Below are 144,179 nucleotides of genomic sequence, written 5' to 3' on the forward strand. Positions count from 1 at the left end.
ATCCATCTAAGCTTTAGATTCTACCGAATGCATTCAAGCTTGAAGTTGATCAAATTCAGGGCAGGTAAGGTCGGTTTCGGTATAATCACATATACTTAGGTCGGGTAGGGTAGGGTCAAGTATAGAGAGGACTTTGGTTTGGGTATCTTGGGTCAGGTCGGGTTATGCGTTGGGTCCTCTTGAGCTTGGTCCTAGTACCTGAGCTCAGCCTCGAGTGTACCTTTAGATCCAACCAGAACGTGACCCCACAGTAAGGCCAAGCCCTAAAAATTAGATGGATTTACCCTTAAATCTCCTTACGCTGCATGATAATCCATTCAGATCGTCCAATGAATGGGGTACTTGCCAGGATCAACTTACACCATTGTGGATTGTTGAGAAATCCAGACACAGCATACCTACTCTCAGGAGTTACCGGCTACGGAAACCTTGTACATAACCCACATTTGTGCCCTCACAATAACAGTTTCCAATGAGAGCTGGTTACAACCCTTTTTTGTTTTTTTTAAGGTGTACATGTTACAGACATGCAGTTCTTGGAAATATGGAAAAGATTCCAAAGTAGTCTACACTAGAATTGAGTTGTGTGGAAATATCTGAAAGGTTTTGGAGTTCTCCACTAAGTTTTGTACCAAGAGAGTGTAGTGTGGAAGGGCATAGAATGTTTCTGAAGTGCTCTACTGGATGAATGCCAAATGACACCATCATCACCATTAACGTAGAATGTGGAGGTTAGATGGGTCTATATAAAGTGAGCCCTGGATTCAACTCCTCAAGAGTTGTAATCTTCTTCTATTCATGATGCAATACGAAGCTTTCCTATTTACTCTAGCATGTCCACTTGCTGCGTCCTTCCCTTGCAAATGAAAGTTAGGCTGACTGGAGTAGGGTTGAACATTACATGAACACCACACAGGCAAGGGAGTTTCATTTCCATTTTCTCGCCTGAAAACATAATATCATGGGACGTACTGGATTAAAAAAAAAAAAAAAAAAAACAGGTTGTAGGTTAATCCACAGACTCGTGTAGGTAATCAATCCTCTTTCAAAATTTTGCCCTTAAAATGGGTCAAGATCACCTGCCACAAAAGATGACATTAATAAAATCCATGGATAGAGAATGGTCCTAGTATACGAGTGTGACCCACCTAATGAATGGATCAGCATAATTTTTAAGGTAGTAAAAATGGGCCAAGATGTTTGCAGACAATTTTCGAAAACACCTTATTTGCAATGTGCCATCCCACTCAATTGGTCAGTCAAGATCAACATTTCTGTTATCTCATGAACCGCTCATCCAGCTTCTCTTTGCATGTATCTTTTAACCAAGAAATAACTTTTCATGGCACAGCAAGCTGCAGGGAAACTGTGGAGTCTAATTTTAATTACAAACCAGAGCGAGCTCCCAAATACACAATAGAAATCTTACACAGCACAAATGTCAAAGTTTCAAATGCCAATGGTTCAAACGTGGAAACATTTAGTACATTAATGACTGGTACAGCCCAATTCTGGGATTACATTTATGATATAGACACTTTTACATCAAATCGTTACAACTCCAAGAAAGAGAAGCCCTACCACTTGGATGACTCTTCAATAAACATTGTGGTTTCTCAGGACCCTTCCACATCTCTAAAGCGAGGAATCCATTCTGCAGTCTGCCTAGCATGCTCCAAAATACAAGTACCCACACTTGTTTCCATGGCAGTAATGTGCTGCATCTGGTCTCTTCATCAGCCGGGCCACGACAATGATTTGTTCTTTTAGCCAAAAATATCTAGCCGGTCCAGTCATCAGGTGGGTCACACATGTACAAAAAAATGGATGGTTAGAAAAATGATGCCCAGCGGTCAAGACACTAAACATACGTGTGGCCCACCAAATAAGTGGACCTCCCTGATTTCTAGGCTAGGATGCATAAACAGAGCACTATCAGATGAACGTCCTCTATCTTCAGTCCTCTGGTGAGGCAAGAAATTAGATATTAAGATCATCCAGAGAAAGTTCTTCTTCAGCAGACAGCAACTTCACTTTCTGCAAATCACATCCACCGATGTCAGGAGCAGCAACCAAGGGCATTCAACACATTATTTCAATTCATTTATGCAAAAATCTTATCAGAGAGCAAAGTAACCACAAGCAGTTAAGAGGAAAAAAAGAATAATGAGATTATTGAGAAATTTATCTTGGGTCGATAATTCATGAGTGGAAAGATTGAGAAGAACGTTGCCCATAGAATTCAAGCTGAGTGGAAGAAATGGAGATGTGCCTCTGGAGTTTTATGTGATCATCATGTACCACTCAAACTGAAAGGGAAATTTTATAGGGTACCAATAAGACCAGCCAAGCTCTATGGGACGATGTTAGGCAGTAACGGAACAACATTTTAATAGGATGAGCTGAGATGAGGGTGTTGAGGTGGATGAGTGGCAAGACAAGGATAGAATTGGAAGTGAATGCATCCGAAGGAACTTGGGGGTACCACCAATAGTAATGAGATGAGGGAAAGTGGATTAATGGTTTGGTCATGTGTAACGAAGACCAAGAATTGCACCAGTTAGAAGGACCAAATTGGTACAAGTTGAAGGCTCTGAAAGGGGAAGGAGAAGGCCCAAAAGGACGTGGATGGAGGTAGTAAGAAAAGATTCTAAAGATTAGATGTCCAATGGACTAACTGAAGCTACAGCCCTTGACCAAGTGGAATGGCGGAACAGGATTCATGTAGCCGACCCTAATTAATTGGGATAAGGGTTAGATGATGATGATGGTGATGATGAACTGAGAACATGAAGAATAATGAGATCATCTCAAACACAGACGGAAAGGGCTTTAAAGATTCTACAAACAATGGGATGCATCAGCCACTCACTCCCAAGTACAGATGATTGGGAAGATTCAAAGCCTATTGGAGTACGAAGGAGCTTTCCATTGTGTTACCAAGAAAACCAGGAATTTAAACAAATTATAATTTGTACAAATGTTTAGAAAGGCTTATTGAACTACTGATACGAAGTGGTAGCCCAGCATATCAGAAAGTGGAAGCGTGTTAGAAAACGTTGCTGAGAAGGAAAATGGGCTATATATATATATATATATCAGATATTCCACATTACAGATTTTTAAAACCACTTATTACAGATATTGGCATTTCAAATCAATAGGAGGCAATTTGGCGATGAAAATCACAGTACCAATTTATAGAAAACAAAGGTGTAGCTTAGATGGATGAAATATGTTATCAAGATAGTTAAGAGAATCCCTCAGGCTCTTCTACTGAAATTTGGGTCACAAGTAGGCTTCTTATAAAACCATCAAAGAGATGACTGCAAAAGAACAAGTGGGTTTAGTTGTGAAGCTTGCTTCACAAAAGCAAGCTTTTCTGAGACCGTGATCAGAAGATATTATTGGAATATGAGATCTGTTCTCATGCAATCAAACAAAAACTATCCATATAGACATGCATATGAAATCTCAAAGATAAATTTTAATATTCTTGAATGCGGGAGATGTTTTTCTCATGGAAAGAGGCAAAATCTATCCATATCGACAGACATGGAAGCATACAAGATAATTTTTAAATTCTAAGCTCAAATATTCTAACTAGATGTACTTCAGCAATCACCAAAAGAAGCTTTCTGGATTTACCGTGATAAATTGCGGAGGATCATCGAGACTAGAGGAACCGAGGACAATTTCCCTATTGAGCTTTCTTGAGAGCTTGTGAGTAACTCGTAACTGAGAGAAGTATTTGATAAGAAACACTACACAGACAGTAATTTAAAATAAATTAGCAAAGCAAGTGAGAAAGCTGAGATCTGCTTACCTCAGAACGAGTAGCTCCACCAATGATAAAGACAAAAATGCGTTGTCCCATCCTTCTAAAATCACTGGATGCATGCTTCAGTATTGAATCACTACAAAAGACAGTGAAAAGACAATAAGAACAGGCAATAAAACAGAAATGAAGGTAAGTTTGATCGATCAAGAGCACAAGAAATCAGTAAATAACCAAATGATCGGAATATTCAATCACTTTAAACATATTCATGTAGTGATAACTACCATAAGCTCTATCAATTATAGAGCGGAGTCAAACCTTCCAGTTACGACCAGGTATATTGCAAATTCTTTGTAGAGTGAGAATGAAAGCAGCAGAGTATTTACGATGAGCATTGCATTCCACAATAAAGATAAATAGCAGCCAAAAGTACCTTGAATATCCATCATCGGAATTACGAGGCCTAGCCCATGTTGCAGGCCGTCTTGATCTCATTGAGTGCGCAGGTGGCCCCTGAGTTGTACGTGCTGATACACCCTGGTTGTTTCCATGTATAGTGGGACTCGGGTCATTCAGACATGGATACTCATTCTTCGGTAATTCACCTTTGCTTAGCTTTTCAATCAGCTCCTAAAGAAAACAAGAACCAGGACCATGTAATGCTTTTTCATGTTGATGAAACTAAGTGGTGTGGGCTTACAAATATGTTGCCTCTTCTACCAGTGCTATCTGGACGTAGTTTTTTGGTTTTGTGAAGTGTCAACCACCCGCACCGACTCTTCAAGACAAGAAAATAAGTGGGTGTCCGATGCATGGGTTGGCATTAACTACGTAAAAGGTAAATATTACATAAAAACTTAAGACAGCACACGCTTGCGTGCGCGCATGCACACACACAGCTCTCGCTCGCAATAAGGTGTAGATAAAAAAGATGCAGCTATTTGCATGTGGGGTCCATCATGGTGTATGTACACCCAATCCATACAATAGGTCACCCCAAAATGAAATAGTGATGGCACAAAAATCATGCCGATCAAAAGAGGCACAGCTAGTTGCGTGTGGGGCCCACCATGGCATTTGTCATCTAATCTATCCAATAGGTTGCCCCACAATGAAAATGGGATGGAGCAAAAATCATGCCAATCCAATTATCATGTGGGCCACACGATAGAAAATAATTGACAACCACCCAAAAACATCTAGATTGATGGTTGGATCAGCATGACTTTTGGGGCATTATAGGCTGGTTGGTTGCCTTACAACATACACCACAGCCCCACACCCAACTAGTTGCATTTACAAGTAGTCGTGGGTAAGACGTATTGAAGCATTTCACACATCGTGCAAGCATGCGCACATACATATGTAGGTTCTGCTAACTTCCACACCTCATCGATCAATAGCAATGTCCCTAGAGGCGCAACTAGTTGCGCGTGGGACCCACCATGCCGTATGTCATCCAATCCATCCAATGGGTTGACCCGCAATGAAAATGGGATGGAGCAAAAATCATGCCAATCCAGTTATCATGTGGGCCAAACGATAGAAAATAATTGAACACCACCCAAGAACATCCAAATTCACATGGTAAAAATTGACCAACTTGGTGTTGCCTTTATGTTGCTTCATAGCTCCTTGAACAGTTTCAATCGTGAGAGTCTCTTTTGCATGACATTATTGTGCATCAGCTAATCCATCGTTAGCCATGACTACATTTCAATTTTACACATTATTGGCATTGAGACAGAAAATAATTGAACACCACCCAAGAACATCCAAATTCACATGGTGACCCACTTGATGGGTGGATCGCTATGACTTTTGGGGCATTATAGGTAGGTTGGATGCCTTACACACACCACAGTCGGCCCCACACATGAACTAGTTGCATTTACTACTAGTCATGGTTAAGACACAATGAAGCATTTCATACACACACAAGCACGTGCATACATGCATATGTGGGTTCTGCTAACTTCCCCACCTCATGGGACAATAGCAACATTCCCAGTGCTTTTAGGTGACATGCCCAATCACTGATCCAGGCTGTTCATTCATTCATACAATTGGGAGCAAGCGATGGTGAAAAAATCAAGCAAATCGGATGAAGCATAAGGTGGGGACATTAGCAAAATCCACACCCACACATCATCATCACCATCTATGCCTTAACTGAACTAATGATGCCTAACCCTAACTAATTGGGATCGCCCACACCCACACACATCATCTATGCCTTAAAAGCATAAGGTGAGGACGTTAGCAAAACTCACACCCACACGCACACACACATAATCACCATCATCATCTATAACTTAACCAAACTAATGTTAGGCCCACCATGATGTATATGTGAAAAATCCAATCTGACCATTAGATGCGTTGGTGCGCACTAGGCCCAGGTCTTAAAAAAATAGGCTGTTCTATGATTCAGGTTGATCACACCAAAGGAAACAGTTAGGAGAAGGATGCCCAACGTTGATTTTTTACAGGGCCCATCGTGATGTGTATGTGAAATCCACTCAGATCATCAAATGCGCCAAGCCATGTTAGGCCCACAGCTTAAAATAAGGCTGGTCCATGACTCAGGTGGACCAGCCTTATTTTAAAGGGGGCAACCACCCTCCAAATTGTTTTCTTTGGTGTGTCCCACCTTATTCTCAAACCAACATGACTTTTGGGCCCTGGGCCTAATGTTTAATGAATCATCTGATGGTCGGAGTGAGATTTCACGATGGTGCTTGTAAAAATTCAATGGTGAGTGTCCTGCTCCTAACTGTTTCTGTTGGTGTGAACCACCTGAATCACGGAACAATCTAATTTTTGGGATCTAGGCCTGGTGTGCAACAAGCTGACAATGCATCTGATGGTCATATTGGATTTCACATACACATCTTGGTAGGCCCTGTAGAAAATCGAGGGCGGGTGTTCCTCTCAACTATTTCCCTTGGTGTTGCCCACCCGAGTCATGGACCAGCTTGATTTTTGGGACTTGGGCCTAACATGGGCTGACGCACTGGTGTGGTACACATCATGATGGGGCCCACTTGAGAGAGAGAGAGAGAGAGAGAGAGAGAGAGAGAGAGGTCTCTAGCGAACCGGTACTGCAGGAGACTTTTGTGCGAACGGAGGTGAACAAAGATAGGGTGGGCTGGGGGTGGGACCCACCGTGATGCATTCCTGAAATCCACTCTAACTATTACGTTCATGATGGCAATTTTTCCCTAGGGCCCAAAGGCCAAGCTGAATTTGTGATTCAGGTGGGCTGCACCAAGGGAAACAGTGGGAGAGGGGGAAGCTTACTGTTGAATTTTTAGAGGTCCTACTGTGATGTTTATGTGAAATCCACTCGAACCATTAGCTGCCTCATGAAAATTCAGGCATGGGGACAAAAAATTAGGCCCATACATGATTTGTGGGCCACAACAAGGGAAACAATTTGGAGGGTGTGCGTCGCCCTGTACACAATTTCAATTGTGTGGCCCACTTGAATCGCAGATGGGTCTGGGTTTTTAGCCTAGCCCTAAAATTGGGTCACACAATTGGTGGTACGAGTGGATTTTAAAAAAGCATCAAGTTGGGCCCACTGCCACCAACCCATTTCCTAGGTAAATGGCCTAATGTTGTTACATAGAAGCCGATGATGTAAAAGCCATTTACTGAAATTTACGTAAAGGGATGTGAAGCTTTGCTGGATAACAACAATGTGTTTCCATCAAACGCATGATTCCAAATTAGGTTCAGGGCCAAAAAATCAGGCTGAAATGTGATTCAAGTGGGCCATACCAAAGGAAGCAATTGAAGGAGAAACATCCACCCGTGATTTTTTAGGGTCCACATGATGATTATATGAAATCCACTCCAACCATTACATGAAACACTAAAATTTAGGCCAAGGGCCAAAGAAGCAGTCCTATTTGTGATTCAGGTGGGGGAAGGGAAACAGTTTGGAGGCTGGGCGTCCCGCCTAAATCACGAATATGGCTGATTTTTGGGCCCTAGGCTTAACATGGGCTGATGCATCTGATGTATGGAATGGAGTGCACATAAACATCACAGTTGGGGCCCACTTATGCCAGTCAATGTACCAGACCATTAATAGTTTATTTACAGTCCGATTGGCAGGGGACCTATGAGCTATGTGTTTTCTCCTAGGAATTGGTTCTCATGAGAACTTGTGAGAACCTTTTGGGAACTCATCTCATGTGATGTGTGCACAAAATCCGAACCGTCCACTAGATAAGTCACCCCGTGAAACACCTAGGGCCCAAAAATCAGCCTAGTCTGGTGGGCAAGAACTGGTTGCTAGGAAAAAATCTGTGTGTGTGTGTGGTTCTGCTAACATTCTCAACCCTTTTGAATGACACGTGAGATGCCAAATTCTCAATCAGGATGGTTCTTCAATAGTACCAAGGGGAGCAAGCGATGATGCAAAAATCAGGCCAATCAGATGACCCGAACTCTTTTGAGTGGGCCCATTTTGTTACAACCGTCTGTTGCTTATGAGCCATAAACCACATGGTTAGAATCATCAAACTCAAATGCTACTTTGGAATCACAAGCAATACAAAGTGAGATCTATTCAGCAGATGTCTCGAGATGATGATTGGAGCTATTTTGTTTCTCCATATTATCTCAGCTGTTCATTTTCCATTCTATTACTTGGATGCTTAGGATCATATGGTTGGTGTGGTTTTTACAAATGGCTTGCTCATAGTTGTATGAATGAACGAACAGTTCAGGTCGATGATAGGTCACCCCGCATGCACGCATGTGTGGGTTTCCTTGCATAGAATGAACAGCTCCATTATCTCCCAAATTTTGTACATCAAATGTGGACAGCTCACTTCAACCCTATTCATGTATCTTCAGTGTGCATATACCTCAATTTCGAGCTTAATTTGATCTGACTGAGAAACTGACATGATAATATGTTCCTCCATTGACTATGGTTTGATAGAGTTTCTATAAATGAATAATATGAACAATTTGGGCTGTCAAAGCAATTGATGGTCATTGATTGATTTTGGTTGCTGTGAGTCCTGAGATTATTCAATTGATAACTAAAACTTGAAACCCTTTTGCTCGATGAGATGGAAAACCAGATCATTTCGGTCATCATCCCAATACCCTAAAGATTAAAGCCTATTTGAGAATGAGCAACCTCCCTATTAAAAAAACTACATCTTTAGAAATTTCAAGAAATGCTTACAAAGCAAGGACCAAAAAAAAAAAAGAACTATCATTATAAGTTCGAACTTTATCATGCACTGGATATGATACAGTTATAAATGTGAATCCCAAGCATACCTCTATCATGGGGTAAAACCGCGCAAATTGCCACTTTGTTTCCTCATCAGTTCGTTCTTTCCTAGTTGCATGCTTTTTCTGATAAATAAAAACAAGATTCATCAAATCAGAAGTCAGGTTCAAATCTATAGATACCGAAGCAGCTATACTGATCTCACAGAAAACCATAGCATTTGAGCCACTAAAGATGCTTACCTTCTGGCCATCGAACTTGAGAGAGAAACCTCCTGAGGTCTTTTTGGTTTCTGATCCAGTCAAGCATCTCATGTTCCTCACCGCATTCATATCATCAGATGACAATCTCGCTAACTGATTATAAAAAATAAAAAAATAAAATTAAAAAAAAAAGGTGAAATGACTTTTCATGCCTCTGGTTGGGGCCAGTCATGCCACATGCTGGACCCTGGTACCTAATATTTGCACATTGCATGAAAAATCAGAAGACCCACATAACTAGAAGTTCATTCACATTGACATATGTTTTGGAACAGACAAGACAGGTTTCATTACATTTCAACACAAATTCTGGCAACCCGACATAACCATAGTATTATACCAATAATACTATATTATTCTATTTATTAATAACACGAAATGTGTTCATTATGCTCAGGATTTCTTTTATAAATGGCAATAATGGACAGAAGAGGATAAGACCAAGATTTCAATAACCACCAAGAAGACCAGAGAATCAGTTTAGCGAAGGTTGATGGAAGACAAGCATAAAAACAGCATCATTCTAGCTACTGGGTTCGTTAAAAGCAGACCAAGAGTATCCCTCCCTCACATTGATCGTCATGCGCTTTTCTCGTCCCAACAAAAAGGAAATTTTCCATGAGGGTGACATGGTTGTGAGTTTGCAATGATGTTTAAAGAAGCCAAATAATACAGCAAACGAGTTATAAAAGAGCTCTCCTCAATGAAAATCAGGTTGAGATAGGAGGTACTGTACTGTAGAACTGAAAGCCAAAAGTATTCAATGCATGCAATGTGGGAGCAAATTCAACTGCACACATAAAAACAACCTACCTGCATCAACTTTATGCCTTTGTCTGCTTCAAATTTCTCAGGATGGATAGCTGCATAAATCATCAAAAGACGCAGTTTATTTTCACGAGTGACATCCTGCATAAGAAAGGCAATTGATTTATCAAACATATCAAGAGGATATTATCTATATAAATACTGAAGGATGAGCAAAGATGAGTTTTTATGCCAAGTTAAACCCTCAATAGATAACCTGGTTAGTCCTCAGAAAATTGATCACATCTTTTGTTCCCGCATCCCCAAAGACAAGATCCTGCTCCAGCTTCGCCAATTCTCTTAGCCCCAGTTCTTTGATCATTTTGTTAAGTTTCTCTGCGATCTGCATAAAGTATCCTAATTAGTATGACAGAAGGGTCTCTTCGAGTTTCTTATCAATTTTCCATTCTGTATTAATCCTCCAAGATAAAAAGATAGATCGGAAACATCCATTTGCAGGATGTATCCCTGAACTGAAATGATTAATTTTCATTCTCGGAATCTCTCTTTCACGGGTATCAAACATCTCAGTTGCTAAAGTTTCATGGTTCCTTACAAAGGGAGGGAGGAGGGAGGAGAAAATTCCTCCAATCCCAGCAGAAGCTGGATATGGTTTGCATAACACCTTCTATGAACATGCCATCACACCACAATTATATTGAGCATCACCCCCAATAGGTTTTGGGAAACCACTTCTAGAAGTTTAGAGAATGTCTCTCTAAGAAAATCAGCTCCTCTTTTTTCAATCATTATAATCATATTTACAGAAGTAAACCCAAAACCCTAAAGCAGTGTTTTAAATAGTGTCGCTACGTAGCATAGCGTAGCCTACACACTACATAGCATGAGTAAATAGCGTAGTTCCCATGTTTAGCTTACGCTACACCATACCACCTGTTTTATTAAAAAACTAAAAAACTCCTTTCATTTAGTAATGTTAGTTTAGCTGCTGATGTAAAATGGTGGTGAGCTATCCTTTTGACACATGGCAATGATTTAGAAGTATCAAGACAATCCAAATGGTGGGTCCTATTGTTGATGAAGAATATCTGTAAATATACCCATATCAAATAGTCAACCATCTATACAAGGGCCTACAAGGGCACAGCTGAAGATCTATGAGTTTTCTAAATGGCGTGAAACTCACATAATCGTACTTGATCAAAATGATTAAAAAGAAATGGGTTTCGAAATAGGGTTTTAAAAGCCCTCTTTTGAAAGCCCTAATACCCTCAACGGCAAGCCCTCTTTCCACCAAACTTCCTATCTTCAATTCTCCCAATCCAAGGAACCGTTAACTTTAGGGCATTGATCAGTCCTGAGAGAAGGTCCTACGGTTGAAGTTTCATGCGCATTGGAGCCCATACAAAGGAGAGCTTCAAGATTCCCCATTTGAAGTGCGTACAGCTGTGGAGCTGAATATTTTTGTTTTTTGACTGATTTAAAGCTAAATATAGGTATTTCTTTGTCTTTATCTCAGTTAATAACTTCTCTTTTATTTTGATTGATTTAATATTGATTTAGACTGTCATTTGATTTATTTTCCATTTTTATTTTTCATTTTTCGGAGTCGGTACCATGCAATATTTTAGAAAAAGCATGTTCTACAACTATTTGTGTAGTGTGTAGTGGCTGTATATTATTTTCTATGGTTGATCGAACCATCATGTGGACCACCATGCAATAGTTGGTTTAAATATAAATAGATTGGCATCAATAAGTGATAATTAATAACTTTGTTTTGAACATGCTTTTATGTGAAAAAATGAAGCATTTTAGATTTATTTTTTAAAAATAATTATTCACACTATTTATCATTTTCCCCATTATTTTAACTAAAAAATAGAAGTATTGTGTAGCTTATGCTACACGGGATAGAGAGCCGAATGCTACGCGCTATTTAAAACACTTCCCTAAAGCTTTTATGAAATATAGACCTTTTTTCTTCCTCTCTCTCTCTCTCTCTCTCTCTCTCTCTCTCTCTCTCTCTCTCTTTCAGAGAGAGAGAGAGAGAGAGAGCAACAAATTTTATTGAGAGAGGCGCCAAAAAAGCCAAAAACAACTACAATTCCTCAACAAATTTATGCAAGGAGCCCACTCAGCAACTAAATCCATAGCCATACCCAACACCTTATCCACACTATTGCTAACATTACATAAACATCTCCCATTTCTTTCAGCCAAGCCCAAAAAGATGCAAGCAAACTTAGCCTCCATAGAGCCTTGTCTTGCTTCTGAAGACCTGCCCCATTCCAAGCCGAAAGGAGATCACCCACAGAATTTTGACATCACCCAAAGAACATGAAAGAGCCTTAGAAAACCTGACCAAATCTAAGATACAAATTGGCAATGAATGAAAAGATGATTCACCGACTCAACATCTGCCATGCACACAAGGCATATTTTGGTATAATCATTGCACACTTCTGAAGGTTGTCCACCGTTAACACCTTCCCCCCTCCAACTAACCAACCAAAAGCCGCAACCTTCAAAGGAGCTCCATACCTCTAAACATATTGAGTTTGCGCTTCGCAACTCGCCCCACAAGGATAAAACCTATCATAAAATGAGTGGACCAAGAACTCACCAGTTGCCAGACTTACCCCCTCCCCTCCAAACCAATTTATCCTGCTCCTCAACCACCGGGTGAGAAAGATGAACAAAATTTGAAAGCACCACGAACTCCATCACCTTGTCGTCGAAGTGAGACCTATGGCACGGGGAAGACCAAATCACATTTCCACCATAGGAGTAACATTGAGAAACCAAAATATTGAGGTCTGTGAACAACAGAGCTAACCTTAGAAACAACACTTTTAAAGGAGAATCACCTAGCGACAAGTCCTCCCAAAATTTGATTCTTTCCCCATTACCAAAGGAAAATCCAACCCCCTTAACAAACTCCTCCCTCACAAACATCACCCCTTTCCAAAGATTCGACATTCTTAAAAAGAAGAAATTTTGGTACCCCACCTGCCTCATTGCTACCAAATTTTAAAGCAATGGACTCCCTCCAAAGCGCATCCTCCTCGCTAAATCTCCACAACCACTACCCCAAGAGAGCCAAATTCATTTGCTAAAGATGCTTAATACCCGCACCTCCTCTATCGAAAGGCTTGCACAACTCTCCCTAAGATAGAAGGTGAAACTTTATTCTTTCTTCCCCACCTTGCCACAAAAAATCCCGCTTTAACCTCTCCAACCTATCCAACACCACCTTCAAACATTTAAATAGAGACATAAGAAAAACAGAAAGACTGAAGAGGGCGGGTTTGATGAGTGATTCAGCTGCCTAAAGAACGATGCCGATTTTTCCACTAGGCAAGCTTCCTTTCAAACCTTTCCACTACTATATCCCACAGATGCCTAGCCAGCTTTCCCACACAAAGGGGTAAATCAAGATAGGTGGAGGGGAAAGAGCCCGCCCCACACCTAAAATCTCGGCTAACTGATTGACCTCCTTTTCAACCAAACCTACCACCAACATGATACTCTTAGCAATATTAACTTTTAAACCTGATACGGCTTCAAAGCAACAAATTACCATATGCATCCTTTCCATTGTAAGCGCATTGGCATCGCAAATATAATCGCATCCCTTCAACAAAGACGTCTAACTTGACTCTTAAAGAAGGGCTTCTCAGTTCTCACTCATCGTACAAGTTTCCTACTATTTTGGAAACCAACACTAACAAACCTATGACTGAAGTTCCCAAACTGAACTAGGAGACAACCTACACAGTTTCTTCCCAAAATACACCAATGACTTGATATCACTGTTTCAAAGAAGTTTGCTTTGCCTATAATGCGAAACATGATCAGCAACATGCATCACCCCACAGGCTCCACATGTTGATGCTACCATACATGAGCTATGATGCAATAGTCGCGCTTCAAGGATGGTCCTGACTAACGATTTTTGGAGTTGAATGTGAGCCATTGTAAATCTCATGCTTCAAGGATGGTCCTTCTGATTTCGAAGTTGAATGTGAACCACTGTAAATCTGCACGACGATGGCCAGATCATCCGTTCAAAGTAAGTTTCTTATAGTGGCCTGAATACCATAGCATCCACAACATGGATGGTACCAATCACCAGACCATCTCAACATTAGGGCCCAATGGAGCAGGCATATGGCAATCTTAAGTTGTGACATGGCGAAATGAACTCCTTTTAAAATATAACCCAAAATACCTATGAAAATAGGGAAAATATGACATGACCTCTACTTAGGAACCCACACACCAATAAATAAAAAAAACAAGAAAACAAAAGCAAAAAACACACCTATATAGGCACTAGCTCGAAAAAAGAGCTTTTTCTAGCTGACTTTGACTAACTTTGACTTGGCCAAACAACTAACCTAACTATGGTTAGTTTCCAACTCTAGTAACTAACATTGGAAACCTTCTCTACACCATAAAGTTACCAATTTCACTCTTAGTGGACCCCATGTCCTAACATCAGTAACCAAAATTTTCATCACAGCCTTGTACCCTAATAGTGATTTGGAGGTAAATTGTTCTTTCCTTGTCTCACATACTCTTGGCACTCTATAGGATGGGATTTGGAGGAAATGGAAACAATTGATGAACTGCTGTATTTCCATCTTCTTCTTCTTTTCTCGATTTCAATCAATGGTTCTCCTAATGACTTTTTTTTCCTTGGCTGAGGTAGGCTTTGTGACCCACATTCCCCATATTACCCTTTATTGTGCCCAAAAATCTGAGTATGCTAATGAGATTGGTCTCTTGTGCCCAAAAATCTCATTAGCGGATTCAAGGTGTCTAAGCCGAGAGCAGTGTTTTGAATAGCGCATGTAGCGTAGCATAGCTATGCCGCTACATAGCATTAGCAAATAGCGTAAATCCTTTAGTGTATGCGTAGCGTATGTAGCGTGCATGTAGCACATGTAGTGTACACTATCCCTTTTTTTAAATAAATGGTAATTATATTTTGTATTTTGTACTAAATACTCTCAACCTGTGGGATTTTAATTTCTTTTCGTACTTGTGACTTGTGGCTTTAATTAGACATTATTCATTATAGTTTGCTTGAAAAGTTGTTGATGTGATAATAATTTGATTTGGTTTACGTATGATAAATGATGATTAATAACTAGTTTGAACATGCCTATACTTGAACAAATGAATAATCTTTTAGGCATATATATATATATATTCCTTACTATTTATTATATTTTTTCTATTTTTAAATTAAAAAATAGAAGTATCATGCAGCTTATGCTACTTGTGCCATACACTACAGAGAGTTGAATGCTATATAACACGCTACTGTTGTTTAAAAAAACTGCATGCAATACATCGCACGATATCACGATATCATCCGATATATCCACTCCCCCTTTATAAATTCTTTATGTATCGTATGATATCGATAGGTATAAAAGGAAATAGGCATTGTTTTGTCTGAAAAATCAATTTTTATTTTTAGTTTTCCAAAAAAAAAAAAAATCCAAGTAAATTGTAAGGTGATTTTAACCACTCCACTCTAGTTTGTTGGGAAAAAAAAATCTTCAAAATTTCTGCAAAATCGCAATTGAAAACCTTTCTGGGGCCGAATTCGAAAAGGTGTGCATTATTTAGTTTTGATTCTTTTTTATTATTATTATTATTCATTTTTAAATGTTGTAAATAGTATCAAATGGTAAGAAATCCATGATTCTTCATGTTTTGCATAAAAAATTATGAATTTGGAACTTCGATTTCAAGATTTGGGGGAAGATGGACCGAGTTGCGGAAAATTAGGAAAAAATCAAAATTTCCTCAAAATTTTCCAAATCAGTTGCAATCTTAGTGTCTAAACACAAAATAAATAAATAACTAAGTATATAACTTTACACATTCTTGGCAATTTAGGGATTTTTTGGAAAAAATAATTTTTTAATTAAAAATTAATTAATTAAATATATATATTTTTTGAAATCCACGGGTACACTTGCAATTTGAATGTAATGCTTGTGTTTCCATACATGCCTTCTTGCATTTATAAATTTTATGAATTGACTTTGAATATAGTTGCATCAGTTTAGTCAGACAGCGTACCCTATACAAAGGAAACCTATTATGTGCACTTGTTTTTTGTGATTTTTTTATTTTATTTTTTTTCCATAATTTGTAAATGTATTGGTGTCTTTTTAACAATCCCCAAAGTTTCATTAAAAAATTCGACAAAATTCCAATGTTTCCCAACAACAACAATAAATTACGCGACACAACCGATGTCTCGTGCGATGACAGAAATGTATCCCTATCCCAAGGGTGTGATACATTACGCAATGACGATACGGAAAACATTGGGATTGACTAACAATGTGCTCCATATTGTTAAGATCATCTAACAATGGCCCAACATGGAAATAAACATGGTTTTAATTGACTAAAGATGGCCCCAAACATGGTTAAGATCATCTAATGATGGGCCCAAAATGGAAATGGACAGGGGTATGAACACGTAGTGATGGGCTCCACATGGTTAAGATCGTCCAATGATGGAACATGGAAATATGCATGGTTATGATCAACTAATGATGGGCCACATATGGTTAAGATAAACAGCTACTGGCCCCAGGCACATATAAAATTCTTTAGGATGGACTAAAGATGGACCCCACTTGGTTAAGATCGACTCAAGGTAGGCTCCATGTGGAAATACAGATGGCTAGTATTGACTAAGGTCACATGGTTAAGATCATCTTAATGGTGAAGGAGACTTTAAAAATTGTCTCATTCATGTAACATTTTTGATAAATTCAGATTCAGATGTCAGCAAGACAACATTTGCACCCAAAAAAGCCTTTTTGAAAGGTTTTAATCAATTTTGGGAACAATAAATCTAAGGCCGTGATCTTACACAAGCCCTTAATTGCAATCCTTGAGAAAAAACCCTTGATTAAAAGGTAAAAACCAAGGAAACTAGCATGTTACATAATATAAATGACATGCAAAAGACGCATGAAATCCTAATCTTATGTCCTTTGTCTCCGTCTCTCGGAGTGTCTGCAGCATTGATCATGCTGGAGCCTTCTGATTTTCAATGAACATGATAGCCTTTAGCCTTTGGAGATCTCATGTAGCCAACTGCGTTAAAATAGTGTTGTGGCCACTCTGTAGCCTTGTGGCAGACTACTCTGTCAGACAGTTTCTTACAACACTATCACGGTTAGGATTTATGGGTTCTATTATTGCCATGGGTCTAACACGTCAGAGGATGTGCATGTGGCAAAGGATGCCATCAGAACAGGGCTAGCGCCTGTCATCTGATGACAAGGTTCCTAGCACCTAATGCTTAGTGGTTTGCGCCAGGCACACATAGATGCTGGAGGGTGGAGAAGATGTAGAACAGGTTTTAGTTCTTAGTGCATGTTATTCATAGAACAATGTCAGGATGCTCTACAATAGGCATAAATGTTGCAATAGGTTTGCACCTAGGCTTAGGGCCTTTGCCTCAAAGGCTTACAATTAGCACAAAGCCTTCCCCTAGGAGGTTTGTTGCAGGCACAAAGCCTTCCCAGTAAGAATGAGTGCCCAAACTAGTGGAGCTCACCTCAACTTGAGAGCGTCGGTGTCTGAAGTACCGAGCAAGGAATTGAAGAGAGTCAGTAGTCCCTGTGAAGGAGGCTTTAGGGGCTTGTATTCCAGCCAAATAAATTTTAAATGGCTATGCCGACATCAAATCTTAGAAACCAAGCAACTAGCACAGAGGCTAGCACCAATACTGATGCTGGTCTGCGACTGTGTCTAGAGTACATGCGCAAAGTGCTCTACAATAGAATGACACTGTAGCAGTGGCACAGAGAATGGATTTTCAGGCAGAGACTCCTTAGAGCCTTCTTGGATGGGAGGCAAACTCCTTGGAGCCTTCTCAGACAAGCATTAGGTTGTCATTTTGCAAAAGTACAAACATACATGCCAACAGAGACAATGTAGGGTTGAGATGGCGAAGGAGAAGACAGAAAATGAATTTTTCCCTGAAGGAATCTTAGGTCTTAAAATGGAAATTGAAAATGGTAGAAGTTGGAAGAAATGTAAATTGATTTAAGATGAAATTAAAAAAATAAAAATAACTAACAAACAACAGGAATTTTTATTTCCACTCTTCAATTTCAATGAATACAAACAGGCCCTAATGATATTCATTATCTCTTCTAGCTTGATTTTTTCTTTTGAAATGCAACACAATTTTGTTGAAAAAGCAATGCAAAGACAAATATCTAAGCCTTGAAATTACACAGAAGAGGACCAAAAAGAATAGAAAGGAATAAAGGAATCAAATAATTTAGCTCTGAGTCCCTCTAAAAATTTCCTAGAACCTTGAATCACTCCAAATCAAAGTATGAATTCTAGTACCAGTAATCAATGCCATGACAAACGAAGCATACATACAAGACATAGCAATGCTGCAATTATCACCTAGTTAACTTTTGCGGGTTCAACTCCTAAATGTATTTATCAGGATTGAGGACCCCTGCAAATTATTTCTTTGATAGAAGTAAACCTTGATGGTATGCGTTGCATTCTCAACTAGCTAAAGAGATCTGGATTAAAGACCACAACATTATCCATTTGTAAAGAATTGCAACAAAGACACATGTTACGAATCCAAGCCTGCTAATTTCTGAACATGAGAAAAAAAGAAGTCATTGCTCTAGGTCAAAACACAGGCATAAATCTTTCTGAAACTGCAATCCAATTATACTTACGACACAACATGTTTATAGAATCCATCAGGATAATGTTTAATGGAATATAGATAACATATAGATACAGCAGACACCATGCAAAACAATAGTTTGAAACAATCAGTGACATAAAAGTGAATGAAATATATGCTCTTTAAACAGAACAATGAGAAATTGCAAAACGACACAGAAAGAACCACAAAACTAATAAAGAACTAGATAATCTACATATGCTGGCATCAGTATTTATAACTAGTTAATTACCCACAGCTTCGTACTGTGAAACATTACGTGGTAATAAAGAACCAGAGTCATAATCACCATATCTCAGGAAACAGACCCCTGACTAAGAATGAGCACATAACAAGCAAAAAAGGCATGTTTGGCTTCAATATATAGCAGGCAAATGACTCAGTGAAATCCAAGTCCCCAGGCCACCTCAATGATTGATAGCATCCCAAGATGTTATTTTCAGAAACAAATATGATGTTAGTTGGAAATAAAAGAAATATTGGCAATTTGTCATTGATATGAACAAGGGACTTACATCCACATGGAGCGAAAGCTTCTCGATTTGATCACTATACTGTGGCAATGCCTGTACCATCTTTTGCAGATCTCTTGTTGACAATTCACCACCATCTCTGTATAATTAAGAAGACAGTCAAAAATATACTAAAAAAGAATTACCAACGCATGATGTAAGATCCATCAGAAGCATCTCTGTATAATCAAGTGGGTCCACTGCTAGCTGATACAAAATCTGGCCACTATTTATGGTTGATTGGACAGTGTGGCACAGAATCCAATAAATGGCCCCAATACAATAACCAGTTGGACAGGGGGCCAACAAGTCCAACTGTACAGCTCTTTTTGGGACTTCATACAAACCATATAATAAGTAGGATTTTTGTACAAACTGAGCAGCCCTATAGAGGATATGTTGGTTTTACATTGGAATTTGAGTTGAAGTTGAACTGTTTACTTTAGTTGCCCAATGCCCAGTTTAGATAGTTTCTTTATTACAAGTTGGAGATAGTTTAGTAAAGGACTTCTATTGGGAAATAGGCTTTTTAGACTTGGTTTCTTTGCTCTTAATTATGACTATGTTTATGGTATATAAAGACATGTATGGGATGATATGAACAAGATTTACGACCAATTTCAATAATAAAATTTAGATTTCTCTCTCCTGTCATGGGATTCAAAACCCTAGGGGAGCAATTCTTCCAAAACCCTTTTGTGTCACTCCTTAGGGCTTTACGTGCAGTGATTATGCATAGTTATCTTGACTCTTTTAGTGTTAATACAATCTTGATGATCATTGGTGATTGAAGAAAAATGAAGCTTCTAGAGATGGAATTAAGATGGTAAATATTCGGATCTATATGCTTCTAGTTCTATTGCTACATGAAGTGCATGTTTGGTTGTTTTAATTTCCATTGTAATTCATTGGAAATAAATAATGACTATTTACTTAATGTAATTCTAGCAACCGCCCCAAGTAGATATTGAAGTAATTATGTAGAGTGAAGTGCACAAAAACTATGGGCCCACTGTGATGTATGTGTCTTATCCACGCTGTCCAACCATTCCACCAGCTCACTTTAGTGCATGAGCCCAAAAATGAGGCAGATCCAAAGTTCCAGTGGACCCCACAACAGGAAACAGGGGGAGTTGAACTCTACTGTTGAAACCTTCTTGGGGCCACAGAAGTTTTGGATCTAGTTGATATTTGTGTTTTACCTTTATCCATGTCTGTATGACCTTATGAACAAGTTGAATGACAAATAAACATCACTTTGGGCCCCAAAAAGTTTTCAGCTTTCAATGGTGGACATCATTAGGACCACTATTTCCTGTGCTGTGGTCCACTTGAGCTTAGGATCTGCCTCATTTTTTGGGCTCATGACCTAAAATGAGCTTCTAAAACAGATGGACGGCATAGATAAGACACATACATCATGGTGGGACCCACAAATTTTCCCCCATACTCAAACACGCTGATTTCACTGCATTTCATCCCAAAAACTGAGGTAGACTTGCCTATTTCCCTCTCTTCCAAACACCACGTACAAGTCATTATTATGCTTTAACCATTATTTACCAAAGAACAAACACGCCTTAAATACCAATCACTTTATCTACATAAAGCTTCCAGGCTTCCGGCGGTGCCTCAGACTACACATATAATTATCATTAGGCCTTGGAGTATATATATATTTTAAGGTAGACAGTAGATTCCAACGGATTCCTCTTCGATTATTATGCTTTTACCATTATTTACCAGTATTTACGGAAGAACAAACACGCCCTAAATACCAATCACTTTATCTAAGTAAAGTTTCCAGGCTTCCAGCGGTGCCTCAGACTACATATATAATTATCAATATAACTTGAAGCATATATATCTTAAAGCAGACGGTAGATTCCAACAGATTCCTCTTCGATTCCTTGTATCCAACTAGAGGGAGCTACTTTAGTGTAGATATGATGCTGCCCTCCTAAGTGATAGCTTAAAGGCACCTAGTGTTGGCTGGATTGAATTAAATTTGATGGCAACTCAATAACCCTGGACTGGCTGGTTTTGGGAGCTGCTCAGGAACCAATTGGATACTTGCCTGCTGGTATTTTTTTGGTCCATTGGATCACTGTAATTCCAATGTCGCTAAGCAGCAGTATTACTTCATGTGGTTAGATGTGCTTGCGACCACTAGCTCTCGCCCTTGTTAATTGAAGGGAATCCAGCTAATGTGATTAGGTGGGCCAAACCAGGGTTATATGCTTGGAAGGTTGCGAACCTGCTGGACGAATTCCATTAAATATGTGCTAATCGCTCAGCTGCATTCTGCCATTCTCTCAAGTGCATAGACATGCCGACGAAGATATGGTGGAAAAAGAGGATTTTTTTATTTATTTAGAATTTGTGAAAAGAGGAAGTCACAAGGGATTACATTCGCTCCATCCTGATCCGAAGCAACAGGTTTTCCTTTCTCCTTTCTTATAATCTGATATCGGTTGCCCTATTGTTCTTGTAGCTGCATTCAGTTGTAGCTCTGAATAGGTCGTGCGATGAAAGGTAGAGATACCAGAGCTAAGACCTGGAACAAAGAAGTGTTTGAGGATGACAGACGGCCCAAGGACCAACTCCTGCAGAACCTTGCTACTCAGGAAAGGTTGTCGGAAGAGAGCTCGCCCACAGTCCAAGACAGCAGCAGAGCTTGCTTAGTTACAAGATGTCCTGATGAAGGAGGAGATTCACTGGAGGCAGATGTCTTGACCAAATGGGATAGTGAAGGACACGAACACAACGTATCCCACAAGGTCTCCAGTACCCGTAGAGGATCAAACAGAATTAGAGTCGAAAAGATTTGGCAGCGTTAATACATTGGAGAAAGGTGACATCACCTGTGCCATGGTAGATTATTTCCAGAATCTATGTGTGGGCAAGTTTCCAGTCAGGCCTCTCCTGAATGGGCTTGAGTTCGACAAGTTATCCCTAAGACGGTTGAATTTCTAGAAGCCAAATTCTCATTAGAAAAAGTGAAGGAAGCAGTGTTCTTACTCAAAGGGGATCAAGACCAGGTCCATATCAGTTCCTCTAGCTTTTCCTCACCAACGATGCAGCAACATTCAGAAGGATATTACGGTGGTCTTCGATGAATTCTTCAATAGAGCTATCATCAACAGGGACCTTAATTGTTTGTTCATTGCCTTGGTTCCAAAGAAGATGGATGTCGAGGTAATTTGAGAGTTCAAACCTATCAATCTGATCAGGAATCTGTATAAGATATTAGCCAAGGTCTCAGCCCCCATTTACTTGTGTCCTTGACTCCATCTGCCCATCCCAGCGTGCATTTATCAGGGGCAAAAACATTGTTGGCTATCCCTTATGGCGTGTGAGTTGTTAGATGAGTTTAAGAAGAAGGGTAATAAGAGGTTCCTTCTCAAGATCGACATGGATAAGGCCTACAATTGCGTTAATTGGAATTCCCTTGGCTCTCTAATGAGGTAGAACAGGATTTGGCAATAAGCAGAGAAAATGGGTCAGAGCCTGCTTCTCACCTGTGTGGTTATCACTTCTAATTAACGACACTCGGTGGGTTACTGCAATACTTGGAGAGAGATTCGACAAGGGGATCCAATGTCCCCTTTTCTATTTATGATGATTGACGAGGGTCGCAACAGAAAGTTGGAAAGAGCCTCCGAGTCCTGTCCCATCAATGGTATGTGCATCAGGCGAGTCTTAGATGTCTGCATTTGCATTCAATACACAAAGGGCACTCCTATTAGAAGATTGATCTGTTTCTGAAGTCGGACGTTTTAAAGACATTTTACACAGATATTATTTATGAAGTGGTGTCAGGATTGAGAATTAATCCATCTAAAAGTAGTGTATCAGGAATCATCAAAAGGCTAGTTGTTTGGCAGATTGCTTTGGATGCAGTATTCCCCATCAAGCTACTGGGAGTTCCTCCAGAGGTGGGCAAACAATCATCTTAGTATTGGGATTGGGTGGTTGAAAAATGCAGATTTAAGCTCACCTCTTGGAAAGGAATATTCTTGTCGCTGGGTGGGAGGATAACATTAATCAGGGCAGTGTTAGTCAATATCCCAATTCATCTCTTATCCCCTTTAAATGCGGATCCAAGGTTGTTGAAGCTAGAATCAATTCAAAAAGATTCCTTGGGAATAACAGAGAGGATAGTCAACAAATTCCCCTTGGTGGCTCGGGATTTAGTCTGCAAGCCTCTTAAAGAGGGCAGTTACAATATCAGACCAATCCAGGTGGTGAATACTGCTCTCTTGGTGAAATGGTGGAAACTGGACAATGGTGAAATTCCATTCCTAAGAAGCATCTGGATTGTTAAATATGACCCTTGACAAATGGGTGGGATGTTAAAGTAGCTTCCAAAAGAAAGAGGTCAGCAATTTGAAAGGGCATATCATCTGCTTAAGATTTTTACAGAGTTGGTGATGTACAGTTCAAACCTCTATATATCCTGTGGCGCCTGACTGAGGTTTCGTTTTGTAGTTTGTTTGTCGGGTGGATGGGCAGGTGATTTGGATTCCGAGGTTCAGATGGACTCTCAAAGATGAAGTGGTGAAATGGTGGAAACTGGAAAATGGTGAAATTCCATTCCTAATAAGAATCTGGATTGCTAAATATGGCCCTCAAAAATGAGTGGGATGCTAATCTTGAAGACCTCCAGATTCAGAGTTGGTGACATGCGAAGGTTGAGATGCTGTTGTTCGAAAGAGGCTGGCTCTTAGCCACCTGTTCGAACCTCCATATCATATGGCACCTGACCGAGGCTTCATTGCCAGTTTGTTCATCAGGTGGATGGGCAGGTGATCTGGATTCCTAGATTCAGATGGAATCTCAAAGGTGAAGAAATCTCCTTGTTATCTCAGCTTCTCTGCTTGTTGGAAACTGTCCTACGTCCTAGGATCATGGATTCCTGGGAGCTGGATATTTTGGTAATTTCTCCATCCTTTCAGGGGATAGATCAGCGCTTTCTCCTTCTCTAGTGTGGTCGGGCTTAACCATGATGAAGGTGAAAGCCTTCTGCTGGTAAGCTTGTGTAGGAAAAGACTGGCCATGATTCATCTAAAAAGTTGAGGATTTTCCGTCCCTAATCGTTGAATTCAATGTTGTGAAGAGGAAGAGACCATTCCCCATTTGCTCCTGCACTGGAGTTTCACTAAATTTCATTTGGTCATGGGTCTTCAATCAGTTCCACATCCAGCGGGTCAACCCGGACTCTATCGGTGAAAATATATCGGGCTGGCGGTCTTCTGCTTGGGCTCTGTTGGGTAGTATGTTGTGGACCTTGATGTCGAAGCTAGGCTTTCGTCCATATGGCTCAAAAGAACAAAAGGATCTCAGCAGGAGGAATTTGGGAAGAGCCGTAGCGGAAAAAATAATCTCACTTCTCTGCGGTTTGCAATCTAGCCTACTAAGCAGATATCCGGTTAGCCTATTCAAGCAAAGTGGGAGGATTTGATTTTGTGTGGCAAGGCTCCAATGTCGTGGTTGAGATGGTGCCCTCCACCACATGGGTGGTTTGAGCTCAACTTCGATGGGAGTTCATGGGGCAATCCAGGCATGGTCAACATGGCAGGCAGGTGAGTACAGAGGATGAATGATAATCTTGGAATTCTCGGCCCTTTGGGTGTGCAAGAGTTTACTGAAGAAGCAGTTCTTCTAGAAGGACACGTGCTATATGCAAAGTTTCATGTCAATCCAACCATTATTGAAGGGGACATCAGTCATGCTATTAAATGAATTACACGTGGCATCTAATGTTTTAGGTCAGCCAATGATAAAGCAGACTGCAGATTATTTACCCACAGTGCCCCCCTCCCCAAGGTTGCAATTCTAGGGGTGTATTTCTAGCGGTTCCTGTCAGTTGGCTGTTTAGGCATTTTTGTTTTCTCCTTTCTCTTTCTCAGTATAAGTTTTTGCCATTAATTTAAAAAACATATTTGAGCTCTACTGGGTTCTCTGCCCTTGAATTTCCTATGATAAGTAGGGTCAAACCTTCCTTCCATACTAGTCTAAGGTGGCTCCATTTACTCATTTCTCTTCACTGGAAGAGAACCTAATCATTACAATCAGTTCACGATTGCACGATTTGCACCAAAGTGAGAGATTTTCTTCTTTTAAGCATGTCATAAATTATTGTTTTTATTAAATGTTTATGTTTACAAAGAAAATATATGTATACAACATGGTGCTAATTGCACACACGAGCACACATTCTAATGTTCCCAATCTATTGGGAGAAAGGTTGTGACCTGGATGAGTCAAGCATAAATAACAAGTTGATGAATTCTACTTATAAAAAGGTGAAAAAAAAAAAAAAAAAGCAGAAAAGAAAGAAAGAAAGAAGTCTATGAAGTTTATTCATTAAAAAAAAAGATTAATTAATTTAAATTTAGGATGTGGGATTCCAAACCATATAACCATTATTGTTCAGTAAGCAACAACGGCAGAATAGTTCCTACTCAAATGACACCCATAGCCCAAATTCAGTTTAACAAACCAAAGCCCTTTTGTGAAATCCACTAATGAATGTAGAGCCACACAACTGTACAAGGGGGACAAGTTCAGTGTCCTGCACATGCCAATGTATGCTTACACCATTGATGCGATTGGAATCATATTCCAGGTAGTCCAAACCACGGATGGCAGCCCTTCAAAAGTAGCAGCGATTCCATGAGCAGAACTGTCTGATCAATGGCCTGCACCCAATATGTTGAACGGAAAAGAACCTTGTATCTTTTAATGTCTATTCTGGTCAAATTTGATCATTTTGATTTCTATAGCAGGATCCATCCAGTGTACAGTTCATGTCATGTGGATGGATGGCAGGTTTGTGAAGGCAAGATTCGACCACTTCTCAATCAGCATTGATTAAGTCACATTAATTGCCAGCTCACCAATATCCATCATAGTCAGGATTCTGTACAAACATGACAAATGTTGGAAAATTCTTCTTGCCTGATTACCTACTGATCTTAGTAAACCATGGTTTACAGTAAATAAAAAAAAATAAAAAATAAAAAAAAGGTCGTTTTCAGATGCAATAATCTTAGTTAAAAGAACAAGCACTATAGGTTCAAATGATGAACCAAAGGTAATCATTTACTTGTATAATTCAATAAAAGTTAATGTATGCATCAATAATCTCATAACCAAATTTTTATGACTCTCTATATAAATGATTATAAAACAACAATATGCAATAATCGATATGGATTTCATAAAAAATACACTGACCTCGAACTATTGTGAATTTGTGCAGCTTTGTTCTTTAATACAAAGTACTTCATCTTCGCATCTAATTGTTCATTAGCCTGGCACACCAGTTAATGATCAGATAGCATTCACATTTCACACCAATCATGTAGTTAATGATCATTTTAAAATCATTCGACATACATCCCCAATATGCAAATGCCGGAGCTCAAGCCAGATCGGATCATGATCCTCCAGAAGGACTTCCTTTTTCTCCAGTGTTGTTCCTGATTTGCTTGAAGACTAAAGAATGCATCTTAATTATGAGCCTTCGTAGTAAGGACTAAGCAAAAGAAACTGCATGAGCAAAAAACAAAACAAAAAATAAAAATAAAAATGCAAATACATTTAGATTGGAACTTGGAAGGCCTACCTCATAAACATACTTATTCCCATCCATATTTAGTAGATCATGGCACATGGCATCATATGTCCATTCATGTATTACAGGAGCAATCTGCACGTGCAAATTTAATACATTCAACAATAGATCAATGAAGAATACTCCACACATCTAAATTGACCTTTCAAAGCAAGCAAGTAGATCAGAGGAAAGGAAGTGTTGTTAAACCTGATCTATAGATCTGTCCACAATGAGTAGCTCGCATGTTTCTGTCTGGGGAAAATGAGGAATTGTCGATTTATACTTAGTTAGAACATTCCAAACAGTTGCGGCAAGCTTAGTTGGAATTAAATCCCGAAGTGTTGTCATTGTGGATGCATCTAGAGATGACTTTGCGGCACGATAGCGTACAAATGGAAGTTCCTGAGGAATTACAAACAAACTTTAGAAACTACAATAAGCAGAACCAAAATAATTAGAAAATCAGTTTTTCGGAGATCTTGATTTCTGCTTCCTATACAAGGAATAAAAATTGCTGAACTCAGGCAAATATCAGGATCTGAATAAATTGGGACCTAGGCATGCTTAAGGTGGAACACATGGGAAAAGAAAAGGATAGTAAGATTGTAAGTGTTAGTGTTAGTTCAGTTAGGCTAATAGAAAGGCTAGCACGCCTGAATTTATAGTCGTTTTTCAGCTTCAAAAAAATCAAAACAAAATAAAATTTGCAGCAGACTAAGATATGAATTACATGCAACACGACAAATAAAAACAACATGTTGGTCACTAAGTTTATCCAAACGTTCTATAGTTCCTCAAATCTTTTTTTTTTAATGGTAAGTTTCTCAAATCTATTTACCTTTCAAAATCTACTTCTTTCTCCCTATGAGCCCTCCTTAACAAAATGTCATTTCCATGGCTGCACTGTACTCTCAAACTTAGACCAAGTTGTCATCATTTCTACTATCCATACTATATATAACACAACTAGCTTTTGGACATTTTGCCCCCACAAATGGTTTTCCTAGGGTGGAGAGCTTTGACTATTGAAAGAGCATAGATAGACATTTAAATAAAATAGAGGTATGTTGGGAACTAAAAATGAGGTTGTTGTGTCTTACGGTTCATATTTGACCCACAATAAGCCTTAAGCAAAGGATTTGATGCAAGTAGCCCTCTCACCTCTTATTTGTGTCTATTGCAACCCAAGAATACTCTATGATGCCATGCAAGGCTACATGGAACCCACCATGATGACTGTATGAAATGCGCTCCATGCATCTATTAGGCTGCCTCATGCTAGGACATCAGCCCAAAAATGAGGCAGATCTAAAACTCAAGTAAGCCAAAGCACCAGGAAAAGTGGGGATGGGTCGTCTGCCGTTGAAAACATTTCTCTTTTTCTCTGTGTAGCGTGTAGTCACACCCTTTCCCTGCATGTCTCTCTCCCCTACTCTTCCCACATGCATTGGACATGTCATACACATATTGTAGAAAACACGAGTAGCTAGGAGCAAATCCTATTAGCTTTCCAGATGCTAAAACTTTGAGTGACTAATGATCATGGGAAGGACTTTAAATTAAAAATAAGGGCAGTCAGTAATTACGTGAAGCTGTATGGCCTTTGTATCATACTATCCTGCTTTTCAAAATGAAATACTCAGAGAGTATGATGATTAGCACACAGGCAATAAGAAATTGTACATGTGTCATACAATGAAATCATAAGTTAAAAAAAAAAAAAAAAAAAAAAAACCCACTAATCGTGGACCCTGATTTAGATGGCTCTGAAACCTAAACTTACATCAATCTGTTTTCCTAACGAGCATATTTTTGGAGATTGAACAGGCCTTTTTACCAAGAGAAAGGCCAACTTTCATGGACATCCAATGATTGTTGGAGGGTGCCAATAGTTCGATCATTATTCCACTTATCTAAAAGAACTTGAGTTCAAATTCGAAAGATTTTAGGGCACTCAACTATGCCAGCATGAAACCTGACCACTGACTGCACTACAAATTGATCTAGTAATTAGAAGTGATACAGTAAACTCACACAATGAATATAGATTACAATGTGTGTCTGTGTGTAAATAAATGCTAAACATATGCTAACTGATTTGAACTGATATTTGAGAAGCATTGAATCATACCCTTAGTGAAGCAAAAACTGTAGCAATGCGAGTGGCCATGGTGTTTAAACAGGCATCACACTGGCGGGAGTTCTCTGCATTTTCGCCAAAGAGTTCTTCCAATGCCATCTCATTGTCAGTGACAAAACCCTTCATTGGAGAAATCATAGTAGATACAAAATCAAAGGTGTACACAGTTAACAAATGTAGTAACTACAAAAAAACCAGGAAAAAAAAAAAGAAGATGATGCAACGTTCCAAGTTATGAGACAGTGAACTCTACACAAGGAAAACATCTCAAACTATGGGAACCCTAAAGCCTTAAAAAGCTGCATAGCTTCAGGGTATAGATGCAAGTCAGCAATGAAAAGGTGAACAAAGGAAGTCATAAATTGATACCTGACTATCTATCGCAAAGTACTCTAAATTCATCTGCATGATCTCACCCAAACAAGGAAAAAAATCACGATGATGTGGATAATGCTTACCAATCAATAACTAAAGATGAATTTATCAATCAAGATGCAGGGGTAGCAAACAGTATGATCCAATAGCCAAAAGAGACGAATTATCATAATCACTATAAGAGATGAGCCACTTCTGACCTCTCTTAATGCACCTATGCGCGGCAAGACACTTGTATCACTCTTGATGAGAGAAACTAGATCCCTTGAAACAGGTGAACTGAAGAACACATATGCCCTGACAGAAAAGTATCAATTTTCAATACAGAAACCCGAAGCAACCTGAGTTGAAAGTTCTGACAGATAGTTCAAAAAATAAGAACAAGAACAAATAGAAAACCCTTGCTTACTTTTTGTACAAAGGACTTCTTCCTGACATGTCACGCAAGAAAACAGTAATACTGCATGTTACCAAGAAGATAGTAAGAAACAATCCTACAAAAAGCTTTGCAATCACAAGCAGAAAACAAAAAGATGTAGTTGGCGTTTTAATAATACATAATCTCTAAGTTTACATGAGTACCAGGAACAGCCATCATCATTCTATCGAAGATACTTTATAATCTCTACAGAATTTAAACACACAAGGTTGTATTTATTAGAATGCTCCGATGAAAATACTAATATTTTATCAGAATATTCTTCGACCACTCTTTCATGAACATTAACCATACAGTTGTCATAAATTATGCGATAGCATATATAGCTACATGGAGCCTAGAAATAAAATTAAAAGGATAAACAGTAAAGAAGAATCATTATATATTTGTGGGCTAGGGGATAAAAGGTCAAATATAAAAGATAAAATCTCACTATTCTAGAAGGTGGCATCTATGAAAAGAAAACAGGAATGTTCTTCTAGTCCTAGGGCCATCTAGGCCATTATTGCCCAAGGTCCCTGATAATGCATCTCTCTTGCCACTAGAGGAACACTTAGGCTTAAGTGCTTTTGGAAACCCAAACAGCCTGACTTTTGTTGCTAAAAAATGAGACTGAAACATAAAGTGCGCACCATGGCCACATCCCCGCTCAAATGCTGGCAAATGAAGGGCACACGGCATTTTGGAAAAGAATGGACAATCCCCAGCAAGACACAACGATGAGGACATCGGGCCATCATATAGGGTCTACCAGAGGAGGAGGGCCCAAACGGCAGCCCCAGTTTCATTATGGATGGACAACATCTATATGGGGACGAGCGGGCCACCTTGAAGACCCCACATGCATGGATCATGCTTTTGGAAGACCCCATACTAGGAAGATGCATGTGGGTTGCTATGATAGGAGCATTCAACCGTTAAATTGCAACCATTGGCCACTTTGACCGTCAAATCATTATCTGCAGGCCATCGAACCACTGGTCCACTTAGATTTTGGACCACATGGGTCCCTCGTTGTAGGCATTTTTATTTTTACATTATTTTGGACATGATCAATAGTTTGAATTAAGATTTGATAGTTTAGATTCATTATTTTTTTTGTTTACACATTTTAGTTAGTACTAGGGGCATTAATTTAAATATTGCTTTTTGAGACTATAGATAAGAGGGAGGGGGGGACGTCCACACCCTAGCCCATGAATTTTGAAGAAAAGCTCTTTCTTTCTCTCATTCTTCTTGCATGAGATTTGCAGGTGAAGTTCTAGACTCTCCAGAGATTGTAGAGAATGTGTGAGGCCTTGACGGTGATCCTCATATCCCTTCTTTCAAAGGTAAGTTCTTTTCTTCTTTTCTGTTCATTCTCTTCCTCGTCAAACCCTAGAATCCCTATCCTTTTCCCATTTTCCCTTTTTCCTCCCCATTTCTACTCCTAAATCATCCAAACCCTAGGTTGTGCGCCCCTTACCCGTGGCCATACACACATGCGCACGCCAGTGTTGTCATGTGCGACCGCATATGTGCATATCCATATGCAAATCGCATATGCGATCGCATATTGGCCATGGCACATTAATTTATTTTATTTTATTGCAAAAAAAAACAACATTTTGCCTATTAAAAGACTTCCGAATCTCCTCCATTTGCAATTTCTTATTCACAAGTGGTCTCTCTCTCTCTCGCTCTCTCTCTCTCTCTCTCTCCCTACATCGCCTCTCTCTTGGAAGTTGGAAGATCATGATTCAAGCACTTTTAAGTTTCAAGGAAGATAGCTTGTTGCTTTTCTACAATAATAAATAAATAGCTTGTTGATTTTGTTGTTACTTCTTATTAACTATATTATTGAATGTCAATGACTTGATGTTTAATTCATTGCTTAATTGATTTTTTCTCTCAAATGTATTTTAAATATGTAAAATTAGTTATCTATTAACTTAGAAAAGTTCCCCTTAGTTTCTTATATTTTTTTACTTTTTTTTTTTTTTGAAAGTTTCCCTATTATATATATATATATATATATATATATATATATATATATATTTCAAAAAAAATATGCGGCCGCATATGCGACTAACCCTAATCTTCCCCTAAACCCTAATCATAGGTTTTCTATTTTGAACCTTTAGCCCCAAATTGTGTTTAAACTTGAAACTATCAATCTAGTTTAGCGTTGGGACTATCTTATGCTAGAATGGGATTCCCATGTCTCATAGGGACCATTCTTTCATGACTTTATATTGATTATGCATGATGGGATGACAATTTTGGTTAGAACCTAGCTAGTTAAACTCGAATTCTCTAGTTTGTAGTTGGATACATATTTCTTTCATACTTGATTTAACTGTATTAATCTGGAAATTGATCCCATATATCACTTTGGCTTAGACAACCCTCATCTTACATCACAAAAGATAATGTTGAGGGCTATCTTCAAGGATCCTCAAGTACATAGCCTGAGATACGAGACTTTTGCAGGCAATATGAATTCCAATGAAGGTGGTAACAACGATGGAACAGAGCAAAGTAGATGAACCGATAGATGACACACCATGCAAAGCTGGAATGTCATTATAGCTAGCACCACCTGAAAGGACTAAAACTTTTTAGGGAACCAACCAGCGTGCACCATGTGATGAGTTCCTGAGCATTGAGCCAACTCACATTAATGGCACCAACTCAAGTGAAATCTATAAAATGGGTGGAATCCTTACTCATTTCCTTGATCTCCATCTTAAATTGCAAATAAAAGAGCTCCCTATCAATGGCAATCTTTCCAGCGAACCTTCTCTGCTTCTAAGTAGTTTCCCAGGGTCCAACTTAAAACCTCATTAACTAATTACGCCCAACCTTGGAGTGTGGAGCAACCAGACCAAGATCATCCCCTGATGGCCAAAATAAGTAGTGTAATAGCATAAGTACCGGGATAGGGAAATAATGCGGGGGCATTTTTAATGCGGACATCAGTGGTGCACCCTTTAGAGTATACCAGAGGAGAAGGCGTCGCCAACAGAGTACTGGAGCGGAAGAGTTGATGTGAATGTACGTCGGGTCCATCGGACCCATTTTCTAATGCACTAAGAGTGCAGGAGCAGCATGACCACACCCTGACCGCAAGCCCAAAGGGCAGATTTCACACCGTCACACGGGTGTCTTATTTTTAAGCATATTTTTGTTCTTTTCCTTGTTTTCAGGGGCTTTAGTGCACTTTTTATTTTTTTTCATGGCTTATATATACACTGTGAGAAACCCTATTTTTATGACGGAATGAATGAGAATTCATATGCTTCCTTTCTCTTTTACCAAAGAGATTAGGGTTTCAAGATTGGCCCTTGGGTGTTGAGGATTTCACCCCGGTTTCATATTTTCCTTCTTTGCAAATCTTTGAGGTGCAGGAAAAAGTAAGAATCAGTTGTCTTCTTTTCTTTGATGCCATAGAATCCGTACTCTCTTTAATCTCGAACCTATCTCGTCTTCATCTCTTTAGTTCCTCTCTAGATATTCCCATTTGGTTTGAATGGAAAAGAGGGAGGCTAGTCAGGAGAATCGGATCCGACTGTGGACTTATACTAGATCTAGAATATCCTCATATCCCTATGTCTTCCTTTTTTTCTTACTGTTTACGTGATTTTATGCCAAGGGGCATAATCCTGACAGAATGATTTCATCTCTGTATTGAGATTTGCTTAATCCCCTTAATTGAAAACAATTAGTTGATTAATTTTATTATTTGAATCTCTTTAACCTAATTATACATGCATCTACGGTTAGGTCATCACATGTCCTTGCATCAATTTTCACATTGGGCTCAAGTGGGGTAGCCTGTGGGATGCAAGGGCATACTCGGGGTGGGCATTCCATGTGAAGTGGGTGGCCCAGGTGAGATAGAACCCATGTGATGTGGGGATCACGAAGGGGGTTCGACCAAGGACCTAACCCATGGGACGTGGAGCCTGGGCTATGAGATAAAAGGATTGATTTGCCACACTCTATTAGTTCAAGCTCTTAGAGCAAGTGGTTAGTTGTCCTGAATCAGGAAAGAGTGTGCTAGAACCAACAGGAAGTGATACAAACAAACCAAGCTGCAACCTGACCCCCTGCTTAGAAACTAGTAACCGGGTCTTCGGGATAGTGTAGCTGTTGGGGGAGAGGTGGAGTTAGCTCAAACCATGATGGCAATGTTATTAGGAATCGAATATTTTCAGCACCTTTGTAGAGCACAAGGACCAGTTCTATAAGCTCCAGTGTCTATTATGATGTCGTAAGTGTGACTTTGGGATAGATACAATGGCTTAGCTCCTCAGGTAACTGCTAAAGCTTGATTGTCTGCATTGTGGCACATCCATTGTGAGAGAACATACAGAAAAACTCCTTCCTAGTGTTTGTAGTATCGATACTATTAACTGATAATAATGATATCGCACTCCAACGATACGAAAAACCCCTAGAATGTAACTGGAAAACACATATTCATGTGTATCGAGCGATATATCACAATTTGTCGCAAATCATCACAGTGTATCAGCAATATTTTGCCAATATTAATGCCTCGTGTGTTTTTCCTTTTAGTATTTTATTGGGTATCATTGATGTTTGTCGATATCAACAATACCACGCAGGAAACCTCATTTGCTTTAAAAAAACCTCCCTTAAACCCATTTTTCCCCTTTTTCCCTCAAATTTCTTCCAAGTACCTTATGGGTCCTTGTGCAAGCATATGGGAGAAAAACCAACATCTCAAATCAGATTCATCATTTTCTCATATCTGGGGCCGTTTCTCAATCGATGAGGTATTTCACATTTCGATCCATTTCTTTTTGTTTAAATCATATAAAATGAGTACGAAATCATAATAAAACCTTGATTTTTCATGTTTTGCATAGAAAATCTGGGATTTCAACCTTCAATTTTGAGATTTGAGGGTAGATGGCCAAATTTGGGAGAAATTGGGGAAATTTTGAAATTTCCCCAATTTGAGGAATTTTCAAAATTTCCCACATTGCTTGCAATGTTGCACCCCAAACATGAAATCAAGCATGTATGAGGCCTGATCTACTGATTTGTTAACTCCTTGTCAAATTTCAAAAAATATATATTTTTTAATTAAAAAATTAAAATATTAATTTATTTTTTTTCAAAATTCCCCTTTAACCAGCTATCAATTGAGACTAATTTCAAAGTATTTATGATTGTTTGATGAAACAATCATCACATACACACTAGTTTTGAAATACAAGTGTAGGTGACCCGATTTGGGGAAATTAAAATTTTCCCCTATTTCTTCCAAATTACTTGTAATGTTGCACTCCAAATATGTATGAGGTTGATCTACTGATTTAATGTGTTTTTGTCAATTTTCGGAATTTATAAAAAAATAAAAAATAAAAAATAAATTATTTAATAAAATAATAAATAATTCTTAAAATATAATTTTTTTCAAAATTTATTTTGAATGTGGTAGCTTCCCTTTGTTAACAAAATGTTCTTTTGCAGGTAAAACATGTCAAGAGGAAGAAGGAGAACCTAATATAGAATGGAAATACAGCTAGCCCGTTCACAATAATTGATTGGGGAGTATATGTAATACATGTGGCCATGTGTCGAAGAGTGGGAGGGTAACCCACTTGAAGGAGCATATAGCGGGAGCGTATCACAATGTTGTGGACTGCCCTAAGTGCCCACAAGACGTGATAGCAAAAATGAGGGTTGTGTTAAAAAAAATGTAAAGATAAAGAGATGACCAAGCTAAGATGAAGATTAGGGAGGAGTTGGGGTAGCCACCATATGTAGGTGACAAAGATATAGTGGATCTCAGTAACGAGGATGGTCCTACATATAGACGCGCAATTCAGGAGTCCTTGCGGGATCAATGGAAAAGGGATCAAGAGAGGCAGTGGGAAGCAAGTATGCCTACATTTGAGAGGCCTACCCATGAGCATGATGGGAGGAGTAGAGCAAGGGGAAGTGGGGAGTAGGGTGTACAGACGCCGACGCCCCGTGAGATCACGAGGTAGTATTTGGATGATGAGTACGCAGAGAAAAAGACTTACATGGATTCATATAGACAGTCATGGGAGATGTATGGTTGCATTGTATGTGTGACAGTTGGACTGGACTGACGAGGGTGTCAGTTATAAATTTTATAGTCTATTGCAAGGGACAGTCGGTGTTCCTAAAGTACACGAATGTCATAATAAAATTAAAAACACAGACTATATTTACAAACTAATGCACAATGTCATACAAGATATTGGAAGGAAGAACATTGTGTAGTTTATTACGGACACTAGGAGTGCACTTGACAAGGTGGGGAATGATATAATGGACAAGAATCATATGTACTAGACACTCTACGTAGCCCATCGCATTGACCTAATACTAGAAGCGATCGAGGATAGGTCGTCAGTGAAGGCTGTTATTACTAATGCACGGCTCATCACGACCTTCATATACAACTACACATGGTTATTATCCACAATGCGTAAGAGGTGTGGTGGGGATATAGTGCGCCCCGAGGTAACACAGTTCGTCACAAATTATATCACCTTAAATAGCCTCCTCAAACACAAGCAGGGGCTACAAGAGCTTTTCAGCTATCAGGAATACGCGGATTGGAATAATAGTCAAAAAGAGTAGCCTGGAGAATCGAGAAGCTTGTGTTAAGCAAAGCGTTTCGAGAGCACGTGCGCAACACAGCTATTCTGCAGCCCATTTATGTTGTGTTGAGGATAGTCAAAAATGAGACAGATCCGTCGATGGGGTCATTGTATGTGTTCATACAGCCGATGAAAGACGTTATCAAGGCTAAAACCCCCAAGGCATATAAGTAGATGCATGCAATAATCAATGGCCGTTGGGAAATGACACTTTCTTACTCACTTCATCAAGCTGGTAAGTAGTTATAATTATTTTTTTTTGTCTATATGTTGTAGTACTTTGTTAGTTCTTCGCATATCATGTATCCCTTATATTTATTGTACTGATGTGTAAATATTTGAACCATATTGCATTTCAACATATTTCCTTAATCCCAAATACCGCTATAGCCAAAGACTGAAAATAATTCATTGAAGATGGTTGTACATGAGGTGTACAATCACTTATTCCCCCACTGTCCGGGAAAAGGCGCATTCGGTAATGAAGTAAATATGTTCTGCACTTACATTCTCCCTATCATCATCTTAACCATTCCATACTTGGTGTTATATGCCATCAATAGATTGTATGATTCCGTGATGCGATTGGAATGTGAGTGTCAAGCTGCGGTGAGGCCAATGAGCACCATGATGGCGTGTGAGTTGTCGCGGTAAACTTAGTTTTCATATTATATTAACAAATTTAAAACTACCGAAAAAATTTATAATTTGCAAGTGAATGGCAATCTGGATTGAAGTATATTATGTGTAAGTTGGACATAGAAAAGGTGTACGATCATGTCGATTGGGACTTCCTTCAGTACATGCTAAGGAGGATGGGCTTCGGTGTCAAGTGGAGACAATGGATTGGAGAGTGTATCAAGTCGGCCCACTCATTGGTTCTTATAAATGGATCCCCAAAAGGTTTTTTCAAAAATTTTAGAGGCCTGCGCCAAGGCGATCCTTTGTCCCCATTCCTGTTTCTAATAGTAGGGGAGGCTTTATCCAGAATGTTGTAAAAAGGGCAAGAATAAGGCATTTTAAGTGGCATAAGAGTTAGAGGAATGGACTCCAAAATTTCCCATATTCAGTACGCGGATGACACCTTAATTTTCAGCGAGGCAGGTCAAGATAAGGTGGATAACTTACTCATCTCCATCCGTTGTTTCGAAGCAGTGTCAGGTTTGAAAGTTAATTTGGTGAAATCAAAGGAGTTTGGCATCAATATGGAGGAAGAGGAGACTTCGGAATACGCTAATCAATTTGGTTGCTCGGCGGCTACTCTCCCAACTTCATTTGTTGGCCTTCCCTTATGTATCGGAAAGCCTCCTAAAGCTGCGTGGGACAAGGTGATTAATAGGTTCGAGAATTATCTATCAAAGTGGAAATGCCGATATCTCTCGAGAGGAGGTCGCTTAACCCTCATCAACGCGGCCCTTTCGAATCTGCCCATTCACCTCATGTCCCTTTACAGATGTTCGGGTCACGTCCTAAATGTGTTAGATAAGTTGAGACGGGAGTTCTTTTGGAATGGTAAGACAGATAAGAAAAAATTCCATCTCGTCCATTGGCGGCAGGTGTGCAAAAGCTTCCAAGAAGGTGACGCAAGTATAAAAAACCTCAAGCACATGAACTCTGCTCTCCTCGGGTAGTGGATCTGGAGATTGGGAACAAAAGACGACAATTTTTGGAACAATCTAATCAAGAGTAAATACGGCACTGTGGAGGGCGGTTGGTGGTCTATGACTTCCTCCGCCTACAGGGCATCAGCCCTTTAGAAGGGTATTTTACAGATGAAGAATCAAGTTCTAAAGGGAGTTAGTTTCATTCCAGGTAGAGGTAATAGAATCCGGTTTTGGGAAGATATTTGGTTGGGAGACTCTCCTCTAAAAGATGTCTTTCCTAACATTTTTCAGCTAGCCCCTAACAAAGTTGTTGTGATAGACAGATGCTTTTCCCCATCAGGTGAAGATATTGTTGTCTGGAATGTTCAATGCAGAAGGTTCCTTCAAGACTGGGAGGTGTCGGAGTTTGCTGATATGCTCTACAGACTTCACCACTTCAAAATTGATCACCAGGCAGCTGATAGGCTTTCATGGAGATCAGACAAAAATGGTGCTTTCACGGTAAAGTCTCTTTATCAGACGCTGGCTTCGTCTTCAGCTTTAGAGATTCACCCGCTGTCCCTCATATGGAAATACAAGGCTCCTTCTAAAGTAGTGGTGTTTGGTTGGCTAGTGGGACAGAAAAAGATCCTCACGGTAGACAATTTGAAGAAAAGAGGGATGCCTATAGTCAACGTCTGTTTATGCTGTATGAAAGAAGAAGAATTGATCGATCACCTTCTCGTTCATTGCCCGTTCATTTCTAAAATTTGGTCGGAGTTTCTTCAGTGTTTTGGAATAAGTTGGTGCAGCCCGGCCTCGGCAGATTCTCTCCTCTTTGCTTGGCACGGTGTCAGGATAGGCAAGCTCAAGAATCGGCTTTGGAGACTGTCAATTCTAGCAGTTTGGTGGGCCGTATGGAAAGAGAGAAACTACAGATGTTTTGAAAACACATCAAACCCAGTAGAGGCAACCGTTTCTCAGGCTAAACGTATGCTGCTGGAACGGGCGGTCAACAAGGCCCAAGTGAAGGAGTCCGATTTTCTTTTTTTAGGAGCGCTGCAATGTCCATTTCCTCAACGGACTGTTTAGTTTGTTTTTTTCTTGTTTCTGTTTCTATTTTTTTCCCTCTTCTTTAATGAATCAAGTGATCTTTCAAAAAATGGCGGGCCGTGTATGGGAGTGACTGCAAGGTTTTACAACAGTTGGCTGGTTGTGTGCTCACACAGACGATGTCCTCGTCGCATTGTGAAAGGAATTGAAGCACATTCTCCCTCATCCACACAAATAAGCGCAACAGATTGAGGTACAAAAGGGACTTCGGAAGCTAATGTATTGCCACTACAACACGAAGCTACGAGTGAGGCTGCTCTACTCCGAAGGAATAAGAAAAGCATAGAACCCACTGAACCTGATAACAATCGAACAGCATGCATACGTTAAGGACAATAAGCATGACCCACTTTACTAGTGGGTTAGGTCAAATGAGTTGGATACTTCGGATGGGCGATTAGAGCTGCATGTGGCTGCGGAGGCAGTGGAACAACGTGTTGATGTTCACGCTCATGTGAAGTCGTAGCGATGTCCTAATGCAGCTTTCGACCCATTGACGAGGAGTGCAGAGGGCGACCCGTGGCAGTTACTATCATTCGGGACATGTGGCGAGGAGACATTATCCGACGTCCGGATTGAGACAGAGAGTGATGCGGGGGGTGGGTCCAATGATGATGATGACAGCGATGGTGGTGAAGGTGATGGTAACTGACAGTAGCAAGGATGATGATGATGGCGGCGACAGGGATGATGACGATGGCGGCGATAATATAGCACAGTGTGGGAGTCAGTCTCAAAGGCCTCTTAATCCTTTCACTAGGGAGGGAGATTTCGATCATACCACACAGGATCATGAGCATGGTCCTCCATCTCGATGGGGTTTTATAGGTTATGCCAAGTTCTATAGATGACCTGCTTTATGCCCGGCATGCGGATCTTGGAGGAGCTCTGGGCAAAAGAAAATGGAGGATTATTCTCCTTGTTGTGTTCTGGACTATCTGGGTTGAGCATAACAATTGTTGCTTTAGGAATTTTTCAGCCTCAGTCATGGGAGTGTTCTCTAGGGTTTTACTTCTCTAGGAATTTTTCTTGTTGAAATTATGATAAATCAATGTCAAATGGTTATAAATCCATTGGTTCTTCATGTTTTGCGTGAAAAAATTATGGAGTTGGAGCTTTGATTTTGATATCCATTGGTTCTTCCTTTCTCCATTTTTTTTTTTTTTTTTGAAATTTTCCTTCAACTAGATATCAATTGAGACTAATTTCGAAGTATCTAAGAGTATTTGATGAAATGATCATCACATATATACTCCAAACATGAAATAAAGCATGTATGAGGGCTAATCTACCATAATTTCCTACCTAAAAATTATTAAAATATTAATTTTCTTTTTGAAATTTTCCTTCAACCAGCTATCAATTGAGTTTAATTTCGAAGTATTTAGGAGTGTTTGATGAAATGATTATCACATACACTCTAAATGTTATGCATTTAATTTGAATATAGTTGCATTAGTTCAATTAGAAAGTGCATAGCTTAGGACCCTCTACAAAGGAAACCTTTCATGTGCACTTCTTTTTTGAGATTTTATGATTTAAAAGTGTGTATTAAGGTCTTTTTTAACAATCCCTAAAGTTTCATTGAAAAATTCAATCATTTTCCCAATGTTTCCCCATGTTTCCAAAAAAGTGTGATAAATTACCCGATACAAATGATATACCCCGTACAATAACCGATACGTATCTGTATACCAAGGATGCGATACATAACATGATACTGATATTTCGAACACTGGTCATAACCATGAAAAATAAGAACATCGCTCATACACTATTAATTAGGTTTCCTCTCATTGTGTGTGTGTGCGCGCGGGTGTGTGTGTGTGTGTGTAGCCAACCAAAAAGGGAGAGAAGGAATGACACGTACTTTTCTTTTACTGGCTGGATGAAGTATATAGCATCCATTAAGGGAAGTGGTTGTCTCCGCTTGTATAGGTCTTCCACCACTGCCATGAAAATTAGTAGCTCGATGAGTTCTATGCAAAGAAACCAACAATGAAGACTCAATTACAAACTTATTTCAATAGGATATCTATCTTTGATAAATAAAATTTAAAAAATTGACCAATTTTATATATCATTGGTAATATTCCAGAACTATGAACTCTGGATCTAAGAGCAATGTCAATAACACTCATCACATGGCGACCTATTAAACTATTTGAGGAGAAATGACAGCATCTAAGAAATGAGAGAGAAATCTACAAAGACATGAAGAACAGAAAATCTGGACCACGTTAGCGAGTCAAATGCACAAGAAGATGTCGCCACTTAAATGGAATTTTGGCCATTTTGCTATGCCATCAATCAAAAGAGATGAGAATAAAGAGAGTTGTAAACTTATGCGAAAGGCAAAGATAATGAAGGTTTCTATTAACAGTCAATTGAACATGAGGACAAATAAGCATGAGCTAAGTAGCATATCTACAGGACAAACACAAAGATCAAGTTCAAAGGAGAACATTTTTTTTCTTACATGAAACTCCTTCCTCCGTGATATCTGCCATCTTGCAAGCATAAGACATGACTTTGATGGTCACTTTGTCCATGATGAGTACCTGTTGGCAATCAGTCAAATTGTCCAAAGACTTGAGAGATATAATTCATGGTTTCATAGAAAAACAAGAATAAAGCAAATAACAGTGTAATTCTTTTTTCTAATTAGAATAATGTTTCAACCATGTAAAAGAGTTTGTGCAATAAGGTCAAAATATAAATAATGTACGTAATAAACCTTAAAGCCCATAACGAGGACATAGAAGAAGGTTCATGAACCAGAGTAAGAAGGTTTGTGCAACTAAGGATAGGATCAAATTGTCTCTCTATGTCCCATGCCCGAAGACCTTACTTCGGCTCTTAGAAGCTAGGAGCCAGACCGAGAGCAGGAGTAGAGAGGAGTTCCAATAGCACTAGAGTTAGCATCTTCCCATTTCTTACCCGTACTCATAGTGCGTGTGAATGAGATTCATATTGTTCATCAAGTGGTCCATGGCACATGTGGACAAGATTCATACTGTTCACTCAATGGTCCAACCAAATCAATGTTTTCAGTATTGACGATATCGGCCAATATATCCCACAATATATCTTGCATCCCACCAGTACGAAATGAAACACACAAATAGTGTCAATATATCCCACCTATTTAATCCAGTGAGCACTTTCAATTTTCAATCTTTTTTTCTTTTCTTTTTTTGTAAATTATTTTAAATCAATGTCAAATGGTTACAAATCTACGATTCTTCATGTTTTGCATGAAAAGTCATGGATTTGGAGCTTCAATTTCAAGATTTGGGGGAGATGAGCCAAGTTGCAAAAAATTGGAAATTTTCAACATTTCTAATTTCTCGCAAATCAATTGCAATCTATTTCCAAACACAAAATCAAATAATGATGCAATCTAATCTAGTGATTCATGGTAATTTGGGGATTTTTCATAAGAAGAAAAAAAAAAAAAAATTATTGTTTCAATTAAAAATGTTAATTATTTTTTTTGAAATTCCACTTCGATCAATGGTCGATTGGCCCCAATTTCAGAGTATTCAGGAGTGTTTGATGAAACCATCATCACATACACTCTAATTTTGGGATTTGGGGGAAGATGGGCCAATTTGCTAAAAATTGGGGAAAATTCAAAATTTCCCCAAATTTCTCAAATCGAAGAGGATGAGTACTGGAGTAATGTGAGATAGTGTCTTTACCGGTATCATTCTACTATGACCTGGGCATAGTATTGTTGGTTTGTGAAGCAAAAATAGTATGCCCAGCCCTATCAAGATGGAGATGATAATGTTGAGCCACCGCACAACTCCGTGGGTTTGAGCCATAGCCACAGGTATATTTCTAGTTTTCTACTTCTTTTCTTGCTTTTAAATGTATTGCTTGTGTTTCCATACATTTCTTACATTTTTAAATTATATGAATAGACTTTGAATATACTTGAATCAGTTCAGCCAGACAATGCATAGACTAGGACCCCAAACAAAGAAAACCTATTATGTGCACTTTTTTTGTGATGTTTTAATTTGTAAGTGTGTATTGATGTCTTTTTTAACAATCCCAGAAGTTTTATTGAAAAACTCGACCAATTTCCCCATGTTTCCCAACAACAACAATACATTATAAGATACAACCGAGCAGTAACCAATATGTATCCATATCCCAAGGGGGCGATACATTACGCAATAACAATATGGAAAACATAGAACCAAATGAACTCTAGAAGATATTGCAATGTTTCACAGTTCATGGCCAAAAGTTCATTGATCTAATGGTTTGGATTATCCAGTCATGGCAATTTCGCTTAGTGGCCAACCCATAGTGGACCCCACAATGGAGTGATCAAACCATCATTCACATAAACCACATGTGCAGTAAAAGATATGGGTAATTGGTAATAATCCATGCTCCTAGGGGCATAGAAACATTCCCTTTATACATTCATGCTCGCAAATACGTATATTATCCAAGAATAGGCATGCATATAATAATGGTAAATTGCACTTTCCATTTGATCCACTGGAATAAATCAATGAGACAGAACAATCAGATGATGCCGTTCCATGCATTGATCAGTACAGCAGTCTTTTATTAGTAAACAGAAAACAAAACATTGGCAAATCCAAGAATAGTTCTACATCCCTCGACCTGAGCAAGTTCCCCTTCCCTAGTGCAACTTCAACCCATCACTGTACCACACTACCAGCTGGAGATGGGCACGAACTCATGATTATGAAAAGATTCGACTCATGGTCTTAAGGTTTGGGGTTCTTCCCAAATTTTAGGAACAGTAAACCTAATGGAATTCACTGGCAAACAGCAGAACCTGTTTAGGGTTAAATATTCCAGCATCCAAGATCAGGCTAGTATTGCGAGAGACTTAATTCTTCCAAATGAGCAATCAAGCAAGTAGAATCTCTCACTAAAGGAGCATTATGAGCTATATAGAGAAGGCTGCATGTCCAGTCATCTTCTATTGCAGTTGCATTCGCAACGAATTTTGTACCTTATCTGAAGCTTTGCAATGTGTTAATTTATAGACACCACCCAACAGACGAGGTTAAGATTCCTTGGAAACAGTTATTCTCAATCAGCCACGCATTTAGACGGAAAAGAAAAGCAAGACAATTAGTAACATCAATCAAGAAAACATCATGGAACATTTACATCATACAATGGATCTTCTAATAATGTAGAGAGTTTAATGGCCTCAATTTCCAGGTCATTTAAATCTAGATTTTGGCAGGAATAGAAGGGGGAGTCAGGGCCAGCTGGTCATTTAGGTGTTTCCACCTATGATACTTAGATCCTCCCAAAAACTAGCGTACCCAATAGTTTGTGCTTAATTAACATTTCCTTTTTCTTTATTGGGTAATCTCTCTCATGATAAAATAACAGTTTCTTTTTCCTTTTCTGTTTTTTGGGGAAAGTTGAGAACAAAGCAGTAACTCAGGATCTAGGGCTATCAGTGGGTGCACGGACCTGTGGGTACCCAATGGACCTGAGCTGATTTTAACAGGTTTGTGTCCCATACTTTCAGCCTGTGAAGAACTCGGGTCGGGTTTGGGTGATGCGGACACCAGGCCATTCAAAGTATATCAACGCAGGAGGCGTGTGTTACCCGTGTCAATGTGGTTAGATGACGGATACGGGTCGTGTCTTTAGAGGTTGAAGACCTTACACATGTGTTCGTGACATGTGTAATTTGCTTAAAAGAGACATTTGGACCGGTGGATTGCGAGGATGGTGTGATCAGACCGTTGGATCGTCACGGCCCACCTTCATTACACCACCTTCACGGCGCTATCATCGGGGCCCATCGGGCATTTTCAATTTGCATTTAGTTTTTGAACATTTTACTTATTTAAGTTTTGAGACAGTTTGTGCACAATTTTGTGCGAATTTTTTAAAAAAAAACTTTTTTTAGTAGGGGTATTTTGGTAATTTCATGTAATTACGAATTTATAAGGGTTACCCTGAACCCATAGCATGTTATGTTATGTTATGAAAAAGAAAAAGTGAGATTTTTGCTTCTGACAATTTCGTCTTCGATTTCCAGTGATTGGAAGAGGGCGTGAGGCCCAGGTAAACGATTTCTCATCCTCTACTTCTTTCTCCTTCTCTCTTTTCTCAAGGTACTCTTTTCTTTAACCTCATTCTCTTCCTTTTCTCCTAGAATCTTCATATCTATAAGCCAAATCTTGTTTCTTTTTATCTAAATCATTAGATCACAAAAGATTTTCATCCCCACATAAAACCCATCACCCAAATCTAAATTTGAAGAACCACCAATTCTTTTTTGAATTTTCCAGATTTCCCAATCCAGGAAATTCCATTTTTTCCTGAATTAGAAAATCCACTTGGATCGTTAGACGGACCTATTGCAAGACGAAAGTTCTATCTTTCGCCGGATCCAACTAAACTCAGATTTTAAGATTCAATACTTCATGTTTGTGATGGATGGCCATAATCAATACTATATTAACCTTATTTCTTTCTTGTTTTATGATGTATAAGGCTGATATTTTATTTGTTTTTTAAGATTGCATAAATCTACCCATTTCATATACCATGCTCATTTAAGGTTGGATTAGGTCGTCCTACATCAATTTTTGGTATCAAAGCTAGGTTCTTGCATTGGGTCGTCTTAGATCGAGTTATCAAGAGTCTAGATTTTTATTTTTTATTATTATTTTTTCTAGGGTTTCATGCATCGCATATAGAGTCTAGATCTGAAATTTTCAGATTCGCAAAAAAAAAAAAAAAAAAGAGTCTAGATCTGAATTTTTCCACATTTGCATCATTCTAAAGGTTAGGATCATCGGTGTCTATAGTCTTGTGTCAAAACAATCTCTTAGAGTCGTGTTTTAGGAAACCTAAGTTGAGTCTTATTGTGTATGCCCACTCGGACTGGTAGAGGATTTGGTCTACACCCGATTTTCAATATGGAACAGTTGACTGAGATGATGAACACGATCAACCAACATTTGGCTGACATTGAGGCGCAATCTAGGAACACAAATACCCGTATGGATCAAATAGAAGCGTTCCTAAGAGAAATCTCCGACATTGGAGGGGATGAATAGTCTCACGTAGGGGGAGTAGTTGAGGAACGGGTGAGAAATCGTGGTAGAGGTCGTGGAGCACGTGGCCGAGGGGTAGGATGTGAAAGGGCGCAATATTCGTAGCCCACTGTCGAGTATCAAGACCGTTATGATGTCGATGAGAGGGTCTTAAAGAGTGTTAAAGTAGATGCTCCTAGTTTTGATGGGCGTCTTGACCCAAAATCATTCCTTGATTGGTTAGTGGACATGGACCATTATTTCGAATGGTATGAGATGTCTGAGAACCGACAGGTGTGGTTTGCAAAAATTAAACTTGTGGGTCAAGCTAAATTATTTTGGACAAATATGGAGCGTAGGATCGAGAGATCAGGAGATGTCCCAGTCGCGCATTGGGTAGAGATGGAGTTATTAAAGGAAAAATATCTTCCTCTCTCTTACCATCAAAAGCTCCTAGATCAATGGCAAGCATTACGCCAAGGATCTATGTCGTTTGCATCGCAAAATTTGAGGAGTATATGATGCAGTGTGATATTCAGGAGAATCCCTTAGTGACGCTGGCGCGTTTCAAGGTGGGTCTTCGCATGGATCTACAGCGTGAGCTTATGACCCATGCAATGAGTGACTTGGATCAGGCTTACCAAGTTGTACAGGAGTTAGAGCTTTACCTAAAGTCTCTTGTTACGAGGTGCTTTGAATCCCGAGACTCTATTGTTAGATCTGGTTTTCAGGGAACCAAAACTAACATTGGAAGTTAGCCTAGGTCGCAGGCTAGTGCACCGCCTAAGCCTAAGGACGATAAGGGCAAATGTGTCCTTGTTGTCAATCCTGGCAGTGGTAGTCACTTGAGATGTTATGAGTGTGGAGGTACAGGTCATTTCGCATACCAGTGCATGGCAAAGACTCACGGGAAAGCCTTAGTCATAGATGAGTCAAATGAAAATGCAGATGACATGGGTGATTATGAAGTCGAGGAATATCACCCGGAGATAGTTGCTAGTGATTATGAAGAAGAAGAACCAGAGACTGCACCACTAGTTGCAGTTAGATGTGCTTTGGCGCAGGCCAAGGAGAGTGATGATTGGCACAGAAGCACAATTTTCTACACGTTTATCAAGAGCGGTGACAAAAATTGCAAAGTCATCGTGGATAGTGGTAGTTGCACCAACGTGGTCTCAACTAGCACAGTCACTCGTTTGGGTTTGAAGCCCATCCCTCACCCTCAACCCTACAAGGTTTCTTGTAGGGTTAAGGGTTGACACGTCTTCTATACCTGTGTCCCAGTAGTGTTTAGTCCCCATCCAAATCAGTTCATATAAAGACATGTTGTGGTATGATGTTTTACCAATGGATGTAGGTCACATCATTCTAGGGAGGCCGTGGTTATACAATAGAGATGTCACGATTTTTGGTCGCTCGAACATGTGTACATTCACGCATGAGGGCAAGAAAATCAAGCTTACTCTGTTGTCACCCAAGAGCCACACGGACAAGGCTAGGGATGTGAAAACGAGTGAGTCAAGGAAGGATGTGAGGAAATATATTCTAAAGTCTCCACATATCATAAATGCAAAAGAGTTTGAGAAAGACAGAGGATGATTTGACGGTGTATGCCCTAATGGCTAGGGAAGTTACACCCAAGGTTCATGTCGAGTTACCCCTTGAGGTGACTTCGATTCTTGAGGAGTACAGTGATGTATTCCCCAAGGATTTACCGGATGAGCTTCCACCTATGCGGGACATCCAGCATGCCATTGATCTCGTCTCGGGGTCTTCTTTACCGAACCTTCCTCCTTACAGGATGAACCCTGCAGAGCATGCAGAGTTGCATAGACAAGTAAATGAGCTCCTGCAAAAAGGTTTCATCCGTGAGAGCATGAGTCCATGTGCCGTACCAGCGCTATTAACGCCTAAGAAAGATGGTACGTGGCGGATGTGTTTGGATAGTAGGGCCATTAATAAGATCACGATCAAGTATCAATTTCCGATACCGAGGCTTGATGATATGTTAGACATGATGGCCAGATCCACAATTTTTTCCAAGATAGACCTCAAGAGCGGGTATCACCAGATACGCATACGCCCAGGAGATGAGTGGAAGACAGCCTTCAAGACGAAGGATGGGTTGTACGAGTGGTTGGTCATGCCCTTTGGCTTGACTAATGCACCCAGTACTTTTATGCGTGTGATGACCCAGGTTTTGAGACCCTTTATGGGGAAGTTCTTAGTGGTTTATTTTGATGACATACTCATATATATTACCACTAAAGAGCTGCATCTCGACCACTTGAGGCAGGTCTGTAGTGTCCTGAGGGCGGAGAGGTTATGTGCGAACCTTAAGAAATGTTCATTCCTGTCTGATAGGGTTGTCTTCTTAGGGTTCATAGTGTCGTCTGTAGGGATGCGAGCAGATCCAGAAAAAGTCAAGGCCATAGTTGACTGGCCTGAACCGCGGAACATACATGAAGTGAGGAGCTTTCATGCCTTAGCCACATTTTATTGTCAGTTCATTCGAGGGTTTAGCATTATTATGGCTCCCATTACTGATTGCATTAAAAAGGGAGAGTTCATATGGTCTAAGGCCGCAGCTAAAGTCTTTGAAGTAGCGTGTGATGCTTCAGGCGTAGGTATAGGAGTACTAAGCCAAGAGGGTCATCCAATTGCCTATTTCAGTGAGAAACTAAATGAGGCAAAACAAAAGTATTCTACCTATGACAAAGAATTTTATGCGGTTGTGCAGTCACTACGTCATTGGTGTCATTATCTTCTACCGCACAAATTTGTCTTGTTTTCTGATCACGAGGCTTTGAGGTATTTGAATTCCCAAAAGAAACTTAACCTAAGGCATGCCAAGTGGGTAGCGTTTCTTCAAGAATATTCATTTGTCCTAAAACATAAAGTCGGGATCGAAAACAAACCAACCGATGCCCTTAGTAGGAGAGTGACATTGCTCAACTCCTTGAGTGTAGAAGTTGTCGAGTTTGAGCAATTGAAAGACGAGTATCACATGTGTCCAGATTTTGGAGGAACATACGCGTCACTCTTAGGTGCCCAGCATAGTTCGGGTGAGTTCGTGCTGAAAGATGGTTTCCTTTTCAAAGGAGACCGACTTTGTATTCCCCGCACTAGTTGTTTGGGAGCTTCATGCTGGAGGTATTGCTGGCCATTTTTGTCAAGATAAGACCGTCACCCTAGTAGAGGATCGCTTTTATTGGCCAAGTCTCAAGCGAGACATAGCCAAAATTTTAGGGCAGTATCGAACATGTCAACTGGCAAAACAGAAGAAGCAGAATACTAGATTGTACACGCCATTGCCAGTGCCACACGCACCGTGGCAAGACATCAATATGGATTTCGTGCTTGGACTTCCCAAGACAATTAAAAAGCACGATTCCATTTTTATGGTCGTGGACCGTTTCTCAAAAATGGCCCACTTTCTCCCTTGTTCTAAAACTTCAAATGCATCCAACATAGCTAAGATTTTCTTTGAGGGGGTAGTTCGATTATATGGTTTGCCTAAGGCCATAGTGTCTGACAGGGAGGTCCGATTTACTAGTTATTTTTGGAAGACATTATGGCATATGATGGGTATGAGACTCCAGTTCTCATCTACCTACCATCCTCAAACTGATGGCCAAACTGAGGTTGTGAATCGAAGTCTCGAAAATCTACTACAATGTTTGGTAGGTGAACACATTAAGACATGGGACTTAGTCCAGCCAGTCGCCAAGTTTGCATATAACAGTTCAGTTAATAGGTCTACATGTATGAGTCCATTCGAGATTGTTAGTGGTTACAAACCTATACTACCCATAGATTTGTTACCTATGCCTGTCACCCAGAGGACCTCAGAGTAGGCCAATGCATTTTCCCATCACATTCATGAGTTGCATGTAGAGATTAGGAGGCGGATAAATGCTAGTAATGAACAATACAAAATTTCAACCGACTTACATCGTAGAATTCAAGAATTTAATGAGGGTGAATATGTAATGGTTAGGATGAGGCCAGAACGGTTCCCATAAGGTACCGTTAAGAAGTTACAAGCACGCAGTGCTGGACCATTTAAGATTCTGAAAAAGATTGGGTCCAATGCGTATGTGATAGATCTTCCACCTCGCATGGGGATTAGTTCCACATTCAATGTGGAGGATCTAATGCCTTGTTCAAGCCATCCCATAGACCCTAATTTTGTTCCAAACCATTGGCCAATTTCTGAATTTTCTTCCCAACCTACACCACCTATGCCTACTATACCTGAGATAAGAGAAGAAATTGAAGGAATTGTGGATGAGCAAATTGTTTCCACTTGGGACGGTGGATTTCAGAGGTACTTAGTGAAGTGGAAGAACAGACCATCATCCGACTGTACATGGTTGACAGAAGCAGAGCTGCAGCAACTAGATCCAGATTTGTTAGAAAAGCACAAGAGTTTTATCTCGCCAGAGTCGAAATCTTCTCAGTCGAGGGGAGTTGATGCGGACACCAAGCCATTCAAAGTATATCAACGCAAGAGGCGTGCGTTACCCGTGTCAATGTGGTTAGATGACGGATACAGGTCGGGTGTCTAGAGGTTGAAGACCTTACACATGTGTTCATGAAATGTGTAAGTTGCTTAGAGGAGACATTTGGACCGTCGGATCGCGAGGATGGTGCGATCGGACCGTTGGATCGTCACAACCCACCTTCATTACACCACCTTCACGGCGAAATCATCGGGGCCCATCGGGCATTTTCAATTTGCATTTAGTTTATGAACATTTGACTTATTTAAGTTTTGAGACAGTTTGTGCACAATTTTGTGCGAATTTCTTTTTTTTTAAACTTTTTTTTAGTAAGGGTATTTTGGTAATTTCATGTAATAACGAATTTATAAGGGTTGCCCTAAACCCATAGCATGCTATGTTATGTTTTATGAAAATGAAAAGGTGAGCTTTTTGCTTCTGACAATTTCGTCTTCGACTTCCAATGATTGGAAGAGGGCGTGAGGCCCAGGTAAACGATTTCTCATCCTCTACTTCTTTCTCCTTCTCTCTTTTCTCAAGGTACTCTTTTCTTTAACCCCATTCTCTTCCTTTTCTCCTAGAATCTTTAGATCTAGAAGTCAAATCTTGTTTCTTTTTATCTAAATCATTAGATCTCAAAAGATTTTCATCCCCACATAAAACCCATCACCCAAATCTAAATTTGAAGAACCACCAATTTTTTTTTGAATTTTCCAGATTTCCCAATCCAAGAAATACCCTTTTTTTCTGGATTAGAAAATCCACTTAGATCGTTAGACGGACATATTGCAAGACGAAAGTTCTATCTTTCGCAGGACCCAACTAAAGTCAGATTTTAAGATTCAATACTTCATGTTTGTGATGGATGGCCTTAATCAATACTATATTAACCTTACTTCTTTCTTGTTTTATGATGTATAAGGCTGATATTTTATTTGTTTTTTAAGATTGCATAAATCTGCCCCTTTCATATACCATGCTCATTTAAGGTTGGATTAGGTCGTCCTACATCATTGGGTCTCATCTTTTGCACCCGGTTTAAAATTGGGTCTAGTTAGGTCCAAGATTTCATGGACCCAGTTAAAGTAGGGTTAGATCAGATCTAGTTGGGTCTGGGTCAGGCCCAATTAGTTTTAATAGTAAAATTATATATATATATATATATATATATATATATATATATATATATATATATATATATATATATATATAATGACTATTCTAGCAAAAGAAATGGCATTTTCTAAGCCACATACATTAATAATCTAATCCATCCATCTGGTGGACCCAACCATGTAAATGCTCTTACTTATTTCAAACCCAACTCAAAACCTAGATTGAAAGGCTCAATGGGTTCCCGACAGGTACCCGAACCAGATTGATCCAGGTCCATATCTTCAACAACTAGACCAGGACCCTGCAAGACTGGACCAGGAAAGACCTGAACCCAGTTAGCTCGGTACAGGTGCTGAAGGACCCAACCCCAACCCAACCCATTAACAGCCCTATCAGGACGACACCAAAAAAAAAAAGCTGCATAAGGGGCTGATAATGCGTAGATAACTTTTATAGCCCTTCTCTTTTCTTCTCTTTTTTTGAACAGCACTTTTTTAGGTAAGTTGGAAGCAAAGCAACAACTCATGGTAGCAAAGTATAATGGAGAACTTGAGCTCATCTCTAATATACTTATCCTTATAAGACATACTAAAGACATATACCCTCCAAAATGTCCATATTTAGGATATGTAGTCAAGAAAAACACATCATAAAGATACGAACAAAAAGATGAAGAAAAGACAACAAAACAAAGAATAAGAAATCACAATACAGCAAAATACCTTCCACGTTGTTTTAGAGTCCCCCACTTTAGTTGATCGAAGCATTTCATGCAATAACCCTAAACATGTCAACAGGAAGAAAAAAAAAAGGGCAGAAATATGAATACTATTATGTCAGAAAGCAGCTTGGCAAGGCCTACCATTAAATGCTCACCAAATAATCCATGGGAATACCATATACACTTGATGCAAGTAGTAAAAAAAAAAAAAACTAGAATTTCTGAAGGAAAATCACATTGCATCTAAGAATATAACCATGGGAATACTATATATACATGATGCAAGTAGCAAAAAATGCTAGAATTTCTGAATGAAAACCACATCGCGTCTAAGAATATAACCATTAAATACGCACACACACAGAGATAGACAGGGACAGACAGACAGACAGACAGACAGATGTTGACAGGAAAGTCTGCGTGCTTGGGTAGTACAACCATTTCGTCCTTGAGTACCCTTACCAAAGAAACTCAGTTACAGCCTGTGATACATTCATACCCTCTTCTTCTTTTTTTTCCTTTTCTTGATTTTTTTCTACTTCTTCGTCTTCCTCTTTGTTTCTTTTTTTCTTTTTTCCTTTTTTTTTTTTGTCTTTTTGATAAAGAACCACTTAGAAACAAGAAGAAAATTATAAAATAAGAAGACATCCTGACACAGTGAAGGTCAATGAACAACTTCAACTACAGTCTCAACAATAGAATTAGCTTACTCTAGACACGGGAAAATGAAAACGTTTGACATCAATGATGACTCTCTAATACCACCAAAGATGAAAATCAAGTATTCTCTGCTGTTCCAAGTGCAGTTTCTTGACCAAGCTGAAAATACGTCCTCTTCAAATAGGAAAAGGAGAACGAGACAGAAAAGATGTAAAGCCCTTCTCTAAGGGTTCCAGATTCTGCTTCTATGAGTCAATAGTTTCTACTTCAGTAGAATCACCAGCACCCACAGACACAAGAATAACATCAAGATCTCGCCCTTGTAATCCCCAAGCACACTGCACACTGGAAACCCCTGGAGTGCCAAGGGAAGAGCCATCCACATAAAGTCGACTGTGGCTGGAGGGCATCTCAACATAGAAGTCTCTTTTTCCGCACAATATCATTTTCAATAGCAAAGCACCAATAATTGACAGATATAAATCCAATCAACCATGGAGCATTTTACAAACACCAGCCCAATTCAATAAAGATCCCCTCTATGTTTCCAAAAGCACTTTTCAAGGTTGTCATCCACATCTCCAAAGGGCCTATTGTTTCCTCTCCTTCCTACAGATTATAGTGGAACGGAGAATATTTTTTTAAGACTTTTCCCTGACCCTTAAAGGGGCTTCTATTCTAGTTTCTGATGGAAGAACCTAACGGACCTCAAAAGTTTGGAGGAAGCATTCCATATAGCTTGGGCCTATTTGCAATGCATGAATTAATGATTAACCAATTTCCCCAATGATTTTGGGGCGTGACGGAAATATTTTGGGAGCCAATGTTGTCTGTGCCACTGCCATCCAACAAAGACTGAAATCTAGGCAGGATCACTGACCACTGTGCTTGCCACACACACACAACGTGCAAAATGAGGAACATCGACCCAAATTTGAGTAGACCAAGAAGTATTTGGATGATAAGGTCACAAGAGTAGACCATTTCTAAATCCTCCGATCATCCAATCCTCTACCAAGATGCACTTCAAAGAAAACCATTGTCTTCAGAATCTCCCATCTCCAACTCATCGAATTCTAGCTTCAGCATTGTCATCACACAGCTCGCTACCTTTCTATCGAATTCAGAATCTCCTATCTCCAGCTGCCTTCAATCCCTTCTGAAGATTGTGTTCCAAAAAAGGTGCTTAGGTTAAAAAGAATACACGTTGTACACCATTTCCATGGTGTATCAGTGTATTGTAGGTCACAGCATCATATTTGACATGCACATTGTAGCCAAGGAATAAGAACAAAGTGATTCACATACCTGAAACATGCACCTTTCGGGATGGATCACTACATGAGACATTGGTCTCAGCCAAAGCTGAACAAGCCATAATGGTTCTTGCCCCTGGGCAAGTGTGGATTGTGATCATCTAATTGGCGAACCTAGGGAAGAATTGTTAGGTCACCAAGCCAGTAGATATAGCACGTTGAAGGGATAAGGACCCACCACCCACTCAAATAGAATATTAGGACCAACAGCCCCAGCGCTTTAATTTCCTTCCCATGCACCCCTCCTTCTGTAAAACCTTCCTTGAATGCCCCCTTACCATCAATAGAAGGCTCCCTCGTCATTAGTTTTAATTTTATTTGCATTCATGCCGCTTTACCACTGCATGAAAGAGGTTTGTTAATTCCACATGCATGTGGGAGTTGTGCACATCCATGGAGGAAGCACATGCAAATATGTAATGCATGTGTGAGATCTGAACTATCCATCAGGTGAAATGCAATGTCTATGCCATATGGCATAAAAATCAGGCTATTTCATGACTTAGGCTTGCCACAGAATATCAAGAAAAATCAATGGTTATAAAAGAAAAAATTAATAATAATAGTAACCGTGTGGCCCACCTCAACACTGAAATCATCTGATTTTCTAGGCAAAAGATCTAATCATTATTTCCAACCTTATGAAAACCTCATATCTCATACACGCGTTTCATATTTGCACATTTCCTTGTGTGGATGTATATGGATTCACACTAGTGGTGAATCAGCAAATCTCTCTCTACGCGTGATGGTCCCTAACGGCACGGACAAAAATCGTCAACAGAGTCTATTTTAGGCAGTGGGAAAACACCCAACTTCGTGGGGCCCAACACATTGTATGTGAAAAAATCACTTTGTTCATCATGTGCTAGCCTCGATGCTAAGCCTTGGAGCAAACTATCAACCAGATCCACAACTTAAGTGGGCCTCACCTATTGATACCGAGAAAATCACTATCTTGAGATGCATTGAAGAATGATGCTACAGAAAAAAGACTTTAGGCCATATGCTGATAGACTAAATGGTCACCAAATAAAGTGATTTATAGCTCACTGGAAAGTTGGTCAAGTTACCTCTTCAACAAGCCAAAGATTACTCAAATATGAGGCGTAATGAGTGAGATCCAGTCAGTTTACTGAAGTTGTGCATAACAACTGACTTCGTCGGCAGCGCAGGTCACACCATTAGAGACTTTGGCCCCACTTTTTTATGGTCTTCAAATAAGGTCATTCTAGTCCTTGTTTAGGTTTTGCCCGCAATCTTCTCCAAGCTTGGTATGGCTCTAGGTGTGGAAAGCAAAGATCCAAAATCTAGAGAATCTCTCTCTTGGCAGTTTGGTGGGCAACGTGGGAAGAAAGAAATGGTAGATGCTTTAATGGAACCTCAAATTCGGTTGAGTGTATTGTGCAAAGGGTGATCTATTTCATAGCGGAATGGAGCTCTTCCTTTGTAAAGCTCCAGAGTTGTAATTTGTCTTTTTTGGGCTTTAGTTGATCCACTTTCTCAGCAGATTAGCTTCCCCTTTTCCTTTCTGTATCGTTTCTCCTTTTTCTAATAAAGTTATCGTTACCTCTCAAAAAAAAAATTTAAAAAAAAAAAAAAAAAAGGTTATTCTAGTCCCATTGAAAAGCTTATCAAATTATATTTCCCCCAGCTGTCAATTTAAGCTTCTTACAAAACCAATTTTCATGCAAAACCACCTAGGTTTCATGCAATCCACCTAGCATTCTTTCATCATCCATCAAATGGGCCACACCAGCAGGCTCCAAGAGCTCATTCTCAAAAAATCCCAGAAGAGAACGTGTCCTCCCTCATGCCTTCGCTTTGTTCATGAAGAGCGCGCAAACAACCCATAGTTGTCCATCAGTGAGCTTCTCACAGAACTTGGTTTCATGTAAAACCACCATCTTGCCTTCATCTAAGCCATCTGACCTTCTTTCATAATCCATCAAATAGGCCACACCAACGACCAATCTTATTGTACCATCAGCAAGGGAGTGTGACCCACCTTGATCACCAATAAGAGAGCAGCGGCTGATCAAGATCATCATCTAGGAGGGTGCGGTCCAACCTACGTCTGGGAAGGCGCAGTCCAACCTCCATCAAGGAGGGCGCGGTCCAAAATCCCCATGTCCATCAAAAGAGAACAATTGATCTAAACTGCCCATCAAGAGGGCGCGGTTGATCACATCCATCCATCTACTATTTTTGTTCTTGTAAAATCACTCTCGTAAACCCACTCCTGCGGAACCATGTTCTCGAGCAAGATACTCTCTCCATGCAAGCCGCCATCTAACCTAGCACAAGGACCCTTGTCCATACAAATGACACTTGCCTCCTCTGAAATAATTCTAGTTAACGTCAAGATGATATGTGCTACCATCAAAAGGGTAATGTCAAACATTCATCAGCTTGACCACCAATCAGATGTTTTGTCATTAAGGGAGTAGTCCGTTTGAAGGGAGTGCGGCAACTGTCTCCTCAGATGGAGTGCGGACAGCAGCCATCCATTTGAAGAGTGTGCGGACAGCAACTGTCCATTTGACGGATGCCTTCATCAAGGGTATAGGAGCCTTCATCAAATAGATAGGTGTCTTCATCAGGCCCGCTAATCAGCGCTGATCAGCAGTCCCTCATGCAATAGGCCATCAGTCAAAGTTTTGTTCAATCAAGTGGCCAAGTGTCAACCAATTGGCGCTCCCACCAGTTGTGTATTAACGAATCAACGCTCCCATTATACCACACTGTCATTGGGCGCGCTCCTATTCTACCTGCATGGGCCACACTAGCATTTCTGTTCCGCACATTCTGCCACTATGCGATCCACACTCCATGCCCCATCACCAAGCAGCTAGTGCTCCCTCTATGACGCCCAGTGCTCTCTCTCAAGCTTGCAACACATGCACTCTCTCACGCCTGCAGCCAGCACTCTCTCTCTCTCTCACAGTAGCAAGCCCAGAGTTCTCCCTCACTTCAGGGGCCACGTTCCTTCAAAGCCATTTTGTTCTGGTATGGCCCAGTTGAAATGGAGGGCAACGCTCCCCCTTTTACAGATCCCACATCAGCGAGCAGTCATACCTTGATATGAGAACACAAGTCATGCAAGTGTTTCGTTCTAAGGATGGGTATGATTGGAAAATAGATTTTAAACCTCGCAGCAGAGCTTTTCTTTTAATGGCAGGGGTGTTTTAAACGGGTTTACTAAATGTGGGGCTAAGCAGAGTGAAAATGAAAGCACGGAGTGGTTGGTCTCAGGAGTTAACGATTGAGGGGCTTTGGTTGTTCTCCCTATGTTAAAATTCAAGATAATATGCGAGATGGCGGGACAGATGTAACAACACGATTGAAAAGATGAAAAGGCTTGAAAATACACAAATGGGTAATGAAGAAATTGACAGATGATTACAATTTGAGAGAAATTCACAGACGATCTCAAATGGAGAGAGTTTGACAGATAAGTTAAGCTTCTACCGACTCCAAAAGTAACTAAACTTGCCATAGTATCCCATCTTCTATTACTGTGTCTCTGGAGAGATACAGAACAAGCCAAATAAATTGTTTTCACTTGCCTGACAACAAGCCGAATGCCCATCACACCAAACCCAGTAAAACTGCTGGGTTGGAAATTCAAGCAAATTGTCAAGTGCTCGCTTGTTGAGTGAGTTTCTATCCAGATCGTCTAGAAACGGAGCAACCATGATTTTCACCAGATCACAGAATTTTTCTTTCTTCCACCATCCATCCTTCCATCATACATATCCAATTCAAGATATGCACTTGATGCCATGCTCTGGGAAGACCTCGACACTGGGTTTGGATGCAAAAGAGGATGAAATCGAAAATAATAATTTTTAAAAAATAAAAATAAAACTCAGTTTTGGCAAAGAGGAAATGATAAGAATCAATTGTTCTCCTTGCATTTGCAACTAGGAAGCAGCCCCACCATTACGAATGCTAACGTAGGAAATTTCAGTTCCACTATTTATATTTTCTCAGCCTAATGATTGCAATTCCATTCAGCAGTGCATACAAGCAGATTTTGCATTCGGCTATATATATATATATATATATATATATATATATATATATATATATATATAACTGCAAATACAAAAAAAATAATAATAATAAATAAATAAATTGAGATGAGAATTCAGATCTTGAATCACCGATCCACGCATTTACCAAATGGACTGCGAAAAATCCATACATGCATCGATTTCAACAGAAGTATAAAAGATTATCATGCGAATAACGGAAATCCAAATGATCGGGGGAACTTACGTTCGCGGCTGATCTGGCGGAAGGATTTTGTCTCGCCATAGGAAGAATCGGAATCAGACATGGTGCTCTGCCTGGAAGAACTCTCACTCTCGCTTTGCTGAAAGAGATCTAGGGTTTTTCTCTCAGCTTTGTGGGAAGAGATTGATGGAGGGAGAGGAGGATGGAGAGAGCTCTTCTTCGTGGAACGAATGCGAGAGAAGAAAGTCATCCAGGGGACGCGTTTTCCCCTTTCAGACACGAGAGTCTTCGCTTCTTCTCTCTGGAGAGAACGGAAGGATCGCCGGCTTCTTGAACTGCCTCAGACTCTTCTGTGCGGAAAATTACTATAATGCCCTTTCTGTCAAACTGCCTTTTTTTGACGGGGAAAAGCTTTGATGCTCTGGCGGAGTGTGATGAATGATGCACAGGCGTTTAGATGTTATTAAATATTGCAAACAATTATTTTAAAATAAACTTTAGAAATTATGGGTCTTGGTTTAGATGTACCATGACCTAAAATTAAGCTTATTTGATTATATGATTATCAGGTTGGTGGACATTTATTGGACGGCTAACAATTAAAAGTATATGGTTGTCCTGCTTCAATAATCCAAAATGTGTGCACCGATCAGGCTAACCAATCTTATTTTGGGACTGTGACTTAGGGACTGTGAGTCCCCCAATCAGTCGGTTTAGTTTGAGTTATTGTATGCCACGTGTGCAGTTATTGAGTTCATGCGTATCTAGCGTCTCCTGTGACAGAGTAGCGAAGGAGTCCTCATTGTTGACAATGCAAGAAGGCGAGGGGAGGGAGAAGACTCGTTCGTACTAAACAGGAAATGCCGCTTTTGAAAGTGGACCCATCACCAAACGCCTCACGCGTGCTAGCGAATTGTGGGTGATAGATCTGGACCGTTGATATTGGGCGTTTTCAGTAGGGACATGTTGAAACCCGAGAGGAGGGGAAGCGGATTGGCTGGTGTACCTCACACCAGCTATATAGCTGCTGTATTGCCGTCAGCAAGTTCTGTGAGTTTGATCCCGAGGTATGTGTTATATCCAAACCGTCCATCCATTTGTAAAGCTCATCTTAAGGCTTGAGACAAAAAATAAGATAAATCTAAATATCAAGTGAACCACACTACAAAAAGCAGTGGGAGATTCAACGTCTACCGTTGAAACCCTTTTTGGGGTCACGGAAGTTTTGGATCAATATGAAATTTGTCTTTCCTCTTCATCGCGGTGACCTTATGAACAGATTGGATGGAAAATAAACGTTATGGTGGGTCCTACGAATTTTTAACGGTGAAAATCATTATCTCCACTGCTATTTGTGGTGTGGTCCATCTGATCTTTGGATATGATTCATTTTTTGGATAATGCTCTAAAATATCTCTAAAAATAGGTGAACGGTGTAGATATAATAAATATATAACTGTAGTGCCCATGTAACTTTGATCTCCTTTGAACTGTTCGTACAACTCGGAGCTCTACGAGCGTCTGTGTTCATCTTCACACGACACATACCTATTATCCAAAAAATGAATCATATCCAAAGATCAAATGGATCACACCACAAATAGCAGTGGAGATAATGATTTTCGCGGTTGAAATTTTTGTAGGGCCCACCATAACGTTTATTCTCCATCCAATCTATGCATAAGGTCACAAAGACCTTAACAAAGAGGAAAAACAAATTTCATATTGATCTAAAACTTTTGTGACCCCAAAAAGGATTTCAATGGTAGACATTCACTCTCCCATTGCTTTTTTCAATGTGGTCCACTTGATAGTTATATGTCTTATTTTTCGCCCAAAGCCTTGAGACAAGCTCGCCAAATGGAGGAATGGTTTGGATATAACACATACTTTATAATCAGATTCACAGAACTTGCTGACGTCAATACACCAGCTATATAGCTAGTGTGAGGTACACCAGCCAATCCGCTTACGAGCGGATTAGGTGAGACCCCATATCCATAAAGGTGGGTGGGACCCCTGACTGTGGGGCTCACAGTGATGTATGTGCCTTAAATTCAAATGTCCAACCATTTTGAAAGCTCATTTTAGGGCATACTCTCGGTAATGAAGTTGACTGAAATCTTAGGTGGACCACACTACAGGAAACAGTCGTGATTGAATCCCTACCATAAAAAACTTCATCAATTTCCACCGGAATGTTTTATTTGTCATCCAACCTGTTAATAAGGTCACAAACACCCAGACGAAGAGACCACACGAATATCATCTTGATCCAAATCTTTTGTAGCTCATAAGAAGTTTTCAAAAATCAATCACCACAGTTTCTTGTAATATAGCCCATTTGGGACCTGGAGCTAGTTCAGGTTTTTTTTTTTTTTATCATGCCCTTAAATGAGTTTTCAATATGGATGAACGGTGTGGACGTAACCACATATATCACAGTGGGCCCCAAAGTCAGGGATCTCAACCACCGGGTGGATCGAGGTCTCACCAACTCTACCCACAGGAGAGGGGGAGAGTTATTAAATACAAATGAGATAAGGTTAGAAGGATTAATAAAGAAAATGATTTAAATCCTAACACATAAGATGGGAGGCAACCATTACATGTGTATAGATTTCTTGTCATGGAAAATAGAATTATAGAAAATTGCAATACTTACTTTATGGAATCTCTCTGTTTTCTTTACTATCAAAACATCCAAACTGTCGCATCAGTGAAAATTTCCGTCATTTTCTTAACATCAAAACACATTGGTTTTTGTAGAGCTTTGAGCAAGAAGCACATTAGGTACGATAAAAGCACCCTGTGTAGAAATAACTTATGCAGAAGCCAGCTTTCTATATTAGTTTTGCATCATTAAAAACGATGGGGACTCAACCTCACATGAGCACGACCTGGCTGCGACTGTCGAACCAGCTACATGGGTGGTCCCCTGACCGTGGGCCTCACCTCAATGTTTTTATTGCGTATTCATGACCGTCAGGCTCACCTCAATGTATTTATTGCATATCTGCTCCATCCCATCTATTTTTTCTAACTCATTTTATAGCATAAGCTCAAAAATGAAACAGATAAAAATCTCGAGTAAACACCACCACAGGAAATAGTTGTCATTGAATGGCCACCCATTAAAAAATCTCAATGTTAATAAGGTCTCAGAGACTTGGATGAAGGAATAAAACAAATATCATATCGATCCAAAACTTTTGATAGTCATTCACCACTGAACTTTTGATGGTCATTCACCACTCTTACCCGTGGTGTGGTCGTCCACTTGAGATTTTATTTCCTTTCTTTTTTGAGCTCATGACATAAAACGACTTCCCAAAACAGATGGACAGCATAGATTTACAAGGCGTGCTAGCGAATTGTGGATGATGGATCTGGACAGTTGAGAAGGCAACATCTTTTAAATGGTGCAGCACTAACATTGGAGCCTAACACAGTATCTGCGCCATCTGAAATAGCACATTACATGGTACAAGTGATACAAGTGAACGTCAGATGAGCCTACCACACTATCCCTTTTAAATGAAAACCAGTTCATACGCCCACAAATCAAGAACTTAGACCCCATTCACATGTTTTCAGTCAGCATAAGTGGGGCCCATGCCCTCAATGGGCCCAAAATGGACACCCGAAAATTATCATAGAAAAGAAGATCCTCACCATTCGAGCCTCTTTTGAGCTGAATGCAGACCTTTTTTATTTTTATTTTTTAGTATTTCTTAAACATCAATTCACCAGTCACAAATCCAAGGGTTAAGATTATCCCATTACGGAGATTTATGGGCAACATCTGGATCCCCCAACCATAGTCCCTGGTTGGATAAATTGAGGACATGAGAATACAACATCATATAGTATTGAAAATAGCCATACAGATAACCTTTTTTTAAAAAAAGATCTATACAGATATCCAACTACTGACTGCAACTGCAAAACTGCAAATACTGTCCAACCAAATCTACAGCAGAAATGCAATCCACATTATTGATATATACACCCTCATGCTATCTTGCATGTCCAAATCCCACCCAAAAAGCCGAAATAGACAGTTGAACATTCTGGTATATATGTTTTATCACACTCGTGTAAGTGGACTAGATATTTTTTTAAACAATGCAAAAAGGAAAGAAAATGGATAGAGGACGACTTTTCCGACATAACCCAAAAGGTGAAATCACTGGGTATCCACCGTAGCACTGGATGCCTCCAACATCCCGTTGCGTATCTGATCACTGATGTCCCTCACATGGCCCGGGCCGTGTGGTATGAACACGGTGGTGTTCTTCGAAGAGTTCCCAAGGTCTTTGATAGTGTCGAAGTACTGGGTTACCATGATCAAGTCCATCACTTCCTTTGCCGACGTGCCCTCCACCTTGTGGGAGAAGTTCAAGATGTTGTCCCTCAGTCCGTCTGTGATCGCCTGCCGCTGCCGTGCTACCCCAATACCAGCAAGGTACTTGGCCTCTGCCTCTGCTTCGGCCCTCTTCACCAGAAGCACCTTCTCTGACTCCCCTTTGTACACGCTTGCAAGCTGAAGCCTTTGGGCTGCAACACATAATGATGCTACCTTGTTAGGAGAAGTGCGGAGAAAGTGGAAAAGAAACCAACAAATAACAATATTTCAGAAGAAATATATTATGCTGTGAAAGAAAGTCAGCCACATCAGCCCGTTTACCTTATTGGGATATTTTTTTCCCAGACCATATTCCACTAAAACACAAGCAAAACCACTGGCATGGCTTCTAATGATTAGGGCTGTTGATGGGTATCTGGAACCACACATACCAGATGGACCCAACCTGATTTTAATGGGTCTGGTTTCCATTTCTGGACTCGGTTTAAAATCACATTGGGTCCATGTGATGGATCTGGTTAGAGTTTGGTCCTGTTGGACCTACATACATATATATATATATATATATATATATATATATATATATATATATATATATATATATATATATATATATATATATATATTGATGATTCTACCAACAAAATGAGCTTTCCTAAGCCACGTGCAGGTAAGAAAGCCAGTTTACACATCATGCATGTGTCAAAGTGCCACATGTGTGGGACCTAATCCATCCATTGGGTGGGCCCAACCGTACAAATGCTCTTATTTGTCCAAACTAATTTCAAAACCTAGATCCAACAACCAAATGGGTACCCGAACCTGATTGGGTCTGGGTCTACCGGTCTAGGTCTGCATCTGCATATTCAAGAACAAGACCTAGACCAAAAGGAATCGGACCTGGCAAGACCCTAACCTGGTTAGCCCGGGTACAGGTACTATAGGATCCAACCTGAATCCAATCCATTGACAGTGCTAGTAATGACCTATCAGTGGTTTTTCCTCGTCATTGTATATTTTTACTTCCAAGGACAAAATGGGCCCTAAAGCATGCTTCAAATTTTAGAGAAAAATTTTCAAAACAATGGCGGAGTGTGATGGATGATATGCAGTTACTTTGAAATTACCAAGAAACTGCATATATATAGCATATATAAGTGATTCAAATTAAACCATCCAGATTATAGGACCCGGTTTTTATGTATCATGAACCAAAATTAAAGCTTTTATTATTGTATCGGGGGGACATGTAATTGCATGAACTGTGAAGCAAAGCGGCAAGACATCCGAGTGTGGAGCGGGGAAGTGTCCATTTCAAAATGGTTTTGAGTATAAATAGATAGGAAGTGAGAGTAGGATTTCGAGTACAAAGCGCGATTCAAAGTGGAAGCTGCACCTAGTTAGAAGGATTGTGCAACTAAGGGTGGACATTTATTGGACAGTTAAAAATGAAAACACATCCAATGGTCCAGTTTCGGCAAACAATTGTCTGCAAATAAGAGGATTACTCAACTATTTGATTTAGGACTGTGACTTGGGGACGGTGGCGTTCAACTATTTAGTCAGAATAATTTCACTCAATTGATGCCATGTGTTTTTTATGATTTCTGAGTGCCTGCATATCAGGTGTGATCCATGATATTCTTTCAGTTCTTTTTTTTTCCTGAGATATGTTATTGTTTTGGTCATACGGTGAGGGAAGGTAGACTTTAGATGGTCTGACCATGTGCAATGGAGACCAACAGCTGCACCAGTTAGGAGTGATTTGGTCCAAATTAAAGGCTCTAAAAGGATACGGGAAAGGCCCAAAAGGATGTGGCTGGAGGTAGTATGAAAAGAATTGATAACCTGTGCTCTAACTGAAGTTATGGCCTGTGATAGTGGAATGGCAGGGCAAGATTCATGTAGCTGACCCCAATTAACTGGTATAGGGCTTAGATGATGATGGTGGTGGTGGTGGTGGTGGTGGAAGTTTTCATTGTTCTAGAACTAAAACATTTTTCGTTATCTGGAGGTTTTGTGAAATATTCCTGCCTTGGTCTCTGATGCATCCATGCCACACTTCACCATCGATGGATCCCAAATTATTCCAAAAGATGGCATATTGAATCACACCCATTTAAGGGATTTTCATAAAAGATATGAAAAACCCAGCTGTCTAGATTTAAGAGCTGGGCCAAATCAATGGCAAATATTGCCCTGAATAAGCATCTAGACCAGATTAAGGATCTCGTAATCCACAAGTCCATAAGATTCATTATTTATATGTTATATTCTTTGACTTGTAAACGTGTTTCCATTTGGATTAGTATAATCTAAAAAGTAACCATGGAAAAAAAATGTTTTTTACATTTGTGATGTTTTCAGCTGATCGGGACAATAAAGTAACTTGTGAAAATTTGTCTCATTTCTACAGTTTTCCCTTTCTTCCAAAAAAAAAAGGCTTAATAATCCACATTCCCACACTTTTTTAGAGACAAATTTTACATTTTGACCACTGACCATTCCACATCTCCCTAGGACTACAAACTAAAAAACAACCTTTTTACAATTCTTTTCCAGAAAGTTCCTTATTCATGGTTTTTCTCAAATGGGATGTTTTCCTTTCTGAATCAACTTTTTGAATTCCACCAATCCAAACAGGCTTAATGTGTTTTAAACTTATTTCATGAGCTACCTTTTAAGCATCAAAAGCCTATGAGTTAGCTTTCAAACAAGTTGAATATTATGTAATTCTCATACTATTTAAATAAATTACCCAACTTACGGAAACATGTATGGAGAATCAGCGGTTTTTGTGATCGTTTTTAGTGTTTTACTGAATTGATGATTAAGATTAGAAAATCGATAGCTAAGATTCTTTTAGAAACTATTTGATTGTTGGGGAATCTATTCCCTAGTTTGTTGTGTTTCTAAAGGAATGTTAGAGTTGGCCTAGTATTTCTTGAGGGATGATTAAATTTTGTTTGGTTCACACACGAAGTTTTCTAGAAAAAGTCTAAAATTATGTTTTAGTTCACCAGATAAAAGTAGGGGCAAGTTTTTGTAAAAGAAGCTAGGGCAGGAATTCTGAAAATGTAAACCAACAAAAAATGTGAACCAAACATGTTAAAGTAAAATAATAATAATAATAATCAGGAAGCCGACAAATATAAAAACCCACAACCACATATCCCCTTACGGTTTCTTTTGCTTTGAAAAAGAAGTATATATACACATATAAAGGATTTTATTTTCTTAAGTTTTTTTATCCCAACAAGTATTGATTCCTTATCACATATGTTGCCTTCTTTAGAGTGTGTTATGTCCATACCATTTTTTTAAAAAATTTAGCATTTATTTCTTATCACTATTTTGGCCTCTACTATTTGTCTTGAAGAAGATTTTGTGATTTAATCGTCAACAAAAGGTATATAACTAATTCAGAACCAGTTAGTTCAATTTGGTTGCATCAGCCTTTTATTCAAAAATTCATTTGATAAAGGTTTTTACTTGAAAGTTGATCTCAAGCAATAGATGAGACATCATCATCTAAAGCCTTATTCCAACCAACTAATTGGGGTCGGCCATACGAAACTTGTTCCGCCATTCATCTCTGTCAAGAATCATACCCTCAACTAAAGCATAGGTCAAATAATATTTTCCTACTACCACCACCATGTCCTTTTGAGCCTTCCCCTTGCCCTTTTAAAGCCTTCAACTTACACACTCCTAACCGGTGCAATTCTTGAGCTCTGTTGCACATAACCAAACCATCTAAGTCTACGGCCCTCATCTTAATCCATTACTGCTACTCTCAAGTACCATCGAATGCATTTATTTCTAATTCTATCCTTCCCAATCTTGCTACTCATCCATCAGCAAGACATTGAGGAGGTCGAGGAAAAAAAAAATTAATAACAACATCATTGCCGAAATTGTCATCATCATCATCATCATCTAAGTTTTATCCTAGATAAATGGGGTCAGCTACATGAATCATGTTCTGCCGTATGCTACAATATCAAGAATCATAACTTGGGTAGATCATAAGTCATCATAGCTTTTGTTACTACTACCACCCACATCCATTTAGGCCTTCCCCCTACCCTTTTAAAGCCTTCAACTTGGACCAACTCACTCCTAAATGGCGCAATTCTTAGTCTTTGTTGCACATGACCAAACCATCTTATGCCTACTTCCCCTCACCTTATTATCAAAACAATAACATAATCTCAAAAAAAAAAAAAAAAAAAAACAAGGATGACACTCGATATGCAAGCACTCAGAAATTATAAACATGACACTCATAAAACACGTGGCATAAATTGGGTCAAGTTATTCTGACTGAATTGTCGAACACCGCTGCCCCTAAGTCACAGTCCTAAATCAGGAAGTTATGCGATCCTGACCATTATTTGCAGACAATTGCTTGTTGAAATGGGACAATTGGATATTTTCCATTAATGGGACCATTGTTTGTAGTTCTTGATGATTAGGCTGCCGCCAATGATTTATTATCTTTTGTTTCATGACCTCCTTTAGTGAAGTGATGTCACATTAATGGATGAGAAGCAAGAAGAGAAGAATAAGTAGATATGAATGCATTCGAGGGTGCTCAATAGTAGCACCAATAGGTAATAAGATGAGAGGCAGTGGACTTAGATTGTTTGGCCATATGCAACAGAGACCAACAGTTGCACCAGTTAGGTGTGTGTAGGTTCAACTTTAAGGCTCTAAAAAGGCAAGGGATGGTGATAGTAGGAAAAGATTCGATTATCTATGCTTTAGCTGAGGTTATGATTTGTGGCAGAGAAGAATCTGAATGGCAGAACAAGTTTCGTGTAGCCAACCCCAATTAATTGGTTGGAATAAGGCTTAGATGATGATGTTTAATTAATGACTGAGATCAACTTCTAAGATAAAAGCTTTATCAAATGATTTTTTGAGCAAAAGGCCAACACAACCAAATTGAACTAACTGATTTCGAATTAACTACATACCTTTTCTTGACAAACAAATCACGAAATTTTCTTCAAAACAAATGGTAAAAGTTATTAGAGATAAGAAACAAATGTTAAGATCATATATAATATAAACATATATGAAAAACGCTCACATACAACTAGTTGGACATCCAACTAGTTTATGTAATTTAGGGATTAATCAATGTCCAAATGTTCCGATAAAAGAGTTATTTCACGTAAGTTTGGAAAAATGGGTCATAGCTTGGGTGGGCCCCACCGTGTTAGACTCAAGGCTCAAAAATCATCCCCATCCGTGATCCATGTGGACCACATGATCGGAAACAGTGTACAGGGAAAAGTACGCCCTCTAAACTATTTCCCTTGGTGTGGCCCACTTAAATTACGTATGGGCCTAATTTTTGGGTCCCGAGCCTAAATTTTGGCGTGGCATCTAATGGTTGGAGTTGATTTCACAAACTCATCACGGTGGGCCCCATAAAATTAAGGGTGGACATCTCTCTCCCAGCTTTTTCCATTGGTGTGGCCCACCTGAATCATGGGTCAACCTTTTTTTTTTGTTCTAGGCCCGACATGGGATTTGCATATTTAATGGTCGAAGTGAATCTCACATACACATCATGGTGAGACCTATAAAAAATCAAGGGTAGGCGTTCATCTCCTATCTATTGCAGGAAAACAATGATACATTCCAAAAAGTAGATTTCTTAAGTCCACTAGTTGGACCACAAGCTATAGTACACCCATATATTAACTTCCAAAGTATTAAGTGCATGTGAATCCAGCACTTCCAATAGGTTGGACCCATCATGCAGATTACCTAGTGCAATGGTCAATAGTATCTGCACATCGAGCAGCCCGCACCATATCAAATAGTGTTCAGACATTGGTAAATAGTAAATAGTAAACTTGTGGTTGTGGGTTCGAGCCCCACAGTGGGCGTGAATCTTATATCTGTCAAAAAAAAAGAAAAGAGTAAAACAAAAATCCGGTCCACTCAATGAGTAGTTATTGTGGAGTTTTCCAGAAGGTGATGATCATGATGGACCAAACCATCAGATGAGTTGGATCTTGGATGTCATATACACAAAAGGTTGGACCTTATCTGTTGGTTGGACATTAACCTGTAGTGTAGCTCGTTGGACTTGAGACGTCATTAGAAAAAAGAATTTTAACAGACACTCGCAATTGATTTTTTACGGGGCCCACCGTGATGTGTATGTGAGATCCATTCTGACCATTAGATGAGCAATCCCATGTTGGGTCCAGAGCACAAAAATCAGGCTTACTTGTGATTCAGGTTGGCCACACCACAGATAACAATTGGGAGAATTTTATGGGGTCCACCATGATGATTATGCAAAATCCACTCCAACCATTAGATGCCACACTAAAAACGTAGGCCTGAGACCCAAAGTTTAAGTCCATCCGTGATTCATGTGGATCCACGCCAAGGGAAACATTTTGTAGTGTGACTTTCCCTGTATACTATTTCCAGTCATGTGGTCCACCTTTTTTTTTTTTGAAAGATAACTTATATTAAAATAAAGGAAAAATACAGAAAGAGACACAGGACACTGCTGAGATAGCAGAAGAAAAACTAAGCCTTAAGGAAGGCTAGATCTACATCCGGCCCATCCATATGGGAAACCCATTCCACAATCAGACACTTGACGGAGGAGACCACGACGAAAGAAGGCTTCGAAATGTTGCGGAAACAGCGGTTGTTTCTTTCTGTCCACACCGCCCACCATACTGCCATAATCGCCATTCGCCAAAGACGAGATTTCAACTTACCTATTCGAATGCCATGCCAAGCCTTTAGAAGCGCTTCTACATCCCTAGGGAAACACCAACTGAGCTTGAAGCAAGAAATGATGTCTGACCAAATGGATCGAACAAACGGGCAGTGGATCAACAGATGGTCCACAGATTCTTCCGCTTTCGGGCAACAAATGCAAGCATTGGGTAAAACCATACCTTTTCTTCTAAGGTTATCAATAGTGAGGATTTTTCCTGTTCCCAGCCAACCACCCAAACACGATTAGCTTAGGAGGGGCAGCATACTTCCATAGGAAATGAAGACCCTGCAAAGAGGGGCTGCCGCGAAAGAGAGAAAGCTACTTGTAAAGGGATCTGACCGTGAAAATTGAGGATTTGTCAGCTTTCCACGTAAGATTGTCCTTCAACATCTGGTTCAGAAGAGCTTGCTGCACGCAATCCATCAGCTCTACCAAATCGATGATTTCCTAATCCTCCAAATTCCTACGACATTGAATATTCCAAACCACTCTGTTTGCTACGATAGAATAATTATCAGCTATGAAGCTCTTTTTCTTCACAGCGAGACAGAAAATGGAAGGGAATTTGTCTTTTAGCGGGATGTCTCCAAGCCAGATATCCGTCCAAAAGTGAATGCAATCACCTTTGCCAACTACGTAACCAATCCTTTGGAGGACCTCTTCTTTCAGATGATAAATGTCTTTCCATATGGCGGAAGCCCTATACAAGGAGGACTCCGATGTCCACCAACCTCCTTCCGAACTCCCATATTTGCCTTTGATAATTTTATTCCACAAGTTATTCTTTTCCGAACCAAGTCTCCAAATCCATTTCCCTAAGAGTGCCCGATTCATCGTTTTTAAATCCTTTATGCCAGCTCCCCCGTCTTTTATCGACTTGCACACTTGACTCCACTCCATCAAATTGAAACTCTTCTTGTCATCCTTACCGCGCCAGAGGAAATTACGCCTTAGGTAGTCTATGGATTTAAGGACCTTAGCAGGGCAGCGAAACAAAGACATAAAGTAGGTTGGAAGATTGGATAACACTGCTTTAATCAGCGTGAGTCGACCACCAATAGATAGGTAGCGACACTTCCATGCAGCCAGGAGATGGTGAAATCTCTAGATGACCCTGTCCCATTGGCATTGCTTTGGCCGACCGATGCATAAAGGGAGGCCCACGAATGAAGTCGGGAACGATCCCGAGGAACACCCCATAAGGTCTGCTAATACGCTAACCTGCTGATTGCCCATATTGACTCCATAGATTTTGGATTTGAACATATTCACCTTCAGCCCCGCAATCGCTTCAAAGCATCTAATGACTGTACGCAGATTAGAAACGGTATCAGTGCTAGCCTCAGAGAATATTAGGATGTCATCCGTGAACTACACATGAGATATCGGATCTTGCAACCCTTTGACTTGGACACCCCTGAGAATCCCTTCCGTTTGACCTTTAAGAAGCATCGAAGATAAGGCTTCGCCGATAATTAGAAAAAGAAAGGGAGATAGAGGGTCTCCTTGTCTTAGGCCGCGCGAACTTTTGAAGAAACCTTTTGGCGATCCGTTTAGGAGAACAGAAAACTGCGCCGAGCTGATGCATGCCTTGATCCATCTCAAATGGGGCTGATTTTCGAGTCTTGAGTCTAACATAGTGTGACACACCTAATGGTCGAAGTGGATATAACATTGCCCCATAGTGGGGCCCACCTGAGCCCCTAACCCCTTTTACAAAGTGACATTCCAACATTTGTTAACATTAATTAATCCAAGGGAGCTAGTTGGTTTTCTCATAATAGGTGGGAAATGAACACCACACTTAAATTTTTATGAGGCGCACAGTGATGTGTATGTGAGATCCACTTTGACCATTAAATGTGTAATCCCGTGCTAGGCTCAGTGCTAAAAAATCAGGTTGGCCTGTGATTCAAGTGAGCCACACCAATGGAAAAGGTTGAGAGAGAGACGTCCATCCTTGATTTTTATAGGGGCCACCATGATGGGTATGTGAAATCCACTCCAACCATTAGATGCCACACCAAAAGGTAAGCCGGAGTCCCAAAAATAGGCCCATACAAGATTCAAGTGGGCCACACCAATGGAAATAGTTTGCAGGATAAACTTTTCCCGGCCCATTTTCCAAACTAACGTGAAATAACTCTTCCATGGGAACGTTTATTGACATTAATTAATCCATAAATTACAAAAACTAGTTGGATGTCCCACTAGTTCCAATGGTTTGCAGGTTAAACTTTTCCCTATACAATATTTCCAATGTTGTGGTCCACTTGAACCACAGATGGGTCTAATGTTCAACCCCTGAGTCTAACATGGGATGACAAACCTGATGGTTGGGCTAGATTTCACATTAACACCATAGTGGGGCCCACTCAAACCGTAACCCCTTTTCCAAACTAACGTGAAATAACTCTTCCATAGGAACATTTATTGACATTAAATAATCCATCAATTACAAAAACTAGTTGGGCGTCGCACTAGTTATGTGTGAGCATCTCTCTCTCTCTCTCTCTCTCTCTCTCTCTCTCTCTCTCTCTGTGTTCTAGACATGGCTCGTACTAATGAAGACAACATATGTTATAAGGAAGCAATACATACTTAAAAAAATAAAAAAATAAATAATAAATAATAATTAAAAAAAACTTAAGAAAATAAAAGTCTTTACATATTTATATACTTTTTCTCAAACCAAAAGAAACCCTAAGGGTGTATCTATTTGTTGGTTTTATATTTCTCGACTCACTGATTTGTTAGTTTTTTTTATTATTATTATTTGGTTCACACTTTTTGTTGGCTTTTAAATTTTCCAAGAATTCATTTCCTAGCTTCTCCAACAAAAACTTGCCATAACTTTTACCCAAGAAACCAAAACAAAATTTTAGACTTTTTCCGAAAAAACCTAGCGTGTAAACTGTAAACCAAACAAAATTTAATCATTTCCCAATAAATACTAAGTCAACTACAACATTCCCATGGAAATACAAAAACCAGAGAATGAATTCCCCAATAGCAAAATATCTCCTAAGAAAATCCTAACCATCGATTTCTTCAAATCCCGGTCACCTGTTACAGTAAAACATTAAAAATGACCTCAAAATTCCCAGAATCTCCATCAATACTTCTGTAGATTTACCACAATTCACTCAAATGGTACAGGGATTGCATAATATTCGGCGTGTTTGAAAGCTAAGTCAATAGGCTTTCAAATAGGGCCTCTCACATCTTTTCATACCTGAAATGTGACCCACAAAATAAGTGGCAAAAATACTAGGCCTGTTTGGATTGGTGTAATCCAAAAGGTAGATTCAGAAAGGAAAACGTCAGTGGGACTTGATCCCAGGTGCTCTAGAGAGGGTGCATCAACCAACTCGACTCTCAAACTGGAGGCAATTGCATCTTGATGATATACTACTTGAAATAGCTAGTTGACAATACAATTGCAAAAAGACATTTGGAAGCATACAATTGCTAGCTCAATTCACAAATAAGATTGGTTAACGACATTAAAATCAATCAGAGGCATGCCAAACTAATAAACCACCTGAAAATCAATTAAGCATTCCTTTAAAAAAATCAATAGAATAAACTTAGAGCCCATATCAGAAACTTTGAAGCAAAAATGTTTCATCATGCAACTAAACACTACCTCTTGAGATAAAATGGAAACAGAAAGGCACACACCTGCATTTATCTCATTCATGGCTCTGCGCACAGAGGCATCTGGTATAATATCGACCATCAGAATCTGCTCTATGTTATAGCCATATGCTTCCATCACCTGTTATCCGTGATTTCAAGACATTAATTTCTTCATGGAAAATGTTAAGCACCAATTGAAATGGTTAATTGCACATATACAAAGTATCTCTTATTACATTCAATGCAAAAAGTGGCATGGCACAAGTAAATTTTCAGTCGTAAAGATAATGTTCAAGAAAACTCAATGCAGTATAGGGCAACGACAAAACATGATTTATGTAGCCAACCACACTTAGTTGGGATAATGCTTAGATGATGGTGGTGATTGTTAACAATGTGGATGTGGGTCATTTGTGAAAAATCATCAACAAACGTAATAAAATAAATATACCATGACCTACTGGAAATTCTAACTGGTACCCAAACATCTGAATTAACTACAAAGAAAGGAACCAAACTACGCTTTTCCACGCATGGTAGAAAAGTAACACCGTGATGTTTACTCCACTCACATACTACACGCTCTAAAATTGACTCAAACGGCAAAGAAGGGATAACTATTTTGAGAATATTCAAGGGTGGATGACCAAGATAGTAGTATCATTGATAAGGAGAGGTGTTTCCATATTGCGCCAACAATATTACAGTCAAGATAGTACAACCCGTCACATTCATGTCCTCCACCAATAATGCGGGGGCATTTTCACACCAGGCTCAAGTGGGATGGCCTGTGGGATGCAGGGGCACACTTGGGGTGGGCGACCCGTGTGAGGTAGGTAGCTCATGTGAGGCGGTACCCATGTGATGTGGGACCCACGAGGGGGTTCAGTCGAGGTCCTAACTCATGGGATGTGGGGCCTAAGCTATGAGATAAAGGGATTTATTTGTCATGCTCTATCAGTTCGAGCTTTTAGAGTAAGTGGTTAGTTGTCCTACATCAAAGTGGTATCAGAGCAGGAGGTCTCGTGTTCAAGACTCCTCACCCGGGGGTGATTAATGCAGGGGCATTTTCACACCGGGTTCGAGTGGGGTGGCCTGTGAGATAAAGGGATTAATTCGTCATGCTCTATCAGTTCGAGCTTTTAAAGCAAGTGGTTAGTTGTCCTGCATCAACCAATCTTCTCATTCATCTTTAGATCTTAAACAAGTCATACCTAAAGTTACGAATAAAGCTTTAACAATGGAAGTAGCAACAGGAGCAAGCTAGTTCTAAAGATTTTTCAACAACTTGGAATATTCTTCTTGAGTGAGCGTAACCATCTCTCCATATATACGTGATTGCTAAGTTATAGAAGTAAAACTGACTGAATGTGTGCCACTGCTCTCTCCAACGTGGGATGACTAATTAGCCCATACCGGCTTTCCATGAAGATCCTAACATTTTCAACAGAATGATTTGTAAGTCCACAATGGGAGCACTTCTTAAGTGCACAACCTCAACCACGATTACCTCCCATTTCACCATGACCACCTTGATTACCCCCATCACCACAAACACCATATTGGCCTCGACCCGAGGCTAAAGCATAGCCATCATTGGCTCCGCTTAAAGAGCTAGGAGATACAAGTTGGAGGCGAGCATACACCTCATTCACAGACGACATATCCTTATCGGCCAAAATATGTGCACAAATTGGCTTATATTCACGTTTCAAACTTGATAAAAACTCGGCCACACGGAATTCTTTGCGTTGCTGACATTGTTTCTCTAAGTCAATAGTAAGAGGTTGATACACATTTAGTTCCATATTTTCCTTATTTTTGAGTAATATTCACCCGGTGATTTATCTCCTTGTTGGAACTCAAATATTTCTTCAAATAACTGAAACATACAAGAGATGTTATGGTCGGATGAATATATCTCTCATAATGCATCCCACACTTCCGCTACAGTGTCTAAAAACATTACATTCACGCTAATGGATGGTTCCATACTATTCCACAACCATATTACAATCTAACCATTCTCCTGGATCCACAAATCATGCGTACTAGCACTTCCAACAAGCTTTTCTGTGGTCAAATATTTTAATTTTCCCTTGACAGTTAAAAACGCTTGAATGGATTTTGACCACTAAATATAATTTGTTTCATTCAATTTAATAGAGGTTATTTGGACCCCTAAAAAATCGGATGAATTTATGAATCCAATTCTCAAATCACCCTTTATCCCCATCAGAACAAGGAATTTGAATAAATACTGCAAACTTACACGAACACACGCTAACCTTCCACGATGGATGAATACCCAACTTGCAAGCTTCACATTGTGTACACCACACAAGAAAAGAAGAACCGAGCCACACATCCACATGTTCCAACAGATCACGAGCATGGCATCTGATAAGAGTAGATAACCCATACTTTCACACGCTCCAATTGCGCACACGAGAGGTGATGATCATGAACACATCATCCGCATTCGCAAACATGGACCATTACAAATGCCTTGCACACGCGCGTGCACACACACACACAAAAGAAGAAGAAGAAGAAGAAGAAGAAGAAACCCCTAGGTTTCTTAAAAGCTTTTCAGCACAAACGGGATGAGAAATACCAAAATAAAATAAGGATAGAAAGATGGACGGTTTAATTAAATCAATGACAAACCTAGCTTTGATACCATGTAACTTTGTAGATTGAAGGGAAAGAAGAGAAGAAAGAGAATGTAGAAAGTTAAGAGTTAAGGTTAGACACCTATGGACATTAAACAAATGGTGTAGAGATTTAACCATTGGAGACCTTCTTGTGTATGAAGTGACGATCAACTTCAATAGTTCTCTCATGATAAACCAAGGTGTAACAAAACGGTTAGGTTTTGGCTATAACGGCCGATACGTACCAGTAATGGCCAAGCCGTTAACCGTTGCAAGGCCTTTACGCACAATAACGGTAGAAGAAAAACATCATCTTCTTCTTCTTCTATTGCAGTGTTGCAGCACGATTACCAACCTTCTTTTTCTTCTTCTTCTGATGTGCTGCTCTCTCTTAATTGTCGCTCTTCTTTTTCTTCTTCAAATGTGTTGCTCTCTCTCTCCCCCTTTTGCATGCGTAGCTCTTTCTGAGTCAAAGTTTAAAAAAGTTTTTTTTACTCTAGGGGTGTAAGATGATAAGTACACTTGCAAGTTGTGGGTGTTGCCCTGACTGTGGGGCCCACCTTGATGCATGTGTTGTGTATCCATGCCGTCTATCCGTTTTGCTAGCTCATTTTAAGGCATGGTCCCAAAGATGAGGCAAATCCAAATCCCAAGCGGACCACACCATAGGAAAACAGTGGTAATTGAATGCCCACCATTAAAAACTTCCTACGGCTCATTGTGTGTGATGTTTATTTGCCATCCAATCTATTGATAAGCTCACGTAGACCTGGCTGAAGGTAAAACACAAATAGCAGCTTGATCCAAGACTTGTGTGGTCCCCATGAAGTTTTTAACGGTGGGAATTCAATCCCTAGTATGTGGTCCACCTGAGATTGGATCTACCTCTTTTTTGGGACCATGCCCTAAAATGAGTTGGCAAAATGGATGGACGGCATGGATATACAACACATACATCAAGGTGGGCCTCACCCACTAAGTTGTTACCATGCCTCACCCAATCCATGCCTTTAAAAAAATTGTATAAGTCATACATTAACTCAAAATTAACGATTAAATTATAAGACCCATTGTTGCTAAGTCACAATCCTCAGCTGATTTGAGGACACTTATTTTTTAAAATAAAACCAATGGATACTTTTCATCCTTCACCATCCAATAATGTCCACTGATTTGGGTAAGTTACATTAGTGGGATGAGGGCCAATAGATTGCATAAATTTGAGGCCGATTTGGGGAATCGAGTGGTCTCCCAAATCAGCCTCAAATTGGTGACACTATTCGCCCGAATTTATTTTTAATTTTTGCTAAAAAAATTATTAGGGGAAATGGTGTTTATGGTTAAGGATATGTATTTGTGGGATGGGTATCATAGCTTGCATGAATTTGGGGCTGATTTGGGGATAATTAGGTGCCGCCCAAATCCGCAACATTATTCATCTTATATATATATATATATATATATATATATATATATATATATATATATATATATATATATATAGGGGAAGTGATGTGAAATGCTTATGGATGTGCATTAGTGGATGAATGCCATACGGTACATGAATTTTGGGACTATTTGGGAGCATTCAAGTGGCCCCCTAAATCCGTGACATTATTCATCCGAATATAATTTCATTTTTTTTCTTAAAATTTTTCAATGTGAGATATTTTAGTATTACATTCATTCTAACATATTTAACATTGATATTAGATAGCTAAAAAAATTAAATATAAGAGTTTTACAGTCAATCCCAGGTTGTCAAGTCCATAAATTCACCAGATAGCCCGATACAACACTCTCACCAAAGAGGAGACCCGTTACACTGCCATAAACATGTTTAAAACCAAGAATAAATGTATATTTGGAACATTTACATTTTTCTCAATTTTCTGGATATTTTTCAGAATTTTTCGAGCAAAAAAAATTCAACCGATACTTGCGCCCCCGCATCGGCTATCACACCGGTACACCGAATCGATAATGGTGGTGACCGTTGCAGGCACCATTACCAATATGAAACACCTTGTGATAGATTGGATTGTTTGTTATGTGGGATGCTACCTAACTTTCATGAATGACTTGGATTTATTTAATGAAAGACATAATCCAATCTATGACCTCTGATGCTCACTCCATTTCCATTATGCCTCAGCCAAAAGTCTACTCACAATGAAAACGAGGAGATAGTGCAACTACTCATGATGTGCCATCAACCATATCTTCTTTTTACCCTGCTGATCCAACGAATTCTCCAGATAAGTCTAATGTTCCTATTACCTCGAGAAAATGTAAGCATACATGTATTGATCATCCCATCTCCAAATATGTCTCCTTCCCCAATGTTTACCCCTCACTTTTCGTAGATTTGCCCTATCCTTGTCCTCTCATTCCACTCATAAGTCATATTAGGAAACACTATTGCATAAGGGGTGGAAGCAAAAAATGGAAGAGGAGATGGCTGCTCTTTATAAAAATAATAATTGGAAGCTAAGCAATCTACTTGCTGGTAAATGTGTTGTTGGTTGCAAATGAGTGTACACTATTAAGTGCCACCCTTATGGTACGGTTGAATGTTTGAAGGCTTGCTTGGTTACTAAGGGATATACTGACTCTTGGCATTGCTTATACTGAAATCTTCTCTCATGTTGCTAAGATGAACTCCCAAACCAAAATAATGAGAAACCTACCCTTAATAACAAGACAAAATGACCCACATCCACATCCATTAATAATGATCATGATGATGATGGGGATGATGCCATGATGATGATGATGAGGACCGTTGAAAGGGCTCCAACAGCCTACTGAGGCATCAAATCTCTAGAAAGATTACTAAAAGAACCACTCCCTTAAAAAAGACTTTATTCACTGAAGTGAAATTCTGAAAAAAAAAAAAAAAATCAAGTCCACTCCAAATGTGCAGGCCTGTGTATGCAAGATCTTCATACAACTTTTCCCTATTTTATGTAACCATGGGTCCATAACTCTGATTGTCTTAGCTTGCTAAACAATCACTTACCATCGTTTCTTTATGTAACCATGGGTCCATAACTCTGATTGTCTTAGCTTGCTAAACAATCACTTACCATCGTTTCTTTATCAACAACAGTCAAATATATTACGAACATAAACCTTCTTGGATGCCAATCCCATCTTTATCCTACTATGATTACTACATCTGCAAACAAAGCTGAAGCTCAGCTCGTTAAGATTAACATAAGAACAACTTACCAAATTAAAATAACAATTGAAAAAAAATCATTCATAGGATTAAAAAAATGTACATTGTTTTCCATGTACATTGAGAGTTGGATATAAGGCTGGCAATGGGTTGGGTCAACCAGCCTGACTCACTTTTGAGGTGGGTTTTGGGCCAAGTTAAATGGAATTCAACTTATGAATGGGCTGGGCAAAATGACCCGACCCAAAACCTAAAAAAAGTTAATAGACATTAAGTATATATTAGTGTTTTAAAAAGCATGTAGCGTATTGCATAGTGTTCAGCCATCTATAGTGTGTAGCGTAAGCTACGTCGTGTGTAGGAAAAAATATGGTAAATAGTAAAAATGAATGTATAAAATAAAAAAAAATTTAAAAAAACAAAAAAAAAACTTGTGTTTAAATAGCATTGTGGATCAAGAGAATCGAAAGAACAGGTTTGGGGGACCGGAGGGGTGTGTGCATTGAATGAAGACTTTCAAAACCCTTTATGTTTTAACATGCTTTCTTATAATGTGACTTTTATAGCATTGACATTATTTCACAAGTCCTCAGACGTACACATGGAGGTCTATTTATAGATGGTTAAGATTGTCTAATATGGGTGCATGTATATGCATTCTCCATCTACAATAAGGCCACTATTTGGATGGTCTGGATAGCCCTACATCATTTGCCCGTGTGAGAAAGGTCACCATCATTTGACAACATGACTTAAACTAAAAGATTAAAAATGTTCCTAAAAAACCTCAAAACTGTGTAGTGTATGCAATATGCTGCGGCCCTTGTGGGAAAAACACTATTTACAACACTGGTACAGATACATCCATATGATGTATCTATGTTTGTATATATTCACTAGGTGGGGTGGGGTGGGCATATCTTTAGCCTATATCCAATTCTTAAACTCAAATGTGATGGGCCGGGTCGGTCGAGCCCAACCAAATTATAATTAAAAGGGTTGGGTTGGGTTGGGTTGGGTTGGGCCAGGCTTAATAAATTTAAGTGGGTTAGTCAGGCCACAAGGTAATGGGTCACAGGTCAGGTTTGGGCTGGATTCTTGGCCCATTTAGTAAATGGCCCAGCTCAGGCTGACACTCACCCACCATTGCCACCCCTAGTTAGATAGTTACAGATGACATTCCATCAAAAATTGCAATCTACAATATATTTGGGTAGATGAAATAGATAAGAGAGCTTCTCCACAGGATTCCACTCATAAGGAAGATAGCAGAAATAGGAAGGCACTTGCTCTACCATGAACAAACCCAGTAAACTCCTCCAGAAATAAAAGAGATGAATAGACTAGTGATTCTATGACAGATTCATCCTGTTACCTTTTCAAGTTCCTCCAATACAACTTTTGCTACCTCACTCTTTTGCTCAAAGAGTTCATCCAATGTCATTCTTGGGACATGAGCTCGGACAACTGATATTATATGGCCGAAACAACAAAAGAACGGTGAGAGATCACAGAAACAGAAAAGCAATCAAGCATTGTTCAAGAAATTTCCAAAAGCTACCATCAAACACGTAAGCCTGAATCTGTTCTTTGGGGTTCTGCAGCTCATAGAACGCATCATCGGCGTTCTCCTTGACTATCCGATACTGAATGGAGCAAAGTAGCTGTACAAAGACATTATCCTGTGGAAGGCAACCAAAAAAAAAAAAAAAAGTTACAGTCATTCTGATCACCCAACATGATGACTAACTTTGAAATTCGTGTTTAGGAAAACAAGCAATATCAAAAGTATGTTTTTCAAATGTCTGAACAGAACTAAGAAATGCAATCTTCATCAGTCATTCAACTTAACATGAAGAGCTCTTAGAAACATAAAGATCAAGATATTCATGATGGACCTACACTGCAAGCTATGTATTGGATGTTGAAAATATAAGATAGACCCGTCACATAGCATACATTATATAACACCAATTCCTGAAAACTTCAGCCATATAACATGATTGGTATCAGTATCATGTTGTATAGTATGAATACCAATATACCCAAAGCAACAATCATCATTGCTGTCATTACCATTCTTCCATGCAATGATTAATGGAGGTGGAGATCGAATAACATCCACAATCTACACATAAACAATGCTCTTGTTGAGTATAGAATGCAGATAATGGAAGCAAGTATAATGAAGATGGCTCGATCCAGAAGCACAAAGCTCGATTGGTGGCAAAAGGTTATTCTCAACAACGAGTCATATACTTTAATGAAACTTTTGCTTCCGTCGCTCGTATGGAAACCATAAGGATTGTTTCGGCACTTGCGGCTCAATTAAAATTACAAGTCTTTCAATTTGATGTTAAATCGGCTTTTCTCAATGGAGAAATCGAAGAAGAAGCATTTGTTGAGCAACCACAAGGATATGTGGTAAAAGGAAAAGAAGAAAAGGTATATCGACTCAAGAAAGGTCTATATGGGTTAAAACAAGCACCAAGAGCATGGAACAACAAGATCGACAAGTACTTTCATCAAAACAGCTTCAAAAGAAGTCCAAGTGATCCATCCTTATATGTGAAGAAAGAAGGTACGCATAATTTTCTTATTGTCTGCCTTCATGTTGATGACTTGATATATATTAGCACCAGTCCAAAGATGATAGAAAAATTCAAAAGGGCGATGATGTAAGAGTATGAGATGACTGATCTCGGCCTTATGAGATACTTCATTGGCATCCAAGTAGAGCAAAACTATTGCAAAATATTTATTTCACAAGAAAAGTATGCCAATGATCACTTAATGAGATTCAGCATGTCAAAATGCAAATCCGTCGCAACTCCAGTGACTATAAATCAGAAGTTGTCAAAGAATGATGAAGCACAGAAGGTCGATGCCTCAATTTACAGAAGCTTGGTTGGTTTGCTGATTTATTTTTCAAATACTAGGCCAGATATCGTGTATGCAGTCAGCCTGGCCTCGAGGTTCATGAGTGAGCCTAACAAGAATAATTTTGAAGCTGCAAAAAGAATTTTAAGGTACATCCAAGGGACCAAAAGTTATGGCATCAAATACTCAACGGAAGAAGATAACAGGCTTATTGGATTCACAGATAGTGATTGGGCAGGATCAGTTGATGATAGAAAAAGTAATTCAAGATATATATTCTATATGGGATCAAAGGTTATCTCATGGTCATCAAAAAGGCAGAAGAGTTGCATTATCATCCGCGGAAGCAGGGTATATTTCAGCTACTGGAGCAGCATGTAAAGCTATATGGATTAAAAGGATTTTGGGTGATTTACAAAATAAACAAAAATTGCCTACTTATATTTTCTGTGACAACATGTCAGCAATTGCCATGACAAAGAATTCAGTCTTTCATAGTCAATCAAAGCACATCGAGCTACACCATCACTTCATCAGGGAGTTAGATGAAGAAGGACAAATTGAGCTGAAATTTTGCAGGTCAGAAGATCAACTCGCAAATATTTTCACCAAGGCCGTGACTATAAAAAAGTTCATCAAATTCAGAAAAATGATAGGAGTGCAAGATTTTCAAATTAAGGGGAAATGTTGAAAATAATTGTTCTTCCTAGTCTAGTCTAGAAAGTATCTAGAAAATGTCTAGAAAGAATCCCTAGTCTAGTCCAGAAAGTAGCTAGAAAGTGTCTAGAAAGAATCTTAGGTCTAGTCTAGAAAGTATCTTTTGAGTTTCCTATGTAAGTAATGCTCATTATAGGAAGTTGTAGTGCATTTACTCTTATATGTATATTCTTCCTCAAGAGTCTATAAAAAGGGACTTCATGTACTTGGAAGCTAAGAAAGAAATCCTCCCTTCCAACAATCTTTATCTCTGTGGCCCAATTTTTTTGCATATGTTGCATTTGTTGTACCAACAATCCTTGTCAACATGATTAGACTTTTTGCAAATAGAGCATTGAGAATCATTTTGCTTGTTACCTCTTGGATTTCTTTGGTTGTTAAAATCAGACATTCTTCTACCTCTTCCATGGCCACGGTTAAAGTTTGTCCTCCCGCGACCTCTTCTGGATTGTCATCTTTGATTTGGATATATATCTTGACTTCTCTTGTCTACTTCCATATTTTTCTTTTCCGATATATTTATTTTGGACTGAAAAGCTTGTTCTACGCTTTGCTCCACGAACTTGCTCATCATTTCTCCATGTGCTTGAAGAAAACCCATCAACTCATGTAAAATTAACTTAGATAAATCTTTAGATTCTTCTATGACAGCTACTACATGATCAAATTTTACCGAAAGAGTTCTTAAAATCTTTTCCATGATTTTTTAAAAAAAATAATCTTGGATTGTATCTCAATAACTTCTTATTTGATTAATAATGCCAAAAACACGAAAGAAATAAGTTTAAATTGACTCACCTTCCTTCATTTGTAAATTATCGAAATCTCTCCAAAGAGATTGAAGTTTGATGGTGATCATCTTTTCTGATCCTTGAAATTCTTTCTTCAAAATCTCGCATGCTTCTTTTGAAGTTGTTGCAGGCAGGAGTTTAGGAAAGATGCTTTTGTTCACTCCTCATTGGATGTAAAGTAGAGCTTTGGCATCCTTCTTTTTATTCTCCTTGAATGCTTGTTGTCTTGCATTCGTCCATGTTGTTAATGTTGATACATTTTCTGGTACTTCATAGCCATCTTCTACCAACTCCCATAAGTCTTGTGAGATGAAGAGAGACTTCATTTGAATGCTTCAATGGTCGTAGCTTTCTCCTTCGAATATGGGCACCATATTTTGTAAATAGTTAAAGGTGGTGTTGCTGGAACTTGCTGCCATATATGTATCTTGAACCTTACTCCTATACCAAATTTGTTGGAGAAGAGGCGAGGAAGAAAATATTTTTGGACTTAGGAGTATTGCAGGTAAAATGTTTTTGTATATTTTGAATTATGAAAGTGGATGTTACAATGCTTTGAATTGTTGGAAGGGAGGATTTCTCTCTTACCTCCCACATACATGAAGTCCCTTTTTATAGACTCTTGAGGAAGAATCTAAATACAAGAGTAAATGTACTACAACTTCCTATAATGAGCATTAATTACTTAGGAAACTCAAAAGATACTTTCTAGACTAGACTAGGGATTCTTTCTAGACACTTTCTAGATACTTTCTAGACTGGACTAGGAAGAACAATTATTTTCAAATTATATTTTCAACATATACCCAAAACAACAATCATCATTGCTCTCGTCACCATTCTTCCATGCAATGATGAATGGAGGCGAAGATCAAATAACATCCACAATCTACACATAAACAATGCCCTTGTTGAGGATAGAATCCAATAATGGAAGCAACTCTTCTTCCTATTCAAAATTGTACTCAAAAGAAGATTTCCATAAGTTGCAATTGGATGCCCATCCCTTAATATGCTGCAGACTGCTGAGGTAATTGGCAGTTTGGTTGAAAAGAAGTTTCAATGAAGAAAAAGAGAAATGGTGTTTGCTAGGTCTCAATGGTTTTTCTATGGCCTTTTTTCCAAGCATGTTGGGACATCACTAAAGAGGAGATTATGTCATTCTTTGAGGAGTTCAGGGTGGTCCATAATACTACCTTCACTGCTCTTATCCCGAAAGTGTGGATGCAAAAGAGATATGAGATTTCAAACCAAATCTATTAGTATGGTGGGAGGCAAATGCATAAGTTGTGCTTTCAGTTGGGGTGCGCAATGTAATGGCTCTTGCCATCTCTCCATTTGATGTGCCTTTCATTAAAGACATGCAGATCTTTGGCAGGATTTTAGTCGTGAATGATCTCATTGATTCACGAACTTCAGGAGGAGCAGGGATCCTTTGTAAGATTAAAATGGAAAAGCCATATGACCATGTCAACTGGCATTTCCTTGTTTTGCGCAGGGCGGGATTTAGCAAGATATGGGTCGGTTGGATTAAAGAGTACACTTCCTCAGCTTTGTTAATAGTAGTGCTCAATGGGTCACTGACAAGCTTCTTATTTGGTTCTAAAGGGCTTTGTCATGGGGACATGGTGAAAGAATTCGGAAATGGAATTTGGTCCTTGATAGTTCAAGGGGAGAGAGTTCGTTCAAGGAAGCTTGGTTGGAAGACGTGGCCTTTGAGTCCTCCTACCGGGCTTTGTTCAAGCTTGCATTTGATAATGAATAAAAATTTTGAGAGTCTAGGATCTAGTAGGTGAGGCCTGGTTTAGTTAATTAAATTAAGAAGGAACTTATCCAATGACGAGAAAAGCTTCGCTGCTAGCCATTCAGACAACCCAGGTAAAGCACATATTGATGTGGCAGCGGAAGATAGAAAAGTGTGGAAATGGCCACGCAATGGCAAGTTTTCTGCAACTTCTATGCCATGTAATTGATTTAAATATTGTGTCCAATCCAATGAGTGTATCGCCATCATTTTCACAAGAAGCAATCTTCATGATGCAGCCCACCATTTGGACGGGTCTTATATCCAACATACATGATACGTCAATGTGAAAGAAAAGACTATTTGATATTTCACATACAGCTGCTGCACATTATCAATTCTCTAATAAAAATTGAAAAATTCATGTTCAAATTTATCCAAGCCGAAATACTAAAGGCTCGTGGCCGTTTAAGTACCAAAGATAGATCGTCATGAAAGAATATTCACCATGATGGATCTCCAGGAAAGAACATTCAACCAAGAACCAAATATTTTTTATTGAGAAATGATCAAATAGAGACAATTTTCCCAGGTAGCATGTCAAATCTGGAGAATATAGGATCCTTGAAAAAGGTGGGCCACACCAAGATGATCACCTGATATGAAAAATCAGACTTTCACTCATTAGATGGGCTCAAAAGTACACTGAGTCATATATCATTGGTGGTCCCCTGACATTGTTGTCGTATCCTGATTAATAACTGGATCGGCCTGATCTTCATATCAGGTGATCATCGTGGAGTGGACCACCCTTCACGTGGATTAGATATTCTACACGTGACATGTTGGCAGGAGAAGAATGGCTGTAACATAACTTCTGGCGCAGCCACTGTATCCGATCATTTGTATTTTTAATAGCTTCTTGAAGTGCATTTCCCCTTTGTAAGAAAATGAAAAGATCTTTTTTTTTTTTCAGAAAATACCATAAGAAAGAAAAAGAAAGAGATGGAAAATGAGAAGAGATGATGATGTTTTGGAAGGAGAGAGGAAAATAGATGAGAGAGGGAGAGAAGGGAAGGGAAAAGAAGAACCTTGGTCTTGGTCTCGACACGGACATCGAGAGAGCTGAGGCGGGTGGAGAGGATGCCAGCGATCCATTGGCCAAGGAATGGGTTGAAGAAATTCAAGCCAGGGGCTGCAAGCTTCTCGAAGCGGCCCCACCTCTCAACGATCCCTACGCTCGCCTGGTCTATACACGCGCAGAACAAGCAGAACGTGTTCACCATTTCTCTCTCTCTCTTTCTTCTTCCCAGTCTCTTTAGGGCTTGTTTGGCTTTACAAAACAACGTATTTTTTTGCTTTGCTAAAAACAGCCCCTCTGTTTTTTTTCTTAATGGTGAAAATTCATTTTTTTAGCTCTAAGGGGACGCGGATTTCCTGTCAAATGATTTCGCAGCAAGTTACTCCGGCGGAAGCTAGGTGGGGCCACCTTGATGCAGATCCAAATCTCAGGTGGACCACACCACAGAAAACAGTGATGATTGGTATATCCCTGTTAAAAATTCTGAAGGGCCCATTGTAAGGTTTTCGTGATGTTTATTTACCATCTAATAAGTTGATAATGTCAAAAAGATTAGATGAAGAGAAGACAAAAAGCTGATCGTAAATTTTTGTAGCGCATAAAAAGTTTTTAATGATTATTTATCATTGTTTTTATTGGTATGATCCATTAAGAGTTAGATCTTTTTGTAATCGAGAATCGTTTTTTTAAAATGAGATGGAAAAACATATGAACACAAGTAAATAAATACAACAAGGTGAGCTGATCACAAATATGACAGCTGCTACTGCTACCCCACTAATAGCTGATCTGCTCCCATTTTTAAGCTCAAAATAGAGGATGCGTATTTCCTGCGTAAAGATTTCACATGAAATTTCTGTGATGGATCCAAGTTCGCAACCATAATGCTTATGAGAAATTTATTTTATCCACTGAGTTTTATATATTCTTTTAGGAAATGAAACTAAAAATTAGTTAAATCCAAAACTCAAGTAGACTTGAAATAAGAAATAGTGAAGATTGAATGCCGTCCACTGTTAAAACATTCATGGGACTATAGAAAGTTTGAAATAGTATAATATATTCATGTATGCAATTCATCTCAATAGAAATGACCCTATTGTGAGGCGGCCTATTTGAGAGTTTTAGTTCTACTTTATTTTTTATCATGCTCTAAAATAATTTGAAAACTAGGCAAATGAAGTGAATTTCTCACAAACATGCTTCCTCTTGCAATAACTTCCTAAGCATTAGATAAGAAGTGCTTACAAGGGGTAGCGAAGGGGGCAAATATGATGTTCACGAGAAATTCAATCCATTCATCCCTTCTTTTTCTAAATCATTTTAGAAGATGGAACAAAAAATGAAGCAGATTCAAAATTCATGTGGGCCGCATGCCAAAAAACACTAGGAGGAAAATGCCTACCATTTAAACCTCCCTAGGCTTACCATGATTTTTATGTGCCACCCGTACCATTCATAATGTTATTTCTTCTTAAGATGAATTTAACATCCTAGGCGTGCTATGATTTCTATATGCCACTCATATTGTTTATATGGTCAACTGTAAACACAAATATATAACTATGATCCAAAACTTCTATGATCTATAAATATTTTAATAGTGAATGTTCAATCTTCATTATTTCTTGTTGTCCGACCCACTTGAACTTTGTATCTAACTATTTTTTGGTCCCATCCCTTAAAATGATCCGAAGAAAATGGATGAATTGGGTGGGCTTCTCACCAACATCACAATGGGCCCACTAGCTTCTCTTGCAGGAACTTCTTAGGAACAGCTTTCACAATAAGATTAATTAATTAATTATAGAAAAATAATTTTTCAAATTCACACTTTTTCACACCCATTTCCTACACTTCTAGAGCACACTCACAGAATCGAAATTCTCTTCTTTTGTTAGTCACGAAAGAGTATAACGGACACATTGACACGTGTGCATCGTAACACGCAGGTGTAAAATCAAATTCATCCACCAGTTATTTTTATTTTATTCTATGGTCCACTTACAAGGTGGGCCGAGTATTGGAAACAAGAGCATGGTTTATTGGGCATTTGACCGTGTGGGCCCCACGTGATGTTTATTGGACATCTACACCGTTCATTTGATGGGTCCATCTAGTTTGTGGGATATTCTAAAAATCAGCTGTATCCGGAGCTCAAGTGTGCCATACCATCTGAAACTATGTAAAATCATGCTAAAACATCTAAAAGTGTTTGGTACGGCTCAACTGAGTTTTTGATGCAGCTGAAACTTTGTGTTTCATCATCCAATTGGGACACACACAATGGATGGGCTGGATTTGTGAGCCACATCTTAGAGGGGCCTATATAAGATCAGTACGGTTTCAATGGGGCAGATATTCACTATCAACTGTTGTCTATGGTGTGGCCCACCCAAGTCATGAATTAGCCTGATTTTTGGGCCCATGGTCCACCACGAAAGGATGCATCTGACTGATGGGGTTGATTTCCGATCCACATTTCGGTGGGGCCCACACAGCTCAATCTTTTAGGAAGCTTTCGATGAGGTCGACCTCATTGTACCTTTTCACATTTGGAGGCACGCGTTAATATAACAGAGCTTTTTCTAATATATGAATTGAATATCAAACCTATATGCCATGATGGCAAACGTGTGGTGCATGCATGAATTGTATTGCACACACTTATGAGTCTACGTATGGGTCTGGAAAATATCATCCCATGAGTAGACGAACGTATAACCCCACCTCCAGCATCTTGGGCCCCACTGCAATGACCATTTCATCCAACCTTAACAACAAATTGGATGGCAAATAAGCATTATGGTCGAATTTATAAAGTTTTTAATGGTGGGGATTCAATCATGACTGTTTCCTGCGGTGTAGTTCACATAAGATCTGAGTCAGCTTCATTTTCAGGATCATGCTTTAAAATGAGCTTTAAAAACAGAATTTAAGTCACATTCATCACTGTGAGCTCCATCAATGTGGGGCCCATTGTGATGTATATAACTACATCCATGCCGTCCATCTATATTGAAAGTTCATTTTAGGGTATGATCCAGAAATTGGAGTAGCTCCAAATTCTAGATGGACCATAGTATAGAAAACTGTGGTGATTGACCATTAAAAACACCTTATGGGTCACAAAAGCTTTTCATGTGTTTTCTTTGTCCAAGTGTTTGTGACCTTATCAATAGATTAGATGGCAAATAAGCATTTTGGTCCAATCCATTAAGTTTTTAATGATGGGGATTCAATCACAATTTTTTTCTGTGGTACAATCCACCTAAGATTTGGGTCAGCTTCATTTTTAGAATCATGCCTTATAATGAGCTTTCAAAATAGTTGGATAATATGGATTTAAGTCACATACATCACTGTGAGCCCCACGATCTGGGGTTCCACCCACCTCAGTCTCACTTAATCCACTCCGGTGGTATTCCTATAACGAGGTATATCCACAACTTAAGTGGTCCATGCTCATAATAGGATTACTTAATGGAAACTTGTTTTTCTCATTAAGGGAGCATTTGGGGCGTGAGTTACTTAATATAAGCTGCTTATGCCTAAAGTAACTTATCTTAGTTTCTAATTAGTGATTAAAGAACATTAAGTAAGAAAGTTACTTATATTTGATTTTTAACCAAACTTACTTATTTTGAAATAAGTTTTTTATCTACTGCTATAAGTATATAAAAATAAAAAAATAATAATAATAATCGTAACTTATTTGTTAGTTTCCAAACGTCCCAAAGCAATTACACGATAATTACTCATAGAGAATAATTTTGCAGTTACTAAAAGCAACACCAAAGAGGCCCTTAATTTACGAAGGTAGATTTAAAAGACGATGCGAAGCTAAGTCAGTCATCGGTGTAACGGCCACGAGTCTTTCCAGGAGGATTTTTAGGATCCTCAAGTGTACTCGAGATTAATGAATTTTATACCTTGTTCATATTTGGAAAACATTGATACTCTTACAGGGTGTGATGGATGATACGCGGGCACGTGGAATTATGGGTCCCAGTTTAACTGCATAGCGAACAAAAAATTGCACTTAATTCGATTATCTACAGATTGGTGGGCATTTAGTGGACGGTTAAAAATGAAAAATATCCAATGATCCTATTTCAATAAAACAGTTACCCACCAATCAGAAGTTAAGATTGTACTGATTTAATTTTGGGACTGAGAATTCATAAAACTTCGCTGGCACGAATGGGGCTTATGTTTAGGCGATCTTGACCGTTGGTAGATGCGTCTGACTTTTGATGGACCATGAACGGGAAAAAGTTCGCAGATTGGAAGATCGTACACACAAATCTGGGAGCGGATTAGGCGCGGCCCCAGCCTCACCCAAGACGATGTGACCCTTACCGTGGGGCCCACCTTGATGTATGTATTCTATATCCACGCCGTCCATCCGTTTCTCCGTATCATTTTCGGGCATGAGCCCAAAAATGAAGCAGATCCAATTGTCAAGCGAACCATGCCATATAAAACAGTTGTGATTGGCCTTTAATGGGCCACAAAAGTTTTGGATGCGATCAGTCCAAATCCGAGTATATCATGGATCGAGCATCCCATGATTTCTATACGGTTGGAAAAGGAGGCGTGTCTTTGGATCGGCTGAGTTGGGACCATCCATCTAGTGCCACCGACTTGGATGCGGCCAGTTTAAAAATCACACCGACAGTCTCTTGCCGTCATTATTACTCATTTCCTTCTGAATAAAGACGGTTGACCATTCCATTTTATATCCATCTCTACTTTGAAATCCGACGAGGGACGGCTAGGATCGGACTGTAACCCAAAGCCCTGTGGAGCCCACCGGCCAGTATCCACTCTATCCATCAGTTTCTCCTGCTCATTCAGGATATGAGCTCGAACATGAGGGAGATCCAAAATCAAGTGGGACACACGAATGAGGATTGAACGCCCACCATTGAAACCTTAGTGGGGGTCACAGACGTTCTGGATCAGAGTTATATTTGTGTTTACCCTGCAATGCAACCAGGTGACTAGTCACCACCTTATGAACGGGTTGGATGGCATCTAAGCATCATGGTGGAACCCAGAAGGTTTCAATGGTGGGTGTCTCCATCCCCACTGTTCCTACTGGTGTGTTTGAGCTCTCCTAAAATAAGCCAACGACACGGTGGGATATAACACAAACATAACAGTAGGCCACACAACCTTTGTTACGGACAATCCGCTAGGATCATCCAATCAGTGTAACTTCTGTAAATTGTCAGCCATCCATGATAGAGGCAACTATATGGCTGGTTTGATTCACTACTCTGCGGTGAAATTTGCTGATCAATGGCCCAAATCTTTTTGCAAGCTAATGAAAATGTACAAGCATTCATCCACAATGTTTTTATTTATTTATTTATTATTATTATTTTACATTTAAGGAGAGAAAATGAGCATTTGCGTGTCAGTAATTGATCCGGACGTTAAAGATGGGCCCCACCGGGACAGTAGACCAGACTCTCTCAACAACGTCAGTGACCCACCTGTCTACATGCAGAAGCATCGGGCCCATACCGTCAAATGCAACCTACCAGAACCTAGCGGGCGTTTTTATCTGTTTAAAAGATGGGTCCGTACATCTATGCCATCAAAAACTGATATCCTATGCTATTTATCACAAAATTACGGAAATCATTGGTTAAGCCACAAGAGTTTTAAGGCAACTAATCAGACAGCTACAGTGTAGACGCTCCCGAGCATGACCTCATAAAACCAGAGCCAGGAAGATGAATGGCCTGGATCAATCAATCACAACCCCGGTTGAGAAACTAACTTCACATAATTCCCTTCTAACCCACACAAGTAACCATTCGTTGGTACTGGAAAACTCAAACCAGCAATCAAAATCATGAGATCGGCACATTGAAAACCGTGGGATGAGCTTCAACGGCAAATGGCTTCGTCTACCAATCAGTCAAATCAGTTTTATTTACCTGATGACATGAAGATGATCTTAGCCCTCTATAAAGGGCAACAAGGAATGCAAAAGACAACTGGCTCGAGGATTAATTCAAGGCAACATGGCACACGTGCAGGATCCAGGCCATTAGCTGGGTGGATCCAAACATGAGCATTCCTTGGCCAAAAAATCTGGCGGTTGGGCTCATCGGATTTCACCACACCTGACAAAATGGTTACTGTTGGTAGAAAGAACACACCAAGCGCCAATGTTTGATGTACAATGTGGCCCACCCAATGTGTAAGACATCCTGATTTTTGGGACACGGCACATTCACGACAGGAGCCACCCAGTGAATGGCCCATATTTCGCATGCATGGCACATCAGCACACTTTCCATGACTCACCATTTCAGTCCATCCTCTCACCTAAGCATTTCTAGTCCCTTCAAAATATTAACACCAATGATAATATTGCCCTAATGCATACGAAAGGAACAACTAGATTTATTTTTTTAATTTTTCAAAAGATAACTGATGAGAAAAAGGTGGGTTAAAATTTTTGCCTAAGCACCAAATTGCAGTCTCCCATCAAATAAAAAGAAGGATTTCAAGGTGGGGAAAAAGAAAAAGAAAAGAAAGGCGTCGATTACCATTTTGCCATCATGTACAAAATACCAACACACCTTAGTCACCAGAATGTTAAGGTAGCCGGAAAATCTGCTCGGAAACGTCAAATATTCTCATCTGAAAAAGGTTCAGCATCGGAATAATTAGGTATTGATGACACAGAAGGGCCATGGTGGCGAAACCAAGATTGAACTTTCACAGCCATTAAAAATTCAGAATGCGCGTTTTGGGTCCTCCACACTAGGGGTATCGCTCTCCATTCAACGCCCTTTATCATTGGCAAGGTTTGCTGACACTAATAATACGGCCTTCCAGGTGCATATTCTGAATTGCCTGGGGGGGGAGGAGGATATCCATAACCAGCCGCCTGCCAACACAAAACACAAACCCAACTTTTAAAACAAAAATATTGCACAACTGTGTGAATTTAAGAGGTTATTGGCCAATTTATATTGTTTTCTATGGTGTGGCTCACTTGATGTGGTTGGATAGACCTGATTCCTGGGTGTCTGACCGTCATGGTGGGTGGACCTATTGGACGGGCACACTCCACCTAAGCCACCATAATAGCTCAGTACCACCATTACTAAACTGGAGCATTCTCCTAGTTTTCATACAAACAAATATGTGTGCCTGTTGTGTGTGTGTGCATGAGAGAGAGAGAGAGAGAGAGAGAGAGAGAGAACCTCATATCCAGCATTGTTTGAGAAATCAGGAGCATAAGAAACTGGCGGTGCTGGTGCTGCAAGCAAAATAACGAGAATGAAAAGTGAAGTCAGGCCAAATGAATGCTATGGGCAGTGCAATATACAGCATAAGTGAGTTCCAGTTAGACAATTTAAGGTTCGTCTAATTTAGCTAACTGGATTCCCAGAGTGGGAGACAGGGACATGAACTGCTTCAGTTCTTCAGGCCAGAGAAAGTGGGAACTCTAGAAAAGAGCATAACTCTTAAAGCAGCCAAACATAGATATTGCTCATTGTGTGCGCCTAAAATTACATTTAGCTGCCACACCAAAGGGATGAGGTTTTCTCCATTAGGCATGTGCAGAAAGTGATATTTACAAAAAAGCAGTGGATCTTTGTTGTGATAGTCCATGAAGATAATTTATAGATCTACTATCCAAAATTCCTGTTATATTAGGGAAATCAATGCTTTTCCAGAACACAGCAGAACACAGAGAGAGAAAGGTCCCTCGACCCAAGGATATGCATGGTACATTTGAGCTTTCAGTTTGTACCATTCACCACAGGTCAGTGATGCATATCATTGTTCCATTGGCCAACACTATCGACATACCATGCCCCAAATATCTCCTTAATAGGACAAGCCTTCAGTTACTGACTTGCAGATAGATGGACAAAAAGAGAAATGCAGCAACAACAGTCCACATTCAACTGAAAAAAGACCGAATAATGGTGGCTAGTATCTCCCATTGTTGGAGATTTTTGGGGCATTGTCCATTCAAAGTGGACCCAACAACACGATGGTCTGGACCACTGAATCATGGGCCCCCATTTGTGCAAACTGAAAACCCAAGTATACTAACAAAAGGAAAGAATTTCAAATTAACTGGACCCCTTCTGTGGAGACAATGTTTTTTTTTCCCCCTTTTTGGATTGTGCAGAAAAACACCTAAAATTCTCCTTGTGAAATTGATAATTCAGTCCAGCTAATAAATAACACAATGCATGTCACTAAGCCCCATAACTGATATGATGAGAAGAGCAACACATGCTCAAGAGAGGCAATATGTGCCCAATGGGAAGAGACATGCTACAAAACCCAAGAAAATAAACTCTAGAGAGCTTTGCTAAGTGCATACAAGTGTGCAATAAAGCTCATGTACCCGCCAGACACATTCCATCATGGCACAATAGGTCCAAGATCCAATCCATCCAACAGGGCACCACTATATTGATGCCCTAACCCAAGAATCAGGTTGATCCACTGGTCAGCAGGGCTCCAGTTAGCAACACAAATGCACAACTCTGAAAAACTTGGCTGAATTTTTCCAAGCCATTCTACATCAGGGCTCACATACTAAGTGGACCAGATTTATTTTTGGAAAAACCTGTACTGGATCGGACCAACCTGATTGGTTGTTTGGATCTTGCACCTATGTGTCATGCTGGCACATGTGGCATGGACAAACTTTGCACACACGTGTGGAGCAAAGCTCAACTCTTTATTCGATAACCATGTCTAGAATCCATACATTTGTACTGACCCAAAAAGAAAACACACGCGTACAGCTTTTCTTATATGGCCATGTATACATACATACCTTTGAAATTAAACATTGATGAAGCCTATAGACTGATATAAGGACTTTTCTAAAATACCTCTAAAAACAAATAAATAAAGCAAAGATATTGCGCTATTGGCCAACTTTCCTAAAAATAGCAAATAAAAAGCATATGGAGTCCAATTTATCTGTAATCTTGAGGGGCAGGTTTTTCTTTGGGCAATGGGGAAAGGGATAAGATTTTGGGATGATATCTGGATAGGAGATCAAATATTGAGGGACAGGTTTCCACAATTAGCGGGTATTGCTCAAAAGTCGGATGTAGTAGCGACTAGATGCTTTTCGATCCATGGTGATTCAGTGGTATGGGCTCCTCTTGTAGGAGGAACTTATCCAAGGTAGAGGTGGAAGAGTTGTTGAGCTTATTGGAATTGCTAAGGTGCGCCCGGTGGTATCACAAAGCGATTCAATGAGGTAGCTAGACGAAAAGTCTGGTAAGTTTTCAGTAAAATCTGTCTATCTAAGATTTCTTGGAAGGTCTTTTGGTTCTGAGGCTAGCCATACTGCTTACATTTGGAAATATGGAAGTCCGCCAAAGGCATCTGCTTGCACATGGTTAGTGGGAAGTAATAAGGAGCTTACTGTGGACAACTGATGCAAAAGAGGGATGACCCTTCCTAATATATGTCTGCTGTGCTATAAAGCCAAAGAATTAGTAAATCATTTATTTATCCATTGTGAGTTTGTGTCAAAGATTTGGGAGGAGTTCGTTAGGAATCTTGGTTTCTACTGGGTAATGCCGGGTTCGATTGAATCATTATTCAAATCTTGGCATGGAGGAGGAAAAGGTGAGGTAGGAAGGAAAATATGGCATATCTGTCTCCTTGCTGGATTATGGGTGTTGTGGCTTGAAAGAAACAGTTGGTGTTTTCGGAATTGGAAAAAGTCCCCCCAGGGAGATCTGCATATTGGTAAAGGAGCTGGTTAAAGAATGGGCGATCAATGCAGAGATTATTGGGGCTGACCAATTCTCTAATATTTGGGCAGAGTTGTAATCGGGTGTTTGTGCTTTTGTTTGTTTCCCTTCTTCTTCTTCTTTTTAGTTTTCTGTATTCTTTTGGATTCAGCCTTTAAAAATAAAAATAAAAATAAAAATGTCATCATTCAAAAAAATAAATCTATCTGTAAACTTTTATAAACATGCACACAGCCCTCTTTTATACACAACTGTATTCATGGGGTTGTAAAATCAGGAGAAAACTCTTGTTCCAAAAGGCTAAAAAGTGTCCAAATTATCATTAAAAATCCATTTGCATCTACTGTATGGGCAAGTGTATGGATTTACACATGCATATGTTGTACACATCCCAGCTATACCTATATGACCGTATATCCACATGTAAAACATATACGCTAGCGATATAGGAACAGGAAATCCAATCCCATTGGACCTTGTGTTCCACATTCAATTGGATTCCATGATCATGGGATCTGCACACAAGTAGAGAATTATGAAAGGCCTAGATGCATCCTGCATGCATCATACATTTTGCATATCCTCAGGTCAATAACCTTATAATTCCTAAGGTAAATAACCAGTGGCAAAAAAAAAAAAATCAAATTAAGTGCAAAACATAAAGCCTAAGCTAGGGGCGTGTGAACAGCAACAATCACAGTTCAAGCAACAAGAAATTGCAACAGAGAAGAAGAACAGACAGGTTTGCATTAAAAATAATAATAATAACAACAACATTTTCTTTAAAACAAGCCAATTTATTTCAATGAACATTCCTGTAATTTCTTATTTGGAGGGCCTAATTTCATGTAGCTCAGATACATTAAAATACATTTAACTTAGTTATAATACCGACCATGTACCAAATTATGCCTAAAACCAACCAAAAAAAAAGCATTAATATAAGATGCTACCTGCAGCAAAACCAGCACCAGCAGCACTCCTTGCTTGGCTATCATCATATCCTGGCCCACCAACACTGATTGACCAAAAAATATCACACCCTTAGATAAAGATGATGCTAAGAGCTCGAAAATGAAGACAATAAATCCAGATGAGAATATAAGATGCAGACCTTCTCTGCCCATAACCATATTGATCTCGTACTTGTTTCGCAGCAGGTTCAGCGTATCCACCATGAGGATCCTGAAAAGCATTTCCCATTAACAAAGACTTCATAATGGACAACTGCGGCATCAGAGAGCAATAAGAAGACATTTACCATTTCGGAATATGGACGCTTTGATCCAGAAGCTACACCATAAGCCTGACCCTGGTAGCTAGTTTCAGGGGCTCCGTATGCCTGTGCATATGGATCCCCATATGCAGCTGGATGCGCATTGTAATTTGATTTTGGCTTTCCAAAGCGAGAGTTCTTTTGGTTGCCAAAATTGTTAGGTCTACCACGCATATTGCCTACAAATTCGGGGGCATGCCAACATCAATTCCACTTCTGTGGATATCAAAAGTAACCCAACCAAAAGACAAAAGGCATGAAAAATATAAACTAGCTCTCGTTATTATTACCACGGCCTTTCTTTGATGAACGTGCATTGTCCATGCCTCTACCACCACGCTTTCCACCTCTGAACGGTTCTTCCCTTTTTTGGCGATATCCAATTTGCCCTCTACCACCACCTTGCCCTCTACCACCACCATGGCCGCCTCTTCCGCCACCATGGCCTCCTCTTCCACCACCATAACCTCTACCGCCGCCTTGACCTCTACCACCACCATAACCTTGATTACCTTGACCTCTACCACCACCATAACCTTGATTGCCTCTACCTTGGGGATAAGATGGCTTGTGCCATTTATCACTTTTGGGCTTGAAGTGACCCTTCCCCTTCCCTTCATACCCTTTGAAATTAACATAGCCTTTGGTATTAGAATGACCACCTTCTTCTACATATTCACCATCTTTCTTAATCCTAAATCCACCTCGAGCACCCAGCTTTGCAAGTCGGCCCTTATTCTGAGGCTTTGCGAGGTTAGCTTTAACCTAGTACGAGAAATGACATTTAGTTAAACAACCAATACAATGCAACAACCCAAATTGAAGTCCTTGAGATGTGATTACCTTGAGCTCTCCTTCCCCAAGCTGAGCATTGTTTATTCCCTCCACACATGCCATCGCACTCTCTCGAGAAGTAAATGCAATAAACCCAAAATCTCTACGCTTTGAAGTATTGAAATTCTTGGATAGTTGAACTTTCTCAATTTCTCCATATTGTTTGCAGTGCTCAGTTACTTTTTCTTCATCCCAAGAATCTGGCAGACCCTCAACATACACAGTTTTCACCTGCAATCAATCAAATAAGATGTTTCTCTTCCAACTTCTCTGTAAGAAATCAGATGAACATAGAGAGTAGTTGCACCACTCAATCATATATCGAACCAGAACACAACTTTATAGTCACATTGATTTTACTGCCAAAAAAGAATGTAATAGAGTAGTGAACTTGTGTGCATCAAATCCAGTCAGTCATCTAGGGGCTCCTTTGTTACTCTGGTGGGTCCAGCCATCAAGTACACGGACGTAGAACTTCCAATGCAGTAAAAACATATCCAAGTGATGAACACAAGTTTCAGACTGGAGCAAAGAGTGCGAGCAAAATAAAAGATATAATCTGCAGCATGCGGAATGCATCATTGAATAACAGGAAGAAAAAAAAAAAGCACGGAATATTCCAAACCTGAGATAGAGCTTCCTCACTAGGATGCATCGAGGATGGGGCAAAAGCAACCCGGGCACTCCTATCACAGCCAAAAATAGCATCTGGCTTTCTTAACCGTTGAAAAGCTGCCATAGCATCAGAATGGGTGTTAAATTCCAGAAAAGCATAACCTTTGCTCTTTCCTTCACCCTTGGGATCCTCAGGGAAAAGTATATCATCAATCTGTTCAACTCCGTAGCCTTTCAAAGTTGTGACCACCTTGTACCATAAAAACAAAAGGCTTCAGAACATGCAGAAATTTCAAAGATGCTGTACTAGCAACATAATCAATGCACAATGCGCTGACAGTTGCCAGCATTTATGATGCATCCAGGCAACACAATCATCTAAACCATGGTCCACATTGTTCCCTATTGATGGCCGATTGTGTGATCTAGTCATCCAGGGGTTCAGATTGCAGACATGCCCATTTGGAGGTCCGGTCATCAGATCTGGCACATCCAACCTTACAGGTTGAAGAAAGGTCCTATTTAGCTGTCCATATTAAAGATTTACCTGGACTTCATCAGCAGTCAAGAATACTCCAATTAATGATCTGGACAAGGTCAAGGGCTTGATGAAAGATCGGAACCAATTCAACAGTCTAGTTGGAATGTGGAAACCACAGTTCCAATCAGATGGCTTTGATGACGACCAATGGGACTGTACAGCCTTATCACTTATCATCTTATATACCAACCATACTTTAAGAGGGTTTGTAGAGTTCATACAGCCCCAACAAGTCTCTACTTAGCTTTGAACTCATAATTCAGTTTTTTATTAGATTGTAGTTTCTTTTCATTATTTGCAATGAATAAGAATGTAATTAGAATATCTAGGAGACTTTATATGAGCCAATCGGAGATTAGAATAGATATCATCTAGAGGCTTCTTTCTAGAAGCTTCTCAAAAGAGATTGAACCTATAGATAGGCCTACAGTCAGCATGTATGAATGCTTGACTGCTTGAATCAGCAAGGACCTGTTTGGTTTGATGTAATTACATGTAATTTCTCTCAAATCAGATTTAAATGCATACATCAAACAACACTGCATGCGTTTGAAAGTGAAGATAGGAGTTTCCCCGGATCAGATTTCATGATAATTCGAAGCCAAAGCTTGGCGGGCCCCACCATTATATGTGTGTTATATCCACTCCATCCATTTGTTAGTACAAATCATTTTAGGGCATGGGCCCAAAAAATGAGGCAGATTCAAAGATCAATTGGACCACACTACATAAAATACTGGAGATTGAACGCTAAACATTTAAATGTTCTTCCCATAGTGTGGTCCACTTGAGCTTTGGATCTGTCTCATTTTTGGAGGCATACCCTAGAATGATGTGGCCAAATGAATGGACAGCGTGGATAAAACATATACATCATGGTGGGACCCACAGAGTCCATCTCGGTTTCCGTACCTAAAAGTTGCTTCTGTCAATGTCATACAGCATCGCTTCCATCACAAATTCCTGTAGCATGTAATTAATGCTTAAAAGGTGTAAAATACATTGCAATTCCCCTGAAATACATCCAACCAAACAGGCCCTAAATGGAACTATGGAAGTCAACTTTGTCTTTAGTCCCCATGATGTGGTTCTAGCATAGGACTGTGATTCTTCTAGAATCTAACCATGAAATGCCTCTAGATCCCTTTTGGTATGACCCCTAGGGTTTTACTTTGTGGAGCAACTCTGCATATTTATCTTTTTTCATTTTATACTATTTTATTTTGTGGCAAGTGAAAAAAGTTGCCTATTTGAGACACATAAATATTGGAGAATTTAATCATCAAAATGGTACAGACATTCTTCTAGTTAACATCAAGGTACAGACAAATTCTGTGAGTCTAACTCAGATTCAGTCGATCTCCGTCTTACCAGATCTTTTGTCCATGTTTTGCAAATGTTGCCCAGGTATAGTGTATCATTATCTTGACTAGCTGAAATACCACAAAGCCTACCCCTCACCTGATCAAAATCATAAAGATCTTATGGTCAGTAATGTTAAATTGGACCCTGAACAAAAATCAATTTTAAAAAAAAAGAACTTGAAAGATCAAGGTGTATAACCTCTATTCCATCTGCGTAATCAGCAAGGACCTTCTTTGCTTGCTCAATAGTGGTATATCGGATAAATCCAAAACCCTTACTTTTCTGTGTTGCTGGATTCTTTACTATTCGTGCACCCTGAATTTCACCAAATTCACCAAACACTTTTATCAAATCCTCTTCAACTGCCTCCCTGTCCAACCCACCAACAAAAATTTCAAATTCCTTCTGTCTCTTCCTCTCTGTCATAGGAGCATGCATAAATACTTCTTCCTCATTATCTTCTTCACCATCACTTCCACTCTTATAATCATCACCCACCTTATCACCGCCTTCGTCAATGTCAGCATTATCAACTCCGCCTCCTTCAATGTCTTCAACTATACCAACTCCAGTCTCCACTTCAGCAGGGTCCTTCTCCAAACCTGAGAATGCTGAATTGATTGATTGGTCATATCAGTACAAGCATCAACAAGCTAAATAACTCAACAAACACATAAAAGGAAACAAAATAAGCTATACAAATCGTAGCATATGCAAAAGCAAATACAAGTTAGTGGTAAAGATAAATAGCAAACAGCACATTCATACAAGCCTTTAATGATTAATCTGTAATTGACAAGATGATTGAAGGAAATATGGCTAATGGATAAAAATAAATAACCGTGCTGCAACCAGATTACCTATGCCACAGTCCTAGCATGAACAATCAATCTTCACAATATCTCCAAAAAATTTTGTTTTCTATTTTTCTTCGTTCTTTTTAAATTCAGTGTTAGTAAATTGTTGCATGCTCCAATCATCACAAAGAAAATTATATTTGCGTCCATTGATTTTACCCAAAATTAGTGGGCTCCCTTTTATGCTTCGCAGCAACAGCTTGGGCATGTCCTTTCCACTTTTGGTCTGATGGGGTACATTGGGTGTGCCTCAGTGCCAACTCAGGTGCATGCATTTGTTTATCTGTGCCTCATGCTCCAATAGTAGGGATGTCAACAAGCTGGGCCAATGCCGCTCCCTTCTATTATTTGCAGCCAACAACTTGGGCATGTCCTTTCCACTTTGGTCCCATGGGGTAGAGAGGGTGTGCCTCGGTGCCAACTTGGGTGCATGTGTTTGATACATGACATGAGGGAACAGCTTGAGCATGTCTTTTCCACTTTTGAGCATACCCATTGATGATCATGTCAACCTATTGTAGGCGAAAAAGTTCACAGAACACAGTAGCCACATGATCTAATGGAAAGAACGTCCATTTCATCCCGGTCTTCATTTCCTCCCGCATCAAGATTTGAAGGCCACTGTGCCTAAAATCCAGTTTAGGACTAACCCCTTTAATTTCAAGGCTGCAAAACGCAGCTTAATCTACTTAGCAGTCTAGACCCACTCAAAGTAACTCTCCATCAACCTCAGCGAGTCATGGCAATGAAACAGGACTACCAGCACAGTCTTCAGTCTCAATCTTCATGTGCCTTGTAGGATTTTTCCAAACTACCCTACAATTTGTTGGAACATCAATTTAATCTCATCTGAATTATTACCTGCCATCTTGGACTACAAGAAGTCTCACTCCAGGTAGGCATCTGCAGTTTCTTTTTCCTCTGAGAAATTCGGTCGGCAAAATTAGGCTGGAGGACTGCTTGTGGGTTGAGGTGTAGGTTGTGTGGGGAATGGCGAATGGGCTGATTTGGAACATGTTATGAGTTGTGAAAGGAACCGCGTCGAGGATGGATTTTTGGGGATGTGTGAGAACAGATTTTGGACCTAGTCCGAGCAAGATTTGAGGCAAAAAATTGAACATTTATAATAATTTTACCGTCACCATGTTGTAATCAACGTTGGAAATATTGTCGGAAATTTGAAACCAGGATTTAAAGCAACACAACAGTCATCCACAGAAGGTTATAAACAATATATTGTGTGTGGCTGTAGATCAAAGGAGCAATGTATTGACCAGCCTTAGAAGGATATTAGAAGTCAATATGCTGCCACACACATACGTAAGTGAGAAAAAACGTTGATCGCCCACAGAAGGGTATGTTTGATCAAGCGAGAGACCATAAGTGGGACTCAAATGTCATTTTAAGGGGTTGATTTGTAGTTGTAAGGGCTAATTGAGTTTTAGAGCATAGATATAATGGCTTGTGACCGTACATTTATATTGTAAGGAGCTGATTTAGTGTTTAGGAATGTAGAGGACATGAAGGGCTAATTTGGGTTTAGGAATATAGATATAATTGTATGGTTGTGATTTGGCATGTGGAGAGGCTGAATAAGAATTTAGGAGTAAATATTTAAAAGGCTAAAAGATTGTATGGTTGTGATTTCATATGGTGAAGAGGTACAACTGTCTTTCATTATTAATAAAGTTGTGATTGATGATAGAAAAAGCCTCAATGCAAATGCCATCACATGTAAAGAGCATACTTGAAACTTCTAAACATTATTTTGCTCCATGCATGTCCAGACACATGTCAGCATGGAACTCAGCGTAGATTTTGACATAGTTTGGCTTTTCTTTTCTTTTCTTTTTATTTGAAATGATGATAATATTATTTCTAACGAGCCAAGGCTCAAACTATACAAATGTACAAAAATCCGAAAAAGAACCTATGATCTTTGAGGATAAAGCCCATTCTATTACAAGAGATTTTGCTATGCTAAACACCTCGGGAAACTGCCTATTTCCATTCCTCAAGCATCAATTATTCCTTTCCAACCATATGGCCCATATGCCAGCAAATAAACATAATTGCAAGATTTTTCTCCCAATCTTCTTTGAACCCCCTCCTGCCACATCAGGAAGAAACTGTCGACAGATTTTGGTGCTACCCATAAGACCCTAAACAAAGCAAAAAAATTGACCCCATAACCTTTTTACAAACAGGTAGTAAAGGAAAAGGCGATCCACCGATTCCTTATCTCACATACAAATCAAACAAACATTCGGTAGGATGAGACCTCATTTACGTAGATTATCTATTGTAAGCACCTTCTTCCTCCCCATCACCCACACAAACGCCGCAACCTTTGGAGGAGAACCATAGCTCCGAGTAAACAATGTCAAGCAAACCCCCACCACTAGTGTTGGCCCCACTTAGGGACATGTAGAAAGATCTTACTGAGAACCTACCAGATTTATCTTTTAACCATATAATAGAATCCGCATATGAAATTACATGGGTGATAACTTTGATAATATTTCCAACAGGCTGATAAACTCTGCAATCTCTTTATCTTCCAAATTCTACCTACACGACAGGGCCCATACGATCTTCCCTCCTATCGAAAAGCAGTTCTCTACCCTCAACCCCACTTCGGCTGCAATTCCCACCATTCGTGGGAAGAGATAGCTCATTTTTTATCCCCACCCATCTATCCTCCCAAAATCTAATGTTCTTCTTGTTCCCCAACATGAAACCAACCGTACCATAGCTTTGAGTAAATGATGTCAAGCAAACCCCCGCCACTAGAGTTGGCCCCACTTAGGGACGTAGAAAGATTTTACTGAGAAGCGAAAACCTACCAGATTTATCTTTTAGCCATATCATAGAATCCACATTTGAAATTACAGGTGATAACTTTGATAATATTACTAACAAGCTGATATAAAGTATGCAATCTCTTCATCTTCCAAATTCTGCCTACACAGAGGGGCCCATATGATCTTCCCTCCCACTATCGAAAAACAGTTCTCTACCCTCAACACCACTCGGCTGCAATCCCTGCCATTCGTGGGAAGAGATGGCTCAATATTTTTTTATCTCCCGCCCATCTATCTCCCAAAATATAATGTTCTTCCTGTTCTCCAACACAAAACCAACCCCTTCCCATATGTTTAATTGAAGCTACATATTTTCAAATGTTTGAGCAATATTTCAAATAGCACTCGTAGCATACGCAATGTAGCATAGCGTACCTAAATAGCGTAAATCCCATGTAGCGTACGCTACAATTACGTAGCGTGTAGCGTACGCTACAATGTTTTTTTTTCTTTTTTGCTTTTTTATTTTTAACCTTTGGTTGTTAAAAATGGTGTAAAACTGACATCACATCGTGAAAAAATTAAAATATAAAGTTAAAAACAAACCTTTCTTTTTTTACTTTCACTTAAAATGGTGGTAATCCTTTGTTAAAGATGGTGTGAAACTCATACATTAAAAAACCTTTAGAACTAAACGGAAAAGAAAAAGGATTTTGAATGTGTTGATGACATCCGTATTGTACTTAATACTCTTAAGTCTCAACCTGTGAGATTTTTTTCTTTTTCATACCTGCGAGTTGTCTTTTAGCTTCAATTAGATTATTAATTAAATTGGTTTGATTAGAAAGTTGTTGATGTGATAATCATTTGATTTGGTTTATATCTTTATATATCTAGATTGGCTTTTGATAAGTGATCATTAATAACTTTTTTGAACATGCTTATACTTGAAAAATGAATCATCTTTCAGGCATTTTTATATTTTCATTTTTTCTTAATATTTATAATTTTTTTCATATTTTTAAATTAAAAATAGAAGTATCATGTAGCTCACACTATGCTACTTACACTACACGCTATAGAGGGTTGAACGCTATGCAACACGCTACACCTATTTAAAACACTATGTGAGGCCCCTGTATAGCAAGGACAACCTAATCCACCACCCCATCTCTTCTTCCCCATATTTCCTAATTATCACCTTTATTCACTGAGAACCTGCCTTTACCCCAAATCTCCAAACCTACTTTCCTAATAAGGCTAGATTCATATCCCCCCAATTTCCTAACCCCCCCACCCCCCCACAAACAAACAAAAAAAAAAGACTTACTTACATCTTCCCACTTCATGAGATGAGATTTGTGATTACCATCTACACCTTTCCACAGAAAGTCCCTCCTCAGTGTTTCTAATTTTACCAAAATCGACTTTGGGCATTTGAAAAGGGACATACAATAAAGTGGAAGATTGGACGTCACCACCCTCATCAAGGTGATTCTTCCACCCAATGATAACCGCAAAGTCCTCCATTGAGACAACATCAACTCAAAAATTTCAACCACTCTATCCCAAAGCTGTTTCGATGGCCTACCAATGCATAGCGGAAGACCAAGATATTTCGATGACGGACATGTGATCTATACTAAATATGATGCAAAAAAATTATAAACAGATTAAAGAGCAATTCAAATTATAAGATATACTAACCTACCACAAATCTAAGAAATCAAATAAACAGTAAAATTCATATTTCAATCTAAATCACAATCCAACAATAAACTAAACCATATAAAACATGAATTTCAAACAATCAATGAAAGGTAGAACTGCCACTATCTTTCTTAGGCGTTAGGAGGGTTAGCACGGCACATGGACTCAAACTCTCCTGAATGATACCTTTCCTAAGAAGCTCATAAACTCGTCTCTTCAACTTTGCATGCTCCGTAGGGTTCATTCGGTAATGAGGAAGGTTTGGCAGAATCGACCCGAAGACAAGATCAACAGCATGTTGAATGCCCCGCATGGGTGGGAAGCTCATCCGGTAGGTCCTTAGGGAAAACATCTCTAAACACCTCCAATACCGGATTCACCTCAGGTGGCAACCCTACACTAACCTCGGGTGTGACTTCTCTTTCCACAAGGGCATACACCAACGAATCAGCCTTAGTTTCTCTCTCAAACGCTTTGACATTTATTATAAGGAGAGATTTAGACTAAGATTTCCTCACCTCTTTAGGATCACCCTTCTTGACGCCCTCTTTCTTCTCTGGGGTGTTTTTGGGCAGAAGAGAATTTAGCTTAATCCATTTACCTTCATACATAAACAAACACGTATTCAAGCGACCGAATAGAGTCACATCTCGATCATACAACTAAGGTTACCCAAAATGATGTGGCCTACATCCATAGGCAAAACATCACACCACAATGTGTCTTTATAGGAAGCAAAATGAATAGGGATAAGACACCGTTGAGAAATCGAAATCAAGGACACATCAACCTAAGAAACTCGATAGAGTTAATGGTGAGGGACGGGTTTCAAACCCAAACGAGAGATAGTGCTAGTGGAAACTACATTGGTGCAACTGTCACTATCAATTATCACTTTGCAGTTTTTGTCGTCACACTTGAAGTGTGGAAGATTGAATTCCTGCGCTAATCATCACTCTCTTTAGCCTGGGCCAAGGCGCATCTGACAAATGCAAGTGGCACGGTCTCAACTCCACTTCCCACTTGAGATTAGCACCTTCCCCATTGTCGGGGTTTGCCTGGAAGGGAATCTTCCAACTAGTTCATATGTGAGTTTTTATCTCATTCTTGAGGACTGTTGGTTGGTTACTAGCAGCTCTACTTTGGGCCTCAATGGTCGCAAGACGGGTTATTGATGCCATTGAGAGCCTCGGCAAGCTTTTCCGAATTCATTGTGGGGTGTAGACCAAAGCCACACCCAATTTGAGCGGGCATAAACCCGGATCTAAAAGAGAACCTGGGAACTAAAGACCTTAAATGCAATGTGATGAGAATGGGAAAACTGCTAACCCCAGATACGGCAATATGAAAACCTAACCAAGATGCGACATGAGAATCATATGCTAAACCTAGGCTCTGATACCAAAATTTGATGCAAGACATGTGATTTATACTAAATATGATGCAAAGAAATTATAAACGGATTAAAAAGCAATTCAAAGTATAAGATATGCTAACTTACCACAAATCTAAGAAATCGAATAAACAATAAAATTCAGATTTCAATCTAAATCACAATCCCACAATAAACTAAACCATATAAAACATGAATTTCAATTTATCAATGGAAGGTATAACTTCTACTTTAGCATAGGCTTAGGTCTAATTCAAAATGGTTGATTTGGTCTTGCTGGGGTGCGGGATATGAGAATCTAGGGCTATGAATTTGAAAGGAATTAGGGCCTTGGAAGGATTTGCAAATTTAAGATTTTATATGGAATTGAGAATTAGGATTTCATTGGGAATTGGGGATTAGGGCTTGAGGAAAATTAAAAGAACTAGAGTTTATAGGTGAATAAGAGTTAGGGTTTTAGGCTAGGGTTTAAGTAATAGGAAGAAAAGAGTGAAGGGATTTAGGGTTGGAGAAGAAAAGTAAAAGAAAAGAAGGATTTGAGAAGAAGATGAGAAAGACAAGAGAGAAATACCTTTTCAAAGAAAAACAAAGATGATGGATGGGGGCTTCACACCTTGGCATCACACCATCAATCTCCATTCATGGGAGATTTTCTATCTCAAGGCAAGAGAGAGAGTCTTTTTTTTATTCAAAATGTTCAATAATGGGCTAGGGTTGGACATCCCAACCTTTTATAGTCTCAAGAGGAACTTTTTACAAAAAAGGCGCTCTCAGATGAAAATCTTCTCATAAGGACACTCAATGAAATAACATTTGTTCCTAACTCCCTAATCTCAACTAAATATCAAAATAAATCCAACATGAACAAGCAACTAAATAAAAGAACTAAATCTAGACATCCTAAAGACTACGATCAATGTGATTTAAGATCACAATGATCCAACCGTCCTGTCAAAGCATCCTCAAGATCCAACTGTCTGATCGATGTGTCCTCGCAATCCAACGGTCCAAACTCTTCAATAATCAACCCACATGCATATTCCTAGTATAGGGTCTTCAAAGATGCATGATCATGCACGTGGGGTCTTCAATGTGGCCCACCTGGGTCCATGTAGTAGTCACCAAGCCAAAGTGAAACTAGAGCCGATCTCCTCCTCTGGTATACTCTGTAAGGTGCTCGGATGTCCTCATCATATGTAGTAGGGAAAGAACTTGCCTAACATCCCATCACTTTGGCAAAAGTCTTTAACTCCACATAAGTAATACCCACCCCCAATATCTCACTCTTATTGGGGGCATATTTTATTGCGATCATTCCTAAAGTCAAAGGGGCAGACTGCTTAAAGGATTTCATACCTTCAAGTCTTATTGGAAGCCCGTACAAAATTATATCCAAAACTCTTCCTTATATGTTCGATTCGGTGATAGGAAGTATAATTTCCAAGAATCAGAGGGGGAAGAGCTTTTGCGGTTGGAAGATAGATCATGGATAATGCTCTCAGAGCCCACGAGTGTATCAACTCCAAATTCAGGAAAGGGAAGTCATGGAAATATACAAGTTGGATATTGAGAAAGTCTATGATCATGTTGATTGGGACTCTCTTGATCATTTATTGGATAAGATGGGTTTCGGGACAAAATAAAGGAAATGGATCCAAATATTTATAGGCTTGATAGCTTTTTCAATCCTTGTGAATGGTTCTCCTAAAGGTTAATTCAGGGCGTCTAGGGGTCTAAGGCAAGGGGATCTACTATCCCCTTTTCTTTTCTTGATCATAGTAAAAGCATTCAATCATCTGTTAACTAAAGGCCAAGAGGTAGATCTCATAAGTGACTTAAGGTCATTAAATTGGGCGATTGAATCTTCCATCTTCAATTTGCAGACAATACAATAATATTTTGTGATGTCATACAACTATAGTGGATAACTCACAAAAAATAAATGATATGAGGTATCCGGTTTAATGGTTAACATTAGAAAAAGCGAAATTGGGTATTCACTTGTAGAAAGATTTCAAGATCGGCTTCAGTGTCTGGTTGCAAAATCGGGTCTCTCTCCTCCACTTACTTAGGGCCCCTGTTGTGCATTAGGAAGCCTCCTACACACTTGTGGGACAAGGTGATTGAAAGAATCGAAAGGAAACTTTCCAAATGGAAAAGTGAAAGAATCGAAAGGAAACTTTCCAAATGGAAAAGCCAATATCTTTCTTTAGGCGAATGTCTAACCCTCATCAAAGCTGCTTTTTCAAACATGTTGCTTTACTTCATGTCCCTTTTCTCGAATGCTTGTAGTTAATGTTGGGAATGTCAGAAAAGTTGAGGGACTTTCTTCGGAGGGGTTCTTCAAAAAATTTTAAGTTCCATCTCATGAAATGAGCAAAGCTTTGTAATCCATACCCCAATGGAGGGGCAGGTTTGAGGGACTTGAGCACTATGAACCTTGCCCTCCTAGGCAAACGGATATGGTCGGTAAGGAAGAAGGTAGTTATTGACGTGAGATCGTTGCAAGTAAATATGTTCTTCGGGAAATAGGTGGAGAAGTAAAATAATTCTCTTCAGGGCCTTTAACACTTGGAAATCAGTAGTATCTGTACAATCTAAATTTAAAGGAGTGAGACGGTTCAAGAATCGGATTTTGGGAGGATATGTAGTGTGGTAATAACCCTTTGCATCAGGAGTTTCCTATCCTAGCTTGTTTGGCTCCCATTAGAGATATCAAGGTGGTCGATTGCTATTCTTCTTTTGGACCATTTGCAAGCATTTTTTTATCCCTATTGGAGGCAAGGACTCGATGGTGTAGCACATCCACAATTCAAGGAGGTTCTCGGTAAAGTACTATAGGGTGCTTCGGGAGTTTGGATCAAACAATTGTCGTGTTTATGCCTCCCAGTTTTGGTTCTATGGTGCTCCCCCCAAGATCGTAGTGTTTAATTGGCTAGTGGGAAGGAAAAAAGTCTTGACGATTGACAACCTGATGCAGGATAATTAACCACTTGCTCTAAAAGCTCGAACTAATAGAGCATTGTGAATCAATCCCTTTATCTCATAGCTCGGGCCCCACATTCATGGGTTAGGTCCTCGGCCGAACCCTCTTCGTGGGCCCCAAATCACATGGGTTCCTGCCCCTCGTGGGCCCCAAATCACATGGGTTCCGCTTCACACAGGCCGCCTACCCCAAGTGTGCCCTCGCATCCCACAGGCCACCCCGCTTGAGCCCAATGTGAAAATGCCCCTGCATTAATCACCCCCGTTGAGGAGTCTCGAACATAAGACCTCCCACTATGATACCTATTTGATGCAAGACAATTAACCACTTGCTCTAAAAGCTCAAGCTGATAGAGCATGGCGAATTAATCTCTTTTATCTCATAGCCCAAGCCCCACATCCATAGGTTAGGTCCTCGGGCGAGCCCTCCTCGTGGGCCCCAAATCACATAGGTTCCACCTCACACAAGCCGCCCACCCTGAGTGTACCCCCACATCCCACAAGCCACCCCACTCGAGACTGGTGTGAAAATGCCCCTACATTACAACCCCAAAAAAGGCCTATGTGCATTCTCAACATCTGCTCCCTATGCTTAAAAGCGACGAGGATTGTTGACCACCTGTTTATCCACTACCCTTCACCTTCAAGGTCCGGGTGCATTTTCTCTCAATTTTCAACACACAGTGGGTTATGACACAATCCATGGGAGAGCTTCTTTGGGCCTAGCATGGAGGAGGGGTGAGAAAGATGAGTAAGAGTATGTGGCATCTCATGCTTCCGGCTATTTGGTGGGCTATTTAGGAAATTAGGATGAAAGAAATAGTTGGTGTTTTCAATATAGAGCTAGATCAAATGAGTTTGTCGAGGGCAAGATAAAGGTGGAAGTGATCAATTGAGCCTTCCTTTTGAAAGATGTATCTGACTGCGATCGCCCCTCCTTTTTTGGATTATAATTCTCCATTTTTTCCTTTATTGTCTTCTTTCCCCGTTTTAGATTTTTCTTGAGGGCTCTCAATAAAATTTCCATTACCCCTCCAAAAAAATTCCCTTCTATCTAATGAAGCGCTATAAATACTATTTTTTATCTTTTATTTCTTCATAATTAGCATCAATAATTGAGATGAAAATTGTTCTATATCAAAATAAAATGGTAGACACTGACTACATTGAGGAACATATAGTGATTCCCCTATAGGGAGTTAAGATGATTCAGCACCTTCCATATTCAAGAAACTACTGCATTCTTTTCTTTTGAACTTCTTATGTACATCACAAAGAAGTCAAATGAGTTGGATTGATCCAGCAAATTAGCGTTAGCAAAAGATAGTCTTTCTATCTTAAGTAGGGGTATGGCATGTGCCATTCACACATGATGAAAGGGTTTGATGGGAGATAGTATCTTCATTTCTCCCTATCTTAACTAGGGGTATAGCAAAAGATAGTATCTTCATTTTATCCCAGTGATTCACACCTAATGGGAAAAAAAAAATCACACCTAATGAAAGGGTTTGATGGAAGATAAACACCAAGGTGGCCACACACACACACACACACAAACCTATGGTTGGATTTCCATATCCTTTGTTCACTATGGTGTGGACCACCTGAGCTATGGGTATGCCTGAGTTTTGCCTGCAGGGCCTAGCATCAAGGAGAGCACCTAATGGACAGAGTGGATTCTGCACAGGCGACATGGTGGGCCCAAAGAGCTTATTCTTCTAAGTGCAGTGTAAAACAGGCCTTGTAGTGGATTCTGGTCCACGATTACACACATTGAAAGTACTAAAAGAAGCGGGTGCAATCTACGTCGTCTCTTAGACGGTAAAATCTCAACTGTTCTCTGCAAAGCAGCTACATTTTTATGACAAATTTTTAACCTCACAAAACCAATGGACTAATTGCAAGGGCAAAAATGTCCAAAGCTATTACCATTATATATGGTAGAGATGAAGTCCATAAGTCCTAAAAAAAATCTGAACTTCACCAATGCCTAAAGTGGTGCGATAGTAAACTCATGAAATGTAGGGCAGTGACCCTATTCAATTCATGTGCACAACTAGAGGGCCGTGAGTTACTGGATTCTTAGTGTTTCTTTGACCATACAAATTACTACTTCAGGGGAACTGCTCAACCCTTGACACAAGGACGTGAATAGAATCCTGTGGCCATGACGCATCGAGTCCGTACAGGTAGTGCCCATGGTTCTGTTACTCAGACCATTGATCTAGCAGACCAGCCATGTATAAGTCATGCCCCAGAGAAAGAAAAAGGAATTTCTCACATGTGGAAGAATCCTAACCATTCAATCTCTGTGCTGCAAATAGGCAGTCAGCAAAAAAAGCAAGATGCAGAAAACATCATATATTCAACTGTGAAACACCATCAAATGGATTCTACTATCTTTCAATGTCAAATATTTACAGCAGGGCCCATCATATCAACAGTTGATATCAACAAACCATGACCCCAATGCTAGAATCTTGATAGAAATGTTCATGAGCCTAATAACAGTCGCCATTACCCGTATTCCGCAAACTAATTAAATGACCAAACAATACCCTTTTAAAGGAGCGTTTCTACCATTAAACAATCATGAAAAGTAATCCAGGGAATTGAAGATAATCTCAAGAAAATTTCAAAGCCACCAAATTTTTTTGGTGCAATTTCAAAACTGGAATAAAATATACGAAAAAATAGAAAAAAGGGATTTGTACCTTGGTCTTGATCCATCTGATCTCCTTCACCCTCATTTTCTCCATATGCAGCTTCTTCAGGCCCTTCAAGCATCTCATCATCTTTCTCATCACCGATAGCTTCCGAAGCAGGATCTCCTGAATCCAAAGGTGGAGCATTCACCTCATCAGCAGTGAAAGGCTCTACTACCAGAGGCTCCGTCTCTGCTGCTGCCGGTTCCAGCAGGACCTCTTCTCCAGAAACTTCCATCGTGGCATCTGCTTCAGGATCTTTCTCCGCCTCGGCAGCCCCAAACGGAAACTCGGGTTCGGGAACCGTCTCCTCCTCTACGACACATGGCGGAGCCTCAGGTTCGAGGCTGTTCTGCTCCTCGACGGCGTCCGTCTGAACCTCAGGCTCAGGAATGCTCTGCTCCTCAGCGGCATCCAACGGAACCTTAGGCTCAGGAATGCTCTGCTCCTCGGCGGCATCCAGCGGAACCTCAGGCTCAGGAATGCTCTGCTCCTCGGCGGCATCCAGCGGAACCTCAGGCTCGGGAGCCTGTGTTTCCTCAACGGCGCTTGACACAGCTGCTTGCTTGGATTTTGGCGTGGCGGCCCTTCCCCTCCTTGCCGCGGCCGCTCCTCTCTTCGCCCGAGGAGGCATCTCCCTCTCTCTCTTGCTGGTTGCTGGGGAAGTAAAGGAACGGAGGAAGACGAGCTAGGGTTTTAGTTTGGAAAGAAATCTCTCTCTCTCTCTCTCTCTCTCTCTCTCTCTCTCTGGTTGGTTTTTGGAAAGTAAAGGGAGGGAAGACGAAGAGCTAGGGTTTTGGTTTTGGACAGAAAGGGGATGGTGAATAGGGGAGGGATTTGAAGAGAAGAAAGACGAGAAGCGTGCGGAGATGAGATGTAGATGCGAGAGCTCTTTTGTTTTGGAGCCACGGATTGATGATTTCTCACTCGCACGTGTGTTGTTGCGTGCCGGTAATTGTTGGCGGTTATTCGATTTTCTGTTTGGATGGATCCGATAGATCTAGGCCGTAACTGGCACGCGTGGTGCTCTATGCGGCGAAATGCGTGGTGATCGACTTTTTTATGCGAAGTGATTTGATACTCTGGCTGCGTATGACGCTTGATATGCATGAACTTAGAAATGGTAGACGTGGCATAACCGATTAACTTGTGGAACCCACTGTCGCGAAGCTACAATCTAAATATCAGGTTGGTTTAACCATCCTCTCCTCTGATTCGTGGACACACCATTGGATTTTTTTTCCATTCTTAACCGTCCAATAAATGTCCTACAATCTAATATTCTAACGACCGTATGATGGTAATTATTGGTTCATTACACATCTAGACTGGTACTCATAATTTGGACGGTTTATTTTTAAGGCTTGTATGCCACGTGTGCAAATTTTTAGTGATATCTAACTGCATGTGTATCATCCATCACACTCTGCTAGAGTACCAAGTTCTCTCTCTTTCACTTCTCTTTAACAGGTGACTGCTCCTCGCTAACCCTAGAGTGGATGAAAGTGAGCGAGCCTGCCCAATTTGGGCTAGGCCTTGGCCTGGCACGTGCCGGCCCATTTACACTCGTGAGACCCGTAACTCGTGCATGCACGTGCCGTGCGTGTACTTTTAAAATGGGGTGTTGTTAGCTCTTTCTAACGATCCATTTCTCCTCATATGTGTCGGCTAAGGTACATTTTTTGTGGGGCCAGATAACGAACGTACGTGATCTTGCACGTGTTTGCTACTTGACAGTTGGCATTCGTGCTTGCCAGTTTGCGAGGGAGTAGCTAAAGCAAGTCTCCTGAGATCATGGGGTTGCACTGACGAGGTTGAAGGGTTGTTTGGATGTACCTCGTGAGGGCGAGGGGAGCATGGCCATTCTACTTTCTAGCGGCTGCGATTGTTCGATCTGCGAGTTGTGAGCCGTCCAGGGAAGTGACCACTAGATGGATGGCTCTTGCTAACTGTCAGACTCTTGCTCGTGAGGTGTGGCTTTCCACGAACACGCTTGTACCGTTGCTCGTTCGTCCCCGTGGGTAAGACGCGCGTGAGAGTGAGATAAGAACATAGGGATGATCCGTACTTCCTCGGTGAACCGCAATTACCTGCCAATTGCCATGCAGCGGTTGCAGCACCGAGAGCTCCGTGTCGCCCAACCGGTTCTGTGAGAGCCGCGATGATTGAACTCTGTAGGGCCCACAGGTGATGTATGTGTTTTATCCACGCCGTCCATCTATTATACCAAACAACTTTACACGAGCCAAAATTCTAGTCATGTATAAAGCTCAAGTGGACCACACCATAAGAATTAATGAGGATAATGACAACTATCGTTGAAACCTTCTTAAGGCCCAGAGTTATGTCTATTTGTCATCCAACCTGTTAAAAAGGTCACATAGACATGACGACAGAAAAACACAAATATCAGCTTGATCCGAAACTTATTTGATCCTAATAATTTTTCAACTGTAAGCGTTCAATTCCCACTATTTTCCGTTGATGTGGTTTGCTTGACTTCTTGACATGCTTCAATATTAAATCGCTTCCCAAAAATAGCTGTAAAAACGGATGGATGGCGTGGATAGATACATACATGACGGTTGGCCCACAGTTCACTCAATATACTTGGATCAGCTCTCGTTGTGGGTGCAAGTCGTCCACCAAGTGCTATAAATATATATATATATATATATATATATATATATATATATAGAGAGAGAGAGAGAGAGAGTCATGCTCTCCTGCGCACTTATGAACGTGCGCACCTTTGCACATGTGCCATGCGTGTCTAATCTGAATGGTCCACGTGATGCGGAATCCCATAAAACTCCATTTGACAAATTTTCACCCCAATCTAATATTCTGGTGGGCCATAGCAAAGAGAAATACAAATCAAGGGAGGAAACTGTTTTCATTTTTCATAGCCCATCAAAGTTTTAGATCAAAGTAAAACTTGGGCCTGGGAGGTTTCAGGAGGAGCTGCTTCACATGAACGGTTCAGGTTTTGGATCCAACTCACGTATGATGGGTTCTCAAAAAAGTTCATACGTAGTACGTACGAACTGGTTCGCAAGTGAGCGTTTCCGTGTGCTTATGTGTGTGTGTGTGTGTATATATGTGTGTGTGTGTGTGTGTGGTTAACTTCTTAGTACACACAACACTGTCAGCACTAGAACTGAAAGTTGGGCAGGTTAGGTCGGGTCAGTGCTCAACCTTACCCCCAACCGTAGGTACCTGTACCTCAACCCTAACCCCACCAAACCCAACCTCGAGTTGAGAATTCTCAACCTAAGCTTAACCCAAGCGGGCTCGGTTGGGTTAGTTGGGTAGATATATGCTAATATTTTCATTATTACATTAGTCTAATATATTTGCAATACGCGTATTTTTTTACCTATAATTTTTTAATATTATATTTATTTATTGTAAAGAAGTTTATTTTTTCTAAACAAGCAAGTTAAAATATAGAACAAGTGTTCCTTTAAAAGTTATATTGTATATAAAACAATCTATTTAAGAGAGAGAATTTGGTGTATCATGTTAGCTTTAGTCATCGAAATGACATGGACCAATGAAACCCGACGGCATTAAAATTTCTTATGCCTTCAACATAGACGATCCACACTCAATTATAATTAATTTATAAATAACTTATATATCAATCGGGTGTTGGGGTTGGATTGGGCAACCCGAGCCCAACCCAAGTTTTATTGGGTTGGTGTTTGTATGGCCCAAACCCAAGACCAAACCTAATTCATCCTGCCCAAGCCCAACCCAATGTTGGGTCGATACGGGTCGGCCGGGTTGAACCCGCCAAACTTTTAGCGCTAGTCGGTACACACTCCAATTAGCCACCCCCACTAGGGAATCGATATCATAACCTCGGTGTTGAACTGAGATATATATATATATATATATAGAGAGAGAGAGAGAGAGAGAGAGAGAGAGAGAGAGAGAGAGAGAGAGAGAGAGAGAGAGAGCTAGCTCATGTGGACTACGACACGGGTGATAATGACAAATATTGTTGAAACCTTCCTAAGTGCCACTGTAGTGTTTATTTTCAATCCCATAACTTAAACTTGGATCAAGGGAAAACACATATTGATACTTATCCAAAACTTTTTATGCTCTGGATGAGTATTTAACAGTGAGTGCTCAATCCCCACCATGTAGTCCACTCGAGCTTTGGATTTGCCTAATTTTTTTATCCATAACCTACAATAATCTGAATAAATGAATAGACATAGTGGATAAAACCCATACATTACTGTGGGCAGCTTGAAGACCTGCTTAGATAGATTATTGTCCAAGTGGGGCAATCCACTTCCATCAACCATACCCAAGAGTCTGGTGGACCACATAGCAGGAATCAGGGCTATAGAGACACCAACTAAACTTTCCAAATGCTGTGTGGGACCCACCCGCGAGTGCATGTGCTATATCACTCATTCATCAAGTGTGTCTTGCAGGTATGTAAACACTCCAAAATTTCAGCAGCAGCCATCCAAACACTCAGTTGGACCAGCAAGCTTGGATGCAACGGCTTATGATTTTACATTGCATGCAACGGTGCAGACCACCCAAGTTTCTGGACCGGATATTGCATTGCGTGCAATGGTGCAGTCCACCCAAGTTTTTGGACCGGATCGAGCTCTGGTCTATATATGAACATGTGTCTTGCAGACAATACACGCTCCATGAAGTTTAGATGCTAGAGCCACTGGCTACGACACCTAATGGAAGAGGATTTTGATACATCTTTGACCGGGTCTATTCACGTGAAAATAAGGCAGCATCCCACCTGAGTTTCTTAGGGCTCATTCAAAACCTAGGATTAGGTGGTATGGATTTGTATTTGGTCCCAAATAAATTCCATTCAGCATTTGGAAATGACAAAAATAATTGGATTAATCGAAATATCCTATCATCTAGTCCTAAAAGTAAATATTGGAGAATTTCTAACAGATTTTAGAATCTACTACATTTGTGGTGCCTACATTAATGCATGTGTTTTATCCGCACCATCTATCCATATGTGCTCATTACACGCAACATTTGAGTTGCACATGTATACATGTGACTGAAGTCAGTTGTTAAATTGGTCCATTTGATTTCAATTCCATAGTCCACTAAAAGTGGAGTTCACTTGATAGAGTATTTTTATTTGTGCACATGCATATTGACATGTTTCAATCCACCAAGCGTGCAACTATATGGCTTAAAGTGTTGCATACATTCGCTACTGTCGAATTATATGCATTAAAAAATATAGCATAAGTTTCTTTATTTTTAAAAATGTAAAATATAACATAAGTGTAACGTGTGTTGGGGATCGCACGGAAGCAAACTCGAATTTAATAAAATGAAATAAAATCAAACGCAAACAAAACACACATAAAACATGCAAGTTTTACGTAAAAAATTCCCCACAAGAAAAAACCACAGTACATAATTGTAGACACCCCACCTTATGCTGATAAACTAATAAAGTTTAAACGGATAGATGACAACCAAACCTCGATCTTAAATCCCAACCCCATGGGCCTAAACCCTAGAAACCCCAATCCTAAACCTAGCCTATCAAACCCAGTTCACCTAGCCAATCTAACCTTGAACCCTATGAATCCAAAACCTTAAAGCCTTGAGCAAACTCGGTGAGTCAACTCACCTGGTTAACCTGCCTAACCCAACAACACAATCAACTCTCTTAGTTAAGCCCAAAATCAAACTCAAACTCAGGCCCAATTGAAAAGATGACTGAAACCTCAAAGCAACAACCCTCACATTAGAGCCTCAACATGCTTAGAGGATGCTGCTTGCCAAAGCAGTGAAATCCAAGTAGGGATTGGCAACAGCCAAGTTGACGCCGGCCATGTGGCACTCCCCATATTTCGGGTAGCATCTCTCGATCATGTGAGTTTCTCATTTTTCGAACATTAAGTGTGCGGTTGAGGTACATTTACTCTGATGCATAATTTCTTACCTAAAGTTACACTTTTACTATCCCATCCAACCCACGAGATGATGTTATGTGACAATCTTCAATCTTTGCCATTCAACCATATCTTGCCCTTGTGATCACCATAAATTACCAACAAATTGGGTTGTTAGACTATAAATAGCTCATCCCATTTTCATTTTAAGTATCACTTCCCATCATAAAAGGATCTATTCTCATCCAGAAGCCCCGAGAGGGAACCCAGTAAGTCATCCTTCTACTAAGGTAAGAGTGAGAAAGAGAAGGAGAGAGCACAACTCTGGTCTAGCCCATCCTGACAAGAGTCAAAACATCCTAAGCCACCTAAGTTCATACCTAAGCCACTCAATCTAGCCTTGCGACACCATTATTCATCAAACTGTTCAAGCATCCATCTGTTTCATCAAAGTAGTGCATTAACATCATATAATAACCATTCCCTTCTCAACCCCCTTTATCCTCATATACTTATACTCTAGCATTATATTGCATATTTATTTATTTTTTCATGTATTTGGCTAGCATGCATATGTTATATGGCTTGCCAATGTAATCTTATATTACCTATCAGAAACCTTAATCAGTTAGTTGTTGTTTAGCATGTACACTGCATTCCATTGTTTTCTACCGTATCTGACTGGCGGGCGAATGCTCTAAGACATGCCAATATAATCGCAACGAGTCCACCGTAAACATTAGTCGGTTGGTTGTCATTTTATCATAAGCATTCATATAACATCAAGCATCTCATACACACATACACCCTGCAACTTTTTTTCCCTGCACTTGATCATTTCGAACATATGCTATGCGGCTTGCCGATACAATCGGATCATGTCCATCATAAATTCAAACCGATCAATCACCAAAATCATTGCATCGCATTACATTTTCTGTATGTGAGAACTGCCACTATTCTTTGAGAATTTGTCATATCTTAAGAAGTAAAGACCATAAATCCGCACGGGCATAGTGGGTACCCAATATCATACATCTTTGTAATTGCGATCCCTTACTTGGAATCTCTATAATGTAGACTCACAAGTCATCTTATGATTAGTGATCTTCATGTTCTCAGCCTTGAGCGTTTTTACGGGTCATAATCAATAGTAGAATCGTAAGAATTGGTTAATGGTGACTATAGTTAAGTTTAACATCTTCACCCCATTTAATGAAATCTCTTGAGCAAGGTGATCAAGTTGAAAGAAGAGAATAGGTCTCCCGTACCATTAGAGAATCTGCGCTCCAACGTCCACAATAGTCACAAACAATCTAATATAAAAACGACATTAAAATAGATGGATGGACTTACCGATCCAAAAAATAAAAATAAAAACCCGTTAAACACCATAACTTTATTTTGTAACCCCTAAGAATGTCCTATAAATCATTTTTCTACTATAACCCTAATTGCACATGATACATATACTATCACAACCAGAATAGAAAACAAACCACACACTTATGCAGTTTTGCGCCATCAATGGAACCTTTGATGACATCGGTAACCATCGAAAAACTAGTTAATAACATCAAAGCCACCTTCGATGACATCAAATAGTATTTCCAAAGTTGTCCAACGAGCAACTGAGATTTTTCCAAATATTCTCGGTGGCAACAAGTGGTCTGCCAATTGTATTGACGGATCTTGTTTCAGACATCCATCAAAGATATGCCCTCGGACATGCCACAATCTATTTAGTTCCCATTGAAGGGTGTTTGATAAGCGATGCAGAACAATTAATCAGCAATACACACTTATGAGCAGCCTGCCTTGAACGTCTGTTCCAAATAAAAATAGGTGCTTGAAAGGATAGAACGAAGAAAATGAAAGCTTAACCCTGATTTACTGCACATGTGAACATGATACATGTAGGAATATGATACATGCAATGTAAATTGTTGAATTCACTCCAATTGCCACAATCTGCATTTAATCACCTCGTGCGTCACTGTCCATGATCATGCTCCCTACATGTCCCAATGCGAATAGGCACAAAGTGTTAGAGTCCCTTGACATGCACTGATACACTATGCGAATAAGCACAAACTGTTAGAGAAAATGGTTGTTTGACATGGCATCAAAGTGAAAAGTCAAGTGCTTGAATTGGAGGCCAGAAAAATCAAGTCTAACCCGGGGATCAGGACATGAAGCCCCACTTGTTTACGGTGCGAGCGTGCCTGTCCATTGACATGCATTGATACACCATCCTTTTAACTGTTCAAACTTTAGAAAAAAAGCAATTGTTTAACACAGAGACACTTACCACCGTTTTTCCGTTTTTCTTCATGCTATTTGTACATGTCATATTGTAGACATTTTAATTTTACTCATTATTATAGACGGTTTGTCAGGTTCTCAAGTTGGGTAGTGCATGACACACCGTACCAAGGGTGGTCATGTTTAGAAAAGCTCTCAACTGCCCCACGCATTCCATCGTACCGTCCATCTAAATTTTTTTATTTACTTTATTTTAATTTTTAACTCATTTTATAGCATTAGTGAGAAAAAAAACGACCACATGGTAAAAAAACATTGCGAGTTTGCCGTTCGGATATTTATTTGCCCATCAACACATTGAGTTATTTGCCCATCAACATATTGTTCAACTCAAACACACCTGAAAGAAAGGATAACACAAATATCAACATGATCCAAAACTTTGTGGTTTTTGCCCTCAAAATTTTTAATGCGGGCGTTAAATCATCACATTTTCCCGAGACTTGGATCTACCTCGATTTGGGGCCGTGACCTAAGATGAAATGATGGGTGGATAAAACACACGTATCATGGTTGCGCTCACAGAGCTTCTCCAGGTGTCATATTCACACATGACTGACCAATCAGGCATAGGGGTGTCAATGGGCCAGGCTCCGGCCTACAAAATCAAAATTTTGATAAGAAGCAGACCCAGCTTGAGACATTTCAAAATCTGGGCCATAAACAAAAAAGATGAAATAGATCCTAAAATCAAGTGGACCACACCATAGTAAAAAATGGTGATTGCACGCCCACCATTAAAAACTTCCTGCAGGCCACGAAAGTTTTGGATATTTTTTATGTTTGTCCTTTTCCTTTATTCCGGTCTTAGTGACCTTATCAACGGATTACATGAAAAATAAACATCACAGTGATCCCTTGAAAGATTTCAACTCGGTGTCATTATCCCATTGTTTCCTGTGGTGTGGTCCACTTAGGCATTGAATATAATTATTTTGTTGGTCAACATCTTAAAATGAGATGTAAAAACAGATGGACGGTATGGATATAAAAAAGCTTCAATTTGGGCCCACAGCGCCCAACGCATCAACACACCACCACTGGGGGTGGTGTTGGCAACACCATCGAATCCGCGTCCCGACACCCGTGAAATGCTCAACGTCTCCGTACTCCTTTCTTCTCCAGCTGTAAGGCATCGCGGCGCCCAGCCGAACAACAGAAAATCTTCGTCGATCCATCTGAGAAATGCGACCGAACATTAAAAAAAATCCAACGCATCTGCCTCTTCTACCAAAGAAATTGCATTCGACCTCACCCGCACACCGCAGACAATGCATTAAACGTCTGCTTCTCATCCAACGGTTGGAATTCGGTGTCAGGTAAATCACTGGTTATGAAGATTTCTATTTTTATTCACGGGAAAACACTGATGATCTCGCAGCGCGTGACAACTCGCATGCCATTCTACATGTCACATACGCGTATCGCGAATTCAACCGTCCAAATTGCTGGCCCCACTTTAGGTGGGACATAGTGCCAGAAACCGATCAGTCGGATGATCCCAACCTCCGATCAATGGACACTTATTTTTTGTCTTCGGATCTCTGGCCATCCTTTTAACAGCAATCGCTCAGACGGTTCGAATCACCATTTTGGTGATACCTTTCTGATTGTGTTCCATCTAGAGTGGGCCCATGATTCGTACTGCTTGGATCGAGTTAGATGTATGCCACGTGGACAATGGTTGTGGTCCAAGTTATTTATCTACTCCCCACAGTTATACAGGAAAATTTGATACTCTGGTAGAGTGCGATGGATGATATGCAGGCACTGAGAAATTGAATATGTGCGTCATGGATGATCCATGCACAGTGATCATGCAATTAAATGCAAAGGTTCTTTGAGGGATAACGTCGTCGGATGAGCTTACTACGGAGTTAAATCTCATAAATTGGTTGCTAGAATTCATTACATGGCATACCCCATTTTATAATAATCACCGATCCTGTCATCAGCTCTCTATGATAAGCAATATGATTTTAAAAGATTATTTACCTACTAAACAAATCCTACCCAAATCCCACATGTTAAGTAAGGTGGGAATGGTATTTTGGTCTCTTCACTTATGGTTGTCACTATTACTATATTAAGTGCTATATATATATATATATATATATGACCGTTTATCTTTGATATCAATCTGCTCTGGCTATTGATCTTCAATATTGACCACAACCACCACTACTGCTTGTTGGGAGAAAAGATCCCTTCTCAACCGCACACAACAATATCAAAATCAAAAGAAAACAGAGAAGATGCAAACCACAACACAAAGATTTACGTGGTCCCCTTTGGGTATGTCCATGGATTCACATCAATCCACTATATTCAAAGGCAAAATTTGAAGAAGCAACTCTTAATACAATTACCTCTCTCTTTATCATGACAGAATTAACATCATCCCTTCATATTTGTTTATGTTTTCTTTCCATTGTAACTATCTACCAAACGATACACATTATTCCTATCTTGTCCATTTTCTTCCAAATTTCAACCATAAGGAGGAGACACCTATGCCAACAACCATAATGAAACTGATACAACCCATTTCACTCAGTTACGATCCAATAACCTTATAGAATGACAACCAAGAACATTTCCCAACAAAATCCTTCATCCAAAACCTATCACTCATACGTTTTGTTGGTTCCCAAAGTTCGAGGCTGTCGAAGGTTCAAACCCAACACAAATGACAGATTGAATTCCTATGGCTATAAATTAAGGAATTAATAGGATGCATGATGCATCAAACTCCAAAAGATAAGACTTTTAAGTACAGTGTATCGCCGAGTGCATTACACGTCTCTGCAATTGAAACGTTGGTGTTGCAGGTTACCATTCCAATGGCCCATGTCAAAGTTTGTGGATTGTTGCATATGATAGGGAGGAAGAATTCAATCTTGTGGATGACACCGAATTGCTTGAAACTTCTGAGCATATACTTGTGGCCTGTGGGCGAGGATGTGCCCCATCAAACATGTTGACGGATCAGGTCTTGGTAAGAATCCAATCTTTGATGATGAATTGATTGAGTTCCGAAGCATTGTTGCAGACTTGATCGACCATGGGGAATCAATCACATCTCAAAGCCTCATGGGAGACCCGATCTTTGATTCATAGATGATTGAGACACCAAGAATCACGGGAGATATAATTTATGATTGTTATGATGAAAATGTGGATGATGAGATCATATATGGTAATGAAGGAGAGATTTTGGTCTGTAGCATGAGCCTCCTAATGCTTGAGAATCCAAGCTGAAAGAGCTGCCCGTGATGGTTGGCACCTTCGACGAAGAGCCGGAGGTTAGCGTGATTGAAAATGACTATGGATAGTTGGGCGTAATTGTTTTGGCATTTGCCTATATAAACGAGCCTACGGTGGTTGGTTGCTCCAATCCATGTCAATAAAATACTAGTATTTTTTTTTTTCCTTGAAAAACCACGATATATATTAGAAAAGAAAGGGATACAAAAGAAGGAGAGAAGAGAGATCGCCGAGGAAGCAATCTCAGCTAGACTCCAAGAAAAAGAAAATCACAATCCTTAAGACCCACAACATACACAACCCACTCTATCAATAACCGCTCTGCCTTACTAGCAATAATCATTTCCGAGTTTGAGGTATCCCTGAAACATCTACCGTTTCTTTCTTCCCAAACTGACCACCAAATAGCAACGATTGCCATTCTCCACAAGCGCGTCTTGTGATTACCCAATCTAACTCCATGCCATGCTTTTATGAAATGGGACACTGAGCTATGAAAGTACCACTGAATATTGAAGTGGAGGAGGAATTCAGCCCAAATCCGAGAGATAAAAGGGCAAGAGTGGAGAAGATGATCGACGGATTCTTCATTCTTCATACAACAGAGGCACACATTAACTATGGACATCCCCCCTTTTCTCAAGTTATCCACCGTAAGGATTTTCTTGATCCCAACCAACCAACCAAAAGAAGAGAGTTTAGGGGGAACCGAATAACTCCAACTATAGAAGGGCGGGTGATCATCATTTGGAGCCAGGTCGTGGTCTAAAAAGGAGTAAAGGGATTTAATAGTATTGATAATTTCTCATCCTATATTACAAGAGAAGTTCATTTGTTAGTCCATACATCAATCGTTTGCCTATATTGACGAGCCTGTCAGTGTGCATGAGCTGTGAGACATGGTTTTGGTTATGAATCATTTGACATTGAGATTCATCATTGGTTGATGCTTTGATGCAGCGCAGGTATATAGCACTATTTGTCTCTATAGTTCTAATTATGGTCAATTAGACAGTGGATTTTCAAAGATTCGTTAGAGGAATTTCGTGTTTGATTTAGGGGACAACAGACTCCTTTTGTTGTGGTCCCATGAGTCACATTGGACACTTGGACACACTGGAGCATGAAGGTGAGTGACGAAGCAACATCGACTCAAGGACGAATTCTCTCCATCCAAACGAGTCTAATGCATGAAAAATTATGTGGCCATGGAAATCGGATTTTCCGTGTTGATGTCTAGTGGCTACACTCTGTTTTGGGGTGAGTTGTGGCCACATGTTCAGTAGGTGCAAAGGGTATTTTGGCATTTCATTGCATGGTTAGTTTGTTAGGTTGGTCATTGTTAGGGCTGGTTGAGAGTTAGTCATGATTAACACACTAATCACCAAGATTTGCATTCTCTTTTTAGTGTATATATAGGTGGTTGTGCCATGGATTTGGCGCGTCCCCTCCCACATCAAAGAATTACTAGATATGATTATGTCATCCCACTACGCTCCAAATCAACCGTGTTCTGAAGCTTGTTTCAGGCCTCCTCCCGAATTCCATGCAACCCTAGACTCATTGATCTAGTTGGCTCATCAACAGGTTTGATGAGAAATAAAATGATGTTTACGATATGGCCCTTTTACCACTTTTCACCCCAATGCTAGCAAAGATCGCATTCTATCTTTGAACGTGCTTGCATCACTTAGTGGGATGTTGGGAGGCATGTTTGCAGCTCTAGCCGTATAGCCTTAGCACAATCTTCTTTGTTGTTTTGACCTTCATGCAGCAAACATGCCTCCGCTACCTGATTGCTTCCTACAATAATGTCTCTTGGCTTGGGTAACAAGGTCATCCTTTCCTTTCTTGTAGTGAGTAACCTCATGTAAAGTGTGCTTATGGCATTCTTTGTTTTACAGTATGTTTTCTTTGTTTTTAGGAATGCTCACCATTTTTGCTCGTTGGTTGAGAAACGCATCTATCTGCAATTGATCCTCCAAGGAAGCTGTGCATGAATCGTTGGCGCCACGATTTTGCCCAACTTTCTTTTGATTAATTAATCCAAATACTAGATTAGGTTGATCATTGGATTCCGTTTTCATCATTGATGCAACATGAAGGATCGATGTTTGATGAGATCCGTTTAACGAAGTATTCAAAGCTCTTAGCATGCTGGACTGCCAATGCTTGAAGTGGCCTAAGCTCTCCAATGTAGTGTTCCTAAGAAGCAAACCCTCGCTTCCAATTGCTGATTGGTAGCATGGTCATCCTTGCTCATGTGATGCTGAGTTGAGAGAGCCATGCGCCAATGCATATTAGAACCATTTTTTTTTTCTAAACACGCCTCATAGGGATGCACTGGAACCAACCAATGCTCTGATACTAGATGCTACGAACCCAATGGTTCATACACACCAATCTCAAAATTAAAATACAAATGGTTCTTCTTTGAGGGAGAATGACTTCCTACAAGCTCACAACGGAGTTAAATCTCATAACTTGGTTGATAAAATTCACCACAAGGCACACCCGCACTCATTCTCTTTCTGACCTGTTATACTAAGTAATATTATCTAAAAAGATCTTATTTACCCTCCAAGCAAATCCTACCCAAATCCCCAAAGTTCCTCCCAGTTATGGGTCATGTATCATCAACCAACAATTAGACTTATTTGATTGTTTAACTATACTATTGGTGGGTGTTTATTGGATGGTTGGAATGAAAAATATTTGACAGTCCTATTTCTGCAAACAAGTGTCCATGAATCAGACATCAGGACTGTTCAACCAATCTGATTTTGGGGTTCTTAGTTACAATGGGTTCCATGATTTAGGAGGTTTAACTTGAGTTAATTCATGCCACGTATACAACTTCTGATTGCCTGCTTGTCAAGCATCGCATATTGCTAGAATATCAAATAACTCCCAAAATTACAAGCACAAGGTTCTGATTTCAATCTTGCCTTTCCATCTAAATATACAAAGTTATGGATTTTAAGAGGTTAGCAGAAAACAACAGAGAAATGATTGCCTTTACATTATTGATATGTTACCATCTTGAGCTGGAAACTTGACTGCAAGATCGCCAATCATTCCCACTGTTTGTCACCCCTTTCCCTCTTTACAATTGCCTTTTGTTATGGTGCATTTATTCAGAGTTGCTTGGCGTTGCTGAATCTGATTAGCATGCGATTGGGTTGTTCGATTGAAGTGTGTGCGACTCAGCTTCTAGTTTCAATCTTGATCACTAATAAAGTATGTAACTAAATATGGGGGGTTGTTTAGATGTTTGGAAAATAGCTGATGCAGGACAATTAGTTACTTGCTCTAAAAGCTTGAACTGTTAGAGCATAGCGAATCAATTCCTTTATCTCATAGCTCAGGCCCCACATCTCATGGGTTAGGACATTGGCTGAACCCCCATCGTGGGCCCCAAATCACATGGGTACTGCCTCACACGAGCCACCCACCTCACACGAGTGGGGCCCGCCTTACACGAGCCACCCACCCCGAGTGTGCCTCGCATCCCACAGGCAACCCCACTCGAGCCCGGTGTGAAAATGCCCCTGCATTAATCACCTCCGGTGAAGAGTCTCGAACACGAGACCTCCCGCTCTAATATTAATTTGATGCAGGACAATTAGCTACTTGCTCTAAAAGCTCGAACTGTTAGAGCATGGAAAATCAATTCCTTTATTTCATAGCCCAGGCCCCACATCTCATGGGTTAGGACATCGACCGAACCCCCCTCGTGGGCCCCAAATCACATGAGTACACACGAGCCACCTGCCTCAAATGAGCCACCCGCCTCACATGAGCCACCCGCCCCGAGCGTGCCCCTGCATCCCACATGCAACCCCACTCAAGCCCGGTGTGAAAATGCCCTTGCATTAATAGCCCCTATGGAAATGCGGTCCATAAATTATGCAAATTCATGCATTTGGGACCCTGAAATTACTTGGAATTCGTTTCCCAATGGAATCCATTTCCACCAAAAGTGACATTTTGAAATTTCTTTGGAGGAGCTAGCTTGCAAATTCCATGATAATGATTTCTCCACCAATAGTCAGATTCTCAAATTCTCTCTTACGTGAATATGCACAATATGATTCCAGGCAATTCTTTCCAAATACTTGCATATGGTTTCTGGACTCCACAGAATTACATTCCCAATACCCAAGGATGATAAATAGAATCTCTTTCTCAGGGATTTTGTTTCCTGGAAACAAATTCTTTATGCCCATTTAAATTCTTTACATCCTAACAACCCTAAAACAAAAAGTACAAAGTAATGGTCGAGAGGAAGCAGCAGCCTTTGGATTAGCTTGCAGTGGAGATGCATTACCAGTACAAGACACTAAAAGTTGGTGGTATAAAGAAGAAATGAGACTTCATGATAAATTACTTAAAAAGAACAAGGGTACTTTTGGTAGTTACTATATTGCATTTAGTGGAATGGACATTGTGCTCAGTTTGGCTACGTATTAGCTAACGTGCCATTTCAAGCCAGTTTAACAGATTTTCTCCAAACAAACCCTAATTTCAAATGTGAATTTGTCACTATTTAAATTGGCGGCAGCCTCCATCTTTGCCCTGATACAAATGGAACTAAGTGAAGGTCCTCCATTCAAGAGATTCTCATGCTCTCTTTTCATTATTTTTAATTTCTTTTATTATTATTATTTTTCTATCTAGCACATGAGAATCACCTGTAACCTGCCCAAATGATTACTAGCTAATTTATAAACTCAATAAAGTACAAACTGAAACAAACTGATCCTTAGAGGCCCCGAACAAGGGATTCAAAGCAAATGCCTTTATGGACCAATGCAAGGATCCATAGATCTAGATATTTCTTCTCACCTTGTTCCTCACTGCACCTTTGTATTAGACTAGCTATGATCTCCTTTTTGTTTGAATAAATCGTGTTAATTATCTCTTTATATGGAATATATATGATGCATCTCCATTATGCAGCCCTTCTTGCATCAACCATATCATGCATTGGTTTGTGGATCTCTTAGATGCCAGCCTTGAAACATGGGTTCCTATTTTTTGACAGCCTGTGGAAACTCCATTTCTCTCTATGGAAGATTCCCATTCTTCTTTGGTTGCAGTTTTTCTGGCATTCGCTTCACTTACCAACTTGTTTCTCGTACTTGAATTTCTGATGCTTATGCTGTCAATCTTTATACTTTGAATGTGTAGACATTTGCATGTGGGCCTGTTGGGCCTTTGGGTTGTGGGTCTTTATTACTTGGGTTATTACTCTTTTTAGTTATTTATGTTTTACCTCCTTTACCATCTTTTCTAAGTGCTAAGGGCATATTCGTAATTATACATCTCCACATATTATAAATAAGGGTTGGATGTCCAGCCCTATATGGATTTTTCTTCCTTCTCAAATTCTTTTCTTCTCTGACATGGTATTAGAGCGAGGAAAGCTTTAACCCTTGATCTTCCTGTTCCTCCTCCTTTGGTTTGAGAGTTGCCGCTGCCTATTTGGCAATGTGATCAGATTTTTTGAGGTTGCTTCTGATATTGTGACATGTTGCTGATTGTTTGGTTTCTGCTTTTAGGTTAATTTTTTTTATATAAGATTTTTAGAGCATTTTTCTGCTAGTTTTCTCAGAAAAACTGGTTGCAACAGATGGACTTTGTTGGATATACAGGTTTGGATGGATTTTCTTCAAAGGTTTCTTCCAGTTTTTCTCAGGAACTAGTTTGCATTGGCTAGTGTTTGCCAGAATTTCCTGTTAGGAAGAGTGTTTTGGGTTCTTTTCGCCCTGATCTTTCAGCAATGTTTGAGGGCAGCGATCACGTAATTAAGTTTTGTTTTTTGTTTGAAGATTGTTAAGATTTGTGAAGGTTATCAAGCTTTGTTAGTCATAAGATCACTTTCACTTCTTTTCGTGGGCTTGCTTGGAGCTCTTTGGAATTATTTTTTAAGGGTTTGCTGCCATACTTCTAGCTATAGTTGATTATGGCAGTGACTTGGTATTGGTTGGCGTAAGGCGCCTTGATAGTTATTATTCTTCTATTTGTTTGAGATTTACTATGGCTACATTTTCTACATATGAGATTGTTAGTCCCATCACCTCCAAAATGAAGAGATTAGTTATTCATTCTAAGAATCTCGGGTTGCAAATTATAACACATAAACTTAGGTCTAGCAATTATCTTCAGTGGTCAAAAGTTGTTGAGATGTTTGCTGGGGAAAACAAAAATTGTGATATATAAATGGTAGTATATCAAAACCACCTAGGACCAATCCCTCATATAGTGAATGGAAATCAAACAGATTATTGGTTATGCCCTCGCTCTTAAATTCCATGGAATTGAAGGTTAGTGAAGGTCTTTTTTTTTTGCTATCCATTGCAAGTGAGATTTGGTTGATGGCTTGTGAATTGTATGCTAATTAGAATAATATGGTCCGCATTTATATAATATTCATCAAGAGACTAGTTATTTAAGACGGGGAAAGATTAATGTTTGGTTATTATGCCAAGATGCGTGGTTTGTGGCAATAATTGTCTTTTCGAGATGACCCTTAATTAGTGTGTTCCACACGTGCAGAGCCACATAAAAGAAGTATTCAGAAGAAAAAGAATTTTGAATTATTGGCGGGTCTTAATCTTGAGTTTGAACCCATTCGCACTTGGATTCTTGGCTCACCCCCTTTACCGTATTGAGAAGAAAAGGAATTTTGAATAGTGTATATGCTTTACTATTGTGTGATGAGAAGCATCAGACTACTATGGGATCAACTGTGGTTAAAAAATATGCTATAATGATGGGATTTAGAAATTTTGACAATGTTGAGGCCGCTTGTGGTATAGGCACAAGAAGAGGAGGCTGTGGCCGTCGTCTTGGACATGGTATGGATCGATTGTGTAGTCATTGTGTTAAATATGTACATTCTGTTGATTATTGCTGGGTCCTTCATGGTTGACCTCATAGCTAAGTAGCCAATATTGAAGCTTCAGATAGCTAGGATTCTCAAAATATTGCTAGGAACGCAATACCTTACACGACTTCACTTGTGTTTCCATGTGATGAGGTCCATCTCTTAAAAAGTGAGTGTAATGCCTTGTTAAGGGATGCCACTCAAAATAAGGTTTCCTCGTATACTTCCTTGGCTCAGGCAGGTAATACTATCATTGCTCTTCACATGATTTCTGCATCAAGTCCTTTAATAATTGATTCAAGGGCTACTAATCAAATGACAAGTACATCTTTTTCTTCTTCTTCTTCATTTACTCATCCAAATTTAAGCTGTGTGAAATTAGGTGATGTTACCGAAAGGGTATTGTTTTTTCTGTCATTCTCCTTGTCCTTTGTTTTATCGGTTCCTAATATTGTGTCTAATTTGTTATCTGTTAGTGAGATTACTAAGAGCCTAAATTTTAGTGTGACCCTTTATCCTAATCATTATATCTTTTAGGATTTGAATATAAAGAAGCTGCTTGTTGATAGACATGAGAAGCAATGTTTTAAGTAGCAAATAGCGTGTAGTGTAGTGTTCACCCCTCTGAAACGTGAGGCATAAGCTACATAGCGTGTAGCATAGGCTACATGCTACTTCTAGATTTTCAATTAAGGTTGCATTTAGTTGCACCAATTTCATGATATTCTGTACCAAATTAGACTGATTAATAATGAAATTGAACAAAGTTTCATGATATTTTGTGCAACCAAATGCTACCTAAAGTAGTAGGAAAGGGCAATGATTGTATAAAGGTAAAGAAAGAGCAAAGAAACTAATTTAATTCCGTTAGTTATATTATTTTACTAAAGCATTGAAAATATTAACTAATTTCTATTAAAAAAATATATTAACAAATCATTGAAAATATTAACAGACTTTAATGTTTTAGTGAAAAATAACTTGTAATATGAGCTAGTTAGCGTGTAGCATATGCAAATTAATCATGTAGCGTAGGCTACATGCAACTTAAGCTATTTTCATGAGTTACGTAGCGTTAAGGCTAAGCTACGCAACGTAGCGTAAGCTACATGCTACATAGCGTAGCTATTTAAAACACTGATGAGAAGGATTATTTGTTCTTCATTCGAATGCTTTAAGTCAAATTTGTGATTGTTTAAGTTTCAAGAAGGAAGACCTTTATATTTGGCATTGTTGGTTTAGTTATCCCTTTAGTCTAGTCTTATAGTCTATGTTACCTCAGTCAGTTAGGTCTAGTGATGTCAAGAACTCGCAATATGAGGCTTGTGTTTTAGCCAAACATGTCACGCTCTGAACTCGGAAACCGGGCTCACAAAATTCCCGATCGCCGAATCCAGCGCCGACAACCTCCTAGTATCCCATTCTCGGCTCCCAGTACCCATATACTGGATTCTGATCCTAAGATCCTACAAGGAGGATTTTCAGAATAAAATTTCATAAAGAGAAGCATAACCACAAGCATAACCCACAACAAAAACAAGAAACATCACCACATATCCACTATAACCAAAAACTTGAGTACAACGCATGAAAGGAAATACAAGATAGCCTAGCGACACCTGCACGCATCTATCGTGCATGAGCTTATAAAAAGCTTAGAGGGTGGTGTTAGTGTGTGCGCAATATAAGCGTGCTCAGAATGCAAATATCAGAGTAATGCAGAAACATACTGGCAAGTCCATAAATACCATCAGTCTCATTCAGGCTATACGATGCAAAAACATAATAGGCTAATGACATGTCTAGGCCATGTAATGCAGAATCATAGTAACCCAAATGTCATATACCGAGGGTATAATGCAATATGCCATGCAAAGGAATGACGAAGCTAGAGTGTGTAGTCGGGATGATAGTACGTGGTATCATAAGCTGTGGGGTTCATCATAAAGGACTTATATCCAAACCAGTCCCATACCTAAATTTGGATAGCTAGACTCAATGTGGTAAACTCCTGATCTCAAGTTGGTCGCGCGCCCTAACCGAAATCCTGGCCATTGCGAAGGTACACATAATGATTTGGTTGCGCACCATCAGCCTGAGTGGATGGTAGATGAATGAATGAATGAGTCAAATGTTGAGTATGCAACCCCTGCACAGTAGCCTGCCAACCACTGGTAGCTCGCCTAGGCCCTCAGGCCCCGCCCACATTAGCGTCCGCCCACATGTGCAATAATGACGGGGTGTCATCATATCAATACTGTACATCTCTGGGATCATCACCGGGGTCTAGTACAATGCCGTCAGCCATACCAAGGCTATGCGGTGCAAGGCTTACGTGGCCAATGTCATATGCAAGATGCAATCACATGTCATGCCAGTCCTCATCTGAATCCAGATATTAGTACAGTTCCTCTCTGGACAATCACTGGGGTCTAGTAAGCTCCAAATGGCACTGCCCCTTCCCCAGGTGCACAGTCCAAGTGAGCATAAGAGACCTCACTATCCGCCTGACCAATAGTTTGCCAATATCTATCTGGCACGTTGATACGGACCCATTTACGAGCTGCTCAGACTCAACTTAGCATTGCCCCCTACCATCGAGCGGGTAAGGCTACACTCCCTTCCAACCGACCATGACACAGTGGGATCCTTGGCCTCCTGGTATTCGGCCCTCATGCACTCATACATTCACTCGGTTTAGACATTGGAGCATCCTCTATAGTACCATAAAGGTTTAAGGATTTTCACCCTGGGACATTGATGGCACCCTCGTGCTTTAACAAGTATTTCCGGTATCCAATCCTGCCTCCATGCTATGCCTGTGGAGGCTACGACCCTGATGTCGCTAGGGCGTATAATAATCATATCACACAAATGCAAGATGCATGAGTCACACTATCCAGTCATGCACCAATCCTGCGCGTGCTGCGCGCTCATGTGGGGCAACTCTATCTCTTAGGGAGTCCCATAATCAATCTGCCCAATGACATATGCTATGATCAGTCACTCCTTGTAATAAGCATACAAATGATGCGTATGGGCATGAATCATGGTGTATGTCATGCATGAATATCGAACATAACAATGATCGGTCTCACACAATCACAATGGGCCTCACACATTGCAATGGGCCTCATCCAGTCACAATGGGCCTCATACAATCACAACGGGCCTCGTACAATGGGCCTCATACATTCACAATAGGCCTCATACCATCGCAGTGAGCCTCATACAATCACAATGGGCCTCATACCATCACAACACAATGGTCCTTACACATCGCTCACACAATCACGATGGGCCTCATACCATCACAACACAATGGTCCTTACACATCGCTCACACAATCACGATGGGCCTCATACAATCACAATGAGCCTCATAAAATTACGATGGGCCTCATATGATCACACTGAACCTCATATAATCCCAATGGGCCTCATATAATCACAATGGGCCTCACATGGTCACAATGGGCCTCATATAATCACAATGGGCCTCACATGGTCACAATGGGCCTCATATAATCACAATGGGCCTCACATGGTCACAATGGGCCTCATATAATCACAATGGACCTCACATGGTCACAACGGGCCTAATATAATCACAACGGGCCTCACATGGTCACAACGGGCCTCATATAATCACAACGGGCCTCACAATGGGCCTCATATTATCACAATGGGCCTCACATGGTCACAATGAGCCTCATATGGTCACAACGGGCCTCATATAATCACAACGGGCCTCACAATGGGCCTCATATTATCACAATGGGCCTCACATGGTCACAATGAGCCTCATATGGTCACAACGGGCCTCACATGGTCACAATGGCCCTCATATGATCACAACGGGCCTCCAATGGTCACAATGAGCCTCATATAATCACAATGGGCCTTACATGGTCACAATGGGCCTCATATAATCACAATGGGCCTAACATGATCACAATGGGCCTCATATAATCACAATGGGCCTCACATGGTCACAATGGGCCTCATATGATCACAACGGGCCTCACATGGTCACGATGGGCCTCAGATAATCACAATGGGCCTCACATGGTCACAATGGGCCTCATACACAATGGGCCTCATACAATTACGATGGGCCTCATATAATCACAATGCTATGCCAACTCATACTCAGTGCATATACTAACTTAATCGTAGTCAATAATCGGCCTATATATGGCGAAGTACATAAAAGGACAATAGATCTAATCCGCAATATAAGGATCGGTCCTCAACAGTGGATATACCAAATCTGACATCACAGATCCTACCATATATGGTAATGATATACTCTCCTCATATCAAGGTTGGGCCTAGGTGGCCTACCTATATTCCTAAGGATCCGGAACGGGCTTCCTTCACCATACTATCATATGGCCTGCTAGATGCCGTAGGGGGCCCAAATAAGTCTTAGATGGACTCTAAGATTAAAAAGAAATAATCCTACAAACAACCAATGGGGGCCCAACATTATGGGTTAGCCCAATATGAACAGATAGGTCATGCAAACATCAATGAGGCCCAATGATTTGGGTCAACCCACTTAGAGAAGGATGAGAATAGGCCTAACAAGGCCTAAGGAAAGGTCACAATGTGGACATTTAACCATCACTGTCTATTCAATATGGACATTTAACCAACATTGCTCCCGAGGAGTGGCCCACATAGAGCCAAACATATAGTGGGGCCCATGGCCTCACACAAGGGCCTCGTATACATCACAATGGGCCACATCCCATGGGCCTCACATAGATCTCATTTGGCCACATCCCATGGGCTTCAGGAAACAGCCCATGGCCCACACAATAGCTAGAAAATAAATGGATATCATTCACAATATGCCACACATCATGATGGGCCTCAAGCAACGGCCTAAAGCCAAAATATATCAAAATGGCTATATGAGGGGGGGGGGGGGGGGGGGGGCAGCCCATGGCCCGAAAACATCATGGCCAAAGAGAACATCCTATTCATGTATTATGTTGGGCCTCATGGGCAACCCATATGCCCGAATTAAATAGCCAAGGTATAACCAATATCCACCAATGTGGGCTTTATAAATCAGCCCAAAACTAGGCAAGTTGGATGTGTAGCAAAGATTCAACCGCATGCATCATATTGGGCATACAATCAGCCCACAAGGCCCAACACAATGGATGGGCATCACTAGCATTTGGAGAGACACTAAGGCTAGACGTCCAGCCCCATTTGGGCCTGCCTGGACGTCCAAAAATCTGGACAGCAAGGTCCTCGTGCAATCAGATGGTTAGTGGGCCGTACAAGGTATAAACGGGGCCCACAATCACACAGAAAACACAGGCATAGAGAGTACTCAAAACACCCTCAATCTGGTGGGCCACACTTCTTCAAAACAATCAACTAGATGCAGAATTATCTGGGCCTTTGTTGGACATCCAGCCCACCCAACTTCCTGGGCCTACTGGGGTCCAACAATTACATTATCTGAGCAAAACAATTACTTCATGGTGGCCCATATATATCACAGTGGGCCCCACTAGATGGAAGCATGGATAGAACTCATAAAAACGAGGTGGGCTTGCTGCTGGACTGTAGGTCCAGCAACACCCCAATCAATCTGGGCATCCATAGGGCCTGGACGGCTAGCCCATAACAAGCACATGGTGGGCCCCAACACTGGACGTCCCACCAGGGATGGGCCACGTCTAAGTGGGCCACACAAAATGGGGGAAACAACTAGGCACAACACATCATCAAAGTGGGCTATATGGGACAACCCTTAACCCAGAAAATAAATGGGCAGCAAGGTCAATATACACATCAAGGTGGGCCTCACCGATCAGCCCTATGGTCTAAAAAAAATTAGTGGACAGAGTGCCTACAATACATGCATCAAAGTGGGCCTGTTGCAACATGAAATGGGCCTCACACAAGGTCCTAATGAAACAGCCCATAGCACTCACAATGGCTGGAAAATAAATGGGTTCCACTCATATTATCTTATACATCAGCATTGGGCCTCTTGGGTCAGCCCATAGCCCACATACATCAAGGTGGGCCACATGGGGCAGCCCAAAGCCCATAAAAATGCTAAGGTAGGCTATGTCTAGTACATCCAACATGGTGGGCCTCTTTGGGCAGCCCATAGGCTCTAAAAATATAGCTGGGCCAAGTGTACAATATACACAATATAGTGGTTTACAACTCAGCCCATGAAGTCCACCATAATGGATGGATAGCACCTCACCAATAGGAAATTCTAAGGCTGGATATTCAGCCCATCAGGCCCACTAAACATCTAGAAAATCTGGGCAATCTGGCCCTTATACAATCAGGTGAAAGGTGGGCCTAACAAGGCATCAAAGGGCCTAAGTTCTGCTCAATAAGGTGGTGGATATCATACAAAGAGATGGGCCTATTGTTGGACTTTTGGGCCAACAGTAGTCTAGTCAATCTGGAGGTCCAAGGGCTGGATGACTGAGATTAAAATACACATCAAATCGGTCCCACATTCAGGGGGATGGACGGCATAGATACAACACATTCAGGTGGGCCTCACATCTAAGGGACGGACGACGTGGGTATACAATACATCACGGTGGAGCCCCAAACCCACCATCCCAACAAACGGACGGTGTGGATATGGAATACTTACGTCCAGCAAACGGACGGTGTGGATATACATCATCTGGGCCCCACGTCCCAGCCAAAACAAACGGAAGGCGTGGAGAAACACATACATAAGGGTGGGTTCCCACCGCCCAGCAATCTGGATGGTGAGTATAAGGCCCATACATCATGGTTGGCTCCACATGGCATCGTCCAGAGATGGATGGTGCAATATACAATACATGCATCAAAGGTGGGGTCCCATGTCCACCTGGACGGTGGAAGTCCCACACGTGTAGGGTGGGTCCCACCGTCCAGCAAATGGACGGACGATTGGGATCTAACACATCCCTCACGATCAGACCCTAGAACTTGTTGACGTCAACACAGTTGCTATATGGCTGCGTGGGACCCACTGCCTCTGCTGGACGGACGGTGTGGATAGCCACACGCACGACATGGTGGGCCCACGCACATGTGGCCCACTTGATTTGGATCAAATTGATATCTGTGTTTTCTCTATGGTCCGGGCCAGCCCAGAACGGACAACAATGGTGGGCCTCGGACATGGTAGCGGGGTGGGCCCCACTTGGTGGACGGCATGGATAAAAATACATGTACCATGGTAGGACCCATAGGGGTGGGCCGCACAGCCCTGGACCAAGCTGGTATTTGTGTTTTCCCCACCATCCAAGCCTGCCCAAAAACGGGCAGCATTGGACGGTGGCAGTAAGGCTGTCCCACTATCTGGATGGTTTGGATCATCAATCATCAATGGTGGGCCATCAAACTAGAGAGAGAGAGAGAGAGAGAGAGAGAGAGAGAGAGAGGCACCCACCTAAACTTCTTCTTCTTCCCTATGCTCCAATGCTCCTAGGAAGCTCTTTCAACGGTGGAGATGATGATCTAAAGGTTGGATTGGTGGGGATCTAAGGTGGGAGAGGGCTGGATTTTGGGGTTGCTTGGACGTCTATGGGTCTTGCAATGGAGAAATGAGGAAGAAAGAGGGAGGGAGAGAGATAAGAGAGGGAGAAAACATGGCTTGAAATGATGATTGTAAGGCCATCATTAGTTTCTTGGTAAGGTGTGTTGACTTATGGGGAAGAGAGGAAATGATTACCTGGCATGGGGTGATGACATCACCCCATGATGGCCTAGGAAATTGTGCCATTGTGATAGGTGGGTCCCGCAACGTGCGGTCCATAGCCATTATAATGTGCGGTCCACATCTTATGATCTAAGTATTGCATTGACGCACGAGACGCGGCGTTGGAACCGCGGCGACGATGCGGTCGCGATGGCATAGGTCTCGGGTTGAGTTGGCTCGGGTTTACAGGATGTGACTTAGAGTCGTGCGCAAATGCTATCTATGGGTCGCGGGTTACCGAAATTTGACGAGGTGGATCGCAAAATCCTAAGAAATGAAATGGTCACTAGGACATGGGCCTGACAAAACATCACAAGTCTATTTATCCGCCAGTGGAAATAAAGTCTAGTAGAATTTTTTCTTTGGTTCATTATGATGTATGGGGTCCAATTCCTATTGCTTCTAATGGATTTAAATATTTTGTCTCATTTATTGGTGACACTTTTCGTATGATGTAGATTTCTTTAATAAAAAATAGAGATTAGGTTAGCTCTATTTTTAAAGTGTTTCATAATCAGGTTAAAAATCAATTTAATATGAATATTAGTACTCTTCATATGGATAATGTAAAGGAATATCTTTCCTATAATATGATATCTTATCTTTAAGAGTACAATATTAATTCTCAAACCACTTATGCATATACCCCACAACAAAATGGAATTACTAAAAGAAAAAAATATAGATGCCTTTTAGAAGTTATATGTGCTTTTCTTATTGGTATGTCTGTTCCTATATCTTTTTGGTCAGATGCTATTCCTACTTGTTATTGATTAATCATCTTCCTACTAAGGTTCTTGTTGGGTAATCGCCCACTCAATATTTTTCGGCCTTCTAGTTTATCTCAGAAATTCCCTTGTGAATCTTCGAGTGTGTTTGTTTTGTTTATAACACTGATCTTCATTCGAAATAAATTGTCAATTCGGGTTGTTAAATGTATTTTCCTTGGATATTCATCCTCGCAAAAATGGCACAAGTATTTTGATCCTATCACTAAAAAGCATTCTCTATGGATGTTAAATTTTTTGAATAAGCTTCATACTTTTCCGTTGACTAGGGGGAGCACAAGTTTATGGTTCTTTTGGTTCCCATCCTTGAGTCTGATCAAATAGTGTCTACCCCTTTTAAACTTGATAATGTTAGAGATAAGGTTGTTTTTTATTCCATTAAACCAAACTAGAAGGTATATAAAAGAAAGAATGTTCGTACTCCAATTCTCCCTCAGGACACCATGAAACAAGCTCATTTGGTGACATGTATTGATAATGTTCCTACTAGTTTGCCTATTTATACTGTTACTCTTCCTTGGATTTGCCTGCTGCTATTACAAAAGCGAAAAGGTAGTGTAATTCTCATTTTATTTAATGTTTTGTTTTCTATAATTCTTTGTCTCCAACACATCGATCCTTTCTTTATGCTCTTGAGTGTTTTTCCTCCGCCCTTCTTAAAAACCATGAGGAGGCTTGTAATTCTCCTCTATAACGAAAAACTATGGTGGAGGAGATGGCTGCCTTTGAAAGAATCATACATCGGAGATGACTGAGTTATCGGTTGGGAACAATTCGGTGGTTGTCGTTGGGTGTATGCTCTTAAGTACAATTCTGATGGTGGTATAGCTCGATATAATCTTGTAGTTAAAAGGATTTATATAGACCTTTGGCGAGTATTACTCCGAAACTTTCTAATGCAGGGGCATTTTCACATCAGGCTCGAGTGGGGTTGCCTGTGGGATGTAGGGGCACACTCGGGGTGGGTGGCCCGTGTGAGGCGGTACCCATGTGATTTGGGGCCCTCGAGGGGGGTTCGGCCGAGGTCCTAACCCATGAGATGTGGGGCCTGGGCTATGAGATAAAGGGATTAATTCACCATGCTTTATCGGTTCGAGCTTTTAGAGTAAGTGGTTAATTGTCCTGCATCAAATCGCGGATGCGTCTAATATTGCTAAGGTTTTTTTCGATGGTGTGGTCCGACGCCATGGTTTACCTAAGACCATAGTGTCTGATCAGTAGAGAATGATTTGATGAGGATAAAGTAAAGAAGAGATGAGAATATTGAGAGAGAAGAAGGAGGAGAGTTTGGGAGAGATGATGTGTTAGGCTTGCTTGCCCTAACACATAATATTTTATTATGATAAAGCATAAAATACACTGCAGGAGAATAGGGAAGTGTGCACATGCACTTACACTAAAAGAGCCCACTAACCACACAATCCACAATACAATACATTAGCATTCTCTATACTCCCCCTCAAGTTGGAGCATAGATGTTGATCATGCCCAACTTGTCACGAACACGATGAAGAGCATCTCGACTCAAGGACTTTGTAAGAACATTAGCAAGTTGATCCTCAGATCGAACAAAAGGAGTGACGATTTCCTTAGAAGCGACTTTCTCCCGAATAAAGTGACAGTCGACCTCAATATGCTTGGTTCGCTCGTGGAAAACTGGGTTACGAGCAATATGGATCGCCGCTTGATTGTCACAGTGAAGAGGAATAGGATCCGAAGGAGGATAGCCAAGTTCTTCAAGAAGATTGCGAAGCCACACGAGTTCACACGTCGCATGAGCCATAACACGATATTCTGCTTCAGCCGAGGACCGAGCAACAACTGGCTGCTTTTTGCTTGTCCAGGTTATAAGATTGCCACCTAGGAAGGAACAGAAGCCGGATGTAGAGCGGCGATCAAAAGTACTACCTGCACAATCAGCATCGGAATAGCCAGAAAGATGAAGATGATCATGCAACTGAAAGCGGAGGCCAAGACCTGGGGCTGATTTTAAATACCGAAGTATGCGGTAGACAGTCGTGAGATGAGAAGTACGGGGAGCTTGCATGAATTGACTAACAACCCCCACCGCAAATGAGAGATCTGGGCGAGTAATAGTTAGGTAAATAAGCCGGCCTACAAGTCGTCGATACATCTCGGGATCAATAAGGAGAGCACCATCATCTGGTCGAAGCTTCTGTGAAGTATCCATGGGAGTGGTAGCAGGCTTGTACCCTAACATGCCGGTCTCCATGAGAAGATCAAGCGCATATTTTCGTTGTGACAAGACCAATTTGGATGATGAGCAAGCAACTTCAATTCCGAGGAAGAAGCGAAGAGGACCAAGATCCTTGATCTCAAACTTGGTCTTCAAAAAATCTTTGATCTCCCCCATTCTAGCAGAATCATTACCAGACAAAACAATATCATCCACATAGACAATGAGAACCATGATGCTCGTCGATCGACGACATATAAAGAGAGAATGATCGGCATGATTACGAAAAAAGCCAAACTCCAAGAGAGCCTGACTAAATTTTTCGAACCATGCACGTGGAGATTGTTTGAGTCCATAAAGAGCCTTCTTCAATCGACATATAAGTGCAGGGTTGTGAGAAGCAACAAAGCTAGGAGGTTGATGCATGTAAACTTCCTCTGCAAGATCCCCATGGAGAAATGCATTCTTAACATCAAGCTGAAACAAGGGACATGATAAATTAACGGCCAAGGAGAGCACAACGCGAATGGAATTAAGCTTAGCTACCGGAGAGAATGTCTCGAAGTAATCCACACCATGAGTCTGTGTGTAACCTTTAGCAATAAGACGGGCTTTATAGCGATCAATTGAGCCATCTAGAAGAAACTTGATTGTATAAACCCATCGACAGCCAACAGGTTTATGGCCTACAGGAAGTGGCACAAGATCCCAAGTATGATTCTTCTCAAGAGCAGACATTTCTTCCATCATCGCCTTTATCCAAGCAGGACTCTGAAGAGCATGTGAGAGAGATCTAGGAATAGTCTGTGATGAAAGGGAAGCTGCAAACGACTGAAAAGACGGTAAAAGATGATCATATGAAACGAAATTACTAATGGGGTGTTGAGTACAAGATCGTGATCTTTTGCACAAGGCAATGAGAAGATCTAAACTCGAGTTAGGAGAGTCACCTGAACCAACATCCAAAGTGAGTGGAAGGGTGGATGGCTGAGCTTATGAAGATTTATCTCGACGATGATACACCTGCAGAGGCTCAGGGTCACCCATATCACCAACAGGATGCTGAATAGAGGGGAGAGGAGTTTTCCCATGATCACTAGTGGAAAAAGGATAAGAGTCATACTCCCCCTGACTCGCAAGAGGATCACAAAGGGAACGACCTGGAGAGGAGAAAAAAGAAAGATCCTCAAAGAAGGTGACATCGGCAGAGACATATTTCTTGCGAGTCAATGGGTCAAAGCATTTATACCCTTTCTGACTTCGAGTATACCCGATAAAGACACATTTAATCGCCCTGGGGCTAAGTTTATCATTACTCCCATCCAAAATTTGAACAAAGCATGTACAACAAAAAACTTTAGGTGGTAGAGGAAATGGATTATCATGAGGATACAATATAGTAAATGAAGATTTGTAAGACAGAATACGTGAGGGTATACG

At 40.1% G+C, this 144,179-nt stretch overlaps 3 protein-coding genes across 6 annotated transcripts; all 3 read right to left on the minus strand.

Annotated features, from left to right (window-relative positions):
• Positions 1–1,439: 1,439 nt before the first annotated feature.
• On the minus strand, positions 1,440–59,262 carry LOC131248391 (SNARE-interacting protein KEULE-like). 2 transcript variants are annotated; one of them, XM_058248658.1, is made up of 21 exons: positions 58,951–59,262; positions 52,692–52,750; positions 41,764–41,845; positions 41,155–41,233; positions 29,909–29,959; positions 29,700–29,796; positions 29,494–29,526; positions 29,116–29,244; positions 27,192–27,386; positions 26,994–27,077; positions 26,765–26,863; positions 26,603–26,679; positions 19,364–19,460; positions 10,332–10,457; positions 10,121–10,216; positions 9,287–9,400; positions 9,092–9,169; positions 4,215–4,411; positions 3,827–3,917; positions 3,649–3,738; positions 1,440–2,037 (listed from the first exon to the last, which is right to left on the minus strand). In XM_058248658.1, exons 1-21 carry the CDS (start codon positions 59,156–59,158, stop codon positions 1,981–1,983), a joined length of 2,139 nt encoding a protein of 712 aa, XP_058104641.1. In that variant the 5' UTR covers positions 59,159–59,262; the 3' UTR covers positions 1,440–1,980. The 2 variants fall into 2 exon arrangements, with proteins under 2 accessions (XP_058104641.1, XP_058104642.1); XM_058248659.1 differs by lacking the exon at positions 52,692–52,750 and having other exon boundaries at positions 58,951–59,134.
• Positions 59,263–62,775: 3,513 nt separating this feature from the next.
• Positions 62,776–87,031, minus strand: LOC131248393 (hypersensitive-induced response protein 4). 2 transcript variants are annotated; one of them, XM_058248660.1, is made up of 5 exons: positions 86,750–87,031; positions 81,088–81,208; positions 80,902–80,993; positions 73,728–73,824; positions 62,776–63,468 (listed from the first exon to the last, which is right to left on the minus strand). In XM_058248660.1, exons 1-5 carry the CDS (start codon positions 86,942–86,944, stop codon positions 63,098–63,100), a joined length of 876 nt encoding a protein of 291 aa, XP_058104643.1. In that variant the 5' UTR covers positions 86,945–87,031; the 3' UTR covers positions 62,776–63,097. The 2 variants fall into 2 exon arrangements, with proteins under 2 accessions (XP_058104643.1, XP_058104644.1); XM_058248661.1 differs by lacking the exon at positions 86,750–87,031 and adding an exon at positions 83,481–83,546.
• Positions 87,032–93,290: 6,259 nt separating this feature from the next.
• Positions 93,291–114,474, minus strand: LOC131248394 (uncharacterized). Of its 2 annotated transcripts, XM_058248664.1 has the most exons (12): positions 114,067–114,474; positions 113,607–114,021; positions 101,342–101,754; positions 101,150–101,239; positions 99,248–99,487; positions 98,632–98,853; positions 98,079–98,553; positions 97,774–97,967; positions 97,627–97,697; positions 97,466–97,530; positions 93,975–94,030; positions 93,291–93,655 (listed from the first exon to the last, which is right to left on the minus strand). In XM_058248664.1, the coding sequence occupies exons 1-12, from the start codon at positions 114,229–114,231 to the stop codon at positions 93,584–93,586; spliced, it is 2,478 nt and encodes an 825-aa protein (XP_058104647.1). In that variant the 5' UTR covers positions 114,232–114,474; the 3' UTR covers positions 93,291–93,583. The 2 variants fall into 2 exon arrangements, with proteins under 2 accessions (XP_058104647.1, XP_058104645.1); XM_058248662.1 differs by having other exon boundaries at positions 113,607–114,474.
• Between the last annotated feature and the right edge of the window lie 29,705 nt (positions 114,475–144,179).

This window comes from Magnolia sinica, chromosome 6 (assembly GCF_029962835.1).
Source record: "Magnolia sinica isolate HGM2019 chromosome 6, MsV1, whole genome shotgun sequence".
NCBI lineage: Eukaryota > Viridiplantae > Streptophyta > Magnoliopsida > Magnoliales > Magnoliaceae > Magnolia > Magnolia sinica.

Bases quoted from the DNA above. Each gene is read 5' to 3' on its own strand.
- LOC131248391 (XM_058248658.1), bottom strand. From the start codon at position 59,158: ATGACTTTCTTCTCTCGCATTCGTTCCACGAAGAAGAGCTCTCTCCAT. The intron at 26,680-26,764 runs GTATGTCGAATG...CTGGTGTGCCAG, and splicing joins GGCATTTGCATATTGGGGAT to GCTAATGAACAATTAGATGC. The intron at 3,918-4,214 runs GTACTTTTGGCT...TGTCTTTTGTAG, and splicing joins TCCGATGATGGATATTCAAG to TGATTCAATACTGAAGCATG.
- LOC131248393 (XM_058248660.1), bottom strand. From the start codon at position 86,944: ATGGTGAACACGTTCTGCTTGTTCTGCGCGTGTATAGACCAGGCGAGC. The intron at 81,209-86,749 runs GTTCTTCTTTTC...TGCCTTCCACAG, and splicing joins GTGTCGAGACCAAGACCAAG to GATAATGTCTTTGTACAGCT. The intron at 80,994-81,087 runs GTAGCTTTTGGA...ATATAATATCAG, and splicing joins TCAGGCTTACGTGTTTGATG to TTGTCCGAGCTCATGTCCCA.
- LOC131248394 (XM_058248662.1), bottom strand. From the start codon at position 114,231: ATGCCTCCTCGGGCGAAGAGAGGAGCGGCCGCGGCAAGGAGGGGAAGG. The intron at 98,554-98,631 runs GTAATCACATCT...TTCTCGTACTAG, and splicing joins TTGGGGAAGGAGAGCTCAAG to GTTAAAGCTAACCTCGCAAA. The intron at 94,031-97,465 runs GTAGCATCTTAT...TTTTGCTTGCAG, and splicing joins TGGTGCTGGTTTTGCTGCAG to CACCAGCACCGCCAGTTTCT.